General features: G+C 33.1%; 9 protein-coding genes and 2 pseudogenes across 15 annotated transcripts; 5 read left to right on the forward strand and 6 right to left on the reverse strand.

The window, feature by feature from the left end:
• The first annotated feature begins 4696 nt into the window (after positions 1-4696).
• LOC142611378 (putative disease resistance protein RGA1) lies at positions 4697-6960 on the forward strand (annotated as a pseudogene).
• Positions 6961-17254: 10294 nt separating this feature from the next.
• LOC142610232 (uncharacterized) lies at positions 17255-23400 on the forward strand. Its single transcript, XM_075781992.1, has 3 exons — positions 17255-17695; positions 18427-18645; positions 22611-23400. The coding sequence occupies exons 1-3, from the start codon at positions 17393-17395 to the stop codon at positions 23058-23060; spliced, it is 972 nt and encodes a 323-aa protein (XP_075638107.1). The 5' UTR covers positions 17255-17392; the 3' UTR covers positions 23061-23400.
• Positions 23401-36735: 13335 nt separating this feature from the next.
• Positions 36736-38325, forward strand: LOC142609312 (uncharacterized). The gene has a single exon (XM_075780885.1). The coding sequence runs from the start codon at positions 36736-36738 to the stop codon at positions 38323-38325; it is 1590 nt and encodes a 529-aa protein (XP_075637000.1).
• Positions 38326-55603: 17278 nt separating this feature from the next.
• Positions 55604-75920, reverse strand: LOC142608601 (villin-2). Of its 6 annotated transcripts, none has more exons than XM_075780292.1 (24): positions 75566-75920; positions 72218-72371; positions 71952-72051; positions 71710-71778; positions 71351-71587; positions 71083-71260; positions 70779-70911; positions 68813-68972; positions 68587-68740; positions 68405-68505; positions 68123-68281; positions 66844-66912; positions 66703-66771; positions 66449-66586; positions 65336-65464; positions 63753-63900; positions 63575-63585; positions 63358-63498; positions 63124-63249; positions 62132-62194; positions 60648-60749; positions 56959-57202; positions 56238-56467; positions 55604-56155 (listed from the first exon to the last, which is right to left on the reverse strand). In XM_075780292.1, exons 2-24 carry the CDS (start codon positions 72268-72270, stop codon positions 56042-56044), a joined length of 2928 nt encoding a protein of 975 aa, XP_075636407.1. In that variant the 5' UTR covers positions 72271-72371; positions 75566-75920; the 3' UTR covers positions 55604-56041. The 6 variants fall into 6 exon arrangements, with proteins under 6 accessions (XP_075636407.1, XP_075636406.1, XP_075636405.1 ...); XM_075780291.1 differs by having other exon boundaries at positions 56238-56470; XM_075780290.1 differs by having other exon boundaries at positions 56238-56479.
• A 15446-nt stretch (positions 75921-91366) lies between these two features.
• Positions 91367-110150, forward strand: LOC142610889 (uncharacterized). Of its 2 annotated transcripts, none has more exons than XM_075782865.1 (6): positions 91367-91448; positions 91479-91513; positions 92385-92655; positions 94972-95077; positions 97003-97146; positions 109619-110150. In XM_075782865.1, the coding sequence occupies exons 3-6, from the start codon at positions 92399-92401 to the stop codon at positions 109871-109873; spliced, it is 762 nt and encodes a 253-aa protein (XP_075638980.1). In that variant the 5' UTR covers positions 91367-91448; positions 91479-91513; positions 92385-92398; the 3' UTR covers positions 109874-110150. The 2 variants fall into 2 exon arrangements, with proteins under 2 accessions (XP_075638980.1, XP_075638979.1); XM_075782864.1 differs by lacking the exon at positions 109619-110150 and adding an exon at positions 97293-97890.
• LOC142609585 (uncharacterized) lies at positions 98917-101859 on the reverse strand. Its single transcript, XM_075781203.1, has 2 exons — positions 101498-101859; positions 98917-100694 (listed from the first exon to the last, which is right to left on the reverse strand). Exon 2 carries the CDS (start codon positions 99806-99808, stop codon positions 99068-99070), a length of 741 nt encoding a protein of 246 aa, XP_075637318.1. The 5' UTR covers positions 99809-100694; positions 101498-101859; the 3' UTR covers positions 98917-99067.
• On the reverse strand, positions 105738-106848 carry LOC142610423 (tRNA-uridine aminocarboxypropyltransferase A-like; annotated as a pseudogene).
• A 778-nt stretch (positions 110151-110928) lies between the features above and the next one.
• LOC142609948 (uncharacterized) lies at positions 110929-113910 on the reverse strand. The gene is made up of 2 exons (XM_075781673.1): positions 113579-113910; positions 110929-112758 (listed from the first exon to the last, which is right to left on the reverse strand). Exon 2 carries the CDS (start codon positions 111828-111830, stop codon positions 111057-111059), a length of 774 nt encoding a protein of 257 aa, XP_075637788.1. The 5' UTR covers positions 111831-112758; positions 113579-113910; the 3' UTR covers positions 110929-111056.
• A 7245-nt stretch (positions 113911-121155) lies between these two features.
• On the reverse strand, positions 121156-122179 carry LOC142610890 (tRNA-uridine aminocarboxypropyltransferase A-like). Its single transcript, XM_075782866.1, has one exon. It carries the CDS (start codon positions 122082-122084, stop codon positions 121263-121265), a length of 822 nt encoding a protein of 273 aa, XP_075638981.1. The 5' UTR covers positions 122085-122179; the 3' UTR covers positions 121156-121262.
• Positions 122180-128284: 6105 nt separating this feature from the next.
• On the forward strand, positions 128285-131488 carry LOC142610520 (protein N-terminal glutamine amidohydrolase). Its single transcript, XM_075782330.1, has 6 exons — positions 128285-128506; positions 129357-129462; positions 129631-129708; positions 129923-130053; positions 130344-130468; positions 131235-131488. Exons 1-6 carry the CDS (start codon positions 128433-128435, stop codon positions 131387-131389), a joined length of 669 nt encoding a protein of 222 aa, XP_075638445.1. The 5' UTR covers positions 128285-128432; the 3' UTR covers positions 131390-131488.
• Positions 131489-138032: 6544 nt separating this feature from the next.
• LOC142609313 (putative pectinesterase 52) lies at positions 138033-140504 on the reverse strand. Its single transcript, XM_075780886.1, has 5 exons — positions 140236-140504; positions 139933-140092; positions 139539-139775; positions 138611-138861; positions 138033-138195 (listed from the first exon to the last, which is right to left on the reverse strand). The coding sequence occupies exons 1-5, from the start codon at positions 140502-140504 to the stop codon at positions 138033-138035; spliced, it is 1080 nt and encodes a 359-aa protein (XP_075637001.1).
• Between the last annotated feature and the right edge of the window lie 3675 nt (positions 140505-144179).

A 144179-nucleotide genomic window follows, 5' to 3' on the forward strand; every position in this document is an offset into this window, starting at 1 on the left:
ACTAATTATAATATTATTAGATTTTTATAATGGTCAATATAAATGGTTTTAATTTCAAAAAACCATAGTTGTACCCTCATTTATTATTAAAAAAATTCGTTATTCACTATTTTTTTTAAAGGAGATTTCAAAAATAAATTTATTTTCCTCATATTCTTAGGATTTTTTTCTTAGCTGGATAAATTTGGTAACATACTCAATTTTTTCCATATATTTTATAGTCTTGAGAGCTAAATTTATTTGTTCACAATATTATATCATATCATATACTATATAATAAAAGTTGGGCTTAAAAGCTGTGGTTGTGCCAAATGAATTTACCAAATTGTAGAATTTTTAAGTTTGTAAATTATTTGTTATTATCAGGATTCCATCTACTACTTTATCACCTCTTTGGATAAAGTTGGATAAACACAAAACTTTATAATTTAATAATAATATATCAATCTCTTCTTTGGATAGAAATAGACTTCTCATAGGCCAAAAAAAACAATTTGGATAGACACAAAAGCCTAATATATATATATATATATATATATATATATATATATATATATATATGTGTGTGTATGTGTTTCTCCAAAATATATATATATATATATTGAGGATTATTAAAAAAAAATGTTTCTAATATTTTTTTGTAATTATTTTTTCCTTCGCGTTTATTCATTTCTAATACTTTTCTTTTATTTTTTCCCTTCACTTTTTCTCCCTATTTTGGTTAATCTATTATGCTTCTTTTTAGTAAAGGCTAGAAGTTTTTTTTGATAGATGGATAGAAGGTTATCTATTGAAGTTTATCAACTTCTTTTTTATTTTCACTGACACACGGCTACTTCAACTTTCTTGTAATATATATAAACTTTAAACTCTACCTTTGTATCTTCATATATCAACTTTTTCTCTCCACCATTAATTACATTCTCTTATAATTCCTAGATAGAAAATTTTATACATTCTCTATTTTCTTTTATGTAGTCAGACTCATCACCCCCAAATCCTCAAGACAATGTTGCATCTTCTACCTATCCTATCTATTATTGTTATAGGTATGTATTTCTGTCACTCTGTTTTCTTTTTGGATACATTTGTGGAGGCCTTTATTAGATATATATATATATATATATTTTTTTTTTGAGTACTTTATTAGAAATATATGTCATATATATGAGTATGCAATTCTTTCTTTTGAAATATATGGTATGCCTTTTTTTACAGAAACAACATTATATGTCTATAAACATCTAAATTTAGATGTTTGAATGTCATAGATAAACTATATATATATAGTTGTCTTCTACAACTCTTCAAAGGTGTAGGGGTCTTAAATTTAAGAAAAATGTTAGTATAAGTTTAAAATTATTTATTTATAACAGTTAAAGTTTATGTTTTCTAAGTGTCAAATTTTATTTATTTATTTTATATTTTCTCAATTAAATTAGAAGTCGTGCATTGTATGAGCATAATATATTTTATTTTTCTTCTTGATCACTTATTCTATACCCAATTGACTTTTTAAACTTTTCAGGTAGCCTCTTTAAGCATTACATCAGTTCTTTATCTCAAAGATGAGGCTTACAACAGTTCTTTGAGCATTACATCAGTTCTTTATCTTAGAAATTCTGTTAGTGATGATATGCTATAATTTCTTGTTGGATTTGTGTATAATGAATATGTGATTTGTGTTGATACTTATCTATATGGATATTTTTCTAAATAAATATGGCAAAAAAACAGGTTGGGCTTAATGTTGAAATCAAGCCACTTCCACGAGAGGGAATGATTCTTGGTGATTAATCCTTTCAAAGGAAGAGAATATTATGGCATTAGTTTTAATTATAGCTTGCCTAATTAGTTTATCCTTGCTTAAGTACCAGTCTATCTATATTGTTTTTATTGTAATGTGTCTAGTGACTATTTTGGATCTGAAACAATATTATTACTTGCGATATTTAAATTGTGGATTTAAAATAATATTTTCTCAGCTACTAGGACTAACTTTTTTGCCATGGTGTATGAGCCATTTTATTTTCAAAATTTTTATTAGACTAATACATAAATATCATTATACATGGTCCAATAGCTTGGAATTTATGCTCTTCTCATTTCTTATTATTAGTTTTCTCCAAGAATCTTGTAAATTAATTGGTTGGCACATTTCCAACAGAAACATCCAAGGCTCAAATCTCCCATCCCAACAATCAATTTATAAAAAAAATTATTTCAATAATTATTCAAATAAAAAAATTGTAATATTTAGTTATTTTATATACAAAATAGAAAGACAGTAAGTATAGTTTAGTAATTTTATTATATGTGTGTGTGTTTACAAATTGAAAATTGCATGATATAGTGGCTAATATAGATAGGCATGTTTCATGCCTACTAAAAAAAAATGCAAATATCCTTTAATTTTTTTTTTTTTTACATTCTTGATTGTGTGTAACTAAATTTATTTTTCTCCTTTTTGTTGGACATTGTTTCAATTGTTGCAAAAAAAAAAAAAAAAAAAAACTTAATTTGAGCAAGAATACCATATTTCAAATCAATTGTTTCTCACATATAAAAAAAATCAATTGTTTTTCGTATAAATATTAGAACAATGATATTAAAAATTCATTATGCTTAAAATAATTAATATAACAAAATAAACATATTTATTCTATTAGTAATCTTTCTAATCACATAGAATAAATAATAAAATGTTAGTTCTCCCCCCCCCCCCCAACACACACACACACACACATATATATATATATATATATATATATATATATATATATATATTATATGTCACTTTATATATTATATGCCACTAAAATGAGTTAGGAAATTATGGAATTTTCAATAGGTGTTTGACACCACACTAAGATTGCCAAGGATAAACATCTTCACAATTTAAACCAATAGATAATAGTAGTAATACTTTGGGGGGTATTTTTATTATTTTGTGATTTTAGGGATTTTTGTTTTGTTCATTTTAATCATTCCTAATATATTTTGTAAATTTGGAGGTCTAGGGGTATATTGTTCATTTTGAAAATTTAAAAAAAATATTTATCTAGTTATGGACATTCTGGAGATAAGTTTTCTACATCGGATTTTTTATATATATATATATATATATATATATATATATATATATAAAATAAAAACAAAAAGGAAAAAACTTTGTAGTTTTGTATTTAGGAAAAACCTATAGAAGAACAAAAAATAAAATATATTGTAGCTATTGGGAAACTGCTACAAAAAAAAAAAAATTATTGTAGTTTTGTATTTAGAAAAAACCTATAGAAGCACAAAAAGTAAAGTATATTATAGCAGTTGAGAGACCGCTACAAAAAACAAAGTATATTGTAGTGGTTACAAAAAAGCCACTGCTACAAAGAGATTTATAGTAGCATTTGAAAATCTGCTACTATAAACCTGCTTTAGTAGCATTTTTTGTAAGCGCTATAAAAAAGGCCACTGTTATAACTCAAATTTTTTGTAGTGTATATATATATATATATATATATATATATATATATATATATATATATATAATCTTTACAATTTTTCTTTGTCCATAAACAAATGACACTTTCCGGTTTTCCATACAAATATTCTCATTCAATTTACCATTTAAGAATGCAATTTTAATATCCATTTGATATATCTTTAAATTATGTAACACCACAATAGCTATTAACGTACAAATAAATAGTATTGTAATTGGCACATATATGTCAAAGTGAAGCTCACTTTCTTTTTGCTCTTATTTGAAGCCATAAAATTTTAGTTTATGATATAATTTCTTTAAAATAATATTTCTTTATCATTAAATTAAGACATTAATTAATTTCAAAAATAGATAAGATTTGAATCTCTTATTAAAAAAAAATTTACAAGTTGATATAAAAATATTGAAAACTTAAGAAAAAAAGAAAATGGAATCCAAAACACGTGCTCAACTGAGGTCCTAGGTCCTTGTTTGTGTAAGTAGATCCCTGCAATCATTGATTAAATTTGTTAGAAGTGGAGGATATGTATTGTTCTCTGATGTAATCCATTGAACTTCTAGCTCGGAATCCAATTCTAATCCCAATTCCAAGCCAATTGTAATCCATAGTTCCAGACCCAGTGATACAGATATTCAATTTAATAGAGAATATCATTAGCCAACATCCTTTATCAACTCAAAGAATGACCCCTGTACCGGCCATTCCTGGATTTCCTTTTACGCTTCCATTTTACAATCGACTCTTCTTGAATAGTTCATATTTCATTTTTAAAATTCCATTTATTAAACCATTTGACAATTTCGGTGTCAATATTGGTAAGAAAGGCATCATTCTTTGTATAGTATGTCACGGCTTCTATCTAGCCCATCTTTTTGCTTTCAGACAAATAATGAGATTCCACCAAATCTCTTATCAACTAGAGTATGCATCAAGTAGTTAATTTACTTACACTCAAAAGGAAAATGATCCCACCCAAACAAAATTAAAAGATATATACTTTGTCTCAATGCTTAAGTCATTCCTATTCCATGCTTTGCCAATGGCCTAAGAAAGACTCATGGTGCAATAATGCTATCTCTTATTTGCAATTATATCCGAACTCTGTGGATCATATTGCCACAGAACCGTGTAAGGCCCCAAGGGCTGTCTAATTCAGAATTCCAAGATATAGGATTTCTGGTTATAAAAACAGCTATTAAGACTTTAAAGGCATTGATTTACTTTACTATCAAGTATCAACCCCCTTTCCATCCCACCACCTTGAGAACATGGAAGAAATAGCCAAGGGCATCGCAGGGAAGGTCTTGGACCAGCTTGGATCCCTTGCTTACGAGGAGCTCAGCTCAGCATGGGGTGTACGAAGCGATCTGACAAAGCTTGAGTGCACCGTGTCAGCCATTGAAGCCGTACTCTTAGATGCTGAGGCGAAGCAAGCAAGTAACCGTGGGCGGAGCCTTTGGCTAGGACAGCTCAAAGACGTTCTTAAGGAAGCGGATAATGTGCTGGATGAATTTCAATACCGAGTTCTGCAGAAGGAAGTAATGAAGAGATGCAGGAGCACTTGCAAAAAGGTGCGTTATTTCCTTTCTGGTTCTAACCCACTTGTATTCCGTTTTGAAATGGCACATAAAATCAAAGGTGTTAGGAAGAGATTAGATGATATTGCAGCTCTTAAGGGTCAATTCAATCTTGCTGAACAACTTGATAGGAAGACAACAATACACAGGAGGGAAGTGACCCACACCTTTGTTCCTCCTCATGTTGTCGGTAGGGATGAAGACAAAAAAAAAATTAAAGATCTTTTGAAGCAGCAAGATGCAAATGTCCCTGTAAGTGTAATTCCTATAGTTGGGATTGGAGGTTTGGGGAAGACCGCACTTGCCAAGTTGGTTTATAATGATGAAGGGGTAGTTAGTCATTTTCAATTGAGAATGTGGGTATGTGTGTCTGAGGATTTTGATGTTAAAAGGTTAATAAAAGAAATCCTTAAATCTGCAGTTGAAACATCTAAATCTGCAGTTGGTACACTTGAAGCTACACTTGGTACAATTGATGAGAATTTGAGCGTGGAAAAATTGGAAAGTGACCTAAGAGAAACTTTAAAAGATAAGAGGTTTCTGCTTGTCTTAGATGATGTTTGGAATGAAGATCACATCAAATGGTTTAAATTGAAAGATTTGTTATCTGAGCATAATAATGGAAGTAAGATCATAGTAACTACACGGAATATCTCAGTTGCTACTACTATGGGTACTGTTCCCACACACAATTTAAATGTTCTATCCGAAGATGATTGTTTGCATTTGTTTAAGAAATTGGCATTTAAGGATGGAGAAGAACAAAATTATCCAAAACTTTTAGAAATTGGAAATCAAATTGTCAAAAAATGTAAAGGGTTTCCATTGGCAGTGATGACTTTAGCTAGTCTACTTTATTTAAAAGTTGATGAAGCCGAGTGGGAACGTGTGAGAGATAATGAGATATGGAGGTTGAAACAAAATGATGATGACATCTTACCTGTATTGCAGCTCAGTTACAATCACTTGCCCTTGCACTTGAAGAAATGCTTTGTCCATTGCTCTCTTTTCCCAAAGGATTTTTTATTCATTAACGTTGGATTGATTCAATTTTGGATGGCACATGGACTTCTTCAATCATCTGACAATGAAAATCAAGAGTTGGAAGATATTGGTGAGTTGTATATCAAAGAGTTAATGTCAAGATCTTTGTTTCAAGATGCATATCAAGACGCTCCGTTCTATTATACCTTTAAAATGCATGATCTTGTCCATGATCTTGCACTCTTAATTGCCAAAAGAGAGTGTTCGGTAGTGACCAAAGAGTCCACCCTTGCTGCAGAAGTTTGTCATCTGTCAATTTTGGAGAATGGGCAAGAAGTTACAACACAATTAGAGAAGTTGAGCAAAGTTCAGACTATTATTTTCCAAACAGAGCAATCCACGTCCTTACTTGAAACATGCATCTCAAGATTTAAGTACTTGCGGGTGCTTGATCTGAACAAATCATCATTTGAGGTGTTGCCAAGTTCTATTGGAAGTTTGAAACATTTGAGATATCTCAACCTATTAGATAATGACATAATCAAGCAGCTTCCAGATTCCATTTGCAAGCTGCACAGTTTGCAAACTTTACTGCTTGGTGGTTGCAACAATCTTGAACGGTTGCCCAAAGGTATAAGGGACATAATCAGCCTCAGGTTTTTGATTGTTACAACAAAGCATACCTGCTTGTCGGAGAAGGCAGTAGGTTGCTTGGATTCTCTTCGATTTTTGTTGATAGTTAAATGTGAGAATCTAAAATGTCTGTTTGAAGGGATGGAGGGGCGCCTCACCTATCTTCGAACATTGGGTGTTGCAACATGTCCAAGTTTGACCTCTTTGTCACTCAGTATCAAACACTTAACTGCCCTAGAGACCTTGGAAATTGTGGATTGTAAAGAGCTTAGTTTGATGGAGGAAGAAGACAATCAAGATCTCAAGTTGAGTCTCCAGAAATTGATTATTAAAGGTTAGTTGGAGGTTTTTCCCCAATGGCTCCAAGGATCTGCAAACACTTTACAGCTGCTATGGATTGAAGGATGTGAAAATTTGAAGGCTTTGCCGAAGTGGCTGCCACGTCTGAAATCACTTCACATACTTGTGATTGTTGAATGTCGTAAGTTGTCATCTCTCCCGAAAGGGATGGAAGCTCTCACTACACTAAGAGAATTGGAGATCAGAGGTTGTCCTGATTTGAGTAGAAAATGCAAAGAAGAAGATTCGAACAAGATTGCTCATGTACAACAGATTGAACTCGAAGGGACCAGGTTCACAAAAGGGATGAAGATGGCATCAGCGAGTACTCCAAGAAGAAGAAGAGAATGGAGCTGATGTAAGGGCATATCTATCTTCTTGTTCTTCTTTGTTTTGTTTAATTACAGTATTTATTATGGTTTTTAAGTTTTTAGGGTTTATGCTTAACAATGACTACTGATTTTTTTTCTTCGATAAGCACAATGAATACTGATAGTTGATAAGGTGATAGTGGATACTAAACTTGAGTGCTAATTATGTTTAGCCCTTTTTTTTCTTTGTCTAAATAGCTTTGAAGTAAACTGAAACCAAAAATATCTTTTTGGATGAAAATTGAAAATAAAATTCTAATACTGATAGTTATATTTCAAAGGGTAAAATACTCTCTTAGTTCTTAAACTTTACTAAAAGTTTGTTTTTCACCCTTAAACTTTAAGGCATTCATTTTTTGTCCATAAACTATTTGTAAGGTCGTGATTCGTGCCCAGGCCCAACAAGAAGGAGGTATAGGCCTAAAGAGCCCAATACAATAAATTTATAGAGTGTGAGTCAGAAATCTTGTTTCTAATGAGCTTAAACGGTAACAACAATGGCCCAAGATCACAAAATAACAAGGATGAATGAGTTTATAAGATGAAACTTATCCTTGGACTCAAGCCGAGGACTGTGTGCTTATATTTCTCCTCACTTAAAGATTAATTACAAATATCCAGTCTACAGTGTTTTTCTTTCTATCTCCCGAACCCTTCTTCTCTAGGGCCTCCTTCCTTCTTATACCTCATCCCCTTCTTCATCTTTGCTCTCCACGTGTAGATCTAGACTGCTAACATGGATACTTTTCCCATCAACGCTTTCTTGAAGTCTTTAGGTAATAGCTGTAAGGCTGAGAATCACTGTTTAGATATCACTTCCTCATTAATGCGGCCAGAGACTTAGGTACAAAGTATTCAATGCGGTGGTAGCAGCTTTCTCTGAGATATTTCCCAATCGCCTTAGATCCTTATGCCCTTGTGAAACATGTCTTCATCCCCAAGACCTTCCAAAATATCATTTTAGTCAACACAATGTACCACCTGATCCTCACCGCATTTAGCCGAGGATTTACCCCTCCTCGGATTATTTACATTCGCTTCGTCTGCCATATTTGCTCTTTGGGTCTGCAAGTTTGATATCATTATTACCATCAATTCAGTCTTGGCCAAGTAAGCGTTCTTGAACCAAGCCCATGGCCCAAAAACGTATCTTGGGCCTTTTATCCCCACACTAGTGAAAAGTTCATCTTTCCTTCCTAAACTATTGGAAATGTTTTATTTATGTCCTTAAACTTTATTAAAAGTTTGTTTTTCATTCCTAAACTATTGAAATTTTTTTTATCCTCATTTTTAACTCTAAACTATTGAAAAAAAACTCTTCACAAAGTTTAGGGTTGAAATTTTTTTTTTTTTTTTTATAGTTTAGGGACAAAAAACAAGTTTTTGTTAAAGTTTAAGGACCAATAATATTTTATACTATTTTATATCTTCTTTTCCCACACCTTTTCCTCACAAAAATATAAAAATAAATAGAAAAAAGACATAGAGAAAGAAGAAACATTGATCTATTTAATTTATGGAGGAATTAAATCTTGTTTATGAACATTGTGTTTCGAAGTTTGGGCAACAAGGCATTGACACCCATAATCTTGATTGATTATATTAAAAAAAAATTTATTTATTTTTCTTTTGTGCATTAATTTTTCCTAGTATTATTCTCACCGTAATTTTCTTATATACTAAATTGCAACTTTTGTTTCAGGAGTTCGACATAAGTGACATTCAATAGAATTTGAACATTGCTCAATTCAAAGTCACAAGTTCCTTCCATAATCCATAAATATTTCTTGATTGCAATTTATATGATGTAAAAAAAAACTTCTGTTACTTAGTTCACTTTTGAGTGATGTAAGCAAATAAATATTTCTGTTATTGTAATTTGCACTTAATGATGTAAATAAATAAACATATATGTCATTGCAATTCAAAGTAAGAGATGTAAATAAATAAAGAAGTGAAGTGTATACTCACTTGACTACATTCTTGTGTATAAAGTTGAGAGTTCCATGGATTGGTTTGTGCAATCGTCTGTTCTTATAATCGTGGTTTATGATTCTTCTTTGTAAGCAATAAGCACTGTGTATATTAACATGCTTAATTAATTAGAAAATATGATGTGTAATTTACATTGAAGGGAGTGACATTTTTATTTGGAATTATAAATTTTCATTTCCATCAAAATCTCCTTCTAACTTAAACCAAAGTTATAAATGATGTATTAAGATTAAGTTTAGAGAAAAATGACATGCCAATGATTATAGGTTGTTGGTTCTTAGGTTTGGGAACAATGAGTGCCATTTTCAAATCCTTCTTATGCCCAAAAGAGTCGGAACACTTGGGTTTCTCAACAAGAATTGCTTAAATCTCTATTACCATCATGTTAATTATTGAATTTTATGTTGTTGGAATTCCCTCCAATATTGTCCATATCAAAATTGAAGACCATAAATGCAATCCCACTAAAATTATGGAAAAAAGTTTGAGGGAATAATATTAAATGGCAAATTATATAATGGAATTCTCTGATATCCGATTAAAATTTGGGATCTATCTTTTAAGAACTAGAATTTAACTACTCAAGAGCCAGGGTCCAATTAAAAAAAAAGAAAAGATAATTTGGTCAATATTAAGATAATAGGGTTAATATTTAGACATTGTAACTTAAATGCAACACTTTTTAAATAGATACGTGAAAGCATGTAATGCAATCCCAAAATGATAAATGAGTGTCACTTAAAGTCCAAAAGGCACAAAACTTTAAAAAGAATAACCTTTACTTTTTCTTTTCTTTTTTGGAAACAATTTTTACTTTTCTTGAAAGCTAATTTATATGTCAAATTTAAGGACGCTAGGACCAAAATGATTATTGCATTTGTTAACAAATAATTTGTGCTTAAAATTTAAAGACAATAATATCTCAATACGAATGATTTCACCAACCATTTCGAAACATTCTTGTTAAATAATACCTTCAATGTTTTTCAATGATATCTCATATTGATCAACTTTAGTCTATATTATACAAGCAAAGCAACCAATGGATTTTGATATCCTCTCTTGAATTTTAATCATTCTCTAAATTAGATTTAGCTTTGAATTTTTCTCACATCAATTACTTGCTACTTACTAGAATAATTTGTGAGCATGCTAAAATAAAACCACACTGTTATACTCTTATTACATGAAAAGATGAAAGAAAAAATTGTGAGTAAAAATAGACAAAATAGTAATTTCCATTTATTTATTTAAACATTTTCTCCCCTTTTCCTCCTCTTTTGTCTTTGTCACCACGTTAAACAAGGGAAACATCTCATTTTCCTACATTTTCCATCCTATCCCTATTAGACCCAACCAAACAGATCGTGTAATGGAATTTTTAGAGAACAATTTTTTTTTTGTTTGATTTAAATACCTGGAATAAAATACGCTTATCAATCTAAGCAACAATTTGTAATTAGTGTTATTGAGTCCTAACTACTAATTTTGGACACAAAGATTGCTATAATCCATAAAAAAAAAAGAGATTGCTATATCATCTAGTGCGTCCAAAATGGAGCACCATAGCATCGGAATGCAGGTTTTTCATTAAGAGTGTGACAAGAACTCACTAACACATGCAAGCATCCATTAGCTTTGTAATACAACTTCAGTAAATTTGAGACATCATTAAGGATGAATGGACCAAGTTTACCTGCCCTAAATAAAGTAAGAAGCTTTTTTGATACTATCAAATGAGCTTTTGAGGCCTTATGAGGTATCTTGAATGCCTTCTGTAGTGCTTCAAACTGCTGCTCTATAAGACCCTCCAAGTCACTCTCGTCTTCTACATTGCCAATGAAATCTAATAGAGTTAAAATACAAAGCATATGGGACTTTTGTGACAAGATCTTGAAAGGGAAAACGTAAAGAACTAGAAATTCAGAAATGAGATAAAATAAAACGAGATATTCACAGGTCACGTGGAGACCAGCTGATATAAGTCACTAATCCTATTTATTCTTTTTCAAATCTTCTCATTGAAATCAAAATATCCACCTCAAGCGACACATTCTTACTCAATGATAGTGCAAAACATGTGAACTTACTCTTCCTCAATTAATGTATTGTCTATAGGGTTCCTTGTAAGTTTTCTCTTATTTACTTCTTCTAAATCAAATACCAAAACCTTGACGTCATCTCAACCACCCTAGAACAAGCTTTTGTTGTTTGCTCATTTATCCCTACCACAAATTATTGTCATTCACTCTTCAACAATTCTTCATTTAACTTGAATGGAATTACATATTTTGCTCGAAGCAGCCATTCTAGCTTTGAAAATCTCTTTTGACCATTTGCTTTGTTTTTATTTCCTCAACATGGATCCTACTGTTTCTTTGAAGCAATATATATCCATTTCATTTTACAAAATGTTTCTCTAAAACTTTCCCTTATAGATTTCTTATTATCCCCCAACAGATCAGCATATACCAAGTTACCAACTGGTAGGGACATCAGACACCTAGCATAAGCCCATGATACTGATAGGCTTCCAAATTTCCTTAGTGAATGAGCAATAAAAGAGCAAGTGATCGATGTCTTTCGAAGTTTTTCTGCATAATAGAAAAGCAGAATCTTTTTGCTTTTCTTAGTTGCTTCCAAGTTGCTGCACAAACAAACTTGTTTGATGAAGAAACAGACCAGATTACTTCATCACAATCCTTAATCAGGCATCTGCACTATGCTCAGTTTACTTTTTCTGTTTTCCAATTCCTCTAATCTTTATAATTGCTAACCACCCTAGACACCCTGATAATTGATAATTGTGAAGAGCTTAGTTTGACAGAAGAAGACAATAAAAATCTCAAATTGAGCCCCCCGAAAATTGAGATTGTCACTTCACAAAAGTTCGCGGTTTTGCCCCAATGGCTCCAAGGATTTGCCAACACTACAGCACCTAGAGATTGAGAATGTTACAGTTTCAATAATGGTCTTTCCAGATTGGTTGCCGAGTTTGAGATCAGTTCAGACACTTCAAATTACTGGTTGTCCTAAGTGTTTAAATAAGAGGAAGATTATGGAATTTCCAACGTGCAACGTTTTTTAAATGTAATTCATATGATTTCTTTTTGTTTTCATATTATAAATTATAAGGAATTTGTGACATTTTAAAAGTAAATTCGTGACAATTCACTTTAGGCCCCATATATTATATGTGTAATATATTATAATTGATTATTTTATCCCCTCTTCTTGTTTGAGTTCTAGATAATTGTATTTGGTTTTGGTCATTTAGTATTTTTCTATTGTTAAACTACTGGTTGTCCTAAGTGTTTAAATAAGTAGAAGATTATGGAATTTCCAATTGTACACCGTTTTTTAAATGGCATTATATAGGTCTTTAAAGATACTCTATCATTCATATGATTTTTTTTTTTGATAGGTCATATGATTTCCTTTTTTTTATTTATTTTTTATAACAATATGATTTTTTTTTACATATTATAAGTTATTTGGAATTTGTGGCATTTTAAAAGTAAATTCGTGACAATTCACTTTAGGCCCCATATATTATTTGTGCAATATATTATAATTGATTATTTTATCTTTTCTTCATATTTAATTTTCAAATAGTTTTCTTCTCAAAAAAAAAAAAAAGGTTCCAAATAATTGTATTTGGTTTTGGTTATTTGGTATTTTTCTGTTGTTAAACTCTCTCACTAGACTCTTCACCTTATTTGATTGTGATCACAATTCACAACAATATTAATGTTGCAAAGGAGATGTCCTACAAATTATTTTGAAGCGATACTATCGTGTAGTTGCATCGTGCGAGTGATCATGTTACTTCTTTAAAAAAAAAATCATCTAATTACCTGGAAAATGTGGGGAATAATTGATTTTTTTTTTAAATGATTGAAGTTTAATTGACATAGTAGATATTAATATTTGGGTTCCGAATTAAAAATCCACTTATAATAAGCATAGTATCACCCTATAGTCATGTCATGACAAATTTTCCATGGCATAAATGTACTTTTAGTCCCTACATTTTGACTTTTTTCCATTTTAGTCCCTACACTTTATTTTTACCACTTTTAGTCCCTAAACCAATTAACGCGGGACATTTTAGTCCTTGAAGCATCATTCCGTCACCAAACTAACGGGAAAACTGACGGATCAATAAAATAATAATAATAATTCACTGTAGCTCTGATACATCAGCATATAAATTTAAAAAATTAATTTATTAATTTTAACTAAATATAAAGATAAAAACAGAATTAAATATCAAAATTCATATGAATTATGATTTAAAGATTAAGAGAAGAGAGATTTGGTTCGCAGGGTCTGATTTTTTCTCATCGTGAGTCAATTCTCCCTTCGTTAGCTCCACTCATCACCGCCGGAGGTCGGTTCTCCAGCCCCAGTGGTGCGGTTCCTAGACTTGGTTCGATGTGGTGCATTGGTAGATCGATGTCCACAGCCAGTAAGCCACAAAGTGACACCCACAACCACAAATCGACACCCTCAAATCCAAAAAAAGCAGATCAACACCCACAATCATACATCCAAATATCTACACCCATAAATTGAAACCCAGTAACCCACAAAGATCAAAACCCACTAAACACAGAAAACTTAGCTGAGATGGAAGCTTATGAGTACTGGGTATCGAAGATTTGAGTTTGAGGAGAGAGAAGAGATTGATGGCGGCAGCGGTTAGGGTTTGGTGAGAGAAGGGATCGGTTCGTTCTTGCTATGGTTTTTATATTTCGTCTCCAACAACTTCACCGCACCAGAGTCGAAGCAAGTCTCGATCTCTGCTTGCGGTGTTCGGCTTCATTTGTCGGTATTTGACCCGATCTTTATCAACGATTCATTTTCTCTCTCTTTCACAATTCAACCAATCCAGATTTTTTGTATTTGTTTCCCAAGAAGATTTATGGGTTTGAAGGTTAAGGTTTACTTTGTTGGAGATCGGTTTGGTTGTTGGGTTTATGGGTTTGGTTGTTTTATTAGAGATTTGGGTTTGGTTCTTTGTTGAAGATTGATATTGCAGGAGATCTGTATTTTTGTGATTGTTGGGTTTTGTTCTCATTTGAAGATTGTTGTGTGTTTTGCATGTTTGGTTGCTAAGAAAATGCAAGAAGGGAAACAAAAATATTGATTTTTTGAATTTCTGGGCAAGGTTTGCTGGAAAGAAAATGAAGAACATGATTAACGAGGAAGAACACATGTTCTAGATTCTTCATGTTCTTCCCAAAAAAAAGAGAAAAAAAATTAAATTAATTTTTTTCTTTTCTTTTTTAAAAATAAGAAGGTTAGAAATTTTATTATTATTTTATTGATCTGTCAGTTTTCCTGTTAGTTTGGTGATGGAATGGTGTTTCAAGGATTAAAATGTCTCACGTTAATTGGTTTAAGGACTAAAAGTGATAAAAATAATATGTAGAGACTAAAATAGAAAAAAGTCAAAATATCGGGACTAAAAGTGTATTTACGCCATTTTCCATTTATCACACTCATTAGTTCTAAACTCATTTTATTGGATTGAGATTAGGTATTGCACCTAATGTAATTGTTATGAATGTCTGAGATTTAAAATTACAAAAAACAACTTAAAATCTCAACCATTGAATAAAAAATTGAGAAAAAAAAAGTATTAAAAAAAAAAAAAAGATTTGTGAGAGGGAGAAGAGTTAATTGCACAGTACTATTGCAATTGCACAGAATCTCAATCTCATTTATCACATTCATTCATTCTAAACCCTTTTGATATCATCATATTGTCAAGTTTTCCATTTCCATTACTTTTGGAGCATGCTGCTCTAATTCATAAAGTAATTTAGTAATCTTACACTCATTTCATAAAGAACTAGAAATTCAGAAATGAGATAAAATAAAACGAGATATTCACAGGTCACATGGAGACCAACTGATATAAGCCACTAATGCCATTTATTCTTTTTCAAATCTTCTCATTGAAATCAAAATATTCACCTCAAGCGACACATTCTTACTCAATGATAGTGCAAAACATGTGAATTTACTCTTCCTCAATTAATGTATTGTCAATAGGGTACCTTGTAAGTTTTTTTTTTTTTTTTTTTGGGATACCAAAGGAAATACTTCATTATCATAAACTTAAACAGTACACGCAATAAGGACATCAGGCATGAACAAGCTTACCAAAATACCGTCCTTTTGCTTACCTTGACGTCATCTCAACCACCCTAGAACAAGCTTTTGTTGTTTGCTCATTTATCCCTACTATAAATTATTGTCATTCCCTCTTTCAACAATTCTTCATTTTACTTGAATGGAATTACATATTTTGCTCGAAGCAGTCATTCTAGCTTTGAAAATCTCTTTTAACCATTTGCTTTGTTTTTATTTCCTCAACATGGATCCTACTGTTTCTTTGAAGCCATATATAACCATTTCATTTTACAAAATGTTTCTCTAAAACTTTCCCTTATAGATTCTTATTATTCACCAACAGATCAGCATATACCAAGTTACCAACTGGTAGGGACATCAGACACCGAGCATAAGCCCATGATACCGATAGGCTTCCAAATTTCCTTAGTGAATGAGCAATAAAAGAGCGTGATCCATGTCTTTCGATGTTTTTTTCTGCATAATAGACAAGCAAAATCTTTTTGCTTCTTAGTTGCTCCCAAGTTGTTGCACAAACAAACTTGTCTGATGAAGAAACAGACCAGATTGCTCCAGATTGATGGATCTTTAAATTATGCAACGCTATAATAGTTATTAACATACAAATGAATATTAGTATTGTAATTGGCAAATATATGTCAAAGTGAAGCTTACCTTTTTTTTGCTTGTAACCCTTAACAACAAGCCAATTTTGTATTTGAAGCCATAAAATTTTAGTTTATGATATAATTTTCACTCTACAATAATAGTTTTTTATTAGCAAACCAAGACATTAATTAATTTTAAGCATAAACAAAAAATTTGAATCTTATATCTTTTATAAATAAACAAAAAAAATTTTACAAGTCTTTTTTTTTTTAAGCTCCATTCGGTTAGAGGAGTGGAAATATGGAAGGATGAAAAATTGTGGGAGGATGAAAAATATTTAATTTTCCCTCTTGTGTGTTTGGTTGGAGGGGTGAAAAAGTGGGAGAGTGGAAAACTCTTTTGTTTGGTTGGAGAGAAAAAGGAAAGGATGGTAAATATAATTTATATAAATTAACTATTATATTCTTATTACATAATATGTAAGAAATAGATTTATTTGTACTCATTACATAATATAAGATTTGTCACATCATATATATAAATTTTTATTATTATAGATCATGTCACGTTGAAAAAAAAAAAAGAGAACGTTGAAAAAAAATAGATTAGGTCACGTTGAAAAAGAGAGAGAGAGAGAGAGAGAGAGGGAGAGAGAGAGAGAGAGAAGAGAACGTTGAACAAAAAAGAGAGAGAGAGAGAGAGAGAGAGAGAGAGAGAGAGAGAGAGGAGAACGTTGAGAAAAAAAATCCTAAGTCGAGTTGGAAAAAAAAAAGAAAAAAGAAGAGAACGTTGAAAAAAAAAAGTAGGAAGAAGGCATTTTTATAAAAGTGCTACTATAGCACTTTTCTCTCTAAATTTTCCTCCGGATTTGGGAGGAAAAAAAAATATGGACCTAAAGAAAAAATTTTCTCCTAAATTTTCTCTCATTTTTATTTTCTTACCCTATTTTTCTTTTCTCTATTTTTACCTCAAGCGAACAGCCAGTTTTGAGATATTGAAAACTTAAAATAAAATAAATAAATAAAATGAAACGTATTACTATTATTATTTTTTTCAAAAGCCGCCCGGAATGATTGGTGGGTGAAAAAAAGAAAATTGGAAAATAGGGCTTTGAATTCTCTCAACTTTTCAGTGAAAAAAAAATATTCTCTCACCTTCTCTTTTGAAAACCCCCAAATTTCTCTATTCGAATCCCAAATACCTGAGATTTTACATCCTCAAAGTCAAAGAAATTGCAATGAGCAAGATAGGGTATGGGTTGAACCTTAGGCTGCCATCACAGCAGAAGAAGAAGCAGCAGCAGCAGCAGTCATCGAAGCCGCCTCGCCCACCTGCCTTCGGGTTCAACGACGACGACGACGGCGACGTGGAGAGCGATATTTCTCGGCAAGCTAGCAAGAACAAGTCTCTCAAGGACATTGAGGAACAGCAGAAGAAAGCCCTCGAAGAAGACCCCACTGTTTTTGATTATGACGGAGTTTATGATGACATGAAGCAGAAAGCCATTCAACCTCGAGTTCAAGATCGTCAAGACAGAATGGTAATGAAAATACTGTTTTGACTTTTTATTCAAAATATGCCCAGAATGTAAAGGTAATATTCTAAAACTCTAAGTTAAAAGGAAAAATTTCATTAGACTGATATACAACCAGCTTTGCTCTTATGGTGTCTAATGTTGGGTTGTTAAGAAGTAACATATTTGTAAAATGGGTGTATTTAAAATGAGAATGTTAAGATGGATGAATGGGAAATAGATGGAAAGATAGGATTTGAAATGAGAAAATTCACATAAAAGGGTAGCCCATATTGATGAAAAGATGAGAGAGTGTTTTTTTTTTTTTGAGAAACAAAGATGAGAGAGTGTTGATTGAGATGGTTTGGTCATGTTTAGAGAAGAGCGATTAGTGCACTAGTGAGTTGAACCAAGTTTAATGAACGGAAAAAAGGACATTTCAATTAAGGAAGTAACAGAGAGTATGATTTCACATAAGCTCTTTTCATTTACATGTTAATGAATTAACTTTAGTAGTAGAGAAAGCCATCATAATCAATGGAATGAAAGTCCTATATGTGGATGTAAAATTCTGTTAGAAAAAAAGTTATACAGTTATGGCCATATTGCAATCTTGATTTTTCTTTTGCAGGTTCTTATACTTAAAAACAAATTACTTATATGATGAAAATTGGAGCATTTATTTTTAATGTTGTTTGTTCTTCCATAGATTCGGTTAAATAGTGCTTATAATTAAAACATGCATGTTTCTATTGCAGCCAAGATATATTCAGCTATTGAAAGAAAAAACAAAAGAACGAGAGAAATACCGTGAAGTAGTGTATGAGAGAAAAATTGCGAAAGAAAGAAGCCAAGATGACCACCTCTATGCAGACAAGGACAAATTTGTGACGAGTGCTTACAAAAAGAAACTTGAAGAGCAGAAAAAATGGATGGAGGAAGAACGTTTGCGTGAACTTCGAGAGGCACAGGATGATGTATGTATAACTTTTGCCTGGTCTTGCATTTATCTAACTCCACTTGTGTTCGACTCATCATGGTTCTTGTTTTATATTACTTTACATGTGACTAACTGAAAATTGCTAGTTTAGATTATGCATTTCTTTTTTGCATGCTCGCGTTCTATATTAATTCGTTGTTATTCTGTTTACCACTACACATTGACATTTTCTTTAATGAATTTTCTATTTCTACTTGACATATTATTTAGGTTGACACATAAAGGTAGTTTAATAGTTGAATTCCAATGTGATGACTAATGAGTGGGGTGAGTGTGGAGATGGACCGCACTTAATGCAACTTGATATCCATTTCTAAAATCAATTATTTGTTTTGTATAAGTTTCTAGGGTTTATACAAAGTCAAGAGTCATTAAATCCAGACAGGACTCTGGAGTTTCATGCATTTAATTGTGAGAATGTTTATCATAAGTTTTGGATGCAAGTTGATTGGACATTTTCCTTTTTTCTTCTTCTCCCTTTTTTTTGGGAGAAAAGGGATCCCCTAATTCTCTCAGTTCCTTGTAAAGCAGCCTCCACCGTTGGGTGTAGTTGTAGTTAATGTGTTCTCAATTGGATGGTTCTATTTGAAGAACTGCATTAGAGAGGATTTTCTGTGGATCTTTTTCTAAAGGAATTTTCTGATGTAAATTTCCCAGCTTTTTGGTGGTTATTAGCTAGGTTTAAACAATTTTCCTTCAAGTATCACTTATTAAAAAAAAAAAAAAATCCTTCAACTGTCTCATTTGCACATTTATATTTTTTAATGCCATTCCACCAGGGTCCACCAGGGGATTTTAACCCTAATCCTTAAGTTTATCTTTAGGCCTTTGGTATCATTCATGCCTTAGTCATCTAAGAGATAGATGAGTGGTAAAATGCATTATCATGAATTTTTCCTTGAAACGCATCCTCTGTTGACGAATCAATTTGAAGCCTATGATTCCCCACGTTTTTTGATTGTAAATGTCTCGATTATGGGTTGAAAACTCAATGGGTCGATCTGTAACTTACCAATAAAGTAAATGTCTATAGGCTATTGGCAAACTAGTATAAGTTAGAGCCAGTGTTTGGTTAAGTTCTGTTTTGGCTAGGCATGGTCTAGACTGGTTTGGATTGGGTTGTGTTGCATAATTAGAAGGGGAGGCACTAGTCAGAAAGCAGGAAATTAAGGGTTGGTGCTGGTTGGTGTTAAGCTTAATGTGGCAGCTTGGTTTGGTTTAAACGTTTAGTGACTCTAATACCTGTCCTGTTGGCATGTAACCTTAACTTCGATAAAACCAGGCAGCTTTAGGAAAGTTTCTGGTTACCTAAGAAGGATTAGCCTAATTACTGCAGCTGGATCTAGAGAGGTGCATTCACTCTATGATTCAACCTTTATGATGATGGTAACAAAGAGGGTAAACAAAGTAAACATGTATGAGTGTCAGCCAGAGGGCAAGAACAGAAGCCACTCTCAAGGGTCCTTGAAGACCATTGGAGGTTTACATAATGGTCTGTTTGGATTGAGGGGGAGGGAGGGGGAGTAGAGAGGAGTAGAGTAGAGTTGGCCCAAAATTAGACTCTACTCCCCTCCACTCCCCCTCCCTCCCCTCAATCCAAACGGGCCCTAAGTCTTGTAAAATTCTCTGTGCAGCAGTTTGGAATACATGCATTGGTTGCTGCTGCTGCTGTTTGAATGTTTGTGAAGAATATTTGAGAAGAGAATTAAAAAAATTTGTATGATATTTCATCCATCTTTTGGGAGGAGCTGAAAATCTGATTCCATCCTGAGCCAATATATTCCTCATATATAGGAGAGTTAGTTACAAGAAATAGATAATATTCTTGACAATGACAGTTGGTGGGGAGCTTTGTAGTTCAACTAGTTGGCACCTTGATGTAGGACAACCTAGGCTTCCCACCTAAGGTGTTTGGATTCACCACCAAACAAACACAATGCAATGTTTGCAAATAATCTGAATAATAATAATCATAGTTTGTGAATACAAAAGAAATCGTCTGAAGCTTTATATGCAGCTTCCAGGAATCACAATGATAAGGATAAAAATTTCCTAAACAATTTCAAATACTAATCTGATAATCCTAAACAAAGGATAATGATGAACAACTAATCCTAACCAAACTCATATACCAATCCAAACTAAACAAATAACTACATTACTATCTGAAATTATCCACTGAAAATCTAAAATGAAATATTGAAATAACTTTTGGTTATGCTCTTGCATTATACTCCCTTAGTTTAAGAAAACTCGACCTCGAGTTTTGTAGTGATGAAGAATTAAGACTTTGGTGCTCAATGCTTCCTTCAGATTAGAAATCACTCCAGGAAGCACCGAGAGTAGAATAACCTTCAATTTTACAACACCATAGAACTCCTCTGGGAACACAATCAATGTGTTGAATCAGTATAATCTCATCTTGAACCTTAAGAACCATAGGAAGCAGTGCGGTTTTATCCTCTTTGACTTTACCAATATGTAGATCTTCAAGCACTATAGAGGGTTGATTAGAAGCACATTCAAGTTCTCTATGAAAGGAGTCTACTCCTAGCCTCCTTAAGATGCTTCTCAAGTTCTATATGAAAGGAAGTCATTTTTTTAATTTTTTGAAATACAATAAAGAAAGAACTAAAATTTAAAACTAAAATCTGCCAAGTTCAAACATTAAAACACCAAAACTAAAGAAACTAGAAACAGAGGAAACTAAAAGAGAAAAGAAACTGCAGAGCAGTCACGAAGCTTCACTGGAGTCATCAGCTGAGAGGCGGCATGGGCTCATCGGTGTTCACTGTTGGCTGCGCTCAAAAGTGGAGATCGGAGCTCACAAGTCAGATCGCAGTGGTGGAACCTGTGTTTTGTGAAGCGGCATGGTTGAAGCGGTGTTGGCGGTGTGTTGGCGATGGTGATCTCAGCGATGTGATTCCAGTAGTGACATTGGTGGCTGCTTGTTGACTGTCAAATTCTCTTGTTCTTGATCTGACAGTGTGGGCTTTACACATCTGAATCTGTGGTTTTGTATGGATCAGATTGAAAATGGGTTTGGGGTGTGAGAGTTGCTGTGATGGGTTATTGATTTTGTTTTGAAGGGAATAGAGTTCTAAGTTTCAGAGCCTTGCATTGGGAAGAATTGTGGGATTACAGCTTTTGTGGGTTTTGTGGTGGAATTTGGGTTCTTTGTTTCTGAGCAGAGATGGCTTGATTGGTGGTAATTGCAAAGATCCTGTGAGACATGCTTGGAGTGTTGATGATCGTGGGTTGTACTGCTGGTTAGGCTGTAGAGTTGATCCCCGCATACACCAAAAACCAATTGATGTTTTGGCCTGATAAAGAGCAATCATTATGAAGTGGATGTTGTGCATTTGAAATGCTATCATTCATATCTATATAAAATAAAATAAAAAACAGTGAATATGTCAATGAAAGCTATGCCATATTCTTAAACAAGGTCCCAGGAACCTTTATTGGTGAACATCCCAACTTCTTTGTAACTATCGCTATGTGGTGTTCTGATAAAGTCATGTTACTTGGAGTGGAATCATGCGATAATTAGTGCGTGTAAGGTTACGTTTATAAATAAATAAATAAGGACATGTAAGGTTGTTGCTAAGTTGTCAGTCCTAAGGCACTACCCCATTGCCTTTATTCAATTCATCCAAACTCCAAACTTCAACCCTCATGATTTATGTTATGCTCATACAAGCATCCTTGAGCCACTTTTCAAGTTTGGCTAAGGCGTGTTAAAGACCAAGTCAAGCATTAGCCACGTGTTATGTTTAGATAAATATTCTATCCACGTCTTTGTGCGACCACATGCTGTGATTTGTATTTTCTTGAAGACCTCACTAAATTAAATGCTTTGATATGATCTTTTTTTTAAAGTTTTTTTCTCAAATGCTTTGAATCCATATTGATAATTTATATATGCATTGTTGTTTGAAGGTTACAAAGAAGAGTGACTTGAGTGATTTTTACTTCAACATTGGAAAAAATGTTGCTTTTGGTGCAAAAGATGCTGAGGTGAGGAGATCAGAGAAGCAGATTGAGTCAAAGAAGCCAGTGAAACTGGCCGAGTCAAGGGAGTTAGAGAAGCTTGAATTAAAAGGCTCTGATGATACATCAGATGAAGGTCAGTCACCAAATGCATCAAATGCACCTTTGAAGGTTTCAGTCATGGAAGACAAGCATCAAGGTGAAAGCTCCATTCTTCCAAAGAAAAGCGTTGAATCCTCAGATAAAAAGCCAATAATAAACACTTCAGATCAAGAAAAAAGTTCAGCTGAACAGCCATCAGCAGAACAGCCAAAGCATGACCATCATAAGAGAAGTGGAGATGCTGTGGCTGCAGCTAAAGAACGGTTTTTGGCAAGGAAGAAGGCAAAAGACCAGTGAAATCTCTCTTGGAGCATGTTAATACAAAATTTAGAAACTAAAAAGAAAAGTTGTCTTATTTAATCTGGAATACCTGTAAAACGTTCTCTCATAAGCAGATTGTGGATGCCATGTTTGGTTTGTGCACAAGCATTTTGCTGTCTTTGCCTCCCCATCAAGGACTTTTTAAGTTTTTTGAGTGATTAAAATTACTAGTATGGTATGGGGCTTAGCAACCAAGAAGGATTTTATCTAACTTGTCTAGGAAACGCTTTGGAGCTAGACCTGTAATTCATCACTCATAAGTGGAATGTTAAAAATTTTATTAAAAACTTTGTGAAGCCAATGAATTTCTGGTTTACGCTTGCGTGTTGTGTGCTATACCATTGAATTTTTAAAGTGATTTCACATGCCTACCAAATGGTAGGCTTTGGTGTTTGGACCTATTTATCTCTTTGTGACTTAGATGTTATGATCCATCTCTCTGCTTTTAGATTACCCGAATCTCGTATTAGATATTCTTTCAAACAACAAAACAAATGTATAGTAAATTTTCTATTCTTACAGCAAGTTATTGTAGAGCTTTGAAAGTATTTAGAGGAACATGAAATAGAGCAAGAGTTTTATTATGTTTTGCGTAATGGTCTGATATTTGTCGATCTTTGAAGATTACTTACTACTAGTAGTACTACTCTCTATGCATTTGGGGGAGAAGAAAGAAACGTAAAACAGACGTGCGATTTTCATTTTACTTATGCACTGAATAGAATTTAGGAAGTCTTATAAATAAATATAAAGAAACGAATAAAATTTAGGAAGAACTATTTTATAAGCCTTAAATAGTGGTTTTAAATTAAATACGATGGGTTCAAAAGCTTTAATTTCTTTTTTTTGATGGCCCAAAAGTTTCAAATTAAGTCTTAACGTTTCATTACTTTTACTTTTACCTAAAATATAAGATTTAAAATGTAAGTTACTCTAAATATTAAGTTGGTTTTTCGTGGTAAAGCTTATTGTTAAATTTTTTGTTGTACTTTGAATCAAATCGTGTTTATATTAGAAAATAAGAGGATCTAGAGATAGGAGAGGGCAACCTCTCATTATGGAATTCATAAATCTAAGAGTAGTATTTATTTCATATTCACACAACCGTACACACATTTTGCATTTAAATCATGACGGTTGTATGCAACAACCGAATGTGCACTAGTATTTATTTCAGTACAAAGTGTGTATGTACGGTTGTGTGTAACAACCAAGTGTGCACTAGTATTTAACCTATATCTAAAAGACAAAAAAGAAAAAAGAAAAAGAAAAAATCAATGTCTTCAACAATTTGGTGTGCTTAATCTTGCATTGTTCAGCCACGAATTAAAAAAACATATTTCCAGCATATTTTCAACCATAAAGTCTTTTTTTTTTTTTTTTTTTCCTTTCTCTTTTTAACCTAAGTAATCATATTCATTGACTTAAGCCAATGTTAGCAATAAAGCATTTTTTCAAAAAGTTGAGTTTTTAAAAGCAATATATCTAAAAGACTTGGCTTAAGTATTCTTCTTTGTGCTTTTTGGTTCCAATTTCTTTCAATAAAGTGATAAACAAGAATCTCGGATAGAAAAGTGATGCCATTTTCAAACCAATCTGCATTCAATTTCTTGTTTAAGATTCACATTAAAAAATATATTGTTTAAGACCAAGTCCCACTTAGTGCTTGGCCTTGTTAAAATTAAAATGAATGTCATTGACACATGTTGGAGCATGTTGCTACTGTTTCTCATACTGGTCTTTGGTCTACACACCTGGCATGTCAATAAATTGATCATGATTACCGCTTACTAAGAACATTCTAAAATGGGCCTAGATTGCTAGAAGCAGTGGTTGGCTATGCACTTTAGCATTTGCTAATTTGACCCAAATATAGAAATTAATGGCTGAAATCAACTCAGGAAATTGTCCAGTTGACTCGTTATTAGGCATTTGTTGTTTGTTGATCATGACATTGGCACAGCATCGTTCCCACGTTGGGGCTTAGTCCCCTACAACTAAACCAAAAGATTTAAGTTAATAAATAAGACAAAAAAACATTTATTTGGTTAAAGATGCGACAAAAAAGTGTGCATTTATTTGGCAAGCTTATTTGGTTATTAAAATAAAGTGTGCATTTATTAGAACCGCGTTGGGGCTTAATCAAAAAAAGTGTGCATTTATTTGGCAAGCTTATTGGTTAAAGATGAGACAAAAAAACATAATTATTAGAAAAGATTTACAAATCAATATGATTATTACTATATCCATAACTTAATAAATACTATATTTTTTATTAATTTTTTATTTTTGCATTTAAAAGTTGATAAATCAATTGAAAAAATTGTAATAGTATAGCACCGCTAAAAATATATATATATATAAGGTGATACATTTATCTGGGACAAAAAATGAGCTAAACCCAGCTAATGACAGCCAACTCATATGTCGTTCAGACCATTACTTTAACAGGGTCCTGAGGTGATCTTTTCAACAACTGGAATTGGAGATTGAAGGTTGAAGTTAATTGGATCTTTTCTGTTCAAGGTAGGTGAAGGTGGGAGACATGAGCCTTAAAAGCCATGGGGAACATTTAAGGTGGTGTACTAAAAGCATGGGAGCCCCTTAATTAATGGCCTACCAGCAAGTCCACCCCCCTGTGATTGTTTCTTAATTACAGCTTGTAGTTTTTTTTTTTTTTTTTTTTTTTTTTTTTTTTTTTTTTTTTTTTAAGATAGTTACAATATGCTGATAATCCATATCTCAAATCCTTTACTCCTAAACTCTCAAGCACTTTTGTACAAGAAGAAATGTCAATTAAGTTACAAGGTTCTTGACAATTTAAACTTATACCTATGGTTGCAATTTCGTAATACTACTGTCACTTAGGTCAAAGTGGAAACAACAAAAAATACAAATAATCCATTTTAAGGTGTTTGCATAATGTATGTTACACGGTTATATTTATATATATATATATATATATATATATCTAATAATACATTTATTAAAAAAAGATAAAATAAGAAAAGATATAGAAGAAAATAATAATATAAGAAGTATTAAAAAAGACATCAATTAAAAAAATAACGAAGATTATAATTTTGGATAAGAAATACATATGGTCGATTTTGATTAATCTGTTAAAATTCTATAACTAACTTCTACAATAAGGCATTAATATTCTTTCTCAAAAAAGAAAAAAGGCATTAATATTGAAAACGAAATACTTATATAAATTAAAATTGTTTTATTTTTTGTTTATGGAAACAACTTTTGAAGAACATGGTGATTATTGTGTTTGCTAGCTGTCCAACATCTCTAATATACTCACTATTCCTTTGGTTATGTCTAATACCTTATAATTTAACTTTAATTTTAATTTTGTAAATAATAGTATGAGATTATATCATGGGGATTGAGATTTATAGGGTATAAAACTAAGTTTTTGTTAATGAATGCTGTAAAGAAAAAAATAATTAACGAGTATAATTTTTTTTTTTATTACAATTCATAATTAAATATTTATCAATCCTTAGTCTGGAAAAATAATCTCTCTCATTTTTGTTTTGCTCATTATTTTATTTATTATTAAGAACTTGGAATGAGAGTGAGTGATGAATCACTGGACAGTGGACACACAGTCCAGCCAAATAAATCTCAATCAATCTCAAATTTCCAACGTACGGGCAAACCTTACATAAAAGCAAAGCAGCACAAACACGTGTGTTAGATTTCAATGAAATTTACACTGCATGGATCCACCGTCAAAACAGTACTGCGTGTGCGTGGGACCAAAACTCAATGATCATATTCATATATATTCATTGGGACCGAAACTCATCGTCTTCAACCATCTCAAATCTTCTTGTCCTGTTTATTTGGTCTCACCATCATATTCATAACCCCCACACCCAATTTTAGGCGCGTGCATTACCAATCCAATGCAGAAAGAATTGGCTTCCAAAACTGGGTGGTGGGTTTTTAATACCTTGGGAAACTATTTTTGGGGACGTAATTAATATATGAATTTGTTATAACGTACCCAAATGCCAAAGCGTATTGAATGCAGTGTTTAATTCAACAATGCCTTTTTCTTTTGCTACATTAAGATCACCGTCTACACCATGTGTCCACAATCAATGAGTCATACGCTAATTGAACACTATTGGGTTAGCTACTCAAAGTTATAGTGAATTTAATGACCAAGATGCAGTGTGGGGAGTTCATTCAAGAAGACCATTGTGTTTAGTAAGCTTGTTGGGAACAGTGAAGTAGATAGTAGAGCTGTTAATGAGCAAGTTTTGTCAAAATAATGAATGTATGAGTTCAGTTTGACAACAGAAGTAATATGCTTAAGTTTGACTTGAACTCCAACCAAGCTTAGAGCTGTTTATGAACTATTTCGTTCATTTAATTTATAAAAAAAAAAATGTTGTCTTATTTTAAATGTTTCACTCTACAATTTATATTTTATACTATTCCATTTACAACTTGTTAAGTAACTATAAGTTTAGGTTTAAAAAATAAATCGGACACCTGTATATCATACCAAAGGTGAAACGGGAGGTTTGTATTTAACCATTGCAAGTTTCTAGAAGGGATAAGAATGACGATTTTCCAAATTGCACGTGCACTAGAAATTCTAGTTGTTGTAAGCTTTGTTAGGCAATTGACAAAAATGGAGGAAGAAAATTGCAGTCTTATTTGACAAAGTTAGCTTGAGTTTCACGTGCATGGTTGCTTTATTTGGCTTGGAGAAAAATGCTCAAATTCATTCCTTCTATGGCAAGGATGTGAGAAAGGCATTGGATAAGATGTAGCTTGTTGTGGGAGAGTTAAAGTAAAAGAGACAATAAGGAATAAAACATTGTGTGAAAGTTGGACAATTATTTTGGACATGGTTGCTCCTTAGCCTTTTTTTTTCCTCTGTTCTTGGTATCAGTTTACGAGTGAAAAAAAATTGGAAAGCTACTATGAATTGAGGAGGATTTTACATGTAATTCGTGTTTGTTTGTGTAAACATCTTGACCCCAACTTTGTATATTTATTATCAAATCACTTGGTTTTTTTTTAATCAATTGTTTAAGCAAGAAGAAAAGTTTTCCTTAATTGGGATTTTGCTTGAAGATGACAATAACATAAACAAATGAATGAATGATTCTGAGCATGAGCATTTATATCGATAAACCAAACGTGAAATTCGTGAATAACCAAATTTTCACTAAAAAATTTACATCTCCATTGTCCTTTTGTGTTGTGGCGGATCCTAGTGAGATCCCATGTGAATGAGAGTTTGATTTTTCAATGAAAAATTTGATACCTAGATCAAGGTTGGAACAGAAAAACACAATATCACATAGATTATTATTTTAAAACCACAATCCAAATCAGTACTTAACATATATAATATAAGTACTACCAAACACGAGTTTGCTGTCCTGTTGTGTATTATTGACATCTTTAAGAAAAAGAAAAAGAAAAAGAAAAAGAAAAAAAAGAATAGATACATTTTTTGGCAAAAAGTTGGTCCTGTTTTAGATTCTTATTAAAAAGAATTGTACAAGAGTATACTTCTTATAGAAGTTAGAAGTTAGAGATTCCATATCCTTTAATTATGTTAAAATATATATGGCACATTCCATAAATTTTTTTTTACTAGAGTTTTATAATTTTGCTATTGTTATGAACAATTTTTTTTTCATTATATTTTCTATTGGGATAGTATGCATTTGTCACTACACAAAGAAAAGAAAAGAACTTTCTCATAATTACTTATATATTTAATATGATCTAATAAATATCCCATGTGTAACTTAGCCTATATATACTTTGTATAACACACTTATTCAATTATTTTTTCATAATATGAGGTATTAGAATTCGAGGTTTTCTACGAGCACAACAAAATCTCACAATACTTTTTATAATAAGTGGAGGTGTCAACTCACCATAGGTCAAAAAAAATAAAATTGAACCCACCAAAACTCAAAACAATAATATTGTGAAAACGTTATGAGACTTTGTTGTATTTCTAAACTTTTCATTGAATATCACAGATTTAACCAGTAACTAGTGTTTAAGAATATGGAAAAATAACCACCGCACATCTTTGGTACGATGGTCACTCTACAAGTATAAGTATTTGTGGGGTGTGGGGGGCAAGGGCCGGGATTCAAGTTTCCAAGAGGGAGCTTCACACACATATACATTTAGATTAGGTTAGAGTAGAATTCTATCTTGTATAAAAAAAAATGAAAAAACAAATAAATACTTGTTTATGTGGCTCATCTCATCTCAATAATTTTTAATTTTTAATTTTTATTTTTAATGTGCCTCATCTCAATCAAAATTGATTTCTCAACATGTTTGGTTACCAATGTTAAGACATGATTGTAAAATTTCGAATTATTTCAATATTTAACTATGATTGCAATTTGCATGATAGGGTTTAAGCCGTAGGGAGCAATGACCGCTCTCACAAGTTTTTTTTTTTAGATATCTACAAAACACCAAATTGATATCTTTTGTATTTTTAAGTACCAAATAAGTGTTTGTCTTATATATAAATTAAATAAAATGTTTGTCCAAAAGAAAGATTAAAAAGTAAATAAACTATATGAGTACGAGTATGAGAAGAGTGAAGAGTGAAGAGTGAAGAGCCCGAGTGTGGCACGGCACGCACGCGTGTGGGGCTGAGGGCACTGGGCTGTGGGCACAGTAGGGCTGGGTGGCCATAGATTTTATAAAAAGATAAATGGTTAGCAATAACGTAGAAGCTATAAATATTGTAGGATCAATAGACCAGGGCTTCCCATTTATTAATTGGACCCTACCAATACCCCCATCCACAGATATTTCAATCTACTTCACACTACATTCCACTTCATATATAGTGTTTTCATAGCCAATGGCATAAATATTGTCGGCAGGTTTTTATTTCATATGTAGTGTTTTCGTAGCCAATGGCATAAATATTGTCGGCTGGTTTTTATTTTTTTATATATTAAATTTTTTTACTTTTTTGTGATGTGAAGGTGCTGAAGATTGAAGAACGAAGCCATCAATAAGTGGACCTTGTGCTCTAAAACAATTAATATTTATTTAATGAAAATCCAGTTCTGCTTCACCCGTACAATGCCATCCAATGATGTTTCAGGTGTGTTTTTTTTTTTTCTTCTTAATCCTGCTATTTTAAGGAGGAAAGAAGTACATGTAGTTAAACAAATCATACCAATTGCGTACATTGTGTAGGAATCTTATATGTAGCACGAAATTAAGCTAAATATGATGTGATGCAGAAGAGATCTTGGACGAGCCTACTCGGCATCGAAGACCTTTGCATTTTGGGACACGGGGACATGACCCGATCATCCTCGCCATTCCAACAACCCAATGCTCATCTAATCAAGGAATGGTTCGAGTGGTCGAACAATCGATTATCACATGTGATGTTACTGAATATGACCTATTTTCTACATATTGAGGCTGCACGCTGCCTTGATACGTGTTCCCTTAATTGATTCAAGAGAACAACTAGCTGGCAAGCCTATTATCTAGTTTTAAAGTGATTGAGAATTTTGCCTTAATACATAACCACTCAGCCGACTTAAAGGGACAATTAGTTGAGACTTGAGAGGATTAAGCCCTGTTTGGTTAATTTTTTTTCATCACTCATTATTTTTTACTCAATTTTCGTCACTCATCACTCATCACTCAAAAATATTCCAATTTCTTATAACTCTATTTGGGTGGAATATCTCAGTGAGTTTTGCACTTCACATGTGGAATCCATATGTCAAATTGGGTCAGAATTTTATATTCCAACCTCTTTTTTTTCCTTACCCGCATCTCTCTTTCTTTCTCCCCCACTTCTCTTTTTTCCCCTCCCAAGTCCCAAGCTCCTCTATTTCTCCTTGATAAACATAAACAGATTTTTTATAAACAGTTCTTTTCCTGGGTTCATTTTCCATAGCTTAACTTATAAAGTTTTGTTCACCAAAACTTTACACCACACCCGCACAACATACCAAAACTGAAAACACGCCTTCATCACAATGAACAACAACAAACCCAGAAAACTCACAATACTCAAACCCAAAAAAAAATTCACAAAACCAAAACCCAAACCCACAGAAAATTCACAATACCCAAACCCATTATGGCTCTGATTAGATTTTGCTCACGTCCCACATCCATACCCATAGCCACACCACAACCACGGCCACCACTAGATCGGCTACCCAAAGTCGCAAATAGAGAGTGAGGCATGAGAGAGAGAGGGACAAACAGATGGTGAGAGAGAAATCAAAGATAGAGAGCGATCAATCTTACCGTTGATGGTCAAATCAATTTAAGCAAAAAAAAAAATTTTAAAGAAGAGAGAAGTGAGGAATAACATAGGCAAAGTGAAGAAGTTGCGTGAACTGGAGAAGAAAAAAAGAAAGAAAGAAATAAAGAAGAAAAGTAGTTGGTTGGGTTTGACATTTGAATGTGATGAGGCTTAAGAGTCGATTCACAGTGATATTTTCGGTTGTGCTTGTGATGTGGGTTTGGGAGAAGGGAAAAGGGAAAGTGAGATGATGAAGAAGACCCGTTGGAGCAAAAGCTTGCGCAGGGATGGGACGGAACACTACCATGGGACCCCTTTGTGCTGAAAATTTACGAAATTGCCATTGATGATTCATATCTCATATCTTGAAAACAAGTCTGGTGTGTTTTTGAGTTAGTTAACTCAAATCTCAAAATACAGAGATTTGTTAACTGAGTTAAGTGTAACAATAATAAGCCAAACAAGTTTCCTACCTGTGGGACCCACTGATTTTGGGTGATAAGTTAACAAAACTCCGATTTGTTAACTGAGTTCACCAAAATCCAAACAAGGTCTTATTGCTCAGTTTTAGGTTATTTTCCTACCAAAAACCTTTTTCCCATAGTTTGGTCAAACAAATTCAATTAGGAGGGTCAATACTTGATCATAGTTTGGTCGAAGCCCTTGTTACAGTTCTGTTGTGTCCCCCAAACTTCGCCCATGCACATTTGCCATAATAAAATCTTGGATTAACTGAGTTAAGTGTAACAATAATAAGCCAAACAAGCTTTCTACCTGTGGGGCCCACTGATTTTGGGTGATGAGTTAACAAAACTCCGATTTGTTAACTGAGTTCACCAAAATCCAAACAAGGTCTTATTGCTCAGTTTTAGGTTATTTTCTTACCAAAAACCTCTTTCCCATAGTTTGGTCAAACAAATTCGATTAGGAGGGTCAATACTTGATCATAGTTTGGTCGAAGCCCTTGTTACCGTTCTGTTGTGTCCCCCAAACTTTGCCCATGCACATTTGCCATAATAAAATCTTGGATTAATTGAGCATATGTACTTTAAAAATATAGAGATATTTGTAACGGGCACCATAATATTCAAAATGTTACAATCAAAACCCTAATTCAAGAATCATTTGCCAAATATACTCATCATTCAAATCAGGGTCCATATTAATAGTGTAATTGGAAATGCTTTCATGGTTTAGTGTCTACATTTTTAACACTCTCAAAGTTTAGGGTAGATGTCAGATGAATATTACTATAAATTAACCCCAAATTAAGGTGTCGGTGCCCCCATAAAAAAAAAAAAAAGAAGAAGGTGTTGATGCAAAATTTATAAATGTGAATTGCATATACATTACCTAAAATCATATAATTTAGGATCGATGATTATAATTAACCCAAAAATCTTGCACTAGACATTTATGAAGAGCCGTCACTAGTCTAAGTCAAAACTCTGACCTGAAAAGGTCACACAGCTCACGTTGGGCAGGTTATGAACATTTTTGCACCCAAAAATTGGCACAGTATGGGCATAAAGAAAAAGAAAAAGATCAATTGCACCTAGGCCTTTCAATGTTTTTGTTTTGGGTCTAGTCATTAAAACTTTCATCTGACAAGACTGACATCCACTTTTGATTTAAAATTTTCATTGTTATAATAATTGAATAAATTTGATGGGTGGAATTTTGTTTCATAATAATAGAATTAATTTGAAGGAATAGAAAGAGGACATGAGATTTACCAAAAGAAAGAGGACATGAGAGCTGAGGTGTCTTCACTCTTCAGTACTGTATGGTATATCCCAAAAGAAAAAGAAGGATTATGATTTGTGACTCATAGAAAGAAACTTTCATTCTAAACCTTGTGGGGACTACACTAAACTCTACACCAATGAGTTTTTGCTAGAGTAGTATTTCATTTTTTATTTGCTTTTAAGTTTTAATTATATGATATTGACGGTTTATTTAATTATTAGTGTATTTGAAATTTGAAATTAGGTCTATTATTTGAAGATAATTGAACTAAATAGAACTTAAAATTACAAATATAATTCTTTGAAATGACACTACAGGTTTTTTAATGGAAATATATTATTTTCACAAAGTTCCTTTCAATCATAAGCCTTAATCTCTCTCTCTCTCTCTCTCTCTCTCTCTCTCTCTCTCGTTGGCCATATCTTAGTTGTCCCATATACTGTACTTGAAATCAATAATGAAGGTTAAACATTGATAAGGCTCCTTAATTAATCATGCAATTCTTTGCATTCACAATCTTCACCAGCTTCGAAAATTTATTAAAAAGAAAATCACTAATGTTTTGAAGCCATAAACAATTAAGGAGTGAGGAATAATTATCTAAAATTGTCTATAAACTCAATCTAAATATCTCCCATAAATATGAAACGTAATTACTGTTTTACATTGTGTTCCATTTGAAATGGGGCATACAATTGGGAAAGAACACCCAAGAGAAAAAAACAAAAAGTTTTTGGCAAGTAAGAAACGACCCCTCAAAAAAAAAAAGTCAAAAAGGAAGAATGAAGAAGAAGAAGAAGAAAAAGAAGAAGACATCCATGCCATGCGTAAGCGTGCATCACTTTCATTGTTGTGTTGGGCTTGTTGTGGATAGCGGTAGTCCGTATATATATACTTACTGATAGAGTGAAAGTGATATAATACGACTACGAGGTAACCCCAGTTAACCCCGCGGGCATATCCTTTTTTGTACCTTCCTAGACCACTCTCGTCCTTCCTGATTACCGTATTCAACCTGCATCTTTCACGATGTTTCTTTTTCCACCATAAGGTCACCAGCGCGTAATATTTACGCAACAGATTTACCTCACATCAAACGTTTTATAAATTTTAGTATTTAACATCTTAAAAAATCATTTTATAATATTTAACATCTTACTTTATAATACACTTAACATCAAAAATTTTTTTTTTTACAACTTCATTTAAATATTATTTCTTTATATATTATTTATTATTTTGTTTTTATTTTTTTCATCCTCTCGGTCTCACTTTCTCTCTCTCCCTCTCGGTCTCACTGTCTCAACCCAGCAATCCTACCCATCGTCGGTCACCAGCCACCACAATGACCAAAGACCCATGCCAATCAAGTCGATGACCCACGCGAACCATGCCAATCAACTCGACAATCCACGCCGGTCAAGTCAATGATCCACGAACCCAGATCCATGAACTCAAGCCCATAAACCCAGACCCACAAAATCAAATCACCCCACCAAACCATAACCATCGGACCATACGACCCACAACCATCAAGAGAGAGAGAAGAAATACCAGAGAAGAGAGAAGTGAGAGGAAAGTTGGTGAGAATATAAAAAGTATTTTTATTTTTTTACAATCCAGCTACCGTGAGTTGTTATCAATAACAGCTCACTATAGCTTGGTGCTAATTTTTTTAAAGATTTAGCATATTTGATGTTAGTATGTTTTTATCATTTAAGGTGCTAAAAATGCTAAAAAGAAAAAGAAAATAGTATTTAACATTTTTAGCACATTTGATAAGAATGCTCATAATGATTAAAATATTAAAGACAAAACTTAAGTACAGTACTTTAAAGTATCCACATTGGTGGAGTCATAAATTTAGCAATATGACTTCACAAAAAACTACTTTATCTATTTTACCTTCTCACTTTACAATACACTCAACACCAATATATTTATATTTTTAGTTATTTGATTAAAATAATATTAAAAAATTCATTAAAGAGCAGTGTGAACACAACAATTTAATAGCAAAAAATAACTGTATACTATAGCTATGGAGCCAAAAAATATGGCTTTGACTCCACCAATGTAGTCACATTTTGATATTTAGTGGTGCTAAAAATAGCAATTTAACTTTTTAGCACCACCAATACTAGTGCTTTTAGAGTTGTTTTTTAGGTTCCCCTCTTAAGATTCAATCATATGGTTACTTAACTAAAAAATACACTTCCATCTTATGAGAAAAAATCCACATGACAAATTCTCAAAAGAAGAATTTAAGGAATATCACCTAAGTATTGTACCTAACTCATGCCTAAATATTAATGTCAAAAGTGATATAAATGAGAACCAATAACAGCCTACCATTTAAGTTTTATTATAAAATTATTGTAAAAATTAATATTGTGCTGTAACATTATTCTTCTTTCCAATATGACTTATTATGTGTGATAAAAAATGCAAAACATAGGTATAATTCCTGTTAGAAACTATATATATATATAAATTAAATTAAAAAATATATTTGTATTATTTTCTTTTGAGAAAGATATTTGTACGAAATTTAATTGTATTTGAAAAATATAATTTTTTTTGTATAGATTTCATTGGTTAATATAAGTTATATAACTATGTGTTTGAATTTAAATAATTGGTGTCTATTTGGGAAGCTTTTTGCATTTTCTCTCAAGTTTTTGTCACGTATTTAACATAAAAATGATCAAGATTTATATTTTTTTAATAAATATTATGTAAAAAAAGCTATTGAAAAAAGCAACCCATACTCATTTCGGGTTCCATAATAAATTAGTTTTTTCTTATTTTATGTATTTTTTTATGAGTCTCATACTATTTTTTACCTTAGCTCTAATTTCAATAATTTAAATTTCAACTTTTTGAAAATAATAACTTTTAGTTTTTTTGTCTCATGTACAAATAAACTATTAAAAATAATTTTAGCAAAAACGAAAAAAAAAATACTACGTTTACAAAAATAATTTTAGCAAAAACGAAAAAAAAAATACTACGTTTATAATATTTTTACAACAAATTATGTATTAAGTTATTATTGGTTTTAATTTGAATCTACAGCTTTAATTACCTTTTTGTCTACCCATAACAAGCAATAATAACCTCTCACATAAATTTTATTATAAAAATATTGTAAATTAAAGACATAACATTTCTAAACAGAAGCTATTAAAGGTAATCAATTCTCATACCTTTGTGATTGGTTGATAATAAATAAAGTTAACACAAATTCAGGTAAAAAACTAATGATGTTTACAGTGAATGCAGGTAAAAATTATGTTAAGGGAACGTGAAAAATGTTTGGTTGGTGGGCATTATAACTGTGGTCATTATTCTTTTTTATTTGTGCTGTAATAAAGGACAAAATTCTGTCTTGAAGGTACAAAACGATAATTATTAATATACAGAAAGTGCTAGGAAAGGGGTTATGGACAAAAACAACAATCTCATGGCCTCAGCCTCATACGCCATCTCAACCAAAACAGCCAAAAAAAAAAAAACTCTCTCTGTGTTTGTGTTTGTGTGTGTGTGTGTGTGTGTGTGAGTGAGTAATAGATAGAGATCAAGTAAGATATGGGATTCACTTCAGCAAAGGCCAAGCTCAAAGCTATCAACAACAACAACAACAACTCTGGCAGTGGTAGCAATAGCAGTAGTAGCGAAAACTGGGGAATGGGTTTACTTCTAGTTTTCTTTCCTGAAGATAACAGTAGTACTAGTAATAATAATCACCAAACCAGTAATGTCGACAAAAACCACCTCTTTTCTTCTCCTAATTCCTCATCACCATCTTCATCTTCTTCATCTATGAAATCCAAAAGCCTTAGAAGAAATGGTTCTAATTTCATTCTCTCTAGAGCTCAATCCACCATTTCAATTTGTGCTCTTTTTCTCTTCATCACGCTCCTCCTCTTCACTCTCTCTACTTTTGAACCCTCTATCACTCCACACACTCCCAGCTCCCCAAGACGCTTCCTTTCTCACAAACCCATTTCCAAAACCTCTTCTTTTGCTAAGATATCACACCCCAGAGCCATAAAGACACCTCTTTTACAGGTTTCACCGACTGCGTTACAAGGAATGGGAGCTCTTTATAGAAGAGGCACTAGAGCTATGAACGATCTTGTTGTTGGTCATGTACTTGAGGATGTCACTGACAATGATCTCCGCTTGTTTTTAAGACTCTTACATAGGTCTAGCCTCACTGCTAAAGCGGACTTAGTTCTCATCTTTCCCAATTCAACTTCTTTGTCGAGTTTTGGTCCCATTTTTCAAGAAGAAAACGACTCGTTCTTCAAACTCGTTCACCATTACAGCAAGGATTTGAATGCTACTACTGCTAGTCAAAAGCGGGTCCTGGGTTTTGATGTGTCTCAGTTTATGAAGCCTGGGAAGAAGGAAATGGGGGAGTCCATGTGGGGTAAGAGAGTTCAGAAAAGTAATTCTAGTGTTAACTCGGATGGTGGTGGGGCAGAGATTGAGACTGAGTCGACTCGGTTGAGTTATGGCTCAGTGGTGGGTTTTGAATCGTCTGAGCTTGACCCGGAGAACTCGCTTGCTGGGTTTCTAGATCACGTTCCAATGAGTTTGAGAAGATGGGCTTGTTATCCAATGCTACTCGGCCGAGTTCGGAGGAATTTCAAGCATGTAATGCTGGTGGACGTGAAGAACTCGGTTTTACTCCGTGATCCACTCGGCCGAGTCAGGAATCGGAGCCCCTTGTCGGTTCACTTATCAACCAAACCAGAGAGTTCTAGCAAGCATGGTAAGAAGAACTCGGACAAAACTCAGTCTCATTTCCTAGTCAACTCAGCTGTGATAATGGGTGGAGCTCGAGGGGTTCGAAGGTTATCGAATTCAATGCTAACCGAAATCGTTCGAGCTGCCATGCAACACAAGAAGAAGAACTCGGTCACCGAGTCGGCAATTTTGAGTCAACTCATTGCGAGCGAGTTCTTATTGAAGAACATCAATTTGGTCACGAACACTGAGTCAATCCCAGAAACGAGTTCATTGATTCCTGGTCTAAACTCTGCTTCTGCCACGTCATTGTCTAATTACGCTATAATCCAACGTGGTAATGGTAATTATGATTTTAATTCTTTGATTATGAAGTTAATATGTTCATTTGAGGAAGATTCTTCTGTTTATAGGGATTGTTAGACTTTAGTGGACCGCCAAAAAGGAAAGAGAATAGAATTTATAATTATTATAAATTTTTGTTTTGGGTTTTTTTTTCTTTCAATTAGTTTTGTTTTTACGTGTATATAATATGTGGAAATAAAACTGTTGTATTTTTCTATGGACACTTTATGTGTAAGTTAATAAATTTGGTGTATACATACATGACAAAGTTAGCAAAAGCACTATTTTGTGATCTTGGCTATATATCTGTATCTTTTTTTTAGTACTTAATCTGTTTAATTGGATAAATTAACGAGCCATGAACACATTATCATTTTGATAATAATGATCAAAACATGGAGTCATAATGAATAATCTTGGCTAATATAAAAAACAATATTAATCCTGGTCTCTCATCTCTGTTAATTCTATTATTGGGTAATTAACAATGATACTCTCCTTGAATGAGAAGTTTTTGTAATTGCTATGTAACATATTAATACCATTTAATGAAAATAAAAAAGATACTACTTTTGTTTTGTTTTGGTTTTTTTTTTTAAAAAAAATTATTTATTTATTTTGTATCTGATGGACAAGAAGTTGCCTTTAGATTAGATGGCACTGGTCGTTTTAGTTCTTTGATAGAAAATGCCCTTCCTCTAACTTGTCCCTCATTTGTCATTTCTACTCTAATGTTATATAGTTTCGCCAAAAAAAAAAAGAAAATTGATCATGCCAAGTGTTAAGTTACAGGAAATTATTTCACCCTTGTCGGTGAGATGGTATCTTTTCATACACAGTATTTGGAGATTCGAAAGAGATGGATTTTTCTTTTTTGGGTAAAGAAAATAGGCTTTATTTCAACAATAGATAAAAAAACTACAGTGCAACCTCCACCCTGCCAATAGATAACATCGGCGAAACACGCGGGGAGGAAGGGTTTCAAGCGGTTAACCAGTGTCCTTAAAGTATTTGTTAATAGATTATATTAAGAAAATTTTAATATTACTTTTATAGAAAATGTAAAATATTGTCAAAAAAATAAATTATTATTTTTTTCTATAAAAAGTTTCATAAAAAAAAAAATATATATATATATATATATATATTTTTATACAAGATAGAATTTTACTCTAACCTAATCTAAGTGTATATGTATGTGAAACTCCTTTTTGAAGACTTGAACCCCGACTCTTGCTGTCACATCCTACAAGCACTTATAACAATATTATTTAAATCAATGTCTTTCAATCATCTTTTAATATTAAAAAAAAACAGAGAGAGAAAATAAATTATCAAAAATTATAACTACATTCCATATATGTATCATATACGTATAAACAAAGTGCATAAATTAGCACAAAAGTGGTAGTAAATCGGCCATGTGTAAAGAAGTAGTAATTAAGTAGGAGCATGGAAAGCAGAGGGTAATAAGCGTTGAGTACTTTTGAGTTATTGGTGCTTCTTTCTAGAGAACGTGAAAGAAAATTAGTTACCATAACTAAAATTAAAGGCAGAAAATGAAATAAAGGAAGAAAAGAGAGAAAAAAAGAAAAGAAAAGAGAGTCATGGAGGGAATGTGAGGCAACTAATTAAGTATAGGGATGAGTGAAACACTGTGTATTCATTATCCCCATGTGCATTCTGCATGTGCTTTGTGATCTTCATTTTCCTTCCTAGCTCCTCAGTCTCCGCGTTATATATTTTTCTATGGATTTTTTTTTTTTGCTTTTAAAAGCAAGAGAAAGCACCAAAACGTGTTATTTACTTGCCTTTTTGGCTTATTCTTTTTTTTTTTTTTTGCCAGCTCTGTGCTATGCCCATGTCTTAAACCAAACAGATCCCCCTGCTATCTTCATGTTGCATTAAAGTGGTGGCAACAATAACAGGAAAAGAAAAGAAAAGAAAAGAAAGCATTAATTTTTGTGTGATCTGTGATTTGGAAGGTTTTAATAAAGAGAAACGTTAACAAGTAGCGTGCGATACTTGTTAAGATTTTTTTTGTTGCGTTAATAAAAAGACAAAAGTTATTAAATGAGTTAAAAAAAGAAAAAAGAAAATAAAAAAATTGTCAAAAAAAGGAATAAACTATATATTTGTCTTTATTCTTTACACCATATTTTAATTTGGTCCCTAACCTTTTAATTGTGTCAATTTGGTCCCTAATATTTCAATGTTGTGTCAATTTAGTCCCTACAGTTATATTTTGAATGAAAATTACTAACATAGCAAATGACCAAAATAAAATTTTAGTTTATTTTCACGTCAACAGGAGTTAATTTTTTATTTTGGTCATTTGCCATGTTAGTAATTCTCATTCAAAATATAACTACAGGGACTAAATTGATACAATATTGAAATATTAGGGACTAAATTGACACAATTAAAAAATTAAAAATCAAATTAAAATATAATTTAAAAGATAGGAACTAAATATGTAATTTATTTTAATAAAAAAAAAAACCGTAAAAAAATGTATATATGCAAGAGAAGAGAGAAATTAAAGCGGTGTTGGAGTTTGCAACTCCCAATACTGATTTTTTTCCCGTTTCAAAGGCTGACATATTCCATTGACTTTTCTTTACGTTACGAATTTTCTGTACATTACAACATTTGGTGAGCTGTTTTGGGGGGGGGGGACCTTTGTTTTTGTTGACAGGGGTGAGTACTGTACAATTTTTTTTTTTTTTGATGAGATTAATTACCTTGAAATTAAGCATTATATAAGTATTAGTTTTTTTTTTTTGGATAAGTAGTAGTATTTATCCCTCCTGAATGTGGTATAGCTAGGATCTATAAAATTTTACTTGATTTGTGCTGCACATGCAAAATCCTTCACAACTTATCAACATGTCTATCATTGATAATTAGAAAATATTAATGAATACTCTAAGAACATTAATTTAGAGAATATTTTTTTTAAATATTTTATGAAAAAAGGGAAAATAAATTGACTTTTAGCTCATAAAAGTGGTATTAACATGACCCTTGAAAATTTATCTTGTGTGAAAAAAAGGGTGAAAATAAAAAGTTATTTAGATATAATGAATTTCTCTTTAACCCATCAAAAGTAGCCACTCAGAACGGCTTCATTAACTCTTCTTAAAAAAAAAAAACCTACTTCGTTAATTAGGGGATTGTGATGTTTATAATATAGAGAAGATTTAGGTCAAATGCCAGCTGGTTTAATCATAGTGAAGGGTTTAGTGGAGACCATATCCTAATAAGTAAACTACGGTTTTAATTCTTGCTTTTGGCGTGAATATTGTTATCAATGCCTAAACAAAGATCATTGCCAATCAAGGAGAACATGGTTCTATTAAAGAACTATATATTATGCTATGGGGCATGCCTTATATAGTGTCCTAAAAGGCATGCCTTATATACTATGGGGCATGCCTTATATAGTGTCCTATAAGGCATGCCTTGTACTATGGGGCATGCCTTATATTTTCACATCTTTCTGTGAAAACTTCGAAACTTATATATTTATCACCCTTTGCTCAATCATTTAAAAATACTAATTAATCTGGTATTCTATTCTTAAATTAAGAGAAGCAAAAAGCAAGAGAATGGAAGCTAGCTAAATATGTATATGTTACAACTAATTTATGTAAGAGATTAAATTCTATAAGGATATGGTGTAAAAAACACATTTTACCCCTCCAATCTCAACATGCCACATCATCTTATCATATATTTAAGGATAAACACAATCACATTTAATCAATTTTAATCATATATAAATATAACCAAATTGGGAATTTATTGAGATGTTATTAGATGTGATAAGATGTATTGAATTTTAAGTAAAATGTTGATATGACAATCACTTATTGGATGATGTAAAACATGAATTTTACACTCCATCCTTATAGAATTTAATCTCTCTATGTAAAATTATGAAAGTTGATCAAGATTGCTTTGATCCCCAAAACTTCATCCTTATTGAACCCACCACCAATCACTATAGTTAAACTTTGGGTAAACAACTTTAGGGAATTTTTTATATTACCTTCTTGGGAAATATAAAAATTGTAAATTTTTTTTTTCCATTTCCTATAAAAAGTTTCTAAAATAAACCAATATCGTTCTTAAGATATCTAATAAATCCTTCTAAAAAAAAAAAAAGAAGAGATCTAATAAATAACTTTTCCCTTAAACTTATATTCGTCTATAATCCTTGTGGGACATGGATTCTCCAAATGAAAAAAAAAAAAAGAAGAAGAAAAAGAAAAAGAAAAGAAAGAAAGAAAGAAAGAAAGAAATAAGATGGGACATGATAGAGTCCAAAACAAAACCCGCTGCATTAAAAGCAAAGTAGATATACCGCACAGGCAAAACAAAAGTTGTAATAACTAATAAGGTGATTTGTCCAAACCAGTGGTTATTAGAGAATTAATTAGGGGCTGAATTTTCTTGTATGAGGTCTAATCTTTTGTACATTGTCATTAATAGAGAAGACTTGGTAGATACATGCCGTGTGGTTATCATAAAAGTTCTGAAACTTACATAACTAGTATTTCCATTTCCATGAATAATTAGGGTTCAATTACAACTTACAAGATGTATTGGGTGTGATAATCAAGTGAGTGTAGGTTACACTCATGGCAATGGAATTTAATTGAATTGGTGAAACCCATATAATTATACCAAAACTTAGATTTTGATCCCGATAAATACATATTGAAGATAATTACAACAAAGAAAATTCGTGAAGTATTTGATACCAAAAGTATATGGAAGTTTAAATGTTTAGAATATAATTTTCTTATTTGGAAGAGAAATTTTCTCTAATCCATTATAGTGGCAATTTAAAGATTTTTTATATGTACTTTTTAATTATATGACTTACATAATAGTCATTTAACTTGTTTAAATATTAATGAATTATATGATTTAGAATACATTGAAGGTTAATTAATCTCACGTAATCTTCTCCAACCCATTTTGAATGACAACTTTGTCTAAATGTTAATTACATTATTAAGATGGAGGGGTATTAACCTAGTCTATAAATAAAACTTCAAACTTTTTGAACACACCACCAACCACCTTAGTTAAACTTTGGGTCCTAGAGTGTGCTTAGGATATTTGTTAATAAACAATTTTAGGGAATTTTTTATATCACCTTCTTGGAAAATATAAAATCTGTAACAAAAAAAATTACTTTTTTCATTTTCTATATAAAGTTTCTAAAAATATTTCTTAAACCAATATCATTCTTATGACATTTAAAAATAAACTTTTTACTTAAACCTATATTCGTCTATAATCCTTTAATAAACCCGTGGGACATTGATTCTCCAAACAAAACAAAAAAACAAAAAACAAAAAAGAACAAAAAAAGAAGAAGAAAGAAAAAGAAGAAGAAAGAAATAAGATGGGACATGATAGAGTAGATGTAACGCAAAGGCAAAGCAAAAGTTGTAATAACTAATAAGGTGATTTGTCCAAACTAGTGGTCATTAGAGGATTAATTAGGGGCTGAATTTTTTTGTATAAGGTCTAATCTTTCGTACATTGTCATTAATAGAGAAGCCTTGGTAGACATATGCCGTGTGGTTATATTAGAACTTCTGAAACTTACGTAACTAGTACTTCGTTGAATAATTAGGGTTCAATTACAACTTACAAGATGTATTGGGTGTGATAATCAAAGTGAGTGTAGGTTACACACTCATGGCAATGGAATTTAATTGAATTGGTGAAACCCATATAATTATACCAAAACTCAGATTTTGATCCCGATAAATAAATATCGAAGATAATTACAACAAAGAAAACTCGTGAAGTATTTGGTACCGAAGGTATATGGAAGTTGTTTCTCGAATTTAAAAAAAAAAAAAAAGTATATGGAAGTTTAAATGTTTAGGATATAATTTTCTTATTTGGAAGAAATTTTCTCTAATCCATTATAGTGGTAGTTTTAAAGATTTTTTATGTCTGCTTTTTAATTATATGACTTACATAGTAGTCATTTAACTTATCTAATAATTAATGAATTATATGATTTAGAATACATTGAAAGTTAAATCAATCTCACGTAATCCCTATTTAAAAAAAAAATCTCACGCAATCTTCTCTAACCCATTTTGAATGACATCTTTGTCCAATTATTAAATACATTATTAAGATGGAGGGGTATTAACCTAGTCTATAAAGTGCTCACAAATAAAAGTAGTATATAATGCTTGTATCACTATCATTCATCAGAATGAAAATAAAATACATGATGCTTGTAAGTTGTATCAATATTTTTTAGTAAAGTCAAGATTAACGAGCAACCAAAGCATGAAATAGCCAATGAAACACATTGGAGTTTTAATTTTTTTTATGAGTGAAGGAAAGGGAAGATTTGAGTGAAGGTAAGAGAAAGATCTGAACAATGAACCTTGAAGTTCAATTAAAGGTTGATCATATTTAATATATCATATTACCATTTAATACAGTTTGAAAGCTCCATTTAGATCAAACTAGCTAGCTAGCTAGGTACTGATAGAATTATGATGTGACAAGTTTCCTGTATAATTCACCACCATGTATGTACTTGTTGCTATTAAAGTTCTTCTCAAAAAAGAAAATGTAGCTATTAAAGTGATTTGAGTTTATATTTAAGGTGATGTATCTAACTATCTAAGGTCATAAGAGTTTTAGAGGCTCTAAAATAATTCCCATGAGTCTCTATCAACTTCATACATGTAATAGCATACTACTCATTAAATGCTTGATGATCATTGGTGATAACGATTGACTCATTGAATTAGGGCGTATATGATCAATTTTCTATCATTAATTAAGAAATATAGAGCATTTGAATTGGTATTCTCTTTCACTTATATTTTCATTCGTAGATTACTCTAAAAGTAAAACTTCTTCAAGTTTTGGTAAACGATAGAAGTCCTCTCTTATTTTCATTAAATAAAAAATACACTCCACCTATTAAGGTTGATTTTTATTTATATAAACTTAATGTTTCCTAGGAACTAGATTCATTATTTTTTAATTAAAAAAAAAAAAACTTCAGCGGGTTAAATATTATTAATAGAAAGGAATTTCTAACATTTTTTTTTTTCAATCTCATGAGGTTTTATTGAAATTATTTATTCATATTATTTAGCATAATTAACTTCCACATGCCGACATGCGTCACTCGAAAAATATATATATCCTTAGAATATTTGATGAATGAAATCAATATATCCTTAGAAAGTGTGGAGTTTCTAACAAATTTTACCAATTAAAAAATAAATTGATTATAAGTCAATGTCACACCTTCTTTATCCATAAATTCTAAACAATTTTATAGTTTAACACTGGCGGTTAAAGAAAGCACACACGATGCTCTCTTAATGTAACAGAAATTAAAATGTTAGCTCCCAATAGTAAATCTCGAATCCACGAGGGGTTTTCCTGAATTTACAAGGAGATAAAAACTGGAATCCATTAGGGAAATAATTTGACAAAAGTCTGTATTTATTGATATATAATAGTATGATTTGCCTCTGACGACAACAAAACATATAAATACTGAGAAAAACGTCTAAACCCTAATTCGTACTAATTATGCGATTAGGTGACAAAATAACGAAATTTACAAAAAATGGCAAAATTGAGTTAAATGTAGAATCATAAATTACTGACTTTAAGGGTCGTCCCAAAATAGACGAGACCTTATTCTGATTTTTAAACTAAAAGTTATTAAGGAAAACAAATATTACTATAAATAGCAAAAATACTGTTTTCGTGGCCTTAATGAAAGAATTTGTCTAACTTTTAGCGACATTCATGGCAACATAAATCTAGATCAGAATGTCGTTTCCTTTCCACCTACCAAATTTTATGTAATTCCGACACTATCATCCCGATAGCCTCTACTAGCACCCCCTTTGATCTTGCGTTGTGACTTCCTGCGCCCCTGCTACTCTAGGAAGGCATGAGCTATCTGTTCTACGTCAGATAGAAATGAATTTCTAACTCTTTTTTTTTTCGAATCTCATGAGGTTTTATTGAAATTATTTATTCATATTATTTAGCATTATTAACTTCCTCATGCCGACATGCGTCATTCGAAAAATATATATATATATCCTTAGAATATTTGATGAATTAAGTCAATATATCGTTAGAAGGTGTGGAGTTGAATTGAATAAGTCTAACAAATTTTACCAATTAAAAAATAGATTGATTGTATGCCAATGTCACATATCCTTTATCCATAAATTCTAAACAATTTTATAGTTTAACACTGGCTTAAAAATAAAAATAAATCCAATTCTACCTGAATCCCCATATTGTAACTTGTAAGAAAAAAAAAAACTTTGTTCTTAAAATGTATCAATACTTTTATTGAAAAGGAGCCCAATTTTGTGACATTTAGTTATCATAATTCAGAATCACAATTAAAAAGAAAAAAAAAAAGGAGTACATTAATATTTGCTCAGTTTTGGCATTGGATTTTTTTTTACCAAGTGCTTGGAACATGAGGTGGTATAAAGTGTTTCGGATACGTGCATCCTCCCACTCACATGAGGGTGGGCCCCACAATTCGAAACACATGTATTTTCTCCTTGGAACATAACCATCTCTCCACCGACACCAAAAATGTGACACATGTCATGACATAACTCATATGAGACAATTACTACCCTTTCTTTGATTTGAGGTGGGATGCTCTGCCTTGGACCCCATAATCCCATTAACACACACTCTGTGTGTGAGAGAGAGAGAGTTGATTCCACATTTAGAAGATAGAAAGATAGGATCTTAAAAGCTTTTGGGTGGACCGAGTTGAAAACTATCGTAGGAAGAGGAATAAAGAAAAGAAAACACCCAAGATTTTGTTGTATGAACACTAATACTTATGGGTTAGGCTGAAAAAACAAAAGAAAAAGAATTAGGCTACACATTTTGAATGAGCAGCCAAAGTCTTTTTTGAATTGGAGTACTCCTAGTCCTTGCCTGTGCCAAATTTTCCACAAGTCAAATAACGGTAACCTCTACTCATGTTACTAACATACAAAAAGAAAAAGAAAAAGAAAAAGAAAAAAAAAAAGTCACAAATTTTAAATTGGTAGGTATAAATCAATAATTTGATGTATTATTCTTTTTAATTCAAAATCAAGCTTATATTAAGGCTTGGCCGGTCACGCATGCACGCACAAAATTGTTTCTTTGTGCTATTAATGTCGAAAGCATGCCGAAAGATTTTGAGGTCCCTCTCATACCATATTGTAAGTATTATTATATAGCTTAAAAATATGCACCACTACTGTGATATAAAGTTACAAAAGAAAAGTTAACTCTAGCTGATTTTAAAAAAATAAATAAATAACATACTTGGGAAGGTTTTATCGAGGAGCCAAATTTAGATGCATCAATCTAATTTTGATTTTCTTGAATTGAAAGTGACTGTATGAGAGTCATATTTGTCCTTTTGTTGAACAAGTGGGTTGGAGAATGGAGATAGGATAGGATGATAGGAATTGCGTTGTCAACATAATCCACAATGGGAATGGGTTATTTGGATGTGATTTTGATTCAAATACTGTTTTATAGAATTTGGTCGGTTCTCTTTTCTTCTCGTATCATGTTATGGTATGGTCATCTTTGTGAATGAATGAATGAATGAAATTGAAATACACCGTCAATTTTGGTTTAGCATGGCTTGTTCATAATTATAAGTTTGAAGACTATTATTGTATTTCAATTTTGGTTAATAATTTTTTTTTAGTTACAGTATGTTGTTAACCTCACAGCTCAAACTTTGATCCTCAAGTACTTTATGTATGAAGATGTGTCAATTCAGTTACAAAGTCCTTGGCAAAATAACAATCCTAATAGTGAGCGATTTTGATAAAATTTCAGAAAAACATAATCACTAAACATAAAAATCAATCAATCTTAGTAAGTGTTTGGATAGGGTTTTGCTTCCACGTTTTGCGCATTTGGCTGAAAATTACCTAGGTCTCATGTTACTGTTCACGAACCCTCACAAAAAGATGAAAAACGTGAATGAATATTTTGTACTGTTCACGTTACTATTTAGCTAAAACTACAGTATTTTCAGTCCAAAAAATCAGCTAGCTTATAATTTATTTTGCTACAATACTTTCAGCAATAAGTCTTCAGTTTCAGCAAAATAAGCTGTATTTAAATAGACCCTTATAATTGCTTAAAGAAAAAAAAGAAAAAAGAAAAAAAAAGAAATTGATGATGCCTAAAAGATCAACAGTAAGCTGCTAGTACTCTCCCGATTTGAAGCAACGCCTGCGAAGAAAAGAAAAGAGGTGATCGACAGAGAGCACCGGTGTGGTGCCGGCCAAAGACCCTCCGACGATCAAGTTAGAATTTTTTAAACAACCCTAGAGTGCCAGAGTTGAGGTAATTGTGCATACCTTTGGGTCATGAGGGTCTTGGGGTATATATAGTGGTGTGTGGCCGAAATATGCGCCTTGGTGAAGAAGCACTTTCCTTTTTAAGAGAGTGATCCGCGGATCTTTGCCCATTGTATTGAGCCCTTTCCTTATAGGAATCTTCTTAACTAAGTCGAACGCGTAGCGCAAGAACTTTCCTTATATTCACATGAGCAGAGGTCAAGATAGGCTAAAAATGAAAGCTTTGGGTTATTCCTTCGGCCTTCACACCGCCAAGGTCGTCGGCCCACGTGTAACTCCTATGCGTCGTCGGCTTACGTACGCCAACATGGTCCGTCGGCCAAGGACGTCGGCCAAGACCTTACGGCCCAAGGTCGTCACCCACGACTCGTCCACGTGATCCGTCGAGCTTAATGTTGCTTTGCGTAAGGGGCAGGGCCATGAATGCTAAAGAGGCGTCAATGACAGTAGTTGACGGATAGCGTATTGCCGTCAGCTTCTTAACGTGCATTCAGTATGTAACAAGTGAACTTCCGTCAGCTTATTAATGTGCCGTCACCTTGTAATAACGTCACTATCAACCCCCACTCCATTATCCCGTCGGCTATGGGCGACGGGTCATGGAAGTTGGTGTTTACGGGAAATGGTGTTTGCATGGTGATTTGTGCCATGTTCATTAAATGGTGGGACACATGTCATAACTGATTGGCTCCGCGTCTGGACGAGTGTGTCGCTTCGTCTTTCGCGCCTCCTCTCTCCTATATATATCTCACTATTTACCTTTTTTCCACTTTTCGCCTTGTTCATCTTGAGAGAAAAAATTCGTCACAGCCAGTTTACCACACCGTCGATCGTGCAACCGTCACCTTCTTGAGACCCGTCCTCCTATACGTAAGTTTTCTTTACTTTACCTTTTTACTTTTTCTAGTGACGCCCTTTTAGTGAAGTCGTCGCACAGGATCTTAGAAAAACCCGTCGTTTGTAGGTAGTCGGATGTCTAGGGAGACGGCAGGTGATCCATCGTCAATCCGCGACGGAGCGGGTTATGACGAAGTTTTTCCATCCGAGGTCGTGAGCCGCGGAGGGGCCTATCACGAGTCGTCGAGGAAAGAGACTCGTCAACTCCTTCTGACGGTGAAGTAGAGAGTTCTAGAGGAAGTGAGGTGTACGGTGATGAAGAAGGGGTAGCCGACGAAGCCCAAGGGGTTCGTGGAAGGGAAAGTTGCAGTGACGGGGGTGAGAGTGACGGTGACGAGGAAGCCTCAGTAAGCACCTCGGGATCCTCTGGTGATGACCGTCCCTTCATCTTACCCTCCGAGTGGTCCGTCAACAATTTTCTCCCGACGATGTCGGAGAATGTTTTCAAAACTTTGCGGTCCCGTTACCAAATACCCGACGGCATTCCCATCCGTCTGCCTAAGGAGGGTGAGAGGTGCTACTCAGGACGAACCGCGGACGTTGGCATGTATGATGCCATGTTCGCGGCAGGGCTAAGAATTGCCCGTGACGGCATTACACCGTCGGTGGCTAACTTTCTAGGGATTTCTGTCAGCAGGATTGCCCCCAATGCTTGGCGAACCTTCATTGGTGCCGAGGTCTTGTGGGGTAGTCTAAGTGGTGGGAACCGTCAGCTGACCTTGGACGAGTTCTTTTGGTGTTATCGTCCTCAGCACATTTCCTCGTCCAAAGGAGTGTACCATTTTGCAGTGAGGGATAAGGAGTTGAAGTTAGTGTCAGATATGCCAGACTCCAATAGGAAGTGGAAGGGAAGATACTTCTTTGTAGAAGGGACAAATTGGGTATGTCGTCAAGAGGAATGGGAATCAATGCCCAATGGTTTTGATAACACATGGGCTTACGTTAGAGATTCAGGTTAATCCCGTCGACTCTTCTTGCCTCGTCTACTCTTTTGCTATCCTAACCCGTCACTTTTCATTGCGGCTAATACCGTCCACGTATTACCAGAGGCCGGGAGGATTTCATTCGTCGGTAATACGTGGACGGGTATCATTCCTTTGCATTAATAAGCGACGGAAGTTCACTTGTTACATGCGAATGCACGTTAAGAAGGCGCGGCAATACGCTATGTCAGGTACGTCATTGACGCCTCTTTAGCATTCATGGCCATGCCCACTTACGCGGCAACATTAAGGGCGACGGATCACGTGGACGAGTCGGGGTGACGACCTTGGGCGTAAGGTCTTTGGGTGACGTCCTTGGGCGACGGACCATGTTGGCGTACGTAAGGCGACGACAGTATAGGAGTTACACGTGGGCTGACGACCTTGGCAGGTGAAGGCTGAAGGAATAACCCAGCTTTCATTTTTAGCCTATCTTGACCTCTGCTCATGTGAATATAAGGAAAGTTCTTGCGCTACGCGTTCGACTTAGTTAAGAAGATTCCTATAAGGAAAGGGCTCAATACAATGGGCAAAGATCCGCGGATCACTCTCTTAAAAAGGAAAGTGCTTCTTCACCAAGGCGCATATTTCGGCCACACACCACTATATATACCCCAAGACCCTCATGACCCAAAGGTATGCACAATTACCTCAACTCTGGCACTCTAGGGTTGTTTAAAAAATTCTAACTTGATCGTCGGAGGGTCTTTGGCCGGCACCACACCGGTGCTCTCTGTCGATCACCTCTTTTCTTTTCTTCGCAGGCGTTGCTTCAAATCGGGAGAGTACTAGCAGCTTACTGTTGATCTTTTAGGCATCATCAGAAATCAACTAAAGAAATATACCCCAAGTGTCTGTACTGTGGTTATCCATACTTTTCTAAAGTGTAAACAACAGTGTACAGTGTGTGTGGCTTCTCCATATTATATATCATATGTTGGAGAATAAAAAAAATCAGTGACAGCACTGGTAAGATGATTCACGAGCATATGTATATGTGGCAGTCACTATCGAAAGGCTTAAGTTTCAATGTATCAAAGAAAGAAGGCCCAAACACGGAGCATATATTCTCACGGGTAGCTTATGAGTTCCAATGTGGGGGAAGTGGGGATTGTTTATGACATGTGATGTGATCACATTCTAATATTTCATGTGAACCTTATGTCATTACTCATCACTACTTACCTAACATTTAGGCCTTCAATATGACACCAAACCATATGTAATTTTGTAACCTTTGAGAAAGTGAGCTTCTTCAATATTGTCTGGCTATAATTTATGTAAAATCTAAAAATTTGAATTTCGAAACCTTTTCTATAGATATAATAGGATTTAAATTATCTTTTCTATTATAATAATAATTTTTTATCATTAAGCCAAGAAGCCCAAAATATCAGTTTTTTTTTTTTTATGGAAATGGGAGGACTTATTTATATAATATAGAGTACATATAACACCAACAGTAGTCAGTCATCGGGCACATAGTCTATTAATCCCGAGGCCTGCCAAATCCCTTACATAACATAGGTATACAAAACTGTGACAGGTACTATAAACAGATAAAAGATGTTGTTGGTAGGCTCCCCGCTTCGCAAGTGCATTCGCGCATCCGTTAGCTTCACGGTATATGTGATGCACTTGCACCTCCCAGTCCTGCTCCATGAGGCCCCTGCAATCACATATTAAAGACATCATATTAGGAAGATAAATTGCATTTCTATTAGGAACTTAGAATTTGAACCTACTTCCTTATATGACGACAAAGATTTTATCAACTGAATAGTAATTATACACAATTTGAACCGTTTCTCTTGGCTAATAGTTTTACTTTGTATACTTATTCATACAATTTTAATCTTTTCCCTTAAAAAAATCTAATCATTTTCGAGGAAGTAAAAAAATCTAATTGAAACCCATGGGTTGAGACTCAGTGCAAATCTTAACTTTTGCACTATGCAATTGGCTTTCAAGGATTGAAATTGTAAATTAAAATGAGTGCACTTTTAATTAAAACCATTAAATTTTTATTTTTATTTAACTTTTAAACTTTTCAATTTTTCTTTCACATATTAAATGTGCAATTGGACGGTACTCTAAATCCAAAATCCAAAACCCACAACAAATTCAGGGACTTCCAAATCTCACTACGAAACTTCTATTGGCAAACAGTATAGTTTAGTCATTGGCTAAAGCTAATGAAAACATCTGATGACAACAAGGAGATATTGGCCTAAATGTCACATACCTTTTGTCTAACCACAAAAAGGTTTCATTAATTAAGGCATGCTAATGATAATGATAATACGTAAAAAGAAAAACTATGTTAACTCCACTTTGTAATGACCCAGAACATTCAGCTAATCATACTCTTAAATGGTGGGTGCTTTGGATTGGCTGTTTGATATTATAGTTCGTGGTTGAGACTTGAGAGTTTAGACGCCAAAGATGTGGACCAATTAATATTGGGTACCCATTTTGATTGAACAAGGCTATGTTATATAGCTTGGACTTTGGGGTAAAAATAAACACATATTATCCCAAGTGGGGCCCTAAGTAAAGGTCACTTTAAATGAATTGATATTTCTTGCCTATGTTTAGATACCGCTTATTTTGCTGAAAATTGAAAACTTATTACTGAAAACACTGTAGTAAAATAATTTTTTAAAAGCAAAATACTGTAGCAAAACCTATGGCTGGGTTTTTTAATTCTGGGTGGTCTGTGTATAGGACCCATGGGAGTATAGGACCCACTAAAAAAACGCAAACACAGAAACATTGGTACGCAAACACACGCTAAAGAACAAAATTAGATTATCTTTCTTTAATAAAAAAAATTAAGATTATCAAAAGCTTAAAGTATTATAGTTAGGTAAAGGGTACGATCCTGGCAAAAAAACAAAGGGTAAAAGATATGGGATCAACACAATTTTAGGTGGGTCATGAGCCTTCTCTTTCAAGATCTTCCTATTGTGCCACAAAGCTATCATATTCCATAATCGTAGAAATTGGTTACAATGTAAATTGGGTTGAAGACTTCAGAAAAGATAATGAATACTATGGCATCTTTTTTTTTTTTTTGAGAAGCTAATACTATGGAATCTGAATATGAAGAAATAATTTGTTTATTAAGCCCACTTGACTTCTTATTTGTCATTATGAGAATCACTTTAGTTCTCATCATAGTTCAACCAAAACCATGGTTTACGTTATTATTCTTATTCACTAGGAATAATTTTTTGTACGAGAGTTGACATGTGTGGCTCAAATCAAGGGGGCTAAAGCTAGCTCTTAAGTCTTACCAGGAAAAAAAAAAAAGTGGTATGAAATTCAATTGTAGCATATTTTATTTTCCCATTGAATGGGTACATTAGAAGGACAAGTAGTAGGACAAAGCCAATTGCAGGAAAAATTGACAAGGCATTTGGACCACGGTTGTCAGTTGTTTGAATTAATAATGTAAAGCATGTTCCAAAAGATGCACATAACCAAAAAGAATTTTTTTTTTCTCTTTGTTTGGTTGCAAACCTTCCTCCAAAATGAAAAATCATGGTGGTCCATGACAGATTATAAGTGTTTTTGTTTTCGTTAGAGGAGATAAAGTATCTTCAACAAACAATAAGTAATAGTTACACATGTCATGAAATTTAACTATTTACAAGTATCATAAAATCTCAAATCCTTTTGTTTAACGTATAGAACTCTCAACTATGATAGTCCATGAATTGCATAAGTAAACTCACAAATTTACTTGGAAAAAAATATGAATAAAGAAGATCACATTCTCACTGAAAAAGAGTGATTCCAAAAGTGTTATGCAACTACTTATATTAAATTACCAATTTTATTTGTTGATGACAATACCAACTGCATCGAAGGCAAATGCAAACAGTGTTTATAATGTAAAATTATGATAAAATTTTACAAACCATGGGTGAATCCTAACAATTATATTATTAATAAAACAATTTGTTGAACAAAACTCAGATGAGTTTGGCTTGCCTAAAAGAGAAATCGGAAGGGCAAAAAAAGAACTGTAGTACAAGGAAGTGTACAAAGAATTCATTGAGATTGTATAAAAGTGAAGAAAGCAACAACAAAAGAAAGAAAAGAAGTTCCATTAATATTTTTCTTTTAAAGTTTTATGTTTTGGGCCTTTTAGCCCTCTATGCCTCTGGCCTCGGTTTTGCAATTGGTATCCCAGACCAGTGCATAAAGATAAAGTAAAGAAGGTACGAATAATATTAGTGAGAATAATAACCATCATCATAATATTTTTTTCTTGTGGGTTTTTTAATTGTTAGTATATTAGTCTAGGAAGTGTTGAACAATTCATGGAGCCCAGATCAGCCATGAACGATATAACATATACAGTAATTGGTTTAATCTTTTTTTATTCAATGAACTAATCCCAATTTTGATTTTTTCCCCCCATCCAAGCTTCAAAGGGCAAACAAACAACACCAAAACCAAAATTTAACTTTGGTTGAAACAAATTACGTATATAAAGAGCAAATAGACTTTGGAAGTTCACAGTACGTAGACTTCCACATAAAATGAGTTTCACTCACACAACAGAAATTGTAGCAACACTTATCCCCTATCATTCCTTAAACGTGGATTTATAATGCAAATTTAAAACAACAAAAAAATACTACAAACCTGGTTTTATTATAAATAAAACCACAACCACATTTTTATCTCCAAATCAAAAAAAAAAAAAAATACACACAACCACCATCCAACTCTCTCACTGACAAAACATGTAACTATCTCCAACTTCAAAAGTTTCAAGTACAAGATTTTTCTCTATTGGTAAAAGAAACAACATAATTATGCCATATCCCTGTTTTCCAATCTCATAAACCAGTTTTTATATTTGAGAACAAAATCTGCAAACAAAGATTGTAAAAGATGAGAAAGTTGAAAAGGAATGAGGATAGAGAGGAAGTAGTAATTCATGAGCTACTTAGTAATGCTAGGATAAATATCAAAAATAAAACCAACCAGGATGTTCACAGCCAGAAATACATAACTCATAAATGGCAACCAACAAACAAATTTTCATTCCTTATATAATAAAATCGCGTACAAATGCAATACATATACAACCCCCCCTTTTAACAAAATAGAAGATGATGACTGTCAGATGACCACAAAAGAAATACATACTGACCAATTAAAAGAATTTGACCTGCCTGAAGTCTTTAAAACTAGAATTTGTGACCATTACAAAAAGCAGGATCAGTTGAAAGTAAAGAAATAAAAGAATCACTCTTCAGATGGCATCACAATCAATACCGATGCTATCACAGCTATTGACCATAAAGGGCAGATAGCAAAAAGCTAAGAAGACATTGCAAACCAGGCATGTTCTACCAATAAACCACAGATATCCAACTTAGAAGCAGAGATCGATATAATTAAGGAACAAGGATGCAAAAGAAGGCAGAAATTTCATTCTTTTAATCCGTTTGATCCCTAAAATAAATCAACTTTCTTCTTCTGCATGTCTTGCTTCCACCTTGGCAATTTATTGAAAGCTTCTTTGGTAATCCCAAATACAGACTTGAACTCCTCATCTGACAGATAGGCCTACAAATTTGGGAAAATAAAAAAACCATTAATACTGATTCTACACATGGAATAAAATGAAGGCATTCATAGTGAAACCTACCTCTCTCCGCTTAAAATCAATTCCAGTCACTGGATTATCAGATTTTGCCTTTAGTTGATCATAACTGAATGTTCGACCACTTCCACTATCATTCTCCTGCACTGTCTCTTGCTTTGGTTCTGAATCTCCCCCATTGCTTTCAGATCTGGGTGCAACTTCTTCACTCTCCTTGATTTCTGCAACCTCTTGAGGTCCCTCTGAGTCAGATCGATCATTTTCACTTTTTGTTTCTGCTACAAGCACTCAAACAAGCCAAACATTCAAAAGTTTTATGGAAAATCAGTCACTAGGTAGTGGCTATCATTTCTTTTAAGACAAAAATACACTTCATACCCTATACCTTTGATCAATTGTCATTTTAGTCCACTAAATTTAAAAATTATAATTTTCGTCCATTAACTTTGATCAATTGTCATTTTAGTCCATTAAATTTGAACAATTGTTATTTTAGTCCACTAAATTTAAAAATTGTCAAAAACAATTTTTTGTTTAAAAAAATTAATAAATAATCTCTAAAGTTATTTTTTTATGTTAAGAATGTGAAATGACATTGTTTTAAAGGAGTTAACTGAAATATTACAAAATAGCAGCCTTGGAAAAGATAACTTTATGCAAACAATTCAGAGGTTTAATGTATTTGTACAATAACTATGTCATGAAAGTTAATAGATGTAAATTACTTGTAAAAAAAAAAAAAAAAGCAGGGTAATCTCTTCCTTACCAGGAGAGTTAGTTTCTGGTGGAGGACTGCTACTGGATCGAGTAGGAGATTCATCAGACTTTTTTTCAGCTGTAAGAACAGATGAAAGAGCAGCTACTGCTGCTGCTCTTTGTGATCCTTGACCTCTGCCAGATGGCCTAGGAGCAGAAGTTTTGGCACCAGGGGATGAATTAAACGCAGAGTTTAAGGCAGCCAGAGCTTCAGCCCTTTGCCTAGGTCCCTGATTTGACCCATTGGATTTGTCCTGAAAATGGGATAGCACAAGAATTGATCAAGTATATGAATGTCTCAAACACATGCACATACATTGCCATTATTATCATTATCGTCAACTATAAAATTGATTCTATTTAGATATGTATAATAAGGGGAAAAAAATTGCAGAAGCATGAAATATATAGCAATGATGATGACAACCATACTTGCACCAAAAGCATAAGCTAGCTTTAGGTTATAACTTGGAGTGCAGATTGAATGCTATCATCAGATGTTCATGAAAACCAAATAGAACACATTGACCACACAACTTTCCCAACTAAACCGTCCACTGAGAAAGAAGAAAAGGCAAAGGTTTTTCAAAATAACCAAAGCTTGCCCCACATAGCACACAGTCAAACAGAGCTGCTCAACTGAATGATCCTTAGAAAATAGGGAAAGGCAGAGACTTATCCAACTAACTAAAGTTTGCCCCAGGTTTCCCCACTAGTACTTTTATATTCACCAAGAAAATTGCTGAAAGATGAAAACAAGTAATAATTAACATGAATAGAATATGAGTCACACGTCTATCTGAAAATTAAAAATAAAAAAGACTTAAATTACACTTTCTGTTCTTAATTGTTGGGGTTTTTTTATTTTGGTCCATCAAGATTGATTCCGTTTTCAAAATAGTCATTCCATTCATATCTGTTGGAGACTTTATTTTGGCTCCTTAACTTCACAGGAGTTGCACCTTTTTTGGGCCATTTATTTCTATTATATCTAATGGTGAAAAAACACTCATGGTCATGCCATTATTGTTCTCTAGAAATTAGTGATTTAAGGCATTAACTCTTCTTAATAGGGGAAAATAACAGCATTAATTGAACCTTTCCGCAACATCTTCTTCCTCTCTCACAGTCTTCTTGCTCTCGTGCAAACAAATAGTATGGGAGCATATTCATCTCTCACGTCATGGTTAAGAAAAAATACATATAAACCTTAATTTTCCTTGTATCTTTCTCTCGCAAAATATATAAACCTTAATTTTCCTTGTATCTTTCTTGCAAACGGTGTTGCTGCCACCTCATGGGATCATTTAATGTGTTCTAAATTATTTAGAAACACACTGGTTCAAGGAGCACGTCGTGGTGTGGCAGTGCCCCATCCAAAGCCACCGCTGTCAAGCACTCAATAATTTGATTTTGATAAGGAAGAAAAGTAGTTTCTAAAAGGCTAAAATTATGATTTGGGGAGTAAGAGGCAAAGGATGAGGTGAGATTATAATTTGCATTGTGGTGCAGCAGTGCCTCAACCTTTGCTATATATGCAAGTATTTTTGCAGATCCATTTACATCAAATACATAATCAAAGCTTAAAAGGTCCCACCAAAACCAAAGTCTTTTATATTTTTATTTTTCTATTAAGAACCCAACTCAGCCAAACTTAGGGGTTTTTGAATTGATGGCAGCAGTAATTCACAGAACTCCAAACCATAACTGCATATTACACAGCCTTTTGCATTACCTCAGTAACAGTCAATTCTTTTCACTCAAATTAATATTGATTTTTGTTGGCTTCGTAGAAAGAACGTTGTTGTGCAAAAATATTTTTTTCTGGTTGTTGAAGATTTTGTAGCAGATATAGGGATGATTAGATGAAGAAGACAACGAACATGCTGGAGAAATTTTATTTTCTTATTTAAAGATCAAGGCTGAAGAGAGTTAATGTGGTTTGATTACTAATTTCTAGGACAATTATGATATGGCATGATTGTTTTTCCACCCTTAGATTTAATAGAGATCAATGGTCAAGAAAAGGTGTAACTCTTGTAAAGTTACACCCAAATGTAACTTGAACCCATCTCTCTCACTCTATATATGTATATATATGATGTAAATTTGTTGGCTTTTAACAGCCAAATCAAATCATGGAGAAGGATGGAAGGACCATTTTGAAAACGGAATCAAATTTAGTCCAAAATAAAAAATAAAAAATAAACTTAAGGGACCAAAATGAAAATAACCTCAAACTTTACGGGTCAAAGTCAAAAAAATATTCCCAAGGGAAATGATTTTTCACATATGCATTTCATACTAAATGATTTGCACACAATATTTTGAAGTCATACATAACAGATGGTTCCCACCTGCAGATCCAGTGCTTATAGCATACTCATCAGTTCTTATGAGTTGTTGTACGATAAGTTAGTATGAATAGCATTCCTTTATTTCCAAAGGCCCAGAATTGCTGACCTCACCCACAAATAGGATTAATCACTGCCTACCAGAATTACGTATGGGAGATCTTGTTTCCCATCATACTCGTATAAAATCTGGCTAAATAAACTTTCTTGTCCTGTTGCCAGCTGAAAAGCTTTTCCCTAGAATTTTTCATATGAACTCAGAGAAAATTAATCTAATCCCTCAAATGGAATAGTGGCTTCTGATTCCTTTGACATCAGATACCTTCCTGAAAGTGAAACCTGTGAAATAGACATCTCTAAAGATGCAAAACCCTACATCTCTGAAGATGCAAAATCCTCAAATGGAATGCTGCTGAGTACCATTTTTATATCATTTGCTAATTGCTATTCCTCATATAATTTTATTTTTGTTAAGGGAATTGAACCCTAAGACCTACACAAACCCTAACCCTCACTTTACCACTAGAACTATTGTTCAAGGGTACTATATAGCAAGATATCACTTTTAGCTTGGTTGTATTATATCAAATATGAACTGCTACATGCATAAAGTATCCTCCACAATTGCCTAAAGAGGGGCCATTAATCATTATTGTTATTGGGGTACATCACACTAACCTCTCAAGGTTTACAAAAATGTCAGGAATTTATCTCCTACTTTCATAAATGACACTTTGGCCCTGATGCCTTTTTTTTCTTTTTTCTTTTTTATTTTTTGCGATCTGACTAGTCTAATTAGTAGTGATTATTTAAGGTTACTTGGAAGGGAATTCAATATGCAAAAAGGAACATTTTGTCAGGGGCAGATGTTTTAAGTTAAGAGAGGTAAGTTCCTTCCAATTTAAATTCCTGCAAGGCATGCATCTCCTATTTTCAAGACAAAAGTATACAGATGCACCCCCCTTGGCAATGTTTCACAACTTCTAGAAGCAGGCCTGCTGGGCCCCCTTACCCTATCCAATCCCAAGAGGTAACAAGTAAGTGTTAAATGATCAAATCTCTCGACCTCCCAATTGAACTCCAAATCAAAGGCTTTACTGGTCATATTATTCTACAATGACTTTCGTTTTTTTCTTTGTGTGCCTTTTATTTGCTTATTTTTTTGGGACAGGGAGGGAGGAGGGGTGTTCCAGAATCGGCCTTTACGGCCTAGTTTACATACATGCAACAGTATAGGCTGCACCTCCTCAGACTACACTAATGAAGACATGATAGTTGGATATAGCTAAAGGGAATGGTGAAAAGATTTTTAGTAAACCAATAAAGGCATTAGCAGTTTGTTTACCGTTTGGGTTGGTTTCCCAGAGGATGGATGGAATGCAGAAGATAAGGCAGCTAAAGCTGAAGCCCTTTGAGTTGGTCCTCCTTGATTCCCACTGGACTTATCCTGGCCCAGAAATAGCATAAAATATCACACCGTCACTTTACTATTTTTTTTAAAGAAGAAAATAAAATGATGTAGAGAGAGAGAATGGAAGCAAGAGAATTAACGTAGTTGAGCCTAATGACCTACGTCTTGAGTCGAAAGCCCTAAACAACATCTGTACTCTACTGAATTTGTTGTGTTACAATGAACCCAATGTAGGGTATATAGAGGAATACATTAGATTTAGTATAGTAACCCTAAAACCACAATTGACTCTGGCATTACAAAACCACAGTAGCCCATGCTATTTACAAAGCAATGATCTACATACTTACAATAATATTTTAATATATAATATCCTAACATATTAGATTTTGTATATTTTGTAACTATTTAGGCTACTTCATGCCATTCTTTGAATTAAGTAGTCTCATTTCAATAAAATTCTTATTACTTTTTCAAAAAATATATTCTAATATCCCCTCAAACTCGAAGACGCCTTGACTTTGGAACATGAGCTCATGAAGGAAGCCATGAATGAACAGATTGAGTTTAGAATGGACCAGCTTTGTCATGAATTGGAACACGTGAGATTGTAGTGAACAATGACTGTCAACGAGGGATGGAAGTCAGAATACCATGGTCTATGGCCAGAGGATGGGCAACGAGTGGAAAATATTATGGTTTACGTAGTTATGGTAATATCTTAATTAATAGTATCCTAATTGATGCAATTAGCAGGATTTGACTTGTTGAGGTATCAACAAAACATAAATAAGCACAAACCTGAACACACACATAAGCACAAAACAGCCAATCATTATCATCATTACCGGCAACAAAATCAACATCAGACTTGAGGCTGTATATGGTCAAGTTAATTTGCTTGGAATAAATTAAATCAATAAAAACAGCTAAAATATCAATGACAAAAATGACATCAAAATCAACAAGAAATAAGGTGATGTCACCAATAAAAAAAATAGAGGGTAATACTCATAGTTAATCACTAAAGAGAGCAGGTTTAAACTACAACTATGAATGCAAAATTCAAAATAATCATATACTTACCTGATTTGCATTTGCATTAACATAAGATTCCATCTTAAAAATCTCTCAATGTAGCTGAACCATGATCTAAGGCAAACTAACAACAGTAATAGAAATAATAGCACCTTCTAAGTTCTATATAAATACAATGACCACTAATTTAAGTTACAACTCTTAGCTTTTCCATATGAGTTTGTATACCTTCCTTCATTTCAGTTCACCAGGTCCATGATTATAATGTATAGGAGTAGGATTACAACTAATTTATAAGCAGACATCATGAATTTTGTTCATTTAACAAACAGAATTCCAAAAACACCATTTAGAGGAGGTTAAATTAAAATGGTGTTTACCTCCACAACATGGCCAATCCCAAACAACAGTGCTATCTTCTTTTGGAATGAGTTTCCTTGAACCTGAACAAAAATAGCAAAGTTTTTAGCATGTACCCATGTCGTCATAAATTTATGCTTCAAAAACGATACTAATTCTTCTGTCAAAGGGGGGGGGCTGCTATTCCTTTTCTCTTCTAAAGATTAGTTGATTAAACATTACCATTGAACAAATGGTATCTAGTAATAATTATCATGCAAATACAATATCATAGTTCCACTTATAGACTCAATGATATTTACCTTGTAGATGCCTCTCAAATTACTTACTTTTTCCCTATAAGTAATATCATTAAAATAGCACAAAGGGGCGCATCCCAAGTTCATGGTAATTAGACATGAGATATTGCCTATCAAATTACTATTTTCAACACACCCGTCATGAGTGCTTCACCACTTACTAAGACATTATTTTACGCTTCCTCATTCTTGCAAAGTTCTTATCAATTCCTGCAGTTTCACTTGCTTACTAACTATGGTTTGCTTGTTGTTAAGACCCCCATATCTTGATCAAATGGGTGTAAAAGTGAATTAGAAAAGCTAAAAAATTCACAACCTTGAGTGAGCATGCACCAACTCTGACCTAAAACATTGACAAACTTGAATGAGGATGTCAAAAACTCTTACAATTGGGAATCTTCGAGTTCAATTATTTCCTACTTGACAGAAAGATATCACTTAATTTCACCCATATGGGTATACATTGGGTTGCATAGATTTTTTTATTTTTAATAAGTAAAAAGAACAAAGTTCATCCTGAAAGTAACACTTTTAAGTTTAAGCAATCTGAGAATTCTAAAAAAGAACATGAGGGAGTATTTCCTATCAACATCATCCAATCAAAAACTAACATTATCTCAACTTTGCATAGATATGACAAAAGAAACGTCTCTGCCTTAATTGTTAAAATTATTGCTAAACCAGAAAGATAGATATGTTGTTTCAGCACATACAACAGCTTTGTTCTGATCCCATGAAAAGTATGTTGTGAAGAAGCATGGTTCATTTCCTTCAGTGACTTTATATAGTGGTACATTTGAAGACAACCCCTCCAGAGATGCAGCCATCTCTATGTATTTCTGGAAAAAAAAAAATATATATATATATATATGTATATATATAATTTCATAACTGAGAACATAATGATAAGGAAAATATGACAAAAGCCTAAACAGTTTAAGCAGTACCTGGCCAATTTCAAAAGCATTTTGCTTTTCTCTGGAGTCTACAGACTGGCCAACCCAAACAAACACTTCAGCATGTGTGTCAAATATCAAGATATCCTCTGTCAACAGATCATCCTGGGAAAAGTTGTAAACTTCCTCGACCTGTGCCATAATGTAGAAAATGACTATAGAAGCCACTGAAAACCTGAGCTAATATTCAAGGAAGACTAAAACTCACCTGAAACTTTCCTGGGTGGATCCATGTGACAACAAAATGATCAAAGTAAGGAGAGTTAGAATGGATAATGAGCACAATCAACAACTTATGAAACTCAGATTTGCCATTTGTCCATTCGTGAGAGAAGAAATTTTAATAAAAGGAATTATTAACTTAACTTACAGAAGAGAAATGATACCTTTATTAAAAGAGAATGTGAACAAGTGGGGATCTCTGACAATCTCCTGAGAAACTTTTTTGCTGGTGTAACTTTGTTTGCCTCCAAGGGGAAACCAGAAGGATGAGCTCTCTGTTCCTTCTTTAGCATGTTTCAGAGCAACTCCTGGCTGAACAAGTTAAATAATTCTTGAGTTGGTTAACAACAATACATTAGGAAATAGTAGGGCCTGATTTCTATATTAAGTTCCAAAAACTAGCTTAAGACTGCTAGAAGTATAAATTGTAAGCACAAGAATGCTGCTTCTTTTTTCCTCATAGGTGTTAAGAATGAGAATGCTATGATGCCAATCCAAGGAATAAATTCCAAAACTCATCCAATTGGTTTTGATTACCATATTTATTTTCAATTTTTTCTACAAAGGGAAACAAACACCAATACGAAGTAAAGCATCTAGATGTGATTCAATAAATTAACAAAAAAAGTTGGGATATACTCCAAATTCAACATAGCACTGTACTCAGTTGCATACAACTTGAATCAGCATATAGTGCATACATACATACATGTATAGACCAAGATTAGCTACAAAGTAGTTTGGAAAACTCTCCAAGTCACTACATGGCAAATTATAAGACTGTCTATGTGTTATTTAAACAGGTCATATGACTCATTATAAAAGTCATGTGACTAAAATTATACATGGATGATCTCTTCAATTGCCACGTAACGGGTTAGAGGAAGATAGCTAAAAAAATCGGTTTGGAGCTAACTTTTTTCCTATATATATAATAGTATTATCACAAATTAGGAACATATAAAACAATTTTGACATTGCATTAAAGTTGTAGGTTTGGTTCTGTCTCACTACGACCTTCAATTTTCAACCACATAAGCTTAAAATTCCCCCTAATAAAATTAGCAAAAGACAAAACTAACCAACCCAACCCACCCAATGCTCTGTTTGGTTGCCATCCAAGAAAATGTAGAAAAACATAACAATACTAGCCTGATTATTTTTTTTTTCTATTGGGAAAAAGAACATTAAAGCTTAAATGATAAATTACTAATTGTCCCAAAAGCTTAAACTGCTAGGAAATGATAAATTTAATTATTCAATCATAATTCTAACACACCTCTTTGTATGTGGGCCTAGACTCCCCCTTAATAAGTGGGGCCCAACACGTGGATTTTTTACTTTTTAAATGGGAGTTAGAGTAGAGTCATGGTTTGAACTTAGGATCAACTGCTCTAATGCCATGATAAATTACAAGTTGTCCCAAAAGCTTAACTTGCTAAGAAATGATGTATTTAATCATTTAACCATAATTCTAACAGAAAAAAACATGCGAAAACTTACACAGAATAGTTTTAACATTACAATTTTTCGTTTGCCCTTTTTCAATTAAAAAACAAAAGTGAATGGTCAGTTCATTCTACTATGTAGTTAGTTTGAGGCTCTGTACTGAAATATAGTCAAGTTATTAACAGGTTGAGCCAACTTGGTCTTGCTTTTGACTTTTTAAAATGAGGCCTCTACATTTTAAAGCCACAATGAGTTAGAGTGAAGCCAATAAAAGAATAGTTTTGAGTTATAAGTATACCTTCAAAAACTCTGAAACTTTTGCAGCTAACTGCTGCTGCTCAAAGGAACTTTGATTTCCATGCCAGGTGAAAATTGAAGAGCCAGATTGAAGGACAAAACACTCCATAGAGTTCAATGATGTTGCGGCCTAAACAAGAATAAAACATATATATGTATATTTCTGTTCAAATAACATCTAGATGACTCATATGATGATCAATGTCTTGCAACTATGCAACTTAAGAATGCTTAGTATTCGAAAAGGAGAAAGGAAATGGGGAGTTAGCTTGCTCATGTTACTTGTATTTATTGTTCACTTACCTTATAATCATATTGTACACAAAATTTTATATTTTATCACCAGCCTCTTCACGCGTGTTTAGAGGCTTGTTTTGATTAACATATATATAATTTTTAGGTCATAAAACTCTAACATGTTCAGAAATCAAGTTTTCAAATATAAATATTTTAGGGTGTTAGAAACTTTAAACCTTTGACAAAATGAATTTTAAAAAAAAAATAAAAAATAAAGTGCTTGTGAAACCGTCACTTACAGGCAGTTATAACCTCCTCTTCTCTCACAAAAAGCAAGGTAGGTAGGGTTCTTGATATTACCATTATAACTACTTCTAGCTACAGTTTAGTTTTGGAAAAAAGAAAAAAGAGACAAAAGAATTGTATTGTGTTTTAAATTTAAAATGTGACCTAAATTTTAGGTATTTGAAAAATCTTATTTTCCTTGTTTAACCCTATAATTTGATTTTTATTTTTTAACAAAAAAATAGTGATTATGTGTGAGGGTATTTTGGAGCATTAAAAGTGGAAACCAAAAGGTTTCATTCTCTTAATAATAGTATAGATGTCACACTAAACCAATAGAATGGAAAATGATATCAAAATTTGACATGTTATAACGTTGTGCTAATAAAAGAAAACATATACACGTTTTTATGGCCAATGATAGATTCAACAATCAAAACATTGACCACTGGAACCAAAGCAATAGGCAAAAATTATGGTTTCCAAATCACTAACATGTAAAGCAATATTGAAGAAAGAAGCCAGTACGTTCAAACAAAACATTTGTCTACAGACAAGGTTTTAAAAACCATAGAAAAATTGATTGACATACTGCATCAACTTGCACTGCTTTATTGTTATGAGTGGAAGTTCCCGATATTTGAATGAGTGCAACAGAATCCGCCGAGTAAGTTTCATCCATCAAACCTTTGTCAGCTATAAATTTTTTGTAACCAGAGCTCAAACCTCCCTAAAGTTGAAAACCAATCAATTACCACTGTTAGCTACGAATCCCACTCTCATATCACATTATTAGAATTAAATCTTGATATTCAAGGTGAATTTTTGTGCAAGCTAAGCAAGTACCTTAAGGACCACCATAGGTTGAAAAAGTGCAACAAATTGCGGTGGCTCTTTACCTTGAAATATGCGACCCTGCAAGAATCACTCATTACATGCAAGTATAAAGGGTCACATTCCACAACTTGTATAAAGATAATATGCTACCTGAACAGGTCTCCCTTTTAATGAGTTGAACATTGTACTAGCCAACCGAGTAGCCATCTTTTGGTCCTCCTGGATTAGGGAATATAATCAAGTCATTATATTAATAGTTATAAATTAAACCAACAACAGGGAGTGCAAGTTATAAGTTGAAATACAAATAATTTGCAAGAGTAGGGACAGCACAAAATGGTGTCATACTATTGCAGCATCATGATTCAACCTTATGATGACTCATATGAGGTGAGAGTTAAAAATTATACACACACAAATGAACCTACATGCACACATTTTCACCATCCCAGTAACAAGGAAAGTTTGAAGTTGCAAATATTATGGCTTATTGGAAGAAGAAACACATAACCATGTAGTACAAGATCTTAGATTCATACTAATACATTATCAAAACTGCAAATTTTTCATCAAATATGTAAAATTAAAAAGAAGGGCAAATTGCACTTCTCTCTTACCACCCCCCCCCCCCCCGGGGCGTCTAAAGTATAGGGCAGTTGCAATGTCCCCCTTTACATTAAAACCTAGTAATATTTCCCCCCTTATTTTTTCGTACTGAGCACTTAACCCTCCGTTAGTATTTTTTGTCAAATTAATGGATTTTTTTTTTTGAAAAATGTGTCTGGACATGCACTGACAAACGTTGATATTTCATGTGTTGTGTTTCTTATTGGAGGGTATTAGGGACACCATTGTGCATGTGATGCTTAGTTTTGGACTTTTGGTAGTGTATTAAAAAGAAAAATGTAAAATTAGTTGTCCCAAGCAATTTGACATGCAGGAACACAGATGATGAAAAATATTTAGATGCTTTCCCCATAACATGGATTGCTGATTGCAAAATAAGTTGTCTTTCAGGTGGTACGTAATGGTCAAGGCCAAAAACAACAACAGGGTATTAGCAGTGAGAACTGAGGATACATCAACTGGCACCTCTTGGTATTTCCAACAAAGATGTCTAGGGTTCAAACCATCCCCCCTCCCCCATTGCAAGTATTGAATTCATCAAAAATAAAAATTTTGAATTAAAAAAAGAAAAGAAAAAAAGAAGTCAGAGTGGAGGCGAAGTCATGGGTTTAAGATTCACTGGGTGCTTGTGTAATCTATCATTAAAAAAAAAAAAAAGGTACTTGCATAGTGAACTGCATATTAATTCCAGAAAGGGTTCAAAAATACATCTCTCTGCATTGTATATTACAAGAACTGCATGCAACTGTATGAAGCCATTCTTTTAAAAATTTCAAACCCAAAGTAGAACAATGTAATTTACCTCAATGCTGTCCTTTCCAAACCAACAGCACAAAAGGTAGTCTTCTTTCCTATCACCTGAATGGTAGGTATAGAGAACAATGTAGCAATCCCCGCTATAAAATTTACCAACATCCTCTTTAGGCAATGGAGTCTTGGCACTGCCATTGATGCGCCATACCTACGGAAAAGGAAATAGTCCATAGGTAATGTTTTGAATATTAATCCATTCAAACCAGCCAATTAATCAATTCATTTCCAGATGCAATGATTAAAAAAAAAAAAAAAAGAGTATTAACTAGACCTCCATCTTTCCGCATCCCTCAAGCAAAGGTGGGACCTCCTCATTTACAGGCGCACTTTTTGTCATGCCCTTGACACCAACCCCTTGTTGCTTCAACAAAGCTAGCAATGTACAAAATACAATATTCAACAAGATTGACCAGATATTCCAATTTAATTTAGGGATGAGGAAATGATCACTACCTGCCACTTTGCCTCTGCTTCCTTCCTCATTCCCAGGAGTGGCAGAACCTGAGGGCCAAGAATCAAAGTTGGACTTAAATGAACGCGTCTCATAACCTTGAATAAGCCGGGTAATACGTGTAGATTTTGGCCTATTTTGACTGGTGAGAAATTCCTGAAGATAAAAATTGAAGTTTAGAATACTTATTTTTATTAAGAAATGGAGAATTGGATGCTACGCTACTACCTCAGCCACTTGGACGGCAGCTTTTCTCTCCTCCACTTGCGTTACCCGGCCAATCCAAACAAATACCTCAGCACCACAGTCCAGTAGATAGCATTTGTTGTTTTCCAACAGGGATTTGGATAGCTCACTTTCTACTATCTTCACCTGTCCGTCAATGATGCTGTAGAAACCAGCAAGCCAAGTTAAAATTATGTTAATAACTTTAGTCAACATGAAACACTGGCATGCTATCTTTCATCCAAACAAGAAAGAAAATGATGGAGCAAGAGCAACTAATATATACCTTTTTCATCAAAAAAAAAAAATACTAATATATACCTTTTAAAATCATAGTCCCTCCATCCTCATTTGAGTGTCTTGGTTTGAAAAGGCAGGATGTTTCATAAAGTTAAAATGTGTCCTGATTGGTCTTTTGAATTACTATTGGATAATATTGGAAGATGAAGGTTTAAATGCTTTTACTTTTTGAAAGTGGATACTCACTCAGGGACGTTCCAAAAGGAAAGCAAGACATTTAATATGGAATGAATGAAATAACAAAATAATGAAATGAACAAAAGACAGGCAAGAAATTCATTTAAGTTGTCAATATATATCACTATCAGCCTCTTGGTTAGATGCTTGACCTCAAGGACAATATTGAAGATGTAAGTAATATCATTTACTCTTATACCAGTAAGTCATAAATGCAAACAAAATTAGATTTTTTGAAGCTGCCTGACAAACATTTAAAATCAACTTGTGATCTTTTCCATCCTTTATTTTCTTTCTTTTTTTTTCCGTGAAAATTTCTGTTGGATATTATTGAAAGATAAGTAAAGACAACGAGAAAAACTCCCTGAAAATATCAAAGCTTCCAAAAAAAGCATAAGAAGGGGGAAAACACACACACACACAACAGAGCAACTTCTCCATAGAACCTGCAATGCAATTAGCTAACCGTGCTAATTCTTCCTTTAAGAAAGCAGTTAATGTATTAACTATCCAAACTTAAGACCTTAAACTTTAATAGAGCTTCTAGAAAGCAGAAAACAAGATGATTGAAAAAATCAAATCAACATCTAGCCATTTTTCCATAGCTCTCCTCCATATTAGCAACGTAAAATTCTTCATCTTTGTATAGAAAAAACTATATAATGAGAGAAAAAGGGCATGTATTTCCCTGTAACTTGATTCATTAATTACTCTATAGAGATAGAGTAAGTTAAAGAGCCCATCTTAAGTTGCTATTTGATGGTTAGGATAGAACTAACAGCAAATTTACAGTAAGGAGATAGCACAGCCTGATATTATTCAAATGTAGTGCTGCAGGATGACATGGCAACTCTATAAGCAAACTCACTAAAAATACATATTTGTGTGTGTGTAGAGAGAGACAGAGAGAACATATGGGATCAGAAGCAAATGAAGATGGAGAATCAACTGGGTTAAAAAACAGTTCATGATTGAGCAATTCTGAAACTGTAAAGATTCAGACTTAATGAGAACAGACAGAGATGCAGACTATAGCCACCAATCAGAAACACCTTCTGTACAAGGGAGAAGGGAATCGATTCCCAGCCAGGTTAATACTGTAGCACATACAAAATGCATTATGGAAGTAGCAGATACCATGTAGATGCAAAATTAAACCTTCCAAATGTCTGCTCTCTCAAAGGGCCAAAATGATATAAACTAAATAAGTTGCAATTCTTTTTTTTTTTTTTTTTTTGGAAGAGAGGAAGTGGGGAGGGGAACAAGTAAACCGCCTATGCATAACCACCACAGACTCTAAAAGTCTAATTCCTGCACCACAGGGCACAACTTTGTAGTTTAAAAATTTTAGACATATATCTGCTTTCCATTTCCACATGCTGCTACGACTTATCATAATATAGAAGCAAAAACAAAGAGAAATATAAAAGGAAGAAAGTTTACTGGAGAAAGCCTCACTCTTACATACAAAGAAGAAGATGGAATAAAATACCTATAAAGTTTAGCAGGAGTGGCCTCAGGAATAATGTCATCTTCACTAGTGACCTTTTTTCCAATAGGAGCAAAACCACCAAAGAGAACCCAGAACTCACCAGAGTCTGACTCAGTATCCAACTTCCCATCATCTGGCATGGTGAACACCATTAAGAACAACCAAGTAATCAAATGAAGAATTGAGAACCATGGGTACAACTAAAAATGAATGAAAACAAAATAGAGGTAGGAAAATGTAAACTTGTTGAGAATAGTAGAAAGAATAATAGCATCATAACAATCACATATACATGTGACCTTACCAACAATTGCAACATCACAAGTTCCAACGTGATACTTTTCCTTAAAAAACTGAATTACTTCCAAGGCCTTGGCCCTTTCCTGGATATTGGAATTTGCACCATTGAACTGATAAATCTTATTCTGAGTGTCCAGGATAAATACATCATCATGATTCAGTGAGGATCGAGCAAAAGGGACCTGCACAAGCAAAATGGAGAATGATGATTCCTTGATCTGTGAAAATCTACATCTAAAGTTCATTGAATTCATTAAGTTAATTTGCAGTGCCTGCTTCATTCTGACAACTCGTTTTCCTCTACAGACATACAACCGTGTTTCAAATACTTCTTCCTCAGGCGTTTTAAATCCAGATGCAACACCACCCTCCAAAGGTATGATACAAGGTTTAAAGTATGACAAAAATTTGTCAGATTCATGGCCTTGTATTTCCCTGTGCTGCACTGCACGTCCCCCAAGAACCGCATCAAGTTCAACAGTTTTTAAAGCAGCTGTTCCGGATTCATCCTATAAGAATTTATAAGGTTTAGTGAGACTATATTTTCAGGTCAACTCTTAGCTTATATGAACACGAAATCTTAAAGGCTAGTTCAAACTTTAAATGAAGAAAAAAATGGAAAATGGCACACCTGACTTGAATCCTTCCCAATCCAGAAGTGAATGTCTAAGATATAAGCACCTCCTTTGCCTTGTGCTGTCTACAGAAATATATGACAGGTAAGCACGTAAATAAATATGAAAGACAAAGATTACATTTCAGAAGGATATGGAGCCCCATCCACCTCCCCCACCCCTTTTTTTTTCTCTTTTTTCATTCATCTAATCAACAAATGACAAAGACAGAGAGGAGAGCACTGGATGCAGTTTGTACCTGCAAGACAATGTAACAATCCCCCATGTAGAATTTTCCATATTCAGACTTTGGCAATGGTACGGGCTGAAAGTTCTCAATTCGCCAAATTTCAGTCCCTCTGTAAGATGTTAAGTTTAACAACTAAAATGGAAAGGCAGCATGTTCAGCATATAAGTAATACTGTATAATGTTCACTCCTCTCTTGCATACAAAACAAAAAAGAAATACGTAAACAAACACTGTGCACAAGTTCATTACTTATCCACTACTCATAGTAAGGATACACTCTTTGACCAGCTCCCTGAAATGCAGGATCCAATTTGGCAGAGCTAGACATTGCCTGAAATCCTTTTTGGTACTGAATCTCCCAACTAAGACAAAAAAAGATGTTCTTTGAACTCCTGTGTTTTGGTAGTCTACAGATTCCACAAGACTCAACTGCACAAGAGAAGAAATGGGGAGATTAAATAGATGTCAAGAACAAACTCAACAAATCAGAAGCCTACTATCTATGTTGTAGCTGTAGCTACCAACAGTCTAAATGTCTATTAACCACATAAGATAAGCAGAGGTTACAGAAAAGAGAGAATTGTATAAGGGAACAATAAAAATAAAAAGGAAATAAAAACAAAGGAAGAATTAGCAGATTGTAAATACAATCAGACACAAACGTCTTACTTATCAAAAAAAATATAGGCATCATGCTATATTCATTTTGCTTGTATGGTTCCACTACATACAGAGATCACAACAAAATAACAGTTTCACAGGAAATAAATTCATTTTGTGCAATTGCAACATCAAGGTAAAGAATTAAGAATGGCCCAAGCCAAAAAAGCAACATAACTTTCAATTAGTCAGAAAAAAAGTGGATCAGCATATATGCTACAAGAAAACTTCATAGAGATCATAAAACATATATATTGTCTCTACGAAAGTTACTATTATTGGAAGTGGATATCTTATCATAATGGTTCATATGAACTGCTAGTATCTACCACGTCTGGGTTCAGCCCACATCCCCATTAAGTTGAAATAATAAATTACTAAAACTCACATACAGAAACCCTCCATAATAAACACACGTGCCAGTATGCCAGATCCCTATTTTGTAACAAACACGTGCATAAGTGTTAATGTCTAACTGCTGCATTGTGTCTGATACAGTATGATTGGAATTCAAACATCTCAATTCTTTACTGTCAGGGTCTTGCATCTGCATTGGATTTGCAATCTTAAATCTGATTTACGTTTTACCTCATGTCTGGTTCCAATTGTCAAAATCAGAAGCAATGGGGAAAATTTCTAAGAGGGGCCAAAGTGGAATATATCAAGTGGTGGAAAGATTCCAAAAATTCTGGGTAGGGGTAGGCAATTATATATATATGGTAAGTATCAGTATACAAATCATATACTGTAAGGATGATCAAATGAAAGTACAATAATCAAGAAATCCAGCATGGGTTGGGGGGGCAATTATGTTAAAAGCAATAATGGAATATTTTTTAACAAATAATTATACGGAACGTTAACATGCAGGGGACCATAACCTCCCTGCTCTGCACCAGCCTTGCCTACTCTGCTATTTATCACAAGTCATCTTGGAGAAGGCTGATATTAAAGAACTCTCCCCTTTTCTTTTTCTTCTTTTATAAGTGCTGAAGAGAACTCTCCCCTTTTCTTTTTCTTCTTTTATAAGTGCTGAAGAGAACTCTCCCCTTTTCTTCATTGCATGCATAGAATCCACAATAGTTGGCTTGCCTACCCTAAATATTCTCCAAGATATTGCTCTTCAAAGTTCAGCTGTCTCTTAGCTTTTTCAATGGTCCTCCATTCACAGTGATATATCAGCTAAGACATAATAAATTCCACCTCTTCATACCCTAAACATGGCCCTACATGCATGGCGAAGCAATCACATGGAATTATGCTTGAGCATGATCACAGTGTCCTATAACTCCCATAGCTTCCATACTCCAATACTACCTCTCTTTCTCGCTCTCTCTTTTATATGCTACTCCACAGCTATTCTACCAGTTGCTCTACCAATTTGAGCTGCTTATTCATTATGAAAAAACTTCTGGTAATAGAAGAGCAACTGTTTAGATGTTCTATTCACATCATGATATCTTTTTGATCCAAGTCCCAATATCATAATGGTCCTTCCAAAGATCTCATACCTAGCTGATCCTCTTTTAATTATTAAAAGACACATGATCCAGAAGGAATTTTTATCTAGAGTCAGTGTAATCATTGGAATTTCACGTTTCTACACATATATCCCAAGAACAAATTGTGAACTACACTTATCAAGAGAACTGTCAACTAATAACATTATATTTGAGTGTTTTCTCACCATGTATCTTGCATGCATATCTTACGAAAGAATTAAATTGAAGTATCAAACAATCAACAACGAGCATTCTTATTTATTATCAAAAATGATGACCGTTCTTAATGTGAATATATCCTTGGCAACTCCAGACAGTTCGGCAACCAATCTATTATTGAAACTAAACATGCATATTCCCATATCAAGTAGGCAAGAGCCACCAAAGCCATGTCCAGAGGTTGCCTACCATCTTACATTACCACTTGAAGCACAATGCAATGAAACCAAGTTGTAAAGTTCCCCATGTTAAGGATGACCCTCAATCCATTCTTGCTGCAAATCATATCATCCCATTTTTCTTTTGATAGTTAAGTTACATAACCACCCTACAAATCATATCATCCCTAAAAAAGCTCGCTCAAAATCAATGTTGAAATCCATGTCTTCAAAGTCTGTCAAATACTCTCATAACACCAAAAATCTTGAAAATAGATTAGAGCAGAAATGACTATACATGACACGGCTACATTGAGATTCCAATCCAGAATGGATAATCTAGCAATTATGTTATTCAGGACTGACCCATAATGCCTTGATCACAATACATTGATAAAACTATCATGCCCAATACACAAAACTCTCACTTTCACGGGGTCTAGGAAAGGTGATTGGTAGGCAGCCTTACTCTCTTTTCTTTTCTTTTTTCTTTTTTGACCGGCTGATTCCCAAACTCAAACCTACTATCTGCTTTTGGTGGAAGACACTTGCCAACGCACCAAGGGTTCACCCCTAATCATAATCAAAACCCCAAAAACAATTATAAATCACTGGACTTACTCCAATGCAAAGAGCTCAATATTGTTAGATCTCCTTGATTTTTTTATTTTTATTTTTTGACTCAGTTTCATAATCAACCATCTATTTCACAAACACAAAAGCCATCCTATCAGACTTTTACAAATAACCATTCAAGTTACAACATAAAGTCAAGTGAGGACAATAACACATAAAGGCTGGATCAAACAAGTAACAGACGAATAACAAAGTTCATAGATGATCAAGCAACTAACCAATGATAAACAACAACAAAAACCCACATACCCCATCAGATCAGAGCTCAAACTGAATACAAAAACACAATAAAAATTAAAATTAAAATTAAAAACAACGAAAACCCATTAAAATTATAAGAAATTAAGAACGACCCAGATCAAGAAACATGATCATAAATCAGAAAAACGATGAAAGAAGGCGATCGAATTACAAGAGATCTGAGTGAGAGTGTGATTGAGAGGGGTACCTGAGATCGTGGTGGTGTGGCAGTGATGATGGGAAGGTGAGAAAGAGGAAAGAAATGGGAGTTATGTTATGTGAATGTGATGGGGGAAGGACGAGGTTGCAGAGCTGGCAATAAAGAAAGAGAAAAGAGAGAGAGTTGTAAAGAAAAGTGAATTATTGCTGTGCGTTATGTTATGGGGTTTCTCTCTCTAACTTTTTAGGCTTTTGAGGATTGGATTGTTTGTAATTTCAGAGAGAGAGAGAGAGAGAGAGAGAATGTGAATGAATGAAATATGATGATGATGATTGTTTTGTGAAGAACGAAGAGAGAAAGAAGAAAAGAGAAAATGAGTTTGTGAGTGAAAATGGAAATGGAAATGGATATGGAGAGACAAAGTCGTTATTTTAAGGCAAAGATCCGGTGACGGGTGGCACCGTCCATGTCATCTCTTCTCCTTTGCTTCTTTTTCTATCTTTTCTTTTCTACTTTTTTTTTTTTTTTATATAATTATTTTCCTTGTTATTGTCTTTATTTTGTTTTTTTATTTTGTTTTTTTTCCAACAAAAAGATTTACACAAGAGTTCTCATGTTACTTTATATGAACTTTGGTAAGAGTTGAGCATTTCAAGGAGTGGCACTTTAACGAATATGTTGTGCCCACAATGATAGTTCCATCAAGACCCTGATAATACATGTGGTATTACCAGTTTTCTTCATGGGAAGTTGGGTCGATGAATTCACACTGGTGACCCCTTTTAAAAATAAGAATAACCCTTATTGATATAAAGATAGAAAAAGTCACTTAAGACGGTTTAATCATGTTTAAAGGAAAGTGGGAATACAAAAAGTAACATTAGTAGAAATTAGGGAAAAAAATATGTGTTAGTTAAGAAAGTAATAGAGAGTATGATTTCAAATAAAATAGAATTGAAGAAAAAAATACATGTGGCCAATTCTAACTAATTTATTGAGAATTATAATCAGTCAATTCCAAATTTTTAGCACTAATGCTTTGGTATTATTGTTGTTGTTGTAACTATCCCTAACGGTTAACATACTTATGGACTAAATTTTTTTTATAAATATTTGAACATGGAATTAGAGCGGGGTGTAAGAAAAGAAAAAAAAACAGGGAGAAAATAATGGAGTGAAATAGATAAAAATAGAATTGTTAGGAATATTCTATTCATTTCCCTGTTTAAGATTTAGTAAAAATAAATAGGATGAAATGGAATAGTGGAATAGAATAGAATAACTATAAAAGAGTACCTATTTTATATTATTTCCTATTTTGAGGGGGTAACAAATTAAAAGGTGAATGGTATAATAATAGGTGAATGGTATGATAATAGTTATAAACTATATCATTTTCATTTTCATTTTCCTTCCTCATTTCATAAACTCCTAAATAGGTTAAAAAGCTATATCATATTCAATTTCACTACGTTCCATTCGTTAATGATTTGTCTATTCCATTCAATTCTATTTATAAAAAAAAAAAATTTTAAAAAAAAATCTCAAACGTAGTGTTGTTGAAGTCAACAAAGTTTAATGGTACTCTATGCTCTATGGAAGTACCGGTGAAGTTTAACAATGGTTGTGTGACTTGCGTCCTCTCATGATTGGACTTGATTATGTTGTTCATCTTGTTGTTGTTGATCATATCTATGATGAAGATTTTCTTGAAGATCGACAAACCCAATTGACAAAATCAATCCTTCCTCCAAATTTTTTCTCTTTTTGAAAAAGTTAAGAGATGCCTAAGTTCATTGATTAAGGAAATATTTTTAAAAACTTTTAATGTAAAAAAATAATTTTTTGACAATTTTTTATATTTTTCATAAAAATAATATAAAAAACTTTCTTAAAATAGTCTATTAACAAATATACTAAAAACCCTTGTTAATCAAATTATATTATGTTATAATTTAATAGTTACAATAGAAGAAGTGAAATTTAAATCTTGAATGTTAAAGATATACCAAAAGGTGGGAGGTCTCGCTTATAGAAAAATTCATTATATTTCTTATAATTTTAAATAATTATACGAACAAATCTTTTACAATGAAATGTATCTAAATCATCTATCCATAGAAGTATAATGGTTTTTCTTTATATGTCAATAAAGCAATCTGTGTCATCTTATCCCTAAAATTTAACATTTTTCAAATATGAAAGTAACATAAGCTTTAACTCTAGTAATGAAAACCCATCTATACTTTGTTTTAGGTAGTGCGCCCATTGTGAATAGTAAGTAATAACGTCATATACACTAGGTAGGCGATTCCCTCGTCACATGTATTTTAGTACAAACAATGGACCACCTTATCTACTTCAAAATTACATACTTTTTTGTATGTATGTTTACAATTTGATAGGCGATTCCCTCGTCACATGTATTTTAGTACAAACAATGGACCACCTAATCTACTTCAAAATTACATACTTTTTTGTATGTATGTTTACAATTTGATAGTTGAAAAAGAAGATTTGAACACTGAGATATTTTCAATGAAAATATAAAAATTGTCGATCAATTGAGTTACAAAATTTTTGATCAAATGTGTGTTTGGATATTGCTTATTTGTTGAAAACTGAAAATTTATTGTTGAAAACATTATAGCAAATTTTTTTTAAATGTGCGAATAATGCCGTAGGACCCAAAAAATGCTTTGGTATGCGCATTTTTGCATTTTTGGCTAGGTCATGAACAGTATTGTGGGACCCAACCAGACGCTGGAAACGCAAATTGGCCACTACCCAAATGCACGCCAAAACTATATTCTTTGGTGTTATAGATATTGTAAGTGCACAATTGCACCTGGACCCAAAGACAATTACGGGCTCAGGCTCAATGAGCCTTAAACAATAAAATTTGTAGAGTGTGGACTTGAAATCTAGGTTAGAGGTACTGAGAACTTAATAACAGGCTAAAAGTTACAAACACTTGTAAATAACAAATGATAATTGCAAATAGACCTCCTCGGACGTAAGCCAAAGAATACCTCTGTATTATTTCTCTCTCTCTCTCTTAAAAGTTACAATCCTTAATTTCTTTCTTAGTTACCGACCTCCCTCTTTCTCTGGCGTTCATCCCCCTAAATACTTCTTTTTCTGATGCTTTATCCACGTGTTGCTCCAACCCCCTCCCCCTAGATATTTCTTTTCTTAGTACCTTTGAATAGTGACCAGAAGTTTCAGTTCTACTGTTCAGGGGTCACTTCCCCATTAATGCGGCCAGGGAGGTAGGTATAGATTCTTTAATGTGGTGGTGACAGCCTTTTCTTTTGGTACTTTTCTAACACCGGTGTACCTCGAAGATTCAGGGTTTCCGCCTTTAACCATTAGTCTTTCTAGAGTTGTGTTTTGACCTTCATAATGAAGCTCTGAGTTCCCTTGGATCTGTCCGAGGAGAAGCTCGCCCTCGACTGTATCCTCGGACCCTCGGCGTATGAGCCAATTCGCAGAGTTAACAAATTCTTAACTCTAGAGCAGGTCGGCCCTCCATGCTACAGTCCAAAGGCCTATATGCCCACTTGGGTCCTTTTACTCCCCACAGATATAATAAATTTTACTATCTAAATATTACAAACTGACATATTATCAATAAAAAAATGTATATAATTCAGACAATTAGCTTTTAGGTTGTTGAAATGACACCAATAATATTTATCATCGCGTGTTTTGTAATTTTTTTTTGGTAATAAAATTAATGGTAAATTTGGCATTTCCTATTATTTTACACCACCTTGTTTACTCTATTGAGGGTTAAAATGGAAAAGTCTTTGTCGTTCTCTCATGTATGGCTAAGCAAGAGTTTATAAAAACAAAAGTGTACTGAAAGTAGTTGTAGGAGACATCTCTTTGTTGACACTTTATATACAAGGAATTGACCTATCCATTTTGCAAAGATAGCCGGTGGACTAGTAAGCTTAAAGGCCGGTCCCAACCCCACCCACCAACTTTGGACTATTAATTGGGAAATCTTAACAAGCAGTGCTTGTTAAGATTTCCCACATTAGGTCAGTCTTAATAAAAATGACAAAAAATTATTAAAAGAATTGATAAAAAAGATAAAAAAATTACTAAAAAATAATCAAAAAGTTGAAAAAGTAAAATAAATGCTACAAAAGATTATTGTTAACGGACATCTTATACAAAAGATTGTTGTTAATGGCACCGTACGGTGCCCATTAACACAACCCTTATTAATTTACTTTCTCCTGTTGCATTTGAAAAATCCATGAAAGTAATTTCAGTTCGCATATATAGATGAACCCCTTTTTTTCCATAAAGAAAGAAAAATAAAGAGAGAAGAAGATGAACCCCTTTTGAATTCTGAGTAGGTTCTCTGTTTTATGGACTTATTAATGCCTCTTCTATACAACTGGTTAGCCACAAGTTAGCAAGTTTGAAAATTTAGTAGTCTCTCATAACACAAACAAACTAATTGGTATCTTATGATGATAAGAACAATCATCTTAGAATTTCTTCTTTTTTAAATCATTATGTAGTTGACGTTATATTCTAAAATTTTGTAACATCAATAAAATGAATGTTTATCTGTTTTAGCATTTTAGTTTAAGTATGACACACGCCACATGGTTGCAACAATTAAACATGCATAACAAGTAATAAACATGCATAACAAGTAATTAGAGGGTTTAATTTTAAAATACAGAATAATAATAAAAATATTTATGTAATCTATATATATAATAATAGGTTAAACTGAGAGAAAATTTAATTAGATTTCAAATTGGAATTAAATTAGAGTCTAATTTTACGTCATGTGTCCTATCTAATCTAAGTTTTAAAATTTTTGTGTCAAGTGAATTAATTCAATGTAAAAATTGGATTTCAATTAGAGTTTAATTTTGTGCCATGTGCCATCTAATCTAAATTTTTTAATTTTTGTGTCGAATGAGTTAATTTAGTATAAAAAATGAGAAGTCCAATATAAATAAACCATAAAAAATCTAATTTTCTAATGATTTTATATTTATGAGTCTTTATTTTGTATAACTAAAAACAATTCAAGTTTATAAGTTATATATATACATGTGTGTGTGTGTGTGTGTGTGTGTGTGTGTATTAACAGCCAAAACTAAGAGAAAATCTAATTAAATTCTAAATTGGAGTCTAATTTTGCTCCACATGTTTCATCTAATTTTTAAATTTGTGTGTCAAGTGAATTATTAGGTACAAAAATTAAAGAGTCTAAATTCAATTAGATTCTAAATTGAATTTTAATTGGAGTTCAATTTTGTGCATGCGTTCCATCTAATTTTTTAATTTTTGTGGCAAGTACATTATTAAATGCAAAAATAGAAGAGTCTAGATCTAATTAGATTCTAAATTATATATATATATATATATATATATATATGTAATTGAAATTATTTTTAAATGTATCCGTGCATATGCACGGGATTACACACTAGTTTATTTATATATGATAGATCTCTCTCTCTCTCTCTCTCTCTCTCTCTTTGTCTATCTCGCTCTCTTTCTCCAATTTAACCTCCCTCAACCAACTTTTTTATTTTTCTCACTGAAGCAATGTCCCTAAGCTTTCTCCTTTTTTTTTCTTTTTTTTTTGTTCACATATGAAGGTAATATAGCCCTAATTGCGGCTATTGAATAAAAATGTGGAGGGGGCCAATGAATAACAAAGATTGAGAACAAGAATAACCAAAAATTGTAATTAAGATGTGAGTTCTAGTTAGCTCAACTGGTAAAATCTCTGATGGTTGAATAAGAGATATGTGGTTCAATCCCCGCCTACACAAAAAATCGATTAGTGTCTTGGTTTGATAATAAAAAACTATTATTAAGAGCAAATGTGTTAAAACTATCTCAAAAAAAAAAAAAAAATGAAACTAAGATTTATCACCTACTAACAAAAGGTAGACAGTTGCACCATAAATACGAAAAGATGTGCCCTATACTTACTGAGTTGCTTTTAATATTAGTTGTACAAGCCTCAATGGCTCCATCAAGCTGAAGAGGTAAAGGTCTCAGGGGTATGACATAATTGCATATAGATTATAGAGTAAATATCTTCAAGAAATAGTTAATCATCTTACCCAAAAAAAGAAAAGAAATAGTTAATCATATTTCGTGTAATATTATGATTTCATTAAATACAGATCCATACACACGATTACAAGGTCAGTTCGATATAGTTTAAAGCCTACAACGATAAATTTAAGTGGAACTTTTATATTTAAATAAATTTATTTAATACTAATCAAATCAATGTTTGACTTGATAAATTAAACACATAATTTGGTAATTGATATTAACCAAATTAGCTTGTAGCCCCATGGATATATGGTAAGATGTATAGTATAATTTGTACAAATATAATTTAAATACTATTGATAGTCATTCTTATTACTTTTTAAAAAGTCTTGTAAGAATATTATAAGGTAGAAAAAGTAAATTGTCCATGCTTTCTTATTTTATTTAATTTTTTATTAATTTTTAATTTTTGTTATTGAGAAGCACTTTTTTTTAATGTTTATTAATTTTAAACTCTTTTGTTTGTACTTAATAACTCACTTGGATGAATATTTATGATGTGATCCCACACTTGACTCCAAAATTAAGAAATAAAACCTTCTCTAAAAATAAATAAAATAAGACACATGATGCAAAGCTAAACTTCAATTGTAGAATCTACTTGAATTTTTTCTAAGTTTTGACTTTTAATATATATATATATATAATGGTTAATTTCATATAGACAATCAAATTTATCATAGTTTAAGCATAAAATTTAACCCAAAAAAAGAAGATGTTTTTAATAAGAAAATGCTCACTTTATCTTGTATAGGGCGATGCATGATTGAGTAAAGCTGTAATATAATTCTCAATTTTGATTTTGGTGCTAAGAAAGATATATATAGATTGTTTGGTGTATGACAATGTGGGAGGCTAGATGTTAATGTTGACAATCTACCATGTCGGATATTGGGTTTCAAAAACTAAAATCCTCAAGCCATTAGAGAAAATTATTTGTCATTGATGATTTGATATACTTAGAACATTTTTTTTTTCCAAAATAGTTTAGGATTTAATTAGGTTGAGTTTTTATTGGTCTAATATTTTGGAGGTGATAACAATAATGCACTCCCCTTTTTTCTTTTTTAAATCACTTATGATCATAAAATTCTATGCCTTCTTATAAGGTGGGGCTTTTTATAAAGGGTGTAGAATCATTTTGTAACGGGGGACTTAGGTCTAGGTCTTGAGCTAACAATACCCAATTCCAATCATAAAATGATATGTAAAATTATCAATCTATTAAGAACATTAGCATTTGGCTAACAAAGCCAAAAGCCTTATAGCTCAAAGCTCAATTTTTTTTGTTTGTTGAGAAAAGATAAAAGGACTTAAAGCTCAATTGGTTGCCACCTTCTAGTCTCTCCAAGATATCAAGAGTTTAAACCTCCACTCCCCATCGTAACTATCAAATTATCAAAAATAAATAAATAAAGCAATAGACTAACAAGATGAACCCAATTATACCTAAGTAGGAAATTGGATTTGGCATTTAAAAACTCATCAGGAAAATTGAGCTTCCTTTGGCCTGTTTATGTTTCGACTATAATACATTGATAGAAATGTGCAACTTATTTAGATAGAGGGGAAATTATATTTTTCTACTCTAAACTTTTATTTTGTTTACAATGTCTCTCTCTTCCCTCTCCGGGCAGACTATCAGTTTGCTTGATTAATACTCCCAAATTTTAAAAGAACTGTATCAATGTGTCCCTACTGTCAAAATTGGGTATTTACATGAGATGGAAATTTGGTGTAAATATGAAATTACCTCATTTGTTACAACGAAAAAACTATAATTTTTGTCTAATTTCAACTTTTGATATAGACGGTATGAGATATATTGACACAATTCTCATTAATTGGGCATCCATTGAATAAATTGCTAGTTTGTAGACACTGAAAATGAGGCAAAAATTTAGAATGGAAAAAATATAACTTGTATTTACATATAATTACTGTAATAGGTTGTAAATTGTGCTTACACCTGGAAAAGTAGTGATGATGAGGTGGTTGTTTCAGTTTTTATGTTAAGTATAATGAATGAGTCACACAACACCAAAATTAAGAAAATTAAAATAGACACTTACGGAAAAATTAGACTATAATTATAAGCTAATTTGGATTCCACTTGTTTCGACTTTAATATATTATATATGATAAGTGCCTTTATAAAAAAAAATTTAAAAATTACTGTGTAAGTGAGTAATTGACTTAAGAATGGGGTTACCACCCAAATTGGACTTATTTACATTAGTGGTGTTACAAACATAACAATTTCACAATAAAATATAAGTGTCAGGTTATTTCATTTTGTTTTGTCGTAAAGTTGTTGTGTTTGTATCTTTATTATGTTTACATTTACATTCACCAAGTTCATCAAAAAGTGGGAAGTGTGGAGGATGAGGGTCCTGTGACTATAGCATAAAGTTATGCTATAATGCCCCAACCTAGTGCATAGCTATAGAAGTTCTTGCTTGCGGGTTAAATGATCCTGACCCTTGCATAGATCATATATAATGTTAGGATTGAACTTATTTATTAGTGTGCGTTTACCTAAAAATGAAGCTCCGTTTTGCGTTTTTGGCTGGATCCCACGACACTATTTCATTCAAAATCGAACCAAAGAATTACAAGCTGTAGAACTAGAAAAAATATTGATACCTCCTTAATAACCCAAAGTTCCAAAAAACTCAAAAAGTGTTTACAAAAAGACATCCGTGGTCATTGTAGTCCCCCAAAAGCTCCACCAACTCCTTTTGTATGTAGCTTAAAAATCAAAGATCCCACTGTATATGATGGACACTTTCTTCATCATATTTTAAATCTAATGGGTTAGCTGTTAAGGCAAGTTCTTAGATTTGTTTGCTCATACTTCATTGTAGATGACTAGCCCGTTAGAACAGTTCTGGTAAAAGAGATATATAATATCCCTCTCTTCTTATTAGCTTTATATATATATATATTTGTCCAACAAAGAAAAATGATTGACTGTTTTTTCCCTTTAAAATATATATATTAATTGAAAGGTTTTAATGGGTCCTGTCTCCCTTGCAACCTTGTTAGCTGAGAACATGCATGCCATGCCATGTACATCATAGGAGGCTAGGACAGAGAGATAAAGAGAGATTTGGTTTTGGTGGGGAACAAAGAATGTCCAAGCAATCAAATTAGTTTAATCTAAAATCTATAGAAACTCTCATACATTGAAAGTAAGTTTCATTGGTTGCCCAAAAGTGAGGGAACCATGAAAGATGAAACTCATACTCTCTTTTTTCTTTTTTTTTTCTTTTGCCTAAAATCCAAACTCATGTGACTAGAACAACGGCCAATAATAAAAACTGTTTGGGCACTATCACATGATGTAATGGAATTAAAATATTGTATAATATATTCCCATGATCAGCCAGCCTTTGCTTATCTTATCATTTTTTAAATCGTCAGTGTAAAGTGAGTGACCCAACTGACCAACTGTACATATAAAAAACATAAGGTTAAGTATTGTTGTTAGGTAGTATGTTGCATCTGAGCCTCAATTGTTTCTGATTTGTGGAATTCTCGACCTTTGGTGAAAGGTGATGTTACATTAGTTGGGAATGACAATCAAATTGTACCATGGCAAACAAACCGGCTTAAGGGGAAATGATTTTGATTTACTTGATGTAAACACTTCAACAAATTTTTGGAAAATTCCAATCATCTTGCTATTGTTTCAATTTTTTTAATCCTCAATTACATATTATCGTCCATATACTAGAAGTTAAAAAAAAAAAAAAATTATCATCCTATTATATTTATTGTAGTTCTCAATAGACAGAGTGATTTTTATAAAAGAACAATGAATAGGAATAGAACTTCCGTGTGCGCCCTTGCTCCTCCATAGACGGACTCAAATGGTCATGTAATGAATGTGCAGTTAAATAAAAATGAAGAGCTATCACTTGTTTTAAAATTTTAAAATAAAAAGAGGCAGTAAGTTTAATCATTAAGAATGTTAAAGTAAATTATTAAATCACCATTTTATAATGGTTTAAGCTTAATTTTGGAACAATCGATAATTTAGCAAAGAATATTGTTGTATTGTATTGAGTTTTGACAATGTGTGAACTAGTGCCAGGGAAATAAGAATTAACCCTTGTAGAATTATTTTGAAATTCAACTTGGGTAATCAACAAGTGATTCCTCAAATAAAACTGGTAGAGGCCTTTAAATATCAAATATGTTTCTAATGCCCCTGTAGAGGGAAAGAATATGTTAGGGTCCAGCACCATGGTGCCAAAAATGTTTAGGGTTTGCGACTGCATAAAATGCTACAAGAACTTAATTATTTACTTACTTTCATGAATCTTACAAACTAGACATATCTAGACAAAGTAAACATGATCACTGAAAATCATAAAATTTTCACCCCACCTACATTAATGATTAAAGTCTAAGGAGGCATTTGGTCCGTCGTGATGTTACATTATACCGTATTATTACATTATTGTAATCTTACATTAATATAATTTCAATACAAAAATACAACATTAAATTGTTTAGGAAGGTGATGAGAGTAAGATAATGTGATATATTTTGTTATTTTAGATTATGGTAATATTAGAAATAAAATAAAATAAACCAAAAAATTTAATGTCACATTATTGCAATGTGAATTACATCAATAACACATCATAGCGAACCAAAAGCCTACTAACTGTTCTGGTCTAGCTAGGTAGGTCAGAGTCATATTGTATTTTAAATTTCTATGAGAGAGAGAGAGAGAGAGAGAGAGAGAGAGAGTAAAAGAAACAGCATCCCTTACCTATATTGTTTATTCCTTTAATAAGGAACATTCTCATGCAAATTTTCAACGACAATTTGAACTAATTAAGATGGAAAAAATCAAATGTTGAAGCACCAAAATTAAGAAAGAAGCAGAAGTTGTTAATGGAGTAAAAGCAAAATAGCTTGAAATTGATTGGAAATTTATGGATGGGTCAGATTCAAGTCAGAAAGAAGCATAAATTACCAATATAGTGAAATAAATGATTGGTTAATCACAAGCAAACAAATTCGGTTACATGCTTCATGACTCATAGCAAAGAAAATTCGTACTTTCATGAAATAGGAGGAATATAAGAAAAAGGATTTTTCATAAGTATCTTATGAGATCATCTATTTTTAGATTCTTCTCTCATTGCATTTGGGATTTACATGCTATGAAAGGGTGATTTCATAAGACCATCTCAGAAGATACCTTCTTCGGGCCCGAGGAAAACACATAACACTCTTTTCTCTTCATTTTATAAGTGAATTATAGTATTCCACTAACATCCATTGAATTTATCCCACAAACTCTAAGAAGATGGTGCCATGAGATACTCTTCCTAGGACTTAGGAAACACTCAACACTCTTTCTCATCATTTTATAAGTAAATTACACCAACTTTCTTGAAGTTTCATATAATGATATTTCTTTCAAGCATTTACATTTTGAAAAAAGTGTCATTTTATTAAGTAATTTAACCTTATATTTTTTTGTCCTCTCAACTAAATTGACAAACACGAGCGAATATAGCTCTTCTTTTATGCAACTTCACTCTAGTGAGCAGGCAGCTTCAAGAGCACTAAATGAACAGATCATGTGGTTTGTGGTTTGTGGTTTTATATCAACTATTTTGCTTGGTCCCTTACTATTTGGTCCACATCCTCTGTTTCCTCATGTGGGAAGTCTGTCTGTGGTTATGAAATCTATAAACAGAGGGGAGATATGTTTACAACTCATTGCCACTAAAATAAACGAAGATGGGCTACCAAAAACTATATTCGACCATGTGAGCATTACTTTGAGGCCACCACTAATGGACCCCAAACCCAATATTTTCTTTAAATTAGAATTTTAAAGCTGTTACTAAACGAATATAGTTGTTGCTAATATTATTTTGTTGGCAATATAGTCTTTAATTTCGGACTCCTATTATAGTCCATTCATGACTTTTCCATGGCACTCGAACTTTGATAAAGTTGGCCATGCATTATACAAGGAAAAAGATAAATACTATATTCATAATATTTTTACAATAGTTTCACAACAAACTCTATGTTGCAAGTTCTTGTTGGCTATTATTAACGGTCAAAAAAATAATTTAGTTGTGGGTTTAAATTAAAATCAATAACAACTTGTCATGTGATTTATTGTGAACGTAGCATTACTTGAAGGAAAAAGACAATATGAGGAGTTTTGAGTTTTATCTATACTATATTTGCCTATGGGAAAATAAAATAATCTTATTTTGGTGTCATTGGAGTTACTTTTTTTTTTTTTTTTCTCCATAATCTTCTCTATTTAAAATTTAGAAAGATTTGAGCATTCATAAGTATTGAAAATCATATTGCCATTTCGCATGATTAATTGGTAAAGATACTTAAACAAGCTTATTGACTAGCTAGCGAGCACACCATAAAACTGGTTTGCATTTAAGGGCAGGGACGGTTTGGCCGGTGTAATAGTCAAAACAACATACAACCTCCTAATTAAGAACTGAAAATGACCTCAGACTCAAGAGCACCACATTGAAGCATGAATTGATATCATCATCTCTCTCTCTTTTTAATGTGTCCTCATTTTAACATTTTCATTAAATGAATAAGAAGAGTTGGTCAACCAAAGAAGCAATAGAATGATATTTTTCTTTTTCTTTTTTTGAGAAAATGCAATAGAATGATATAGTGATTTACTATTATACCCAAAAAAAAAAAAAGACTAGTAACTTAATGTCTAAAGTTTCAGCACAATTCTCTTACATGTAGTATTTTAGATTTTTTTTTAATTAAATTTAATCATGCAGTGGTATTGGCCAATGAATTAAATAGTTGAATTTAATTGTTCTTGAAAATATCATAATATTTCTATTGAAATGACTTATACAACCATATAATTGAATTCAGTTGGAAAAACTAGAGAACTAAAAGATTGTACACTTTAAACTTGTTTGTGAATTAGTCATTTATTTATTTATTCAGGATATTCGTCTCTATGTAGAGCATTTTCATGGTATTAATTTTTCTCATGTTTGTAGAAATGGAAACTCTGTAGCTCATAACCTTGCTAGACATGCACATCATGTTACAGGTTCTCTTGTGTGGATGGAAGATGTACTTCCACAAGTTTCACCCTTTTATCTTACCGATTTGGCTTCTGTTTCTTAATAATATTTTAGGTTTTCTTTAAGAAAAAAAAACTTGTACGAGAATTTTGCCATAATTTAAGACTAACATTATCAATGTGATACAACTTGTCTTAATTTTTTTTTTGAGGAAAGTCTTGAAAAGTTAAAAAGCACATGTTCTGAAGTAGAAGTTATTGCTTGTTAGTTCGATTTTTTTTTTTCTCTTGGTTCCAAATTCATTTTTTCTCTACTCAAAAAAAAGAAAAAAAATCATATTTTCTAAAAGAAAAAAAATATTACTGAAACATAGGAATATGGTTGATTGGGGTGAAAAAAGTATCTCGTGTTTGACGTTTCCCATATTATGGTATTTAGCAGCTTAGTCTTTTTTCTTTTTATTTTATCAGATATTTAGCTCGATTGAATGCGTGTCAATCCATATTATACTTGATACTACCATATACAACATAGAATAGATAAATTATTCTCACTAGTGTTCATCAAAAGCTAACTTTTTTTTTTTTACTGTTATGCAAACATATTAGTTATGTAACTAAATTAAAAAATATTAGTTATGTGGCCTTTTGGAACTCGAATCTTTGAAACTTGAGTTGCTCTAAAAACTTTTTAAAAATATATCATCTCATGATTTTTCCTATGAAAGACTCGAGTTCTGAAAGTAACCACATAACTAATATGTTTCAATTTTGGTCACATAACTTATATGTTTGCAAAATTAGTTTAACGGGCATACAAATTACACACAGACATACAAATTACATGTTCTTTGTTGTCTTTAAATTCTCGATCACATTCCCTAACGCAATAGGTGAGGCACTTTTCTCTATTTTTCTCCTTTTCGGCTGGTGGAGGCCTCCTCACTATCAAAATCGCCTTCCATTATTGCAGCTGGTACAACTATAATCAACAATATCACCATCACTAAAAATCTCTTCATATCAATATTATTCATTCCTCTTGTGCAACTTTTAACTTCTTTTTTGTTATTTGGAATTGGATACAAGAATCATATAACTTATAAAACTCAAACCACCTATTATAATCCATGTGTTATTGTGAAGTATTGATATAAAATATTTTATATATAATTAATTGCACTATTCTTACAAATAAATAATTATACAAGGAAAGATTGAACCATATTCTTTTTCTTTTTCATTTTTATTTTAGAGAAGGAACTGTTGATCCTAATGAAGAGGTGTTCCAAGTATAATGGTTATTTTTTGTTGAACATTGGAACCACATTTAATGAAGAAGAGAGATTTTCACTAAGAGGAGAGTAACGGTGGTATATGAAACTAAGCATACGAAGAAAGACAGGAACAAAGAAGAGCATGATTGAGAAGGTAATGAGACATGTTTCATTGTCTAATACTTGAAAAAAGGATATGTATCATCATTGCTTGCATCCTCCACTTGTTGGGATCCAATTTTTATAATGTTGCTGCCAGTTTTTTTCACAAAATGTGGGTCTATGAACAAGACCCAATGAAATTTGGGCCTTAAGAGTAGAAAATGTAAGCCCAATGAATAAAGTGACATGTTACTATACCAAATGTGCATTAAGGGAAAGGGCAAATTGGTAATTGCACTCACACACCTTCCAAATTGGCAATTAAATTAAGACATGTGGGTGCATAAGAACCAAGTACTATGACACCTAACAAGTTCCACTAGTTCCAAACCCTTTGTATAAAAGGAATAGAAAAATGGAGAGAACCCCAGAACCTTTACAGGGCATTCCAACAAAGAGAATGGAAAAGAGACAGAATATAGTGGCATGGAAAGAGACTTCTCAAGAGAAAATTCCCTGGTGAGTAAAGTAAGGAGAGAATTCTCAGGTGAGTAAAGTAATGAGTTCACCATTTTGTATTCCAGACATACAAAGAAGGTGTGAACCATCATTATCAAGAAAATATGATTATTTAAATAAAATAGATGGTAGGATAAACGAACTGATGTGAGGGTTTTGTAAAAATAGGTATGTAAAATAGAAAAAAGTAAGTTTTTTCTTGCAAAATAGACAAAAAGTTTGAATGAACTGATACGGTTGCTCTTAGTAAAAAAAGCCCATACTAGAAATTGTCTAATAGTATCAAGAGACACGTTTAAGGTATAAAAATAAAACCTCATCATATAATGTATAATTGGATGATTTTTTCTGTGTTGGATGTTTCTTTGTGTCTTTGATTTCTTTTTTAACCAACCCATTTTCTATTTACATAAAACTAAATAAACAAAGAAAAAACAGTAACACAATTAATTAGTTTTTAATTTTTGGATAATCAAAATTAAAAGCAATACACAGTTAAGCTAGAACTAAAATCATAATATAAAGAACTTTTCAGCTCTTGAAAAATTAAATCAAGAGAGACTCTCATCAGTCATCACTGGCTGGCCCAACAGCCCTTTACTCACTCACACACTGGAACTCTAAGGTTCTCTTTTATATCTGCTTCAAAATAGGCTTCTTCTTTAACAACTTGGGCCTGGGCTTGATTTTTAAGCCCATTTAGCTCTCTCTCTCTCTCTCTCTCTCTCTCTCTCTCTCTCTCTCTCTCTATATATTTTTATTTCCTTTTACACATACATATATTCCTGAACCCTGACCCTAATTCCTAATTCAACTCTCTCTCTCTCTCTCTCTCTCTCTAAGACAAAATCCCCAGTTGGGACGCACGCTGTATCTCTCGCCCACAGCGAGCCTTTAACCATCTTTCTTGCCTAGGTACTCCTCCGCTCTCTCTCTCTCTCTCGATTGTCTTTTATTTATTTATTTAATATATGCTATAAATTGTTGTTGCATTTGAATCTTTATCAGTGACTTTCCAATGCTGTGTTCTGTTTGTTGAGAGATTTTAGTACAAGAATTTCTAACTTATTGGTCTCAAACAATATTTACGATGCCATGTACGAATTCGTGGCTTGAATATAATACAATAGAATACCCAATTTTGGGTGCGTTATGTGTAAACTTACCAACAACAAAAAAAAAAAAAGTAGCTTGGATAAAATGAGAACATGGGTTCTCTTGATTATGCATTTTTATTAAGTTTCTTGGCTTCCAAATGGAGTAACACATAGAATTGCGGCTTTAGGTGATTGGTGATGTGGGGATGAGGGGATCGGTGATTTGGGCGGAGACAAGTTGTTGGGCGGGGAGGGAGGGATGAATGTTATCTTTCTGCAGGCTGAAAATGTTTTCATGCCCCTTTTCAGTCCTTAAAACAGTGTTTTGCTGGGACAAAGTTTTGCCCCAAACACTCAAAATTGAGCAAAATGTTTTATAACAAAACGAAGGCACTTTAGTATTTGGTTTGTATAGGATGAATTAGACAGATTCACTTTATAATTATCAATATCAATAGGCCTCTAATCCTACCTGTTTTCAATTCCAAAGCCCAATTTCTTGTTGGCAAGCACAGTATGAGAGGTTTTTTGCTCAAAATTATAACCCACAATTCTCAGTTTACTTCGCCATGCAATTTGTTAATACAGAGTTTTGGCTGTTTTTGAAGGTGTTTTTTTTTTACTATCAAAATTTATAATGATATGTTTGAGTTATTTATGTCTAACTGTAATCATTAATCCCTTTGAAGCTATTGCTGTTTTAATGGAGGGAGGAGACAGCTTGTTAGATGCCATCTATGAAGAGGATAACTTAGAAGGCATTGATGATGTTGAGATGCTTGATGTTGAAGAAGGAGAGTTGGTGGAGCCCAATTTACATATTGAAAAGGGAAAAAGCAGTGGTGGAGATGTCAATTTAGAAATTCAAGGATCTCAAAGTAAAAATCGTGGGCTTCGGGCCAGAAAGAAGAAGAATAGGAGAAAGAAGGGTGGCTCAAGGCCAGTTACAGACATAAACAGGTAATGTTCTGCTAAAGTTGGAAGAAATGGTTTTGCTTTGTTTATATTAATGGAACTTCTGTCTTTATTTAGTTACTGCTTGTACATGGCTCCTTGATTCACATATATGTTTATAATATAGAATTTCATAATTCTAGTAAGCTTTTATGTCATTGCATATTGATTAAAGTATTATAGATTTGTTTCAATTTAATCCCATCACTTGTTCAGTGTTGTTCCCTTTGGCATGTTATGCATGATGACCAAATAATCTTGGCTACCTTTGTCTAATTTGTTTAGTGTTTTCAAGACTCAACTGCAAAACAATTCATTTATCATCCAATAGATATGCAATTTTTCTTCTTTGCTCCTGTTTTCATATGATGGAAGAATGTATTATCCGCTCTCTCACTTATGTTATCTGACCTAAGGTTTCCTTAGGGAATCTCCAATAGATAAGGCAAAACCTACTTTTATTTTTATTTTTCTCCCAAATTTGGAGAGCTAGCCAAATATGTTGCTCCAACAGACTTGCTAGTTGCTAGTTGCTAGTTGCTATCCACTAGGAAAATTCTGTAATTGCTACAGTCTCTCCAAATGTGGAGGGCCAATGTAGCTCTCTATGCTAATTTTCATCCATTATTTTTAGGTAAATTGCACTAAGAGTCGAGTTCAAATCTTCTGTCTCATTTTTCTTGTACCACTCTATATTCCACAAATTAAAACTTGACACATGACCACTTATTTAATTAAATTTTACTCTTTTGCGTTTCTTATTTCAGTTGCTCAAAATAAATATTAAAAAAACAAAAAACCCAAAACATCTCACTGCCGATCTTCCAGCACCAAAGTTCGCCAGTGGCACTAACAAAAGAACGCTGGCTACATCAACGCCGGCCATCCACCACTACCACCAACATTCATTTGGATTCCTATTATTTTGTCTGATCTCCAAGGCTCTTAAGCTTTCAGCTCCTATTTTTTGATCTAGATCTGCAAATTCAAGCCACAACGTGAAATGGGTCTCTCTGGAAGTTTGGCTCTTTATGGTTTATTGGGTGGGCTAAAATGTTGGTTGGTCATTTTTTCTGGTGGAGGTCTTATGTAAACATTAGTGGATTTTTGGTCTTTTGACTTGCTGAAACTTGTATGCGATTTGAAGAAGACAAGGAGGCAGTAGATATGGGTTACAGATTCGAAGAAGACAATGAGCTGGTTGTGTGGTCTTTTGGCAGAGGATAACTTCATTGATGACGCCAAAGACCTCTTATTAGTTCTCCCGGTGAGGATTGGTGGCGGTGAACCGGTGGCGGTAGCAATGGGGATCTGTTGTTGGGTCTTGGATTTTTTTTTTCTTTTTAATATTTATTTTGAGCAACTGAAATAAAGAAATGCAAAAAACTACTAATTTAATTAAATATGTTAACACGTGTCTAGTTTTTATTCGTGGAACATAGAGTGGTACAGAAAAAATGGGACAGAAGATTTGGACTCACTAAGAGTCTAAGACCCCCTTAACTTTTATGATGTTGCAATTAGAACCCCCTTAATTTACACCGATATGGTATGGTAACTTTGATACTGTACCAAATAAACCCCTTCTGTCAACGCCTTTTCAATGTCCTAGCAAAAAGATGATGTGGCAGCACAGGATTGAGAAAACAAAAAGCTTCAAGCTTTATTATTTTCTTCTTCTTATCCTACATTTTCCCAGCAACCAAACACAATTCATACACAAACTTGATAAAAAAAAAAAAAATTCACCTTCAGAATAGAAAATTTTCCAAGCAGCTGAATGCCTGAGAAAATGCTATTCAAGAAAAAAAAAATACTATTAAAAGAAAGCAACAATGTACTTTAGAAACCCACCTCCAAAACAACAAATCAAGCCCAAAGATCAATCCCAGAAAACGTAACAATAGAAAATTGAGCTAGGAACCTCACCACAACCACCTCTGGCAACACCACCACCACAACAGTCGCCACACACAAACTTGTCATGAAATTAATCATAAAAAATCAAAGCGCAGTTTGCAATTTCCAATTTCCACTAAACTCTCAAATCTACAATCTCAAAGATCAATGTGATTCAATCTAGAAAACAAAAAACAAGAAAAACCCTACCAATGGAAAGGTGGCTAGCTAAAATAGATCAGTTACTTTTTAGCTAAAATTTGGCTCACTCACTGGAGAATTGGAGATGCTGTTATATGCAATAAACATTGCAAATGACATAACAAATTTATAAAGATTTTTAAATTATTTTGTGCATTCAGTTTAGAAGGATTTTTAGTAGCTCATGCTTTGGTCCTGAAATTTCTTAACTTTCCCTTGCAGGTTTGTGTTAGATACGTGTAGGCGTTTGAAAGAGAGAAAATCATACATGGTATATACAGCTGTAGGTTGTTTGGGAGTTTCTGCATTAAATGATCTCGTCAAAGAGGTAATATACCCTTTCATGCAATCTAGTGCTTCATTCTCAGGAAAAGCATAATAGATCAATTATAATTAGCAGCAAAATGGTTTCTCTGAGTAAATGAAATTATTTGTCTTCAAGGTTAATTACATAAGAGAAACTTCATTCTATAACTTAACCCTGATATTATTGTTTGTTATTATTTGCCTTGGTATAGGCAATGTGGAATTATTTTCAGCTGCTTTCATTGTCTTCTTCAAATATTGAGTATGGTCCCCATTTGATTATTTGCCTTTGCTTGGTTCTCGTTCCTTTTAACCTTCTTCCCTCAGCTTTATAATTTTTATATCCATCCTTCCCTTGGTTATATGCCTTTGATGGGGTTCTCATTCCTGGCAACCTTCTTCACTTGTCTATATAATTTTAATATCCGTTCTCTTCTGACTCCTTGAATGCCGCTGGACCTTGTAATTGTTATTGGGTAAATGGTCTCTGCACTTGAGCTGCTTTGTGGATACCCTAAACTTCATTTTACTTCTTGAGCCATTTGCCGCTTCTTCTGGTGCTTCTTTAGATTGTAATATTAAGGGGAAAATAAATCCTTCGGTTTGGAGTCGACGAATATGATATGCTTGCTTCTTGTGAGGAAAGGTGAGAATTTTGATTGTGCTTGAATTTGGACCAGCCTAGGGCTGAAAATGCTTGCTAGCCAATCTTTTTAAGACCATACAACCTTTCGTAGTTTCTGATGCTCAATATTGTTTCCCTACCCTTGCAGATTTCTCTTGCAGAAGCCATTTTGCTCATTTCAGTCATGTGCTCTGAGCTGTATGTCCTCTGGCTGAAACACTTTGTGATTTGCTGTTTGTGTAGGTTGATGTCTTTTTTTCCCCTTGTTTTATCAGTCAGTATGCATGTAAAAATTAATTTCTCACGATAGGATTAAATATATTTGATATTCGTTTTTTGATTGAGAAATGTGTCAACTGAGTTTGCAAATCAGAAATTTCTCAAGTGAACCCAAACTTAAAAAAAAAAAAAAAAACTTTAGACTGAATTATCAATAATAAATAAATATTTTAGACTGTTAATTTGGAAGATCACCATTTTTTGATTGAAAGCATGTGTTAATTGTGTTTTCTAGTCAGAAATTCTTAATTTTCTCAAGTGAAACCACAGATTTGTTTCATAAATATATTATACTGTTCATTTGGAAGTGTTTTTTCTTTTGGGTTGTAGCTGATCATGTGGGCATACTATTACATATTGTGTTATTATCCTTTAGGCTGGTAATTTATTTGTGCGTTAATTGTTTTCTTCTTTTTCCTTTTTCCCTTCTCATTTGTTCATTATGTACATTCCATTGAATCTTCTACAACGTGATTGTAGCAACTGTTTAGACTTTAGAAGAAGTGAGGACTAGATAGACCATTGACTTAGAGAAAAAGATCCTTATAAATCAATGGATTTAGAGTTTTTCAGAAGTTGCTGTGTGCGTGTGTGTGTTTTTCAAGGCTAGTAGTGTGTATAAGTTGGAATAGGAGTATGAATTTACATTATGCACGTTACATGTTATGCTGTGCTTAGGCAATGGCCTATATTGAAACATTGCTTAGCCTTGCTCAATAGCTTTTGGGCAATCATGATTGAGTGCTATGCAGGGACAGCTGACTGAAATTTTCTATCATTAACATATTTTACCTATTTTACAATGTAGAAAGAGGGCATATCTTTTTTGAAGTAATTAAATCTTATAACTAGTCTCTACTTATCAAAAAAAAAAATCTTATAACAGTCTTTTTGTATTTGCGATCCTGATTGCTTGTAGGTATTTGATACTTGAGGAAAGGGTCTGCTGACTCTTAATATTGTTACAGTCGTTCTCTCTTACTTTCCCCCAGTACATACCCCTGTGCAGTTCAGTTATCTTTTACTGATTGTGAGATTTTCAGGTGGATGCAATTCAGGCTTGTGGAGGTCAGATGACTGCTGATGGCAGTCGCTGTCGAAATGGTGGTGGCATATTATGGAATATCATCAAAGCACGAGAACCAACCGCCTACAAAGAGATAATGAAAAAAGTGCAGGAGTTTGAGGCAAATAACCTTCCTTTATGTCATAACCTTCTTTCATTGGCTGCATTTTATTATTCCTGAATATAAAATTACAATATTGCAACAGCTTTCATAATGATTTTTGATGTGAATATAAAGTGCTGATTTTTTTTTTAATCATTATGCAGAAGCAATTCAAGCCATCAAATAATAGAAGAGGAGGGGAGCCAAAGAAGGAAGGTAATTCACCAGGAACCACCCATTCATTTGCGGAAGGTACTCCTGCCGCTTTTTCAGATAATTCCCAGCCAATATCTCAGATGCAAAATGAGCAGACAAATACTAGTGGTATTGAACAAGTGTCTGTTCGTGATAGACTAAGGATCCCAGTCTCTTATGATGATGACCTTCTTGGAGAGGATATGAAGGGTGATGCAGCTTGATTTTTGGATCGTACGAACTTTATATGGCTTGGTATTGTAGGTTTCATTCCCAGATGAGGTGCCAGATTATTGTGGTGTTTATACCATAGTTGGAACAGAATGTTCCAACCCATTTCCATTTGGGTGGGGATGGGGGATATTCCTTGTTTTGTACTAGAGAGGTTGCTGCAGTATTGATGATATAGGATTTTGTTTTAAAAAAAAAATTCCAATAGAATCTCAATTGAAGAATGATCCTAATCACCAATTTTTGTGATGTATTCATTGATTTATACCCACTAAGCCTTTTTGATGGTGGATTGTTTGTGATTTATTCAATTGATTCTCTTGCTACTCTTTGTTATTTTGGATGAATATGTATTATCTTGTTACTCAACAAGTACTGAAAGTAGTTGTTGTGTATTCCTTTTCCACTCATCTAGTTTTGTTATCCTCAGTCGTTGCCTGGATTGTACAGTTTTAGATAACTCAAGATTGTGCCAAGGCCAAACCATACAGGAATGGCCATAATTAGAGGAAGAAAGGCTGTTAGTTCAGGGCAGGGGCAAAACTTAGCAATGTAGTTGTTATTCCTTTTCAATTCTTATTGATAATACTATTGGTGTTGCATTTGTCAATGTGGTTGTGTTTGAATTTAATTGTGGAATATCACCCAAGTTTTAGAACACAGTGAAAGTTAAGACTTAAGACCTGGCTTTAAGTAGGTGATCAACTGGATGTCAGTAACTCCATGTTTGGTGATTAGCCCCTTCCTATAATTTCATTCTTAAGCAATGTAGTCAAATAAACACAGACGAGATTCCCCCGAAACTAAACTAAAAACACAAATACAATTAGTCTGTTTTTTGGATGATCATAATTAAACCAATACAACGATACCTTTTTGTTTACCTCCTAACCCAAAAACCATAATAACTATAAACAACTTTTGTCAACAGCTCTTGAAATCCTATCCAACGGTTAGCTCCACACTCTCACTCTCACGGTTCTCTTCAATTTGCTTATCCTTCTTCTTTTGCAAGTTAGGCCAAGGCTTGATGGGCTTGGTCTAGAAACGATCCAAGAGAGAAGTCTAGAGGGGTTGTTTATAGGCCTATTGCATGATTTGTTTGCTACGAGTCACAAGGATGTGTGCATATTTGATGTTTGTTTGGCAACAGTTTATCTAGTTTTTTGATGAATTTTTTTTGTTGAAAGTACTTGTAACTTAAAAAATTACTAAAAGCTGAAGCTGACGTGAAACACTCCTAATATAAAAATTAAAAAAAAAACACACAACATTCTTTGATAAATAAGTTGAATCTTACAAGAATGATCCGCCTCTCTTGGCTAAAGAGAGTATACACAATTTCCAAAAAATTTATTAAAAAAAAAAAAATCACAACATTCTTTGATAAATAAGTTGAATCTTACAAGAATGATCAGCTTCCCTTGGCTAAGAGAGTTTACACAGTTTCCGCAAAAAAAAAAAAAAAAAAAAAAACAAACAAACAAACAAACAAACACTTCTCACGCATAGGTTACTCCTGGTGATCATGGCAGAGGGAATTTTTCAAGAGAGTCATTGCCATGATAAATACTGCTGCAGCAACTGTAACAAAGGGGTACTTGTACAGCAACGCCATGGCTGATTCCAGAGTCAATGTTGCGGCAACATCAAAGATTGTGTTGTATTTGGCAGGCCTAAGCAAGATGATTATAGAGACGGCATTGACTGTAAGAAATGCAGAGGCGAGTAACCCTGCAATTTCAGAAAATGCTTGTGGTCTATATGGGGTCACAGCCATTGCTGGGTTTGGAGCTGTTCCATCAGAAGAAAGGCCTAAATATTGAAGCCCTGTTCCAGAACTGAGAAAACAGACTGTAAACATAACTAAATAGCCCCCACACGATTTGAGAATGAAACACCCGTTATAATTTTCAAGAAAAGCAGTGCAGCAGCCAGGGTTTATGAGCAAAACTTGTATGGCTGCGGAGAGGATCACCCCAACAATATAGTAGATGATGTGAGCATAAGTGCCATGAATTCCAATTGTGTAAGCATAGAATTGGCTCTCAGTAAATATGCTCAAAGCACACAGAAAGCTTACCAAACCAATAAACAACCAGAACCTCCGACCCCAGCTCACTGGGTTTTGGGTATTACTATTAACAGAACGTGGGTTGGGACCATCCATAGTGATATCAAGCACTGCTGGATTGTCCTTAACTCTTCTTGGCAAGGGTTGATCAGAAGGCGCTTTCATTGAGACAGGATTCATGAGAAAAATACACACAGGTTATAGAAAGAGAGAAAGGTTTGGGCTTGGAACTTGGGTTAGTTCTGTACATATATATATATACAAGCTCTTCGCCCTTAAGCCCTAAGGCATGAAATTTTTTTTTTTTTTTTTAATTCAAATTCTTCGCCTTAAGCCTTAAGGAGTGAAAATGATTTATTTTTTGATAGAAAAACTCTTCGCCTTAAGCCTTAAGGAGTGAAAGAAATTTCTTTGACTAAGAAATGAAATTTCCACCCACCTAACCTCCCCGGTCTCAAGGTCGGTGCGTTAAGCTTACGAGCAAAGAAGAGACTCTTCACCGGGTCCAGCGTCTGCAGGTTTTTTTTTTTTTTGGACAGCGCCTGTTGCACTGTTTATTGTCCATAAACCGTGCATTTAAGCTTTGAACGGTGTCAAGCATGTGAATAGTAATTTTTTTTAGTTATTATTTTTTTTTTTCAGTTTTCAGTAAAATAAGAGGTATCCAAACAGTACTAAGTGTGAACAGTACATTTTTTTTTTTATTGTTCTCTCAAATTTCTATAAGTTGTCATAAATAAATTATAAATTGCTACTCAATATTAAGACTAAAAACAAGACTTATAATAATGAATAACTATTTTTTATTTTTAAAATAGTTATTCATAAAAAATATTTATTTGAGTAGTGTCTAATTACTATGAACTTGCTAATTCTTGTTACACATAGTTTGTTATACACGGTCATATATACATTAAGTCAAAATTGAAAACGCAATTTTAGTTGTGCTTTATATACATAATATAAATTGTCTTACAAGAGTTGTTCCTTAAGGAATAAATCTATAAGATTAGTGCTTGATTTGGCAAATGTCTTGTAACTTTTCAAATTAGCTTTTCCCCTTCCCCTGTGAATAAGTTAAAAAAAAAAATAATGACAATTATTTAAAAGAAAAAAAAAAAAAAAGAGAAACAGAGCAAATGTCTTCATTTTCAATTGTTTTAGGCATAATTTGGATTTTAGGGGAGCTGGGCTTTGGTTTTAATCAGGATCTGGTTCGGTTTACTGAGCTAGGCCAGAAGGTTTTTTTTTTTTTTTTGAGGAACTTGTAAGGATTTAGGGCTTAAATTTCAATTATAAAAATTCAATCCATTACTTTTGAATTGGATTGGATTATTTCTAAATAAAGTGAGTGAATGGCAATATTATATATAATAAATCATAATCCGTTTACTAAGTGGATGTGTACATGGCTGCCAATTCCTAATGTGTAGCCATATTTTAATTGCATCTAAGATTTTAACAATGATCAATTATTCACTAAAATAAAAATATATAATTTTAATAATAGCATGCAAATATAAGATTTTATAATGCAATTACAAAGTTAATTAGCATGATAAACATATAATTTATGTTTTATTTATTGATGATAACAAATTTATCTACACATTCAATTAATTTTTGTGTCCTACTTTTTTTTTTATTATTGGTTTTTAAATATCCAGATCCAGATTTTTATAATTAGAAATTCATAATTGAAAAAGAATTACCAAAAAGATAAATACCATGCAAAATTTGAAATTATAACAAAATAAAATTTTCTCCAGCTGATACACAAGACTAAGTTGGACATAGTTTATAGTTATACTTTCTCCAGCTGTACCAAATAAAATAATATTGAAAGAATGGATATAGAGCAATAGCCACCTGATTTATCAAATCCATTATTGTAGCTTCGCTTACCCAGATTGTGTCACTAATTTCAACCTTCATAAATAAATGTAAACAGAATTACTTAAAATCAAATCAAATTAATTAATAATAACTAGCACCAATCATGCATAAAACATGAATTATAAAAAATAAAAATAAAAATAATGAACAAATAAGAGAGAGGGAACAGGTTTGGGTGGCAATTGGCTTTGCATGGTGGCAGCCACGGCGGCTTATGGTGACCAGTTGGAGTATGGACCGAGTTTCGTATTTGAATGAGGAGGATGGTTGGCAATGGGATTTTGTAGTTGTTTCAAACAACTGAAGCCTCATTTATTTAGAAGTATGAAGTGATTGAGAATCTGTTGCTTTTCACTTTTCAGAGTTGCTTTGCTTTACAAAGAGGTTTTCTTTGCTTCGCTTGATTATTTTATTTTAATATTCTTTGCTTTGCTTAGCAGCTAAGTTTTGCAAATGCCAAAATTCATGAGTAGGGATGACAACAGGTGACACGGGCCGAAGGATGGGGTTTTCAACTCTTTGCCCTCGTCCCACATGATTTTGTCTTACTCTATTCCTGCCATACTCTGCATGACGGGGAAAATTTTTCTTGCTCCCATCCCTGCCCTGCAAAGTCTTGCCTCATCTCATAAAACTCTACTTCTTGTTGATTTGCTCAAAATTATTATAATTTTTTTTAATAAAACTTGTTTTATCAATAAAAATATATTTGAAATTACAAATAAATTTATCCCATCAAATCAAACTAATTTTTAGCAAAAACTAAATAATATTATCCAAGTTCTTAACAAGACAATATCACAATAAAACAAAAATCTCATAATACAAAATTAATGATTCAATGGAATATAAATTTGTTTCTAATATGTAATAGTTGATAAGCTAATAATATATTTGCTTAAATAGTAGGCTTTTAGAGTATGAAAATTTTACAATTTAACCCTTATCAACGCAGGGCGGGGCAGGGATGGGGCAAGTCGAGTCGAGGTGGGTCTAAAAAGTTTAAACTCATCCCCTCCTTGCCCCGTGGTGTGGGGCTAAAATCTGGTCTCATTCCTGCCCCACCACCTTTGCAGGGCAGGGAAAATCCCGCACGAGACGAAGTGGGGAAGGACGGGTCAAACGAGGTGAGACAAAATTGCTATCCCTATTTGTGACCTAGTTTTGTCAACAAAAAAAAAATATTCGTGACGTGGTGTATTTATAGTAACATGCCAATGATTAGAAATTGTCATATGTAGTTGTGATTAATATCAAAATTCAATTAAGTTTTTAAACTTTATTTTCATTCAATTGAGTCATTTAATTAAGTTTTCAATTTATTCAATTAAAGTCTCCCACTTAACTTAAGTTATGACATCTTGATCATGCTCCAAATTGCTATTTATCCTTTTTCAGAGTACCTTTCTTTTGAAGCCACAATTCACAATCTATATCTTCGTGAGTAATCCTCCCACACAAGTAACAAAAATTCGATAGCCATTCAATACTTTAGGTTTGCCATCCTAGCATAACATCATTTTCCCAAATCTTTTGTACTCTGCAAAGAGGTTTTGTAAGTCGATGAAGACTCTCGCCCTATGATTATTCCCACCACATATGTCCTCCTCTGGATCATCTACTCGCCCTAAGAATTCCACAAGCGGCTAGGGTATTTTGGTGAGCAACCCTAATCGCCAAAGAAACCTTTTAAATAATATTGTTGGTGTTGAATTAGTTATGTATCTAAATTTAATTGAGAAATATTAGGTATTGCATCCAAAATATTTTTTTTCTTTTACAGCTATAATTCAAAAAAGTTACGGGCCCCTCCAAAAAAATGTAACTGGCCCCCCAATTAACTTTAAGATCTACTTAGTCCAATAGGTAATGACCCAAAGTCCTAAAAAAAGTAGCTAGTCCTTCAAATTCTCCAAAAGATATGTAGTCAATCCCATGGACTAACTCCCTCTATCCAAATGCATCATTGACGGCCCATTTGTCCAATTTTTTTTAAACCTTTAGTGTTACAGAACCAGCACAGACCATAGTGCACATTGCCCCCATTTTTTTCTTCTTCTCAACTCCCATGTCAACACAACCTATGACAAGCCGATATGTCATGTTCATGATGATAAATATGTCAATGAATCCTTTTTTTTTTCTTTTCGTGTTCATGTCTTCTCTTTGCTAAACTATTACAATGAGTTTTCTTGTCTCTCTCTCTCTCTCAACAATCATCATCATTTTTTTTTCTTTTATGGGTATTTCTTTCAAGTTTGTTTTATGAATAGGCTTTATTTATTAAGAGTTGGTTGTTTAATATTCATCATCATAACTTCCATTTAAAGCTTCAATTTCAACATTATGAGCTCAATGTGAGAAAACATCCCGATTGTTAGAATGTGGATACAATATCTAAGCTATGTAGGGGATTAGCAATTTCAAGAAAGTCTAAAATCTATCATTTGATTGATAGATTGATTCATCATTTAAGTTATGAAACTTGTAAAAACAAACTTGGCAATAGATTGGAGGAAGAGTTTTAGCTAATAATATGATAATTTATATAGAAAAAAAATTGCTGGGAATTTCACCTTGGAGATGATGATGGGTGAATTTGATTCCATAAAAAATCATCATCAGAAATAAATTTGATGTGAAATATTCTTTTTTGTATGTTTTCGTATATGTTTATAGTGAGTTTTTGTATGTTTATTAGTGTATATAAGAATATAAGTATATATCAAATATTGAATAGAATTATGAATTATGTTTATTATATCAATATTGCTAGCTACGCCTTTGCATTTAATAAGTTTTACAAAATGAGGTATCACAATTGAAGACTTGGCTTTATCTAAGTGGTTAAGTGAATGCCGGTAACTCCATTTTTGGTAATTGGCCCCTTCCTAAGAGCATTCTCATCAAAGATTGTAAATGCTCTGATATGCTATTTTTATAGCTTCAAGCAATAAAACGTGCTCCATCAAAGAAGGCTAATGTTAAATTTTTTTACACCAAGCTACAGTCCGTTGCTATCTCTAGCAGTGCACTGTAACTGAGTGTCAAACCCAAATATTATATTTTAATCCCCACACGTGCCCTCTCTCTTTCTCACACGTGATTTCCATCTTTCTCTCTCTTGGTTCTCCCTTAACCCACACCTCATCAGTTTTCATGCTACCTTCTTTTTTTTTTTTTGGGTTCTCCCTCAACCCAAGCTCTTCTCTTCTCTCTATGGCCGAACCCAAAAACCCAAGCTTGAGTCAGCGTTCTTAAGGCGTCATTCTTGAGTTGGTGTGGTTAGTGTTCTTGGCTGGGGTTGAGATTGAAGAGGCTGTAGTGGGTTTTGGCTGCAGTTTTGTGGTGGGTTCAGATTGGGTTTTGTGGTGGATTTTAGGTGGTGGCTTGGGTTTCGATTTTACAGTAGGTAGTAGCTTAGTGGTGGATGTTGTTGTGGTTTTGAGCTTGTTATTACGGTGGCAGTGATTGTTGTGATTGTGGCTGTGACAATGGTGGCTAGTGGTAGTAGGTGTGGGTGTGGGTGTGGGTGAGTTTGATTTGATTTTGGGCCTTGATTTGGTTTTGGGATTGTGTTTTGGTTTTGGTTTTGATTTATTTTATTTTGGTGGTTGGGGGTTGAGGTTGTGGTTGGTGGTGGTGGCTGTGGCTGTGGCTATAGGCAATGGTGGTAGTGGGTGTTGATTGTGGCTGTGGGTTTGCTGGTAGTGAAAGAGATGAGAATGAGACTAAAAAATAATAAAAATTTAATGAAGTGGTAAAAATTATAAAATCTTTGATGTTGGGTGTATTGTAAAGTGAGTTGTTAAAATTGATAAAGTAGATTTTTGAGATGCTAAATGCTAAATTTTTTGAAATCTTTGATGAGAAACTCTAAGATTTTATTTTTAAGCAATTTAAGGGGCTGTTTGGTTGTGTATTTTGAACAATAGTTTTCAGTGTTTAAACAATATTATATGTAATTTTACATATTTTTTCATCTACACGTATTTTCAAAAAATATAAATAATATTACTAGAACAACATTACTAAACGCCCCCTAGTAAAATAAACACTACATGACTCCCATATATTAATTGAAACTAAATTGAACTAAACAAGAAAAACACGAATACAAAGATTAGTTTTTTTGGATAATCAAAATTAAAACCAACACACATTTCTCTTTTCGTTTTAGTCAAACAATACAATCAAAACAATAGAACTTTTGTCAACTCTTGAAATCCAATAGTTCCTCCCTCTCACTCTCACTCTCCCTCTCCTTCTTCTCTTCAATCTGCATAGCCTTCTTCTTTTCCAACTTAGGCCTAGGCTTGATGGGCTTGGTCAAGTACCAAGCTTGCAATCTAACCAAGTCCCTCAAAACCCGCAACAATTGGGCCTCGATGTAGAGCCCATTAGGCTCAATAACCCTGAGAGCCCTAGCCACTGCCTCTATGGTACTCACGCACCCACCACACAACTCCTTCCTCATAATCAACTCCGAATCTGAATCATAAATACTCCGACCCCTAGGAGTGTGCATGAGTCAAGTTGGGTTTGGTTGAACTCATGAGTTGGACAATTTTTTTTATTATTATTATATTAAGCAGAAAAAATATAAATATACATATATTAAAAAAAACCTAAAGATTAGTATCAATGTAACTCCTTAAAGGAAAACAACACTAATCACTAAATAACAATAGTAATTTATTAGAGTTTGTGTGAACTAATTGGTTTTTATATAGGCTACGAAGAGCTGATTATTTAAAAAAATTATTAATTATATAATATATATATATATATATATTAAATATATAGGTGGGTCGGGTTGGGTATGGCAAGTTTGGAATTTTATGACCCAAACTCAACCCAACCTGTTATTAAAAAAAAAAATTGTAACCCAATCCAACCCACCAAGCCCTAAACTGACCCAACTTGGCGGGTTGGATTAGATTTGGTGGGTTGGTTGCACACCCCTATCGACCACCTACACTCTCGTCGTACCCTTCCAAACAAATCCGACTCACGAACCTCAATAAGTACTCTTCACTCGCCCTCACCATCTCCCTCGCGTGCTTCCACGTCGCATTGAACATGATCAAAACGACATTCTCATCGTCGTTGTCATCTTGGGGTTGGGGTTGGGATTGGGTAGAGTGAAAGCGGGTGAGGAAGGGGTTGGAGGGAAGAGATAGACGGCGGGTGGGGGTTGGTCAAGGAGAGAGGCCTGGGCGGAGGCAATTGAAGCCACCAAATAATAGACGAGGAGGGGAGCCAAAGAAGGAAGGTAATTCACCAGGAACCACCCATTCAATTGCGGAGGTTACTCCTGCCATTTTTTCGGATAATTCTCAATCAATATTTCAGATGCAAAATGAGCAGACAAATATTGGTGGTATTGAACGAGTGTCTGTTCGTGATAGACTAAGGATCCTAGTCTCTTATGATGATGACCTTGGAGAGGATACGAAGGATGATGCAGCTTGATTTTTGGATCATACGAACTTTATATGGCTTGGTATTGTAGGTTTCATTCCCAGATGAGGTGCCAGATTATTGTGGTGCTTATGCCATAGATGAAACAAAATGTTCCAACCCATTTCCATTTGGGTGGCGATGGGGGATATTCCTTGTTTTGTACAAGAGAGGTTGCTGCATCATCCAATGGGGAAATTTTCTTTTAAAAGAAAATTTCCAATAGAATCTCAATTGAAGAATGATACTAATCACCATTTTTTTGTGATGTATTCATTGTTTATACCCACTAAGCCTTTTTGATGGAGGATTGTTCGTGATTTATTCAATTGATTCTCTTGCTACTCTTTGTTATTTTGGATGAATATATATTATCTTGTTACTCAACAAGTACTGAAAGCAATTTTTGTGTATTCCTTTTCCACTCAACTAGTTTTGTTATCCTCAGTTGTTGCCCGGATTGTACAGTTTCAGATAACTCAAGATTGTGCCAAGCACAAACCATACCAGGAATGGCCATAATTAGAGGAAGAAAGGCCGTTAGTTCAGGGCAGGGGCAAAACTTAGCAATGTAGTTGTTATTCCTTTCAATTCTTATTGATAAAGATAATACTATTGGTGTTGCATTTGTCAATGTGGTTGTGTTTGAATTTAATTGTGGAATATCACCCAAGTTTTAGAACGCAGTGAAGGTTAAGACTTAAGACTTGGCTTTAAGTGGGTGACCAACTGGATGTCAGTACCTCCATTTTTGGTGATTGGGCCCTTCCTATAATTTCATTCTTAAGCAATCTAGTCAAATAAACACAAACTTGATTCCCCCGAAACTAAACTAAAAACACAAATACAATTAGTCTGTTTTTTGGATGATCATAATTAAAACCAATACAACGATTCCTTTTTGTTTACCTCCTAACCCAAAAACCATAATAACTATAAACAACTTTTGTCATCAGCTCTTGAAATCCTATCCAACAGTTAGCTCCACACTCTCGTCCTCACGGTTCTCTTTAATCTGCTTATCCAACATTCTTTGATAAATAAGTTGAGATCTTACAAGAATGATCAGCCTCTCTTAGCTAAGGCATTAGTATTTGCCCAATTTCAAAGAAATAGATAAATTTTAAAAGAGTATACATAATTACCAAAAAATTTATTAAAAAAAAAAAACACTTCTCATGCATAGGTTATGAAAAGCAAAGCAATGCAAGGAAGGAAGAAGAAAAGAAACAAAGAATAACTGGAGAAAAGGATTTGATGGAAATGAAATTCTATCATTCTTCATTACTATAATTTTGGTACAAGCTGTCAATTAAGCCCCAATATATAAAAACCATAAGCACCTCCGAGTGTGGAACAAACAACACCTTCTCACCTGTTAAAGGCCTTGTAGTTGAATTGACAATTCTCCATATTTACAAATTTCTTGCGGGGCGGGGGAAGGATCGAGTAATTATTTCTCCAAAAAAAAAAAAAAAACACCTTCTCACCTAAATTAAGCTATTTGCAGTTTTGCCTAGTCATCAACAACTTTGTCATCAGCAGGTCGTTTACCAGCAGCTTTGGGGCCCAGGATGTGGGTTGAAATTTCATTTCTTAGCTTCCGTTTTGACAATATTATTTTTGCCTATTTATTTTATTATTTAGTTTATTTTTGCTATTATTTATAAAAATTACTACATTTTTTGGTATTATTCATGAATTTTACTATACTATTTCCATTAACTTTTATCCTTAACTATAGTACTTTCAACATAAAATTTTCAATTTCAACAAAATAAGCGGAGCTTAAGATTTTTTTTTTTTTAAAAAAAAAAAATTTAGAATGAGCTCAAAAAGACTCTTATCAGTCAAAGAAATTTCTTTCACTCCTTAAAAGCTTATAAGGCGAAGAGTTTGTACTAAAAATGATTATGTAAAAAAAAGAAGATGTGGTCCCCATAAAAGAATAGATACAATGTGCATAATACGGAGGGAAGTTTCTGCGAAATTTCGCCAGAAAGACTTTTTTTTTTTTATATAGAAAAAAGTCTTTCTGGCGATTATTCCTCCTAATAATTTTCCCAAGCCATGCACGTACTCTTTTGTCATCTTATCCTCTCTCTCTTTCTACAAAGAATCTCCATGCTCGAACTGTTCAGCTTTTTTGACAAATCCTTCTCTCCATCTCTATAACTAATTTCTATGTTTTTGCGATCTTGATTGCTTGTAGGTATTTGATACTTGAGGAAAGGGTCTGCTGACTCTTAACATTGTTACAGTTGTTCTCTTTTACTTTCCCCCAGTACATATTCCTGTGCAGTTCAGTTATCTTTTGCTGTTTGTGAGATTTTCAGGTGGATGTAATTCAGGATTGTGGAGGTCAGATGACTGCTGATGGCAGCCGCTGTCGAAATGGTGGTGGCATATTATGGAATATCATTAAATCGCGAGAACCAAAAGCCTACAAAGAGATAATGAAAAAAGTGCAGGAGTTTTGAGGCAAATAACCTTCCTTTATGTCATAACCTTCTTTCATTGGCTGCATTTTATTATTCCCGAATATAAAATTACAATATCACAACAGCTTTCATGATGATTTTTGAAGTGAATATAAAGTGCTGACTTTTTTTTTTTTTAATCATTATGCAGAAGCAATTCAAGCCACCAAATAATAGACGAGGAGGGGAGCCAAAGAAGGAAGGTAATTCACCAGGAACCACCCATTCATTTGCGGAAGGTACTCCTGCCACTTTTTCGGATAATTCCCAGCCAATATCTCAGATGCAAAATGTGCAGACAAATACTGGTGGTATTGAACTAGTGTCTGTTCGTGATAAACTAAGGATCCCAGTCTCTTATGATGATGACCTTCTTGGAGAGGATATGAAGGGTGATGCAGCTTGATTTTTGGATCATATGAACTTTATGGCTTGGTATTGTAGGTTTCATTCCCAGATGAGGTGCCAGATTATTGTGGTGTTTATGCCATAGATGAAACAAAATGTTCCAACCCATTTCCATTTGGGTGGGGATGGGGGATATTCCATGTTTTGTACAAGAGAGGCTGCTGCAGTATCGATGATATTGGATTTTGTTTTAAAAGAAAATTTCCAATAGAATCTCAGTTGAAGAATGATCCTAATCACCATTTTTTGTGATGTATTCATTGTTTTATACCCTAAGCCTTTTTGATGGTGGATTGTTCATGATTTATTCAATTGATTCTCTTGCTACTCTTTGTTAGTTTGGATGAATATATATTATCTTGTTACTCAACAAGTACTCAAAGCAATTGTTGTGTATTCCTTTTCCACTCAACTAGTTTTGTTATCCTCAATTGTTGTCCGGATTGTACAGTTTCAGATAACTCAAGATTGTGCCAAGGACAAACCATACCAAGAATGGCCATAATTAGAGGAAGAAAGGCTGTTAGTTCAGGGCAGGGGTAAAGATAATACTATTGGTGTTGCATTTGTTAATGCGGTTGTGTTTGAATTTAATTGTGGAATCTCACCCAAGTTTTAGAACGCAGTGAAGGTTAAGACTTAAGACCTAGCTTTAAGTGGGTGATCAACTGGATGTCAGTAACTCCATTTTTGGTGGTTGGCCCCTTCCTATAATTTCATTCTTAAGCAATCTAGTCAAATAAACACAAACGTGATTCCCCCGAAACTAAATTAAAAACACAAATACAATTAGTCTGTTTTTTGGATGGTCATATTTTAAACCAATACAACGATTTCTTTTCGTTTACCTCCTAACCCAAAAAACTATAATAACTATAAACAATTGTTGTCATCAGCTCTTGAAATCCTATCCAACAGTTAGCTCCACACTCTCACTCTCACTCTCACGGTTCTCTACTTCTCTTTAATATGCTTATCCGACATTCTTTGATAAATAAGTTGAGATCTTACAAGAATGATCAACCTCTCTTGGCTAAGGCATCAGTATTTGCCCAATTTCAAAGAAATAGATAAATTTTAAAAGAGTACACATAATTACCAAAAAATTTATTTAAAAAAAAAAAAAACACTTCTCATGCATAGGTTACATCTGGTGATTACAGCAGAGGAAAATTTTCAAGCTAAATTAAGCCAGCTTTGCCATCAGCAGGTGGTTTACCAGCAGCTTTTCCATCAGCAGGTGGTTTACCTGCAGCTTTGTCATCAGCCTTTACAACTGGATCACAGCAGAGGAAATCTTTCCAGAGAGTCATTGCCAAGATAAATACTGCTGCAGCAACTGTAAGATTGGGGTGCTTGTACAACAACGCAATGGCTGATTCCATAGTCAATGCTGCGGTAACTTCAAAGAATGCGTTGTATTCGGCAGGCCTAAGCAAGATGATTATAGAGAGGGCATTGACTGTAAGAAGTGCAGAGGCTAGTAACCCTGCAATTTCAGAAAAGGCTTGTGATCTATATGGGGTCACAGCCACTGCTCGGCTTGGTGATGTTTCATCAGAAGAATGGCCTAAATATGTAAGCCCTGTTCCAGAACTGAGAAAACAGATTGTAAACATGAATAAATAGCCCCCACACGATTTGAGAATGAACCACCGTTCATACACTTCAAGAAAAGCTTTGCAGTAGTCAGGTTGTATGAGTAAAACTTGTATGGCGGAGGAGAGGGTCGCCCCGACAACATAGTAGATGATGTGAGCATAAGTGCCATGAATTCCAATTGTGTAAGCATAGAATTGGCTTTCAGTAAATATGCCTAAAGCACACAGAAAGCTTGCCAAACCAAGAAACAACCAGAACCTCCGACAACAGCTCACCTGGGTACTCCTATAAGCAGAACTTGCGTTGGGAGTACCCCTAGTGATAGGCAAGGGTTGACTAGAACTCGCTCCCATAGAGATAGGATTCTTGAGAATATACACAGGTTATAGAAAGAGAGAAAGGGTTTTTTTTTTTTTGAGAATGAAGTGAGAAAGGGTTAGTTCCACACAAACTCTTTGAAGTGAAATTTATACGAATAAGAAATGAAATTTCCAGAGGCCGGTGCGTTAAACTTACGCTAAGCTTAAGCTTCTTCTTTTTTTCTTCTTCTTCCTTATTTTTATTTATTTATTTTTTTTATTTTTTTTTGAGAATGAAATGAGAAAGGGTCAGTTCCACACAAACTCTTTTAAGTGAAAGAAATTTATTTGAATAAGAAATGAAATTTCCAAGGCCGGTGCGTTAAACTTACGCTAAGCTTAAGCTTCTTTTTTTCTTCTTCTTCTTCCTCTCTCTTTCTTTTTCTTTTTTTTTTTTTCGTTTTCCTTGAATTGAAGCTGTTAATCGCTCTAAATGAGGTGAATGATTGATATGATTATACATTAAGCTTAATAATAATAAAAAAATGTATTACCATTTTTTTAACTTTCTCTCAAATTTCTGTAAGTTGTAATAAATAAATTATAAATTATAAATTATTATTCAATATTAAGACTAAAAAAAGACTATTTTATTAATCACAAGCAAATATAATAGGCATTTATTCCTAATTTACAAATTAGGAACATTCACTCTGATCTCGCTAAAATAATTATTGGAGTAGTGTCTATTATAATGTATAACTATTATTGTTGCACATAGCTTGTTATACATTGCTGTATATACATTTTGTCAAAACTGAAAACACAATTTCAACTGTGTGTTCTGTATACACAATGTATAATTATCACCACTCAAATAAAATTATCTTATAAGAGTTGCGCTATAAGGAATAAATCTCAAATATTAGTGCCTGATTTGGCAAATGTCTTGTAAGTTTTCAAATTACCTTTTCTCCTTCCCCTGTGAATAAGTTATAAAAAATAATAATAACAACAATAATAATAAAAAATAAAAATAAAAAAGGAGAAAGAGAGCAAATGTCTTATTTTTGAACTGTTTTAGGCATAATTTGGATTTTAGGGGAGCTGGGCTTTGGTTGGGTTTAATTTAGGTAAAGATACTGGGCTTGGTTTTAAGCAGGATCTGGCTCGGTTTACTGAGCTAGGTAAGAAGTTATTTAGAGTTGTTCTTTGAACTTGTAGGGATTTAGGGCTTAAAATTTAATCCATTACTTTTGAATTGGATTGGATTATTTCTAAATAAAGTGAATGAATGGAAATATTATATATAATAAATCATAATCCTTTTGCTAAGTGGATGTGTACATGGCTGCCAATTCCTAATGTATAGCCATATTTTAATTGCCTCTAAGATTTTAACAATGATCAATTAATCACTAAGATAAAAATATATAATTTTAATAATAGCATGCAAATATAAGATTTTATAATGCAATCACAACGTTAATTAGCATGATAAACATAAAATTTATGTTTTATTTGTTGATGATAACAAACTTATCTACACATCCAATTAATTTTTGTGTCCTACTTTTTTTTAATAGGTTTTTAAATATCCAGATCCAGATTTTTATAATTAGAAATTTATAATTGAAAAAGAATTACAAAAAAGATAAATACCATGCACGATTTGAGATTATAAAAAAATAAAATTTTCTCCAGCTGATACATAAGACTAAGTTGGACATAGTTTATAGTTATACTTTCTCCAGCTGTACCAAATAAAATAAAATTGAAAGAATAGATAGAGCAATAGCTACCTGATTTATCAAATGCATCATTGTAGCTTCGCTTACCCAGATTGTGTCACTAATTTCAACCTTCATAAAAAAATGTAAACAAAATCACTTAAAATCAAATTAAATTAATTAATAATAACTAGCATCAATCATATATAAAACATGAATTATAAATAATAATAATAATAATGAACAAATAAGAGAGAGGGAAGAGGTTTGGATGGCAATTGGCTTTGCATGGTGGCAGCCACGGCGGCTTATGGTGACCAGTTGGAGTATGGACCGAGCTTCGTATTTGAATGAGGAGGATGGTTGGCAATGGGATTTTGTAGTTGTTTCAAACAACTGAAGCCTCATTTATTTAGAAGTTTGAAGTGATTGAGAATCTGTCGCTTTTCACTTTTCGGAGTTGCTTTGCTTTACAAAGAGGTTTTCTTTGTTTCGCTTGATTATTTTATTTTAATATTCTTTGCTTTCGGCTAAGTTTTGCAAATGCCAAAATTCGTGACTAGGGATGACAACGGGAAGTGATTGAGAATCGGTTGCTTTTCACCTTTCAGAGATGCTTTGCTTTACAAAGACGCTTTCATTAGTTAGCTTGATTATTTATACTATTATTTAAAAGGTTGCTTCTATTTGGATCAAATTTTTTGTGTTCTAAAATATTTCTACAACCTTCGTTTAAGTAGGAGCAACACTTGAGGATAACAAAGTAAAAATATATATTTAACTCTCACCTAAAACATTTTCTACAAAAAAGATCACTCTCCCACTAACCCACTTCTTCAAGACAACTGTACGTTTGTTATTATTTTTTTCCTTTTAAAAAAATTTATCTTCAAATCATATTTTTTTTAAAACATCCTCAAGTTTTTCCCAAAAAAAAAAACTAAATAGATATATATATTACAATTTATTTAAGCTATTTTCTTAACTTCTTTTTAAAAATTAAAAACAGAAATCCTAATGAAAAAAAAAAAAAAAAACTCAACTTTTCTATCAAAAAAGTTATCTACCCTGTTTTTAAGGTTTATCCTTTAATTATTTTTTTATATTTTTTTTGGTTATCTATTTCATTTTTTTTTTAAACCCATGTCTAACTTCCCCTAAGTTGGATTTTTTTTTTTCACTCGTTTTTTTGTTATCTTTTTTTTTTTTTTTTTTCAAATCAATTCTTCTTTATTTATTATTTTTTATAATAATTATTTTTTTTAATTATAAAAGTTCTTTATTTTTCATACAATAAAACTATCACTATAACTTTTCATCTATATCCCTTAAATTTAGACACTACTACTCTCTTGTTGGTTTTCAAATTGCTAACCGTATCACCACAATTTGGTTGGATCATTTTTCTAAATGAAAACTCCCACTTAAAATACTATCTACAAAATAGGACCCCACTCCCAGTACACTCACGTTGATTTTCAAACTCAAATTGCTTCTTCTTCAGTTCTCCAATTCTCTCAATTCTGTTAATCCTCTTTTCACCATTATCATCATTTTTTCTATTTACTCTACTTAAATTTGCTCCTGCTCCATGGTATGTGTATGTCAATATGCTTTGGTCTTTTCTATTTGATTTTCTAATTCATGAACAACTTCTTATTTTCTAGAAACAAATCAAATATTTGTGTAAAATAGCCCTTATATTTCAACCTCACCATTAATTTCTTTCACATATTTCTTCAAGGAACGTGCATTGGGGTGCCTATCTTTAAGATTTTGGTATTTAAACTTCAAGAAACATGCACTGGGGTGTTTATCTTCAAAATTTTGGTATAACTTCAAGGAACTTGCACTGGGGTGTTGATCTTCAAGATTTTCGTGTGTTCTGTCCTCCATCTCCAACGAACTATTTGGACTTTGGACTTGAAGTGTAGTCAACAACAAAAACGTAAGTATCTTTTATGACCTCTATTTAGAACGCCTTATGCGTATTGAATTCTCTCTATTACGTTTACTTTTATGAGTTGTCAATTAATATTTACTTTCCTATATTTGGTTTCCTTTGTTATCATGATCCTTTCCACATCATTATCTTATCTTTAAAAAAAAAAAAAAACTCTTTCACGTCACGTTTTCTTATATTCCTATTTTTTTTTATAGGAATATTTCTATTGTTTTTTTTCAAATATAACTTCTTATATTCACCTTTTGAAGTCATATGGATGGTTTATTAGAACAAGAAATCATAAACAAAATCCAGCATATGACCATGGTAGCCAATAACTACTTGGACGAAGGTCGTCCCCACAAAGAGGTCATAGAGCTCATAGCCTTAAGATATACAGGAAAACTTCTGCAATGGTGAAATAACTGCCTAACAGAAGAATCTAAGGAAGATATCAAGCATGCTATCCAAAAAGATGAGGAAGGAACCCCCATCTTTGATAGCATTGACAGAGGAATTCCTGATGGAGTCAATACCTGGATCTACAAGTGGTATGAAGATGTCTTTACTACCCGAGTCATGCATAGAAGCGATTGTAACTCTCCATTTTGGAAGGAGAAGTTTATCAATGGCTTACCCACACTCTTTGGCCAGAAAGTCAAAGAAACCCTTTGCAGCCCCTTAGGTTTCATAGACTATGATAACCTAACCTATGGAGACATCTCTAGCACTATCAGAAGTGAAGGAATGAAGATGTACAGAGATTTGAAAATCCAAAGCCAAGCCAACAAAAACAATGCCAAGTACGAAGTAGGACAATTTTGTACACAGTATGGCTTACCCTTAGTTAACCCTTCCAAAAGGAAATCTAAGTACAGAGGAAAGGAATCCTCTAAGAAATCCCATAGGAAAAGGACAACAGCCAAGTATTATAGAAAACAGAAGTACAAGACTGATGATTTCTATAAGAAAGGAAAATCCAAGAGAACAGGAAAACCCATTCCACAAGCATCAGGAAAATGCTTCAATTGTGGAAAGAGAAGTCATTTCAGGAAAGAGTGTAGAGCTAAGGCCAAATTCCTTATCAACACCCTTGTCAATGACCAGCCCAGCAAGAATGAGATCTTTAAGTTGCTAAAACTAGACCACTCAGATAGCGAGTCATTCAATAGTGCTAGTGATCGAGAACTCCAACAGACGCACCAGTCTCCTCTGAACACTCTAGAGCATCCTCCAATACCTCTAGTGGCCCGGATGAACCCATACCATGCAAAGATAGTTGTTGTAAGAACAAAACTATCAATGTTCTCAGTAAGCAAAAAGAGCTTCTTCTAGACCTTATAGAAGCAATAGAAGACCCAATCATCAAAGCTCAGAAGCTTAGTTAATTCCATCAAACCTTAGTAAAGGAAATTAGTAAACCTAAACTAAGGATCTAGCAACCCAAAGTAGATTTAGAGAAAATCTACAATCGGTTCACCAAATCCAAGAAGGAAGTTATGGTCAACAACCTTCAAAAGGAAGTCAAGGAGACAAAATCAGAAATCAGAACCCTAAAACAAGAACTAACCATTCTTAGGGTTGATCATGGCCAAAATGATAGGTAGTGATTCCTTCACTATCTGTGATGAAAGGGTATAACAGACACATGAATGGGTTTCCTAAGATGACCCTAGCTGTCATATTTTTGACAAGGACAAATGTGGTCTTGAAACATATGTTATCCTGACAAACATGGGCTTTTGAGAGTTTATCAAGCCATCATCAGATCAACCAGTTTCTACAAATTAAATCATCTAACAAGTTGTGACTTAGATCAAAAGTCCTTTTGTTTCTATCAGGTGCTGGAGCACAATCCCATAGTGGGACAGGAACAACTGGATAACTATCCAGCCCTCCACCCACATAGTACTCATTAATGGACTAAGAGTTCTATTTAACTAATATCTTTGATCTCATTAAGTCTTTTAGTTAGATAATGATTAATAAATATTATTAACTTTTATGGACTATAAAATTAATCATATAGCCTTGCTTTTAATCAAAGTTTTAACATTTAGTCAAAAATAAGTGAAAATTCAAAATTCAATGCCTTCGATCGGTCGAAAGGAATTCTTGATCGATAGAAACTCGCAAAACTAAATTTTTTCAAAATTTTCAGGTAACCGTTTTTGGCATCTTCATTGTTCTTCCATCAAAAACATTTTTGATTTTATCAAAGAAGATTTACAGATTAAACTTTAAGGTTTTCAAGATCATTATCAAGAACCCTAATAATGTTAGACACTTTGAAAACATAATCCTAATCTCATTAGGAATAAATTTCATTAAACTAGCATTAACATATATAAAAATATATATAACGTAATAAAAACTCTTATTACATATAAAAATCCATATTATATTATATATAATATAATATACAAATTAATATATGTAATATATAATTATTACATTATATATATATATATATATATATATATATATATATATATATATATTAAAACTTACGGCTATCAAGAGCCATGATATGATATAACTACATGCCATATAATACGGCCAAACCATGCAATAATAGTCCAAGCCATGAAAGAAATTCCAGGGAATTACGTTCAAGCCATGCAAACCATGCATGAAGTCCAGGCCATGCATTGATGATTCACAAAAATGGAAGTTACAAAACAGTTATTTGAACAATCAATAACTACCATAAACAATGCAATCCGTACAGATTCATGGCAATCTATGATATAACATTCTATGATATATCATTGATGAATAACTACCAAAAAGCATTGCAATCCGTGGGCCATGAAACAAAAAACTTCCAAACCCGAAACAGTGACTTTACAAACAATTGCATTGTAAACTCATATATATTTATACACAGATTGGATGAAGCTTTATAATTTCCATTTAATCCCACTTGCAATATATTACAAACTAAGATTTCCATTCCATCCGTGCACTCTTGGTGTATTGCAAAACAATATATCGCATATATTGATCAATGCACATAAGGTTTATGGAACAGTATCTTCATGCAGAAATTTGAAAACACAAAGATAATGGTTTTCTGAAATTCTAAAATCCAATCACACGCTATACAATCATGATATGAAAACCTGGCTCTGATACCAATTGTAGGAAAACTCTGGTTTTGTATCTCATATAAAACACATAGCGGAAGCAACAAATAAGGATTTATTTCATTCATGATTGATAACGTGCACTATGTAAATTTCAGAATTTAAGAACAAAATAACGTACCTTGGTGCGGAGAAATTCAAAACAAAGATTGGAAGCACTTGGGAACACTTTTAATCTTCACTCCAATTCCACTTTACGCTCAAGATGTGTGGTCTCTCAATCAGTTTTCAAAGGGAGAATGAAAGTGTGTCTCACTCTCACATATACATCGTTTCTTATTCCCTAATAAAAATTATGTATGTTTCTCCCTTTATAACTAACTGATTATCTAATTGAGCTGGCCTATTGGACCTTTCCAATTGAGCTTTAGTGTGTGGCTTGGAGTGGGACCAAAATGGACCAATAAGACACTAGCTCTAATGGGCATTGGGCTTTTCTGTCAATTCTTGACAAGTCCAAAATTACCATCAATTATATTTAATACCACTATATAAATATAATTGCACTCTAAGTCTTATTAATAAATTATATCCCAAGATTTTATTACACATCCAACCCCTTTATTAAAATATTCGTAATAATACAAAGTCATGAATATAGACTGCCACTTTGAAAATTACTACATCTTAATCTTTGAGTACCCAGTTTAATCCTTTATATTATATTTCATAAATATATACTTTAGTAACTCTTTACTAAAGTGGTTGGGCCCAGCACTCTAATAACTAAACCCATTAAACTTATCTCAATGGAATATTTTGTATCTCCGTTAAGAGATTATGAATTCCATCTTGAAAATATATGTTCCATCAACACTAAATGCGGCTGCCCAACATATTGAGGTTTTGACCGTAACTAATAGATCTCACTCCTAATATACAAAGCAACCTACATCTCATGATCAAGTCTATTATTCTCTTAGGATTTAGAGTTGATGTTAATAGAAGTCATGAGATTTATTATTCAATTGACAGTCATTAGGAGAATAATAAATCTCACAGTGATCTAGTTCAATATGTCTTAACTTCTTAAAACATATCAACATACTAACTAGAAGTCTCCACTTCCATGATCAAGACAAATCATCTTAGTTGATATGTTATAGTCGTCGCAGATAAAATGTCCAATTTCATCACTGACTACAAACTACATTTTGAGTTTACAAGGAACTTGTGATTTACATCTTCTGTGACTAAATCACATACAATACATCTTATGTATATGTTTATAGTGAGTTTTTGTATGTTTATTAGTGTTTATAAGAATATAATTACATATCAAATATTGAATAGAATTATGAATTATGTTTATTATATCAATACTATTGGCCACGCCTTTGCATCTAAGTTTTACAACATGGGGTCTTGAGCATCAGCAGTGGTTATTTCAATTCTATCTTATTTTACCATCTCAAAAAAATCACTTTATCAATTATACAATATCATTTTCCAATACATCCAACATCCCAACTTTTATTTTTCTATTCTACTCATTAAAATAATATATCTTCACAATAAAATATATTTTTCCCTTTTTTATTTTTTCCCAATTTTATCCTCCACACGCGTGTATCTTCCAGAATCCTCCATTACTTTACTTTTCACCTTTTTCCAGACTCCTCCTCCATCATCCATATCAACCTAACTCCTTCACACAATTCCTCCATCATCCATACCAATCCAGATTAGCGAAACTGGAAAAAAAAAAAAAAAAACCATTAACACCCACGCCGATCACAACACCACTGCTCCATTAATCTTGCCACCCACCGATCTCCACCACGCCAATCTTCACCGTTGTCAACACCCACGCCGATCTCGTCAAAACCCATGCCGATCTCCACCGTTGTCAAAACCCACAACCCACCGTTGTCAAAACCCACGTCAACCCACGCCCACATCAATCACAAACCCACCACCACCAGAAAACCACACAACTTGCCAATCTCCACCGCTAGAAACCCAAATCACTTGCCGATCTCCACCGTTAGAAACCTCAAAAAATACCCAAAAATGAGAGACTAACTGAGAGAGAAAGGCCTAAGATTAAAGGATTTGGAGATGGGTGGGTGAATCGGCAACGATGGCGAGCGAGAGAGAGGGGATGAGAGAGAAGAGAGAGGCTTGGTGTGAGAAAGAGTTCAGCGATGGAGAGAGAGAGAGAGATGAGAGACCGTGGAGAGAGAGAACTAATATTTACAAATAAAATATTAATATTTTTTTTACAATTGAGCTACAGTGTGATTCTACATTTAGAATCATACTGTAGCTCAATTGCAAATTTTTTTGCAATCCTAAAACTTTACAAATTCCGCTGGAGTGGGTAAAATGGGCTTCAATGGCAAAATGGGCTGGCATTTGTCATTTGCTCATTCCACTGCTGATGCTACAATTGAAGACTTCAGCTTTAAGTAAGTGGTTAAGTGAATGCCAGTAACTCCGTATTTGATGATTGGCCCTTCCTAAGATCTCATTCTTAAGCAATCTAATCAAATAAGCACAGCATGACTCCCATGCATATACATAATTGAAACAAAATTAAACTAAACAAGAAAAACACGAATACGAAGATTACTTTTTCTGTATAATCAAAATTAAAACCAACACACATTTCTCTTTTCGTTTTAGTCAAACAATACAATCAAAACAAACACAACTTTTGTCAGCTCTTGAAATCCAACAGTTCCTCTCTCTTCTCTTCAATCTGCATAGCCTTCTTCTTCTTCTTTTCCAACTTAGGCCTAGGCTTGATGGGCTTGGTCGTCAAGTACCGAGCCTGCAATCTAACCATGTCCCTCAAAACCCGCAACAATTGGGCCTCGACGCAGAGCCCATTAGGCTCAATAACCCTGAGAGCCCTAGCCACAGCCTCCATGGTACTCACGCACCCACCACACGGCTCCTTCCTCAGAATCAGCTCCGAATCCGAATCATAAATACTCCGACCACCTACGCTCTCGTCGTACCCTTCCAAACAAACCCTACTCGCGAACCTCGATAAGTACTCCTCACTCGCCCTCACCATCTCCCTCGCGTGCTTCCACGTCGCATCGAACACGATCAAAACGACACTGTCATCGTCGTTGTCGTTGTCGTTTTGGGGTTGGGATTGGGATAGAGTGACGGCGGGTGAGGAAGGGGTTGGAGGGAAGAGATAGACGGCGGGTGGGGATTGGTCGAGGAGAGGAGAGAGGCCATGGCGGAGGCGGCGGGTGACGACGGTGGTTGAGTTGAGGAGGCATTTGGTGAGGAGTGGTACAGTGGAGAGCTTGTGGCGAGCCTCGTGGGGGTGTTGGATGATGAGTATATGGGTCTTTGTTGGGATGGGCTGAGCAGGGAGTGTTTCGCAGAGACAGACTCTGGTGGGTCTACTGCACTTTGAGCAGATGGGCCGCCGCGGTTGTGGTGGTTCTGGTTCTGATTCTGATTCTGATTCGGCGGTGGTTTGAATGGGTGGGTTCTCTGTTTCTGCGCCTGATGTCATCCTTAATTCTTTGTGCGTGCGTTTTGGGTGCTTGCTTACCAAAACGGTGCTTTTTCTTGGGCTTTAGATCTGAAAACCACATGTCGTTTTTTACTTGCTTTGTTTCAACAATAATGATATTTTCTACGAAATGACTCATTTTCTAAGAATTTTTATAAAATTATTTCATTTTTCTGGTAACAAGTTGAAAAATAATCTCTTAACTTTTTTTATTTAGTCTGTTGTGAGATAGAATTATTTTTCAAAAAAATTTAATGGAAAATGATTTTTAAAAATAAGTCATTCTTTTTATTTTGATTAAATATAGTTTTTCTTTAACTTATCTTTTTTTATAAGTGTAAATGCACTTTTAGTTCTTAGGTTTTGGCTTTATTTCTATTTTAATTCCTATATTTCTATTTTACCGCATTTAGTCTCTATTTTAATTAGCACATCTCATTTTAGTCATTTCTGTCAGCCCACTAACGAAACGGAAAAAGATGACATGGCTGACAGACTGAATAAAAAAATACATGTTCATTAAGATGCTCTACCAAACGGGGCATCAATATCTAAAGTATTAGGGAGCTCTAGGCCAACACCACATAAGTGCCATCGTACATACAAAGGACATAATTAGTGGCAGCTTTATAAATTTTTTTCAGGGTGGTCATTAAAAAACTTAAATTATATAATATTTAATAAAAAAGATAGTTATATTTCATTATCAATACTGCAAGCTTATCTCTTTCAAAATTTTAGTTGAATAAAATTTTTCTTGGATTTTTCTTGGATTTTTCTTTTTATTTGTAAAGGTCCAATATACTGTTAAAAGAACCAAAGTTTGACTACAAACTTAGTTGTAGCCTAAGACTACAACTTTCACTAAACAAATTAACATGATTACATATTTTGAAAATCTAACAGTTGAATCGTATGTTCTTTATATTCTTAAAACACATGTCAAGTTTCATGTCAATCGGATGTCATTTACTTTTTAATCCATAAACTTATTTTTTGCGTATAATTTTAGATTACAAAAACTTGAAAATTAAACATTTGATTGATGACATAAGTTATTTATCTTTAATTTTCTTGAAGTTTTGCAAGTATGGAGGATATAAGAAGAAAAAAAAGAAAAAAGTAATCTAATTGTGGAATTGTTAAAATTCATATCTAATAAAAAAAAATTGAGTGGAATTGTAGCCTTAATTTACAACTAAATTTGTTGCTAAAAAAATTATATTGGACCTAAAAAAAATTTAGGGTGGTCACACATATTTTTAAAAGTAAAAAAAAAAATCATAAAATCTTTAAATTTTATATATAATAATGACTTTTTTTTTTCCAGGCCAAGGTGCTCCTGTGACCCCTGAATCTAACTTGGAGCCGCCAGTGACCATAATCTAAATCGATTATGCCATTATTGTGAACCAACATTTTTTAATCCATGACATGATGGCTGCAAAGACAATTTCACATCTATTTAAGGATTTTTATAAATATCACACTTGAACTTTGACATGAGATCTAATTTAGTCCATCAACTGACAATTTCAACAACTAACAGTGCCATCTAGTTAGATATACCAAAAAAAAAAATCTAAGGACCAAAATCTAAATCGATAATGCAATTATTGTGAACCAACATTTTTTAATCCATGATATGATGGCTGCAACGACAATTTCACATCTATTTAAGGATTTTTATAAATATCACACTTGAACTTTGACGTGATATCTAATTTAGTCCATCAACTTACAATTTCAACAAATAAATTTTCTAGACGATATGGCAAATATTAAAACTATTATCAATGTTACCACAATAATTTTATAAATTGTAGCAGCAATGAATTTGATTGGTACCACATCAATAACATAATTTAAATATTTTTTGTACTGAATTTAAAATTTGACATATTAGTTTCTAAATTCTATGTAGTAAAATATGTATTATCCTTAATATTACTTTTGTGATAATTCAAACATTTTTGTTAATATATTCTTTTGTCAAAATGTAAAATGTGTAGTCTAATTAATTTCAAAATTATTAAGCATCTTGCATAAATCATGTGCACATCGAATGATTAAGATCAATATCTAACTTAAGTGTTGAAGAGCCCAAGGTTGACACCACATCAATGCTATTCAGTCAGTAACAAAGTTTTGTTTCAAAATCTTGCAAAAATTCAGCCAACAATGGGCTAACCACATTTCATAAATCACACCACAAACGGTTATAAGTTGCTACCTTGCATTTATTATGATAACAAAATTCAAGGAAATGGTTTCTTATCGGCAACCGTCGAAAATGATCTTACAAAGGTGAAAAATAGTGGGGTAACTTATACATAAAATAAGTAGAGTGTGAATATCTCTCCTAAATACTTGAACACCAACTCTTATCCCACAAGAATTTATAATTGTACCATGACGCTAAGGATGCACAAGGGTAGTTCAATATCTAAATTTAGTATGAAAGAGCCCAAAATTGACACCAGTCACACCACATCAATGCTATTAGGTCTGTGGCAAAGTTTTGTTAAAGAATCTTGCAAAAAAGAAAACCTAGCTAATAATATGCTAATCTCATTTCTTGGATTATACCCTAACATTTATAAGTTGGGAAAAATTACACTCTATCACTCTGAACTATGCCACATATTACCCTTTGTACTCTAAATTTTTTGAGTGCACGTTTTACACTCTAAAATATGACTCTTATTACACTTTGCACACCAACGTTAAGTTTGGTGTTAACTTGAATGGAAATTCAAAGTTTAGGGTGCAAGTGTAATAAAGAATATAGTTTAGGGTGGTAAAGTGTAAGCTTTCATTTGTTTTTAATGGATTGAGAAGAGGGGCAATTAGGTATTTTCACATAGTGTCATACTTTTTCATCCAAGTTAACACCAAACTTAATGTCGGGGCACAAAGTGTAATAGAATTCATAGTTTAGGATGTAAAACGTGCATTCAAAAAGTTTAGGCTGTAAATTGTAACATAGGGTATATGTTAGGGTGGTAAAGTGCAATTTTTCTTATAAGCTACCACCTGCCATTTATTACAATAACAAAATTCAAGAAAACGGTTCCCTATTAGCAATTGTCAAAAATGACCTTAAAAATGTGAAAAATAATGGAGATTTGTATGCACAAAACAGTCTTTTAAAAAACGAAAAATGGCTTTGGATTTTAAGGAGAAAAATTCAGTATCTTTAAAATCTTCTCTCATTTCCCTGTGTCTGTGTTAAAATACTTAGGACATGTTTGGTACACAATTTTAAACACATATTTTCAGTTTTTAAACAATATTACACGTATTTCCACACACTTTTTCACCTACATGTATTTTTTAAAAAATTGAAAATTGTTGTTTAAACACACGTACTAAACAAGTCCTTAATATATATATATATATATATATATCAAAGAGCATGAGGTTAACACCATGTTAGAGCTATTCAATCTATAACAAAAGTTTTGTTTGAAAATCTTGGAAAAAAAATCTACCCATTAATGAACAAATCACATCTCTTGAATTACGCTTTGGCGGTTATAAGTTGCTACCTGCCATTTATTACAATAACAAAATTCAAGGAAACGGTTCCCTATTAGTAATCGTTAGAAATGACCTTAAAAAAGGAGAAAAATAATGGAGTAACGTATGCGCAAAAAAACTTTTCAAAAAAGAAAAATGACTTTGGATTTTAAGAAGAAAAGTTTAGGGGGTGTTTGGCAGCTTTGTTTAAACACATTTTAAACAACTTTACACACTTTTCCACAATTTTACCCATACATTTATCAAAAACACTCAAACAACATAACTTAAACTATTCTCCCAAACACCCCCTTAGTATCTAACTTAAGTATCAAAGAGCATGATGTTGACACCATGTCAGAGCTATTCAATCTGTAACAAAAGTTTTGTTTCAGAATATTTCAAAAATCTAACCAATAATGAAGTAATCGCATTTCTTGAATTACGCTTTTGGCGGTTATAAGTTGCTACCTATCATTTATGGGAAATGTTAACAAGCACCATGCGGTGGTTGTTAACGTTTCCTTTTTTGTGTTTCACTTAAAAAAAGGAAAAAAAAATTGTCAAAAAAATTGCCAAAAACTAAAAAATTGCAAAAAAGCTAAAAAAGTTACTACAAAATTACCCAAAGTGTGTTGTTAACGGACACCTTATGGTACTCATTAACGCAACCTATCATTTATTACAATAACAAAATTCAAGTAAACGGTCCCCTATTAGTAACCGTCAGAAATGACCTTAAAAAGGAGAAAAATAATGGAGTATCACATGCACAAAAACATCTTTTCAAAAAAGAAAAATTGCTTTGGATTTCAAGAATAAAAGTTTAGTATCTAACTTAAGTATGAAAGAGCAAGAGGTTGACACCATGTTAGAGTTATTGAGATAATTACAATATATTGCTAACTTTGCAGTTTGAACCCTTTCCTCTTAGAATCTGAAGTACTTTGTGCATGGGATGTTGCCAATTCAACTATAAGAATAACCATCATGAAGGACCTTAAAAAGGAGAAAAGTAGTAAGGTAATGTATGCATATCAAAAAAATTAAAAAGGAATACAGTTTTTGCTTTTTAAGAAGAAAAGCTCAATATTTAACTTAAGTATCAAAGAAATAATCCAACTTTTATTGAGTTAGTTGTGACAAGAGATTTTACCTATTGAGCTAACTGGAACCCCACTTAATGCTATTTAAAATTTGACAAAGTTTTCTTTTAGAATATTGCTTAAATCTAACCAATCATAAGCCTTTACTCAAAAAAAAAAAAAAAAAACCCAATAATAAGTCAAATCACATTTCTTAAATTATGCCTCAACGGTTATAAGTTAAAGGAAATTGTTTTGTATTGGTAATAGTTGGAAATGACCTTAAAAAGGAGAAAAATAGTGGAGTAACATATGAGCAAAAAAAATAAAATGGTTTCGAATTTTAAGAAGAAAACTTCCATATCTAACTTCTTTTACAAGAAGTTCATATGACATTATGTGAATAATGCTAGAATCATAATTTTTGTCATAACTTGCTGATGTGGCAAGTCGTGAATGGTGAAGTAAAAATAATAGGTCCACAACTCTACCACTCACAACTTATCTCATAAGTAAGCTGTGGTAAAAATTGTGGTTTTAGTATTACTCGTTATCATGCTAAGAGCATCCACATCAGTTGGTGGATAGTCATGTATAATGCAAAAATTTCTCAATTTTACACATTTTGAGCAAAAAATCTCCTACATTAGTGGAGCTAAAACTGGGTAAAATCGTGCAAAACTATTCACGAGCTACAGTACCGTGTATATTTACACGGCTACTGTAGCTCATTTATACAATATTTTATCATTTTCTCATTCGCTCCTTTTTTTCTCTCTCTGATCCGTGCTCAACAGACTCCATTCTCTCATCTTTTTCTCAACACAGAATATACACAGAGATATACTTTGCTAAAAAAAAAAAAAAAAAAAACACAAACATACACAAACAAGCACAGATCGGTGCTTGACTGGTCGGAGCTCGTGGGTCTTGCCGTGGATCGGAGCTCGCGGACGCGGATTGGAGCTCGCGGATTGCCGATCGGAGCTCGCAGATCACGATCGGAGCTCGCGGATCGCGATCGGACTTGCGGATCGCAATCGGAGCTCGCGGATCGCGATCGGACTTGCGGATCGCCGATCGGAGCTCGCAGATCGTGATCGGAGCTCGCGGATCGTGATCTGAGCTCGTGATCAGAGGGAGAGTTGATCGAGAGGGAGAGGGAGAGTTGATCGAGAGGCAGAGGGAGTTGATCGAGAGGGAGAGGGAGAGGGAGAGGGAGAGTTGATCGAGTGGCAGAGGGAGAGGGAGAGTCTAAGAGATGGGTATAGAGAGAGAGAGCAAAAGTCAAAATGAGTTGGAAGAGAGAGCGCGGTAATTATATGAGGTAGTTGAGAAAATAATAAAATATAAAAGAAAATTGATTATTTAATTAAAAATGGTGGTAGGATAGATGAACTGATATGGATGTTTTGTAAAATTGGATGTGTAAAATAAAAAAAAGTGAATTTTTAGTGTAAAAGTGAATATGTAAAATGAAGGAGCTGACGTGGATGTTCTAATGTAGAGGGGAGTTGGATATGTTTTTTTAATTGATTTGCCAAATTTTAATTGGGCCAATTAGGACAAATTGCAGTGATTGTATAGCACATCAACTTTCCATTGTGACACGAAAGATAAAGGCGAAGACCGAGTTGCCACCACTGTCTATAAAATGGAGACTTCTTGTGTTTGATTGAAGCGTGATTGTGTGAAAACTCAAAAAGCTTTGTTTAGAGAGAGAGAGAGTTAACGAACAACAATGGCGACCTCAGAGTCCGGCTCCGACCAAACCAGTTCGGCCCTTTCTGACTCCTTTCATACTCCTTATTACTGGTAAAATGATGGGTTTCATTTATGCTTTCATTGTGTTTTCCATTTTTTGTTTTTCTAGATCATGCAGTGTGTTTTCACTTTTTATATATGTCAATATGTGTTATGAGTAACGAAATTGAAACCATTATGGTGAAAATTCTGATTGTAATGGGAATGGGAAAAGCCATGATGCAGGTAACTAGGCTTATATTAGGCTCTCAAAGTGTTTGTGAAATTTCTTGAACAAAACTCTTCTGGGTTCCTATTCCTAGGACCTCATCATTAGGAGAGGAGTGTCTTTTCCTAACAAGGGAAGTATCAGTATCGGCTATCCTATCAGGCTAATATCATATGCTCACTGATCAGTGATCACCTCAAATTTGGCCCACCTGCCACCCAAATTGATCAACATCTTAACTATCTCTAGTACTCAAAATTAACCAATAACATAGCAATTTTGCGTATATATCTACTACAGGTCTTATGAAATTCACAATTTTTGCCAATGGGTTACAGCTCAATTGGCCCCTCCTCTCCCTTATAAGCTCTTGGTGGAGGGTGAGGTCGTGGGTTCCATGAATCCTGATCCGTTGGCTGCATGTGTAACTTATACAAATTTTTGCAACCAAACAAAAGAAAAATACACTTCCTTACAACATGTGTAATTATATTGGCTGTGATGCGCTAGTAAATATTGACTAATAATAAGGATAAATCTTTACAAATATGGTGTCACTTTATCATCATCATCTAAAAGACTAAAACATTCATTGTATTAATATGTAGCAGGAAGATGTTCTTCTCTTCTCAAATTTTAAGCTCAAACACTTTCTTAAGATCTTTATTTTTTATTATTTCTATGATAATGTAGCGAGGAGAATGTATACTTTCTTTGCAAGAAATTAAGCGCAAGTGGAACAGCAGCTGCTGACGGATCTGATCTTTTTGTTGTTTTCATTTCCAATGAGAAGAAACAGGCATGTATCTTGATATGAATATACCCAATTTTGTTCCTATGAACATATGGTAGAATTGTATATAATATATATTTTTTAAGGTGAGTTGAGACAAGTCCTTAAGCACAAGTGCATGGAATTTTATAAAATAATGGATCTTTTAAAATATTTTTTAATACATTTTTTTAGACCCCATTGTGGAATCAAAAGGCCAGCAAAAGAGCAGATGGGGTTGTTCTCTGGGATTATCATGCCATTTGTGTTCAGGTGAGAGCTGAATCCTCTTCACTGCAATATAAATAGATGCAATCTAGTAATTCATGTTTTCTCTTTTAGGAGAACTAGTGTAGACGAATGGGTTTCATTTTGCTCATTCATGTTTATTTGTTTTAGCATTTGTCTACATACAACATTTAAAATTCACATTTGAACTTCTGCCGATTGGTCTATCAATTTATATGTTCTTGCAAATGATTTACAGAGAAAAAAAGAAGGCGACACTCCTCTCTTAGTGTGGGATTTAGATTCAAGTCTTCCGTATCCTTCTCCTTTAACTTCCTATGTGTCAGAAACTTTCCAGCCATCATTTCAGCTCTTTTCTGAGTATCAAAGGTGATGTATGTATAGTTTGCTGCATTACTAGCTCTTTTTCTTCTCCCCCCTTCCCACACATTCTCGATGTGTTTGTCAATGCATTGTCGTTGAAAAGTATCAGATACTATTGGTTTTTAATAATTATATTACCCGAAATTGTCTGCTATACTGCACCTTTGGAGCATCCTGGTATTATATGGTTTTGTCAAACCATATTTGTATGTTGATCAATGAAGTACAATCTCAAAACCCTAGTCCTAGTATGAAATTATATGGTTTCATTGAAAGAATTTGCTTCTTGGTGTCAGGTTTTACCGCATTGTGCATGCTCCGATATTTCTTCGTTACTTTGCTTCTGATAGAAGACACATGAAAGATTCTGCTGGGAACTGGACTGCTGAACCTCCTAAATATGAACCCATAGTTGCTGAAGGTAAAATGCTTGGAAATGTATGAAAATTTGTGGCCAGTAGTTTTTAATTCATCTTCAATTTCCTTTTCAAATTTAGATAGAGCTGATACAAATATGCCCAAATTTTGTTAGGTGTTGCCCATCTTGTTTTTATGGATTCAGTTGCTTAAAGTACAGATTGATTTCCATGGTAGCAAATTTCTCTTTACTTTATGCTAAAAGATTTAATGTAAGAATAGAGAAAGAAACATTTATACATTGTCAAGCTATGTTTTTGGCAAAAAATAAAGCTCAAAGAAGATGCTGTGCTTTGTAGATGTGCGGTATTTATGTATATGTATGTATAAAACAACACCCCAAAAATATAAAGAGAGATGTCAAAACTTGAACGTCAGTGATTAGAATTGACATCAGAGAAATGTGCTGTAGTAGAAGTTTCTGAACAGATTGCTTCCAAATTCAGAGGTGGAAATGGATGAGCTCTGTCATTGACTTGGAGTTATATCCTCAAAGCTATATGATGATTTGGGAGAAACATGAAGTGTAATTAATCACTATTTTGATAGAGATATTAATTGTTTTCCTTAATAAGCCAACCGTTTAGTAAATATTATTTCATCTCTCTCCCCCTCTTTCTCGGTTATTATTTCAATAAACTGTTGGTTGTGTTACATTCATGCTTATTTATTTAGCTAAAGGTAAAAATTCCTTAGCCATCTGATTATAAACTATGAATTTCATGGCTTTAAGGCCTTCTTTTTCTGTTTTCCTGTTTCTGCCTGTGCAGATGGAACTGTGCACAACTTGAATGAGTACAATGAGATCCATGCTGCAGATGTCATGACAAATGCTGGAGACTTTCTCAATGCGGTTTTTACAGAGAGGCTTGGTGCAGTGATAAATGAAAATCAGCTGGAGGAATTCTTTTTGAAAATTCCTTGATATTGTTGAATCTCTTATCTGCTGGACCTCAATGAGTTATGCATTTTTATTTTTATTTTTGTGAGTATATATATGAAAGTCAAATCCCTTGGTGTGCCATTATGTGTCACTTGATCTTGATTTTGTTGTTGTTGTTGTTGTTTATTTATTTATCTATTTTTTGTGTGGAAATGCACAGTTCTAGGAGACATTTTAATAATCTAAGTTATTTTCCTGTAGGCAACAAAAACTCTGAAAGATCATTTCAAGGTGGTTTGTTAAATTTAGGTTTTAAATTGACAAGGCAAGTTTTCATTCTTGAAAACGAGAATCACTGTAGCATTTGGCAATGTTGTGGTGTGTCTTGTGATAAGCCAGATCAGGGATGTAGCAAACGTTAGGGCACAAAAGTTTTATCCTAATCATGATTCCAACTTCCAAGTAATTTAGGAAAAAAAAATCGTAAGTTTAAGTAAACTCCAGTAAACTTATAAAAGTATGCCTTAGCTGGCTCAAGTGATATAGAAAGACATAACATACATTTCCAGCCCAGGAAAATTACAGGAGCCTGTTTTTTCTAGCATAGCCTACGTCCTGAATTTTTGTGTCAGAGACTACCTAGAAAATGCTGATCTCTCGCAGTCTTATCTGTATCAAAACATTATAAAATTTGTGGAAACAACTTTTGCGACTCTATATGTTTGTTTGTGATTGGTGGAGAAGTTATAAAATAAACAATTACTCACAGGCACATCAGACATGTGGCAGAAACTCATCTAACATTTGTAATCTACAATATCCAAATTAAGTGTGAGTCTATACTCAAATTTTCACAACTTGTTTAGAATATTAGTGCCATTTTCCATGCCAAATTTCTATGTATTTTCTTGTTATTATTTCTAATGTATATTGTACATTTGTGGACTACATTGTATTTGGTTGGAAGGTCCAAGTGCTGGAATTGGAACAGCTGCTTGAAGAATCTTGTTAAAGGGAGATTAGGCTTGTCAGGTGACATGTTAGGCGAATTACAATTTTTGAAATTTAGTTTCTAGCAATCTTGCCTGCTCCTTACCTCTCATCTTGGTTGAGCGAGTTCGCCAAAACCCGAGAGAATTCAGTTTTTCACTTACCTGCTTTACCCATCTATTTACCCATCTTTATATATATATATATATATATATATATATATATATATATATATATATATATATCACTATACCCATAAAAAATACCCTAAGAATTCATAGATTCTTTGTAGTCTCTACCTTCATAATCTCAAATTGCCAAATCCTTAGAGAGGGTCTTAAACACTCAGATACCTTGAGTGATCATCGTGGTAGATTGGTGCTAGGAATCATTGGAGCAATCCCAAAATCTTCAAGAGGCTTTGAAGTGTCCAAGGAGACTTGGATTTGAGATTGGTGGCTCAATTTGTAGAACCGAAAACTAGTAAAGAGAAATTATTGGTGCAATTGGTTGCTAGTAAGAGCGTGGAGCTTGAATACATTTACATTACTTAACTTGGAGGGTTTTTTTAAGTGTAATGTATCACAGCTACTCTTACTAGTAGATTGGTTGGTGGTACAAGTCTCGAAAAGTTTTCTAATTGTCGATTTTCTCTTAATAAACACATCTTCATACTTATGTGCACGTGTTTGTGAGATTTGTTGCTTGGGTTGTTTATGCAGGCATATATCGATTGTCTAATCATATTAACAATTGGGCTTGGAATTATAATTAGCATAAAATTGATATAATCTGTAATTTGGGATCTAAAGTTTTGATTTCTCACAATCAAAATTATACTTGTCTTCTTGCTGAATTGTCGTCCCTCACATTGACAGTTACAAAGCTATAATTGTATTTTTTTTCTCCATGACTAGTGCAAACTTTAATTAAATAAGAAAATTTAAATGCAATGATTTTATATTATTTTCTATAATAAAGGTAATAGTTCCAATTAGTAATTGTTATTTTTTTAAGATAATTTTTTTTTTTAATATTTTGAAAGCGCATCCAAATAAATCATGAAAATTAAAAATAAAATGGAGAAAATACAACTTTATTTATTTATTAATAATTTGCTGGTTATATCAAGGTAAGAGGATTTAAATTTAAACGCTTTTCTTTGAAATATTGTAAGGTGCCAACCAGTTAAATTATGAGTGCAATTTAGTTGATTTGCTTTTCAAACCCTTAGGAAATTGTGAACCTAACCGTGTCACTCATCTCCTACCTTATCTTCTTGGACCAAAAGTGATATATACTATAAGGATACCAAAAGTTATTAATACTGATTTTTTTTTTTTAATTTGCAATTCATTAAGCAAAGAAAAAAAAAAAAAAAAACCAAAGAGGGCATCTTCCTTACAAACAGAGGCTGAAATATGGGGAAGATTGCCCGAATTGAGAAAAACAAGAAATTCTTAATGCGAACTTTTCCGCTGAATGGGCAGCAGAGTTATAACATCTTTTAACCCAAAGAAAAGATCAGGACATAAATGACTTCGCTAGAATATGGATGTTTGAAACAAAAGAAGAAATGGACCATACGGGGTTGTCGAAACCTATGTTGCACAGACATGGACATGGGTACGAGTACAGGAGTATGAAATTTTTTGGTACGAATTTTTTTGATAAATAGGGGTACGACACAGTGTGGGTATGACAATTAACTAATGAATATTTATATTTAGGTATATTTTCAAAATATTTTTAGACATAAAATATGTTTATATCTAGAATTTAAATTAAGTAAGAATAATAAATAAGTAAACTAACACCCAAAGTAGTACAATAACACCCATAAAATGTTTAAAGTACAAATCAAAATTTTAAATAGACTACATTCAACATCAAACTAAAAACATAAAAGAAAAACAAGCTTTAAACTTTCAATATGATCACAAAACAACAACATCATCGTCATCACCATAGTCACCATTCTCAACAAGACTTATCTCTATCTTTGGCTCATCTAGTGTGAGATTTGCAATCTCAAGCAACCTAGGTCCACCAAATGACTCATCCCAAGTATCTCCACCAATGTCCCACTTCTGAGATTTTCCTTTAGTGTACTCTTCCCTACTCCTTGAAAGAAGTCAAAGATTAGAATGAAAAAACACTAATTCTTCAACATGTTTAGGAGTAATTCTATTCCTTCTCAAACAATGGATGAAGCCATATGTACTCCAATTCCTCTCAGCGCATGATGATGAACAAGGCTGTTCAAGAAACTTTAGAGCTATGGTTTGAAGCATCGGTAACTTGGACCCATTGACTAATCACCAAACCGATGGATCGAAGGTGCACCTTTCTTCCATGCTATCATCATCATAGCTCATAATTCCTGAAAACAAACCAAACTCCACATTCACCTTCTTTCTGTCATCAATATCAGGAAAAAATATTTTGAGGCCCTTGTTTCTCTCCTCAGGAATTTCAACATCCTTATGTGGAGCAACACAACCTTTGACTTCATCAATCTATTGATTGGTATGATATCTAGTTAAAAACAAATAAATAAGTACAACTAATGAGTTTATTTGTTTCAAAATGCCTAAGAGAAAAAAAAAGATTATTAAAAAGATAGAAAATTTACTTAGGATTTAAGGAGTGAGCTAGGCAATGAAGTGGTTTGCAATTTTTAGTCTACCGATCAATGAATATACTGTGAACCGCCTTATAAAATGGAGACTCCTCATATTCTTCCTTGCTTTCATGCCGGTATATTTCTTTCTTCACATTTTCTATCATTGAATTCCACATTTCATACAACCTATGAAGAATAGGTGCATTCGTGTCAGCCACTCAAAACATCTCATAAATATGTCCTGTGAATCTTAGAATATAGTCAATCTTGTCCCACCACAAATCATTCAAAACATAATCTCCATAGATCATAGTTTAGAATGCAAAATGTGAATTTGCAGCTGTGGGGGGTTTGGGCCCAAAAAATCAGTATCGACCCATTTTATTAAGGCCTAAGATTGACCTGAGTAGCCCAACTTAGCCCATAAGAGAGAAGTGGACCTCAAACATGGTTGGAATGAGCATGGCCCAATAACATGTGTATTGGGATAAAGAAATTATCGTTCGGGAAAATCCTTGAGTGCTTGGCCTAACGCCGATTAGTGATCTAGGGGAAAAACAGTCAAGAGTTAACTAAACTGAAGTAGGTATCCGAGGGATGTCAGATCCTTTGGGGAACTTGCTGCCAAGTGCTATTTGACGTTTGAAGCAAGTTTCAAGGGAATCCTTAGAAGGAATGATGATTCCTTGGGATTCTGGCGAAAGTGGGAGTGCATGTAAATTGGTGAAATAATAATGATTAGTGCCCCACTAAAGAGAGACTATATAAGGGGAAGGAAGGCAAACAAAAAAGGGGTTGGAAAAAAACTGGGGGAAACAGTGGAAAAAACGGGAAAAGAGATAAAGAGAGGATGGGTGAACAAAGAGGAGAAGAAAAATTGCCATCATTGAAGGCTTGTAGGTTCATAGGTTTACAGAAAAGAGACAGTTGAGACAATCTAGTTATTGCTTGGAGTCCTACCCATAGGATTGTTAGTTAGCCCACAAATAAATAAATTGAGGGCTCAAATCCTTAGAACGGTACCACAGTCCTTGTAGTTTTGGGGACCACAGAAACATTTAGAGTGCAAATTGTAATTAGAAGTATAGTTTAGGGTGATAAAATGTAATTTTCCTGAAGTATAAGAATGCTAAAATTCATAAATACTATAGTGGAGATCATTTCTATGTGGCTCAAGCAACCGAATATAATATTTTGGTGTTAATGTGCCACTTTTTTTTTTTTTTGGAGAAAGAGTTAATGTACCACTTCAAACTTCGGAGTTATCTATATTATATATCTAAAAATACAAAATAACTTTATAATCCAACTTCATCATCATCATCATCATCATCATCATTATTATTATTATTATTATTGGGGGGAGTGGAAGAGTTCTCACCTAAACTTGAGGACTAAGTACCTACTGGACCTCGTGGAGTGGAATGAGCCAAACCCATCTACTTAAGGTAAGGCCCAATAGCTTAGAAGACCCTGTAAAGTGGAATAAGGCTGGCCCGAATATCAGGGAGGCGAAAGGAATCCTCACAGATCAGTCCCGCAAAGTTGGAAATAAACTACATGGAGCAAAGTCTTATCAGAGGATACATACATGAATAATCCACGGTGTGCCTACAGTTGACACTTTGAACCATGAGAAACCCTCCAGACAGATAAGAATGACAGAGATCTTTACCTCCGGCCTCCGCATTAATGAGGGGATCTCCACCTAACCTTTACCGCATTAAATGCATATGAGACAATCTGAACAGTTGAAACACCCCCAAAAGTCATGTTCCAAGATAAGGAAAGGGAGGAAACCAATAAAGAAGAGGAAAAATATCCTTGAGAACCCGGCTGGAGACAAAACAACTAGAAGGATAAGGGTAGAAAACATGCCTATATAGGGGGGGGGGGAACTGGCAAATAGTGGGGATTGGAAAAAAGAAAAGAGAGAGAGAAATAGAGAGAACTTCTAATCTATTATAGATCTATTATAGTGCAACACCACGGAAAAGAGAGTTTTTCCTATTGTAATGTGCTAGTTTCAATTGATATACAAAATGTGTTCATTAAATCAATTGCTTGAGTTTTTCATTGTGGAGTTTTTTCTCTACCTTTTTTAATAAATAAATTGTGACTGTTATTCAAACACCATCTTTGAGATAGTTTCTGTATACTTAGTCCAAGGGCAGTTTTTGACCCCCACAATTATTATTATTATTATTATTATTATTATTATTATATATCACATGGATTTTACTAACGTGTACCCTAAGGACATACAATAGTATACCATTTTTTTAATAAAAATTTATCGAGAATTGAAAAAATTTTGACAAATTTTCCAAAAACGGATTTGTTAATGTATGCCCTTAAGGCATACATTAACCGGGCCCATATCACTTTAATTCAAAAGAAATTATTCTCTCCTATTTTAAACATTCACCCCAAACACATGATTTTGTATTGATTGTAGTATAAAATATAGGCTGAAACATAGGCCGAAACAACCTGACATACATTTAAATCGATACGTTTCAAAGGGTTAATTAAGTGCACCAGATTTCTAGACGTTACTAAATATTTCAATGGGTATGATATGATCACGGTTACGTCCCAACAGACTTATTTGGCCATGCAATGACCGAAAATGGTCACTTCAGAGTTCAGACTTCATATATCAGACCGAAATTGGTACCATATTTTGGCCTCCCAAAGTACCGAAAATGCAGACCACATAACATGCAATTTCCAATTCATGTAGCAAAAATGAGCTAATTTCAGCACCCAAAATACCACAATGCTTCTTTCTTCTCAATTCTATTAAAAAAAAAAACCCTCAACAAAAAGTTACTTCATTATTGTTATTGTGACAATATATAGCCAAATGACCCCTACAATCAGTGTAATAATATTATAATGGAAAAATTCAGTCAATATCGTTCAAATCTTAGTGCAAAAGAGTATAACCAATAAAATTAGATCATGACTCTAAGAAAAGATTATTTCTTTTTTGTGTCAAGAAGAATAAGCAAATTACACCCAAAAAAAAAAAGAAAAAGAAAAAGAAAAAGGGATTGGTAATAATTATCTTGATGGTAGTTTGTTAAGCCACCCGTCTTGATTGATGAAATTTGATACTGAATAAGGATTTAGATCAGAGGGACTAAACTTTTTCATCCAATTTACTCGTCTCGAAGTGTCAGATCCTGGTCCTCGACAATCAACCTCAGCAAACGTAAACTTGTCCCTATTGTTTTTGCGCACACAAACAAAAAAGACTAAATAATATTGATACAAACAAAGAAATTGCTAAATGGGCTAACCTCCAAATTAACCCTACTTTTGCTCACAATATAATATTGAGATAAATATCTATCACTTACCATATATAGCGTATCTCTTATTTAGCAAGCTTTCCATTTTTATTATGCAAATAATTAACCTTGATTATAGCTAGGTTCAAATCAAGGCATATCAAATTATCAATTCATTTTTATCTAGGGAAACTATTTTATTGTATGTATATCAACCATAGAGTATATATATAGTAAAGAACTTGTGTCTTTTCTTTTCTTTTTCGTTTTGTTTATACATTACAATATCATAATAATAAATAAATATACAAAGATAAATTGGTATTTAGAATAGTAAAATAATCTTACTCTTGTCCTGGGTAATCCCAAGCATCCCAACCCTGAGGGGCTACCACATTGTTGAAGGTTGTCTGATGAAATATGACTCTAGAGTAGGGACCATAAGCTCTTCCTAGCAAAGCTTGGCCACTCCCATAAACACTACCCCTTCTAAACACAAACCCATTTGCTTCATTTGCGGATTCACGATGTTGTGCCGTTATGTAACCCATACAGCCTTGAGGGAGCATTGTCCCTACTGTAACATTTATCATACAATCCTGCATACACAACAAATAACAAATATTATATTATATTGGTGAACATAATTTTAACTCATATCAAAATTTTTAATTTTTTTTAAAAAATGGATAATTTTTTCTGCCCTAATGGTAAATTTTTTTGAATGATAGATTCAAGCAAATATGCAATCTATCTTAATCAGAATCCCACTTAAAAGTTATATTAACATCCTGTAATGATTTTTTTTTAGGTTAAAATTCCAAATTATATCCTTAAAGTTTAGACGAATTTATAGATTACAATGGACAACATGTTCAATTAATTTGACAAGAATATGATTTTTAAAAAAAAAAAAATAGATAGATATGATAGAATTCTAGTGTAAACAGGTTGAATCCTAGATATTTTATTTTTTTAAAAAAAATTATCAATTGAGCTAAAAATTTAACGACTAGAGTAACAGAAAAAAGATGAAAAAAAAAAGACACCTTAAAGTTAAGGATGAAAATATCCATTCACCCAAAATTAAGAGGTGTAATTGGATGTTAAGATTTTTTTTTCCTTAATATTAATATGAATATTTTCCATGAGCATATGCTGAAACCTTGACCTAGCCATTTGCTACCAAAGAAATATATTTGCTAAACTAATTGAATTGCAGTATTATCAGTGTTTGTGAAGTTGAATAAAAAATAAACCAGTCATCATGATGTACCATATATATTGATTGGCCACTGCCCCAAATAAAATCTACGCCTCCTTCAATGTAGGTGTTTTTGAAGAAATGTCGTCCTCGTACATCCCATAGTGTATCTTGAAATCCCACAAAACCACACTCAAAAAATGCTGATTTATCACCATATATTCTGGCTGCCACTGCCCTTGCTATTGGGTCCCCTATTGCCATGCTGCTATAGTAGGAATTCAGAGCTAAAGCCCGATTGTACGAGTTCTGCCAACACAAATAGACAACAACTTAATTAATTGCTGCATATATATATATATATATATATATATATATATATATATATATATATATATATATATATATATATATATATGTTATTTCATTCATATATTATACATCAAGTTTGTGCCTTGATCGATACCTGGAAGGTAATGCCACTAGCAACAACGTTGTCTGGGGACGATGTGAATGTTGCACTTGTATCTGTTTGGTAATGGTCATCGTGTGTAATAACTGTGACATGGCGCCCACTTCCTTCCAAAAAAATACATGGTTTTTCCGGAGGAATAGTCACCTTCTCACTGCACATTAATATATGAACCCAAATTTCAATTTTTTTTTAAAAAAAACATCTAATCTCTCTTTGATTTAAAAAAGAAGAAGTAAATGGTACAGATATATATGGTGAAGAGCAGTTAAATACTATATAACGAAATAATCCTACTCATATATGCCTGGAGAAATATGAACTTTAATCCATTGATCATTGTTGGAAGGAATCGAATCAATGGCGGCTTGTATTGTCTGAAATACTCCTGCAGGACCAGACTTGCCCACAGTAATGGTGGACCTTATTATATTTTCATTTTTGCAATCTACAGCCCTTGAAACCTTAGAGGAGGTAACAAAGATGAAGAAAATAAATATTGGAAGAAGCTTCATTTTGGTTGAATACTGTTTGGAAGATGCATCAAGCTCACTTTGCCACAACATGTTGCAGCAAACACTTCACAGACGCAACTAATTACTATTGAGTTTTTTTTTTTTTTTTTTGAAGTGTTGATCAATTTGGTTCTTTTTTTTTTATATATATATATAGAAAATGATCAGTTTGTTCTTGGGGACGAAGAATTGTCAGTATATGGCACAATGGCGGTAAGAAAATATATAATTGTAAAGTCTAAGCATTAGGTGATGACCTTAATTATAGTACTATCTCAACAACAACAACAAAAAAAGACCTTGATTATAGCCTATATATAAAAGGGAAAAATAAATTACGTGAATAAAATTTAGTTAGTTAAAATTAATAGGAATAAAATTTCCTAAATTGTTTTGTGAATTGTATAGTAAAATGGAAATTATATATATGTTGGTTTTGGGAAGAGTTTTAAGAGATCCGGCTCCGGCTTGGCATATGGTGAATCTGCAAAAATAATATTGCAATAGATACACGGGGATTTTCCTTGAAATTAGTTGATCGAAGAAAATTAATATTTACTTTATATAAGACAAAGAAACTGAAATATTAGCAAGAATGGAAGGAAATTAATTAGTTATTATCGTTTTGGGAAGTTGATTATAGACCTCTATTAATGGCAATCAAATCAACGTAATTTCAAATTGGTATATACTATATCTTTCTCTTTTTTTCTTAGGGCGCTCATTTTCTTTGATCTACGCTCTGTTTGTTTTGCTGAAAAATTTTCTGTAAAAATAGTTTTCCACATTTTCCAGTGTTTGGTAGTACAAAGAAAAACTGGTCAGCGGAAAACTATCTTTAGTCAATGGAAAATCCTAATAAAAATAAAGCTTGTTTTGTATAGGTTGTTTTCCAAAAAAATTTTTTGGAAAACAATCTCTCTCTCACTCTTTCTCTCTTCCCTTTTCTTTTTCTTTCTTCACACCCTCACAGTCGCTAACTCTGGTTTCTCTTCTTCCATAGATCTCTCTCCCTCACTCTCTCTCTATATTTCTCTTTCCCTTTATAACAAATTTCTCTGAGTAGATTTTTTTTTCCCTCATTGCTCAATAATTATTTCATTCTTCTCTACCAACTTGCAAAAGAGAACATATTTGCAACGGTAACTATTTCATTCCTCTCTACCAAAATCTCAATTCTTTACTTTAAATTTTAAACTTGATTTTATTTATTTTCTAAGAAATTTTTGATTTGATGGATTCCAAGTAGAAGTTTTTTTTTGTACATAAAAGTGCTAAAAAAATAAAAATATAAAAAAGAAGAAAGAAAGAATGAATGAATGAAGTAAAAGACAAAATTTTTAACACAGTGCCTATATGGCTCTAAATTGCTTTTACATAGGATAATATTTTTCGTTGATAGATATATTATGAAGATACTATGCAGTGATGATATATTATGTAGATGCATTATATGAATACATAATTTTGAGTAATAATAAAGACTTATGGTTGACCATATTAGACAATTAATATACCAGCAAAAAGAGTAGAAAATTAAAAGTTATTGTTATTTGTACTTATTAAATATGTATTCCCTTATCAATTTTATGTATATAGACAAATGGTTGATATATATATATATATATATATATATATGTATGTATGTATGTGTGTGTGTGTGGATGTTTCTGTCCATATATATGAGCAAGATGAGTGGTAGAGATCATGAAAATTTGACAACTAATTTTGATTGTATCTATTGTCAAAATTTTAGTATGAAAACCAAATTCATTCTTGGTTTTTTATTTATTTATATTAATTACATTAGTTGGTTTACATAATACACATGTTTTAAATTACGCAAGAAATATAAAAAATAAAAATAAAAATTTGCATACCAAACACCGGAAAACATTCTCAAGCTTATTTTCAAAGTCGTTACCAAACACTGGAAAATGATATAGTTTTCCAGAAAATGCTCTTTGGAAAATAAATCATTTTTCAAAAAACGTTGATGCTGAAACAAACAGAGCACTAAAACATTTCATAGTCCTGTGACCCATGTCCATCAGGTTGAGATGAGAAACATCAGTAAGCACGAGACTAGATTTATTCATAGTCCAATTATTAAAAGAAAAAATTATTCTCGAGCTTTTATTCTCTCACATCCGTTTTCATGTCTTAGATGTAAATATTACATTTTTTTTTCTTTTAAAATATGTACATTAACAAATGTAAAATGAGTGTAAAAAAAATATATTCTCTTTTATTCATCGATATAAGTAGTTGTTGTGTATTATTCTATTAAATGAATCTACATAAAAAAAATGCAAATTAAAATGAAAAATGGGACTTGATTTAAATAGAAGATATAGCCTTTGAAAATGTTATGGTAACTCTGTTTATCAAAAAATTTGACACCCCTTGCACGTGGGATTTGTCTAGACTCTAGAGATAAGCGATAACTTACTTTCTCAATTCTCAAGAAAAACAATTAATACAGTCAATCGCAAGTTTATGAAAAATCTATTTACTTTTGTTTATTAGCATCATTTGCATTGTCATTTCAACTAATGTATAATTCTTTGATTAATTCGTTTGATGGTTCCATAAGACTAATCTTTTAATCTTCCATCAAAAGAAAAAGTCTTTTTAATCTATACAATTCCATAACCATAAGCACCTTTTCTTACAATTCAATAGTTACATTAATTAGAATGAGTAATTACTTTTCATAATTTTTTACTAATCGCACTTTTTCTTTTTTTCTTTTTTCTTTTTTTATAAATTTATTCTTCTTCATCTCTTTATCAAGTTTCTTTCCACAATTCCTTTGATCTTCACAGATTTTTTTGAATAATGCTAGAGATACAAATTATTTTACAAAATTTTTTACAAACTGTTGATGTGATGAGTAATTATTGGTAAATGAAAAGTGATATTAATGGTGGACCTAGATGAAAACCAATAAAAGGTTAGTCACATCAACATTTTGTAAAAATGTTGTAAAATAGTTTGTGACTATAGCATTACTCGATTTTTTTTCTCACTTCATCACCATCTTGCTTTTCAAAGAGGTATGTTTCTAGTAGTGGCTCCAGGATTTTCGTTTAGGGGTCATTAAGAGATTTAAATTAAAAAATTTTTAATAAAAAGAGATCTTGAATATATCAAGTTATTGACAAAAAAATGAAGTTTTACAATTTCCTTATACAAGTTTTCAAATTCTAAATTGTTACATGATTGTTCATTATGAGTATTTATTGCCAATGTAGGTAGCTATGACCATTTTATTTTGTTAAGTTTGTCTAACATTTTTATTTTTATGCGGTTGTTATTATTTATTAATCTGTCATTGTTTTTATAAAAATATTTTAAACTAAATGAATAAACTTAACTCATTGGCTTTGTATTAATTATTGACGCACACAATCACACTCATTCATAAATAAAATAATACACTACGTGTCTACTTAACCAATTAAATGCTTGAACAATCAATAACTTTACCATTTTTCTTCTTGAATTTTGCTGACTTTATAACAAAAAGTTATTATGACATGATAATAATACACACAAATGTAATAAACTCTCTCTAATTCCTAATTATTAAATTATATAAAGTTATATTATATTTATACTGTACACACACATCATTATTCACACAAATAACATTATAACAAAAAGTAATGCACACAATTAATATTAGACACACTCACACACATATAATATAAATTTATAATA

This window comes from Castanea sativa, chromosome 9 (assembly GCF_040712315.1).
Source record: "Castanea sativa cultivar Marrone di Chiusa Pesio chromosome 9, ASM4071231v1".
NCBI lineage: Eukaryota > Viridiplantae > Streptophyta > Magnoliopsida > Fagales > Fagaceae > Castanea > Castanea sativa.

What these genes read in the sequence shown, in the direction of transcription:
- LOC142609948 (XM_075781673.1), bottom strand. Translation starts at nt 111,830, where the DNA reads ATGGGAGCGAGTTCTAGTCAACCCTTGCCTATCACTAGGGGTACTCCC.
- LOC142609585 (XM_075781203.1), bottom strand. Translation starts at nt 99,808, where the DNA reads ATGAATCCTGTCTCAATGAAAGCGCCTTCTGATCAACCCTTGCCAAGA.
- LOC142610520 (XM_075782330.1), top strand. Translation starts at nt 128,433, where the DNA reads ATGGCGACCTCAGAGTCCGGCTCCGACCAAACCAGTTCGGCCCTTTCT. An exon ending in TTTCATACTCCTTATTACTG is followed by an intron (nt 128,507 to 129,356) that starts GTAAAATGATGG and finishes ATGATAATGTAG; the next exon opens with CGAGGAGAATGTATACTTTC. An exon ending in TTTCCAATGAGAAGAAACAG is followed by an intron (nt 129,463 to 129,630) that starts GCATGTATCTTG and finishes ACATTTTTTTAG; the next exon opens with ACCCCATTGTGGAATCAAAA.
- LOC142608601 (XM_075780290.1), bottom strand. Translation starts at nt 72,270, where the DNA reads ATGTCTAGCTCTGCCAAATTGGATCCTGCATTTCAGGGAGCTGGTCAA. An exon ending in ACTCCTGCTAAACTTTATAG is followed by an intron (nt 68,973 to 70,778) that starts GTATTTTATTCC and finishes TGGTTTCTACAG; the next exon opens with CATCATTGACGGACAGGTGA. An exon ending in AGGGATGCGGAAAGATGGAG is followed by an intron (nt 68,282 to 68,404) that starts GTCTAGTTAATA and finishes CCTTTTCCGTAG; the next exon opens with GTATGGCGCATCAATGGCAG.
- LOC142610232 (XM_075781992.1), top strand. Translation starts at nt 17,393, where the DNA reads ATGAGCAAGATAGGGTATGGGTTGAACCTTAGGCTGCCATCACAGCAG. An exon ending in AAGATCGTCAAGACAGAATG is followed by an intron (nt 17,696 to 18,426) that starts GTAATGAAAATA and finishes TTTCTATTGCAG; the next exon opens with CCAAGATATATTCAGCTATT. An exon ending in TTCGAGAGGCACAGGATGAT is followed by an intron (nt 18,646 to 22,610) that starts GTATGTATAACT and finishes TGTTGTTTGAAG; the next exon opens with GTTACAAAGAAGAGTGACTT.
- LOC142610890 (XM_075782866.1), bottom strand. Translation starts at nt 122,084, where the DNA reads ATGACATCAGGCGCAGAAACAGAGAACCCACCCATTCAAACCACCGCC.
- LOC142610889 (XM_075782865.1), top strand. Translation starts at nt 92,399, where the DNA reads ATGGAGGGAGGAGACAGCTTGTTAGATGCCATCTATGAAGAGGATAAC. An exon ending in TAAATGATCTCGTCAAAGAG is followed by an intron (nt 95,078 to 97,002) that starts GTAATATACCCT and finishes TGAGATTTTCAG; the next exon opens with GTGGATGCAATTCAGGCTTG. An exon ending in AAAAAGTGCAGGAGTTTGAG is followed by an intron (nt 97,147 to 109,618) that starts GCAAATAACCTT and finishes ATCATTATGCAG; the next exon opens with AAGCAATTCAAGCCACCAAA.
- LOC142609312 (XM_075780885.1), top strand. Translation starts at nt 36,736, where the DNA reads ATGGGATTCACTTCAGCAAAGGCCAAGCTCAAAGCTATCAACAACAAC.
- LOC142609313 (XM_075780886.1), bottom strand. Translation starts at nt 140,504, where the DNA reads ATGTTGTGGCAAAGTGAGCTTGATGCATCTTCCAAACAGTATTCAACC. An exon ending in GTGGCCAATCAATATATATG is followed by an intron (nt 138,862 to 139,538) that starts GTACATCATGAT and finishes TTGTGTATGCAG; the next exon opens with GATTGTATGATAAATGTTAC. An exon ending in TGGGATTACCCAGGACAAGA is followed by an intron (nt 138,196 to 138,610) that starts GTAAGATTATTT and finishes CAAAAACAATAG; the next exon opens with GGACAAGTTTACGTTTGCTG.